Below are 144,179 nucleotides of genomic sequence, written 5' to 3' on the forward strand. Positions count from 1 at the left end.
TTCCGTCTTGTTGTCTTAGCCTCCTTGCCCTTCTTCTCTTTTTTATGATACAAATAGGGACGAGCTCCCTTGGCAGCCACCTTGACCGGATTGGGATCCAGGTCCAGGAGACCGCCGAGGAGCAAGCCGCCTTTCAGGGAAAAAGCCTTTGTCAGAAAAAACCCTGGATAGACAGATCTCAGTCATCTTGTTTCCGTTGGATGCTCTTGGATTAGTACTGAGAAGCAGATAGGTCCTCCTTGAGAACAATGATAAGTGCATAGGCAAAAGTTCATAGGAATCAGCACTGATCAAGAGGAGGAGCCAAATAGTTGGGGATGAAGTACGGAGCTGCTGGATCAAAACCAATACTGTAGAAAATACTGCCACAAGGCGACTTACAAGAAAAAACGTAAGCAAGTAAACAAAAGAGGAGGGCCAGGATAGTGTCATGCACCCCTTTTTCACGAAGCATTGGTATCGATGGAGGCTCGGCCGCCATTGAGTTGTTCCGCCACGTTTGAGCCGTAACGCTAGGCTGCGCGCTAGTCTTCCCAATATAGCCACCGCCAGGGTTATCAGGGCTCCGACTCCGCGGGCAACTCGCGTTGCAACTTTGCTTTACTCTGCTGGTTAATACGCTGTGTTTCTCTCGTGGCTCTGCTGATCCCCACTGTCCTGCCTTGGGCCTCTGCCCGTCCCTCTCATTCCTTCTGTTTCTTCCGTCCTGTTTCTCGCTGCGGACGGCCCTCTTTTTTGCCTGGCTTTCGTCTCTTGTTCTCTCTTGCTCCTCTGGGTCCGTTCTGTTTTCACGGATCCCGGCGCTCTGCCTCCCTCTCCCTCGCCACTTACCTTTGGCTTCTCTCTGGGTTTCCAGACCCCTTATCCACTCTTTTCCTGGTCCGCCTCATACGCAGATATCTTTCGTTCCACGGCGGAGGAAGTCCGTACTAACTCTACCTGGTCCTCCTGGATGCTTGAGGACCAATCTCTTCCTCTGAAAGTCATCAGGGCTCCCTTCTCCGGTATCAAGGAAGTTTGGTTTTTTTTTGCCTACCTGGCTTTTTCCCCTCCGGTTATCGCGGATCCGGGGCCACTGGTTTCCGGAATGTTCCGACAACCATTGTGGTGTTGTTTCGCGGTAGACCATATCTACTAAAAAAGAAATCCTACAGTAAAGAAAGAAAGAAGAAGGTTAAGAAGGTCATTTCTTCAGGTGAAGAGCAGGAGGAGACCGAATTGGAAAGTGACCTAGACATTGCGGATAGACCAGAGATTTGTGACAGATAGGAAGATAAAAGGCTGAATAGTGTTAATTAAGAACAGAAGGCGGAGTCAAGACTCTGGCTATAGTACGAGTAACAAACGGAAACAGGTAAGAAAGATAACTAGCAGAGAAACCTAAGGAACGGATCCCCGGATTAGCACCGAAAAGTCTCACAAAGAAGTTATAAGAATTAAAAGTAGCGCCAAGAAGCTAACGAAACCCAAAGAATGAGTAACAGGCAGAAATCTGAAATAGAACGGAAGAACAAATGCCCTGCAGAGATGCCAGGGATTGTGGACAGAAGCAAAGTAACAAAAGCTGTGACAAAGCAAGAGAAAGATACCTGAAAAGTTACCTTAAACCAGAAGCAGATCCTGAGTGTGACGGAAGACAGAAAAACTGCTGCAGGACGTCAAAAGACGGCTGCGAGGGGAAAAACAGTAAATGAGTCACTGGAAAAACACAGAGACTAGCAGCGTATGGATTCAGAGACGATACAACGCACTGGCTCACAAGAGGAATGGATGCAAATACAGTCCGGTGGCCAACTTGGAAATTGCATAAACCGTCACAGTGGAACATAGGCAACCATGTTAGGTGTATTTCCACTTATTCCGGTACTTCTAAGTCTGATGCATGACAGTATGCCCCCTTCAGTGCCTACTTCCACCCGGTTTCCCCGGATTTAGTCTGTGAAACCTTGGAATTAATATGGGTGCATGTACATGCGATCTGGGTTCCCAAGTCCTCTCTGAACTGGCATAGTTCTTCCAATGAACCAGATATTGCAAGATTCCATGTCTGTAGCGGGAGTCCACCAACCTAGAAACCTCATACTCTTTGGGTTTTGTAGGTGTGAGAGTCTTAATCTTCTTAAGAGCCCTCTTAAAGGGATCCTCCTTGTATGCCTTCAGCAGTGATGTATGAAACACTGGGTGGATTTGTTTTAAACTGACAGATAATTAGAGTTTAAAGGCAACTGGATTGATCTTAGAAAGCACTTGATATGGCCAAATGTAGCAGGGAGAAAACTTGCCAAAGTGCACCCATCGCGGCAAATACTTTGTTGCCAACCACACTCGCATTCCAGACCCCATTGCGGGTTGTCACCTCGTTTGCGATCAGCAACATTTTCTAGAGGATCTTTGGCTATCCTCCAGTGACAGCAAAGCTTCCTTGTGGATCCTGTCTAGGTCTGAAAACAAGCCATCTTACGCTGGTGCCTTTGAAGAAAACAAGCTCATAACAGGAATATGATGGGGATGGTAGCCATATGTACATCTGAAGGGGCTCATGCGAATGGCTGTATGGTACGTATTGTTGTAGGCAAATTCTGCCATTGGAATGTAAATTGCCCAGTCATCTTACTCCTTGTTGCAAAAAGATTGAAGGTACTGTTCTAAACTTGCATTCAGCCTCTCTGTCTGTCCATTTGACTGCTTGTGATAACCTGAAGAGAGTACCCTTTGAATACCCAATCTTTCACACAGAGAGACCCAAAACCTGGACGTGAATTCTGAACCTCTGTCTGAGATCACTGCCTGTGGAATCCCATGCAGTCTTACAATATCTCGAAGAAATATGGCTGCGGTCTCCGAAGCAGTGAGTACACCAGGTAAAACTGAAAAGTGAGCCAACTTAGTGTATGAGTCAATAGTCACCAGTATGGCTGTCTTCCCATGAGAAGGAGGTAAATCTACCACAAAATCCATGGACAGATTCTCCCAGGGTCGAGAGGGTAATTCTGCCTGCTGAAGAAGACCTAAAGGTCTTTGTCGGGACACCTTACAGGAGGCACAGACTGGGCATGAGGCTACTTAGGATACCACATCCTGTCGCACAGTCGCCACAAAAAACTTTGGGGGATTAATTTGTACGTTGCCTTCTGACCCTTGTGTCCTGCCAACGGAGTATCATGACAGGATTGAAGAGCTTCAATTCCTTTGGAGTAGAGTTCCTCAAATCAGCTTCAATAACACAAAGGAGCATATTAACCTCCGCCAGAAACTTGTGTTCAGGAAGGATTCTTTCCATACCTGATATCCCCTGGTCTTCCTTCGGCCAGCCTCTGGACACTGCATCGCCTATACTGTTTTGTGTGCCAGGGATAGGTAATAGTGAAATCAAAGTTGGAGAAATAGTAGGCCCATCATGCGTGTCTGGAGTTACTACACTCCATCTGTTGCAACACCTTAAGATTACGGTGATCAATCCGTATCATAAAGGGATGAGTGGCACCTTGCAATAGATGACGCCATTCCTCACAAGCTATTCGCATAGCCAATAGTTCACGTTGCAGGACAGAGTAGTTCTTTTCACTGGTAGATAAAGTGTGTGAAAAGTATGCAATAGGGTGCTCCTGACCCCTATGATCTTTTTGAATCAAGACAGCACCCAAGGCCCCTCCTGTGCCATCTGTCTCCAACACAAAAGGCTTAGAGTGATCCGGCTGCATATGTACCGGTGCTGTGGTGAATGATTCCTTGAGACTTAGGAATGCCTTGTGAGCGTCCGTTGTCCACTCAAAGGAAACTCCCTTTTTAAGCAAAGAAGTTATGGGTAAGACCTTATCTGAGAAATGTGGAATGAAACGGCAATAGAAATTTGCTAAACCCAAAAAACTTTGCACCTCCTTAACTGAAGACGGCTCAGCCCATCGAGTGATCGCCTTAACCTTGTCTGTGTCCATTTGCACTCCATTGGCAGACAATATGAACCCGAGGTATGGGACTTTGGGCGCCTCAAATATACACTTTTCTGGATTCGCATACAACTTATTTTTCTTCAGTCTGTTAAGTACCTCTATGACATGGAAACGGTGCTCTTCGAGATTGTTGGAAAATATTAGTATATCGTCCAGATATGCCACCACAGAGACATATAACATGTCTGCAAATACCTTATCGATGAACGTCTGGAATACAGCTAGGGTGTTCACCAACCCAAAAGACATAACACAATATTCATACAGTCCCAACGGTGTTCTGAACGCTGTCTTCCATTCATCCCCACTCTTTATTCTCAACAGATGATATGCACCTCTTAAGTCTAATTTCGTGAACACCTGTGAATCACGAAATGCTTCGAGGACATCTCGAATAAGAGGCATTGGGTACCTGTCCCGGATTGTTATACTGTTGAAACCTCGGTAAACAAAACAGGGTCGAAGGGGGCATAGCTTGGCAGCCATGGAGTAGGGCTGCTCTTCTTGTGGGCTCCCGTTCATCCGAACTCGATCCTGAGGCGTATTGCTGCAAAAAACGCAGAAAAACCACACAATTCACCACAACGACGTCGGTAAGTAAGGGGCCTGTATCGCTAGCCCCACGGCGTGAAAATAAGAGCTAAATCCGGAGTTATGGACCAAAGAAGGGACATCCAGGGGCTTAGCAAAATGGCGGATACCCCCAAACAAAGGAACGCACCAGAACACCGGACTGAGCAGGACTGAGGACGGCTGCGAGCTGCTGGCAAAGACTAGCGCTGGGACAGTGCGGCCGCGCACGGCAAAGTGATACATTTGTATCAAGCCCCACACAGAGCACCGCAAGGATACATTGTATCACACGGTGTGCGAGACTCCAGAAGTGCGGAGCATGATTCAGTCAGAGAGGCTGGTCACAGTGCGACAGGGGACGCAGAGCTGGGCAGCCCCAGTGAGCAGCATCGGCACGGTGCACAATAGACAAATAAATGAATGCCTGCTGCCGGCTGATCAGAAACAAAAGACACATTACATGGAGCCCTTCAGATGCTACCGGCAGCTGAGGGCTCCGTGACCCCATGTATAGCTGATTCCAGGGGAACAGGAGCGAAACGCTCGGAGCTGCAGCACATGGCCCCCAACATAACACCCAAGGACTAAACAGACAATCACACGGGGAGTTCAGCCAAGAGACTGGAAAGTGGCAGCAGGAGACTGGAGGAGCCACAACCCCAGGTGAGCACATGGAAGGCAAGAAGGAAGCGGCAGACACCATAACTGTGTCAGCAGGCACAATGTGCACGCAATAAAGGGCAAACTGCTTAGCACAACTGAACACCAGCAGGACACGGGAGGGGCTGGGTGCCTTAGAAAGACAAGACATTGATGTGGGCCAGAACCCGTGCGGTGGTGGCTGTTATCACCGGCAGTGGATAGTAAGCTGCGGCAGTGCCCCCCCCCTCATAGAACCGGAACCTTAGGCGATCCGGGCACCCAGAACAGGGAAGCCCCACCACAGAGGCCAGGCCAAGGAAGCAACATTGGAAGGCCCAATCATGACTTGGGAGGCCTAAACGTAAGCCAGGCGGGGGTGTCGGGTGAACCAGCCGGAGGGACACCAAGCTGAAGGCCACAGATAGCAGTGCCCCGGAGACCCCACGGGGCAGCGGTCCCGGAGCAACTATACCGCCGCCACACACGGAGGGGCCACTGAAAGCGCATGGGTGCGGTACCCGCAAGGCCTGCACCACCACAAGGGTGGCCCAAAGGGACAATGGCGCAGAAAGGGGGCAAGACTAAAGCAAAGCACCCAACGATGGACATCTTTACAAAACCTTTGCAGTCCCCGCCTACACCTCTGCAAGCGAAAACTGGCCCACAAGACACGCCGGTCCCACCACGGGAAGACCAACTGATCCTGCAATCTTCACGGAGATGAAATCCTTGTGGACCACTACGATTGCGGACCTTAAAGCGGCACTGGAATTTAAGATCGATGCTGTCGGCATAGATGTCAACCTCCTGAGACAAGACATGAGGGCACTGGCTGAACGCACAAGCAGCCTTGAACGTGAGGTGAAAAACAACACGGAGGTCAGCACCACCACTGCCAAGGAGGTCCACATACTGATGCAACAGGTGCGCAACCTGGAAAATCGAGCGGAGGAGGCAGAAGGGCAAGCAAGGCGCAACAATATCCGTTTGGTGGGTCTGCCAGAAGGGGAAGGAGGAATAGATCCTACAGAATACGTGGAAAATATGTTGATCCAGGAAATAGGGGCTGGCAAACTCTCACAAGGGTTTGCGATCGAGCGGGCACACAGAGCCCTAGCAAGGAGACCGCCACCCGGAGCTCCGCCACGAGCGATCATCGCGAAAATCTTGAATTACAGGGACAGGGAAAAGATCCTGGAATTCTTTCGGAAAGGCAGAACAATAACCCTAGCTTCGCAACAGTCACAGTTTACCCGGACTACACCATGCTGGTGCAAAGACAATGCTTTGGCTATGTTGCAGTGAAGAGGGGACTAAGGGCGGCAGGATACAAATACATGCTGCTCTACCCAGCGAAGCTAAAGATCCTACACAAGGGCAAGGCACATTTCTTCGAAGACCCAGAGGAAGTAGAGAATTGGCTGAATGCTCAAGGCTGCCCAGATGACGCGGATGGACCAGAACAAGGACAGGATAAGTGATGCAATGCCATATTAAACTTATGTGTCTAAGACAGCAGGGGATCGTAAGGGTGCCACATAGGGCGCACCAATAAGGCATAGCTAGCAACAATGTAATATGTCAAATAAGGACTTGCGTGGACTGGAATATAGAAGCCGGAACTGTTAAACTGAATACGCACACACCATTGCACAACGGGAGAGCCGAGGATAGGGATAGACCTACCCCCAATAGTTAGTATAGATGAATCGCCAGAAGGGCGGTACCACCTGCTGTGCACTGAGTATCGGCTGTAGCCAAGGAAAGTACAAGAGGCGGGTGAGCCTGAGATCCAGGGATGGAGCTGGGTATAAGTTGGGGATTGGGAGGACGGAGAAGGGAGGGAACAGTTGGGGAAACGATGGGCAAGGGGGAGGGGGGAAGTTGGGGAGTTTGGAATGGCACCAGTTGGGGACGGGTAGGGAGGGGAGAGGGAGGGGAGTTGGGGGATTTGCAGTGTTTACAGTGTTTGTAGTTGGGGAACGAGCTTATACACATACAGAGCTTGAAGCAGGAGGAGGGGTGATGGGAGGGATCGGGTAACATAACCAGTCGGGAGGCCTGGAGTGAAACCAGACGGGATAATGGGAGACCTTAGAATCATAACCTGGAATGTCAGAGGACTCAACAGCTATCTAAAGAGGAATAAGGTGCTGATGTACCTAAAATGGCAAAAAGTGGACATAGCCTTATTGCAAGAAACCCATCTCACCAAAGAGAAACAGGAAGTGGTGGGGAAAAAGTGGAGAGGGACTACCGTAGGAGCAACGTACTCAGCGTACACCAGAGGAGTAATCACTTGGGTGGCGCCACACGTGCCCTTCCAGATATTGCAGGCTACGGCGGAGCCAGACGGGAGGATGGTAGTGATTCGGGGGCTGCTAGAGAACAGAGAACTGTGTATCATAAATACATACACCCCTCACCAAGACACAGTGGCCTATTTCAAGACACTATGGGCCTCATTATGAGTTCGAACGGTAGCCATGCCTGCATTACAGGCACGACTACCACCGAACTCGCATCCGTCACCGTCACCCGCGAATAGGCACTTACCGGCCCATTACGAGTTGAATGGGCCGGTAAGTGCCCATTCGCGGGTGGCGGTAATGCCGTGCTCCTCATCCCCATTCTGCCCCATAGGGCATAATGGGGATGGGAAAGGGAGCAAACAACGGGCCATTACGAGATGGCCTGTTGTTTGCTCCCTCTTCCCCTCGTGGGACCTGGTAAGCACGCCTGGTTTTCCCAGGCGTGCTTACCGTGTCCCGCGAGGGGACCTCGTAATGTGGTGGAACGGGTTGAACGGCGCTGTCACCTTTTACGGCGCCGTTTAACCCGTTCCGCCAGGATCGTAATGGGGCCCTATATAGCAAAATCAGCCCTCACATAGGAGGCGCGGTTATATGGGGCAGGGACTTCAATTGTACGCTGAACCCCAAAATGGACAGATCAGACATGAAATTGGATAAGCCCACCCCCCCAGCGAGAATGTTACAAACCCTGTTGAGAGGCTTTAGATTGGAGGACATATGGAGACAGCAACAACCGAATGATAGGCAGTATTCGCACTATGCTGCCCCACAAAACCTGTACACGAGACTGGACTATATGTTCGCCACTCCGGAACATGCGGGGGAAATAGCAGGTACAGAATACAAGGTGAGGATATTATTGGACCACTCCCCCCTGGTCTTGGAGTGGCGACATCAGCCCCCCAGAGCCAGGATCCCAACATGGTGGCTTAGAGCTGAGGCATTGAAGGATACTGCATTCCGAGAGGATTTAAGGAAGGAGATAATTGGATACTTCGAAAATAACACAGGAAGTGTGGAGTCAGAGGGGACCCTATGGGAGGCCTATAAGGTGGTAGTGAGAGGGGCGGCCATATCCAAATCCAGAGGGCTCCAAGGAGGTATAGAGCGAGAGTTACAGGAGACAGAAAAGAAACTAGAAACAATTATGAAAAGGGGGGCACCTCACAGGAAGACGCCTAGCAGGTGAGCCAATTACAACAGGCTTGTGGTGGGCTCTGGGAGAGGCTATGTAACCTGAACTACAAAAAATATATCGAAAGGCAGCATGCAAGGGGGGACAAACCGGGGAGGCTGCTCGCATGGCTATACAAGAACGAGACGCTGAGATCAGCAATTAGGAAGATAACCGGAGAAGCGAGCCAAGTCTGGAACACCCAAGAGGGCGTGAATGAGGGATTCCTCAGATTCTACAAATGCCTCTATGAGGATGTAGGGGAGACTGCAGAGGAGGAGACTCAGGAGACGTTAGAAGACATGGGGTTACCTAAACTGAATGAGGAAGACAGGGAGAACCTGGATGCCCCAATCACAATAGAGGAATTAGAGACAGTGGAAATACATCTGCCCACGAGCAAAGCCCCTGGGACAGACGGGCTCCCCAGGGAATTCTATAAAATGTATAGACAAGAAGTGCTCCCCCTGCTATTGGCAATGCTAAATGAGGCCTTTGAGAAAGGGAGACTGCCGGAATCTCTGAGGGAAGGCGGTAATCATTCCACTTCTCAAACCGGATAAGCCAAGCACAGAATGCGGGTCGTACAGACCCTTATCCATGCTAAACCAGGACAGCAAAATTCTCACATCTGTGCTGGCGAATAGACTGAAGAGCGTAATAAACAAACTAATATACCCCGACCAAACTGGACATGTCCCAGGTAGAAGCATATCCGACAACCACAGAAGGCTCCACCATATTATAGAACAGACAGAGGACGACCCATGGGAAATGGCAATAGTCTCGTTAGATGCAGTAAAGGCATTCAATTCCGTAAGGTGGTCTTGGATGATGGCGGCCTTGAAAGAATAAGGGATGGGACCAGGGTACCGGTGGTGGGTGAAAATGATGTACAGCTCCCCAACAGCCAGAGTCAAAACGGGAGCGATAATTTCAGACAAATGGCAACTTAGCAGAGGCACGAGACAGGGCTGTCCATGGTCCCCAATGCTTTACATCCTTGCACTAGAGCCACCAGCGATCTGTTTGAGGCAGCAATATGGAGAAATATGGGTCTACACCAAGGGGGGACCGCATTTGATATCATTGTATGCGGATGATATGCTGCTATACCTGAGGTACCCAGAGGAAAACCTGCATTACATCTTGGAGGTAATGGAGTGCTACACGACTCTCTCGGGCATAGCAGTGAACCCCAAAAAATCGTGCAGGTTCCCCCTGGTGAGGTATAGAGGAGTCCCACAGGAGAACTTACCTATTTTGCAGATAGCCTGGCAGACCAGAACATTCAGATAACTGGGGATTAATATATACCACACGATCATAGATGAGCATAAACATAACACAGAAAGGGCAGTGGAAGGTATCAAGAATAGCATGGGGTTCTGGGAAAAGCTCCCCCTAGCCATGGTGGGTAGGGCGGCCTTGCTCAAGATGGTGGTCCTGCCTAGGCTACTACATTTCTTCGCCAATATCCCATACATGGCGCCCAAGAGCTTTTTTACTAAACTCCAGAGCTTATGTAGAGGATTCCTGTGGCACAACTCCAGAAACAGAGTAGCCCTATCGAAATTACAGAGTACGTATGACAAGGGGGGCATAAACCTGCCGAACTTTGAGATATACCAACTGGCAGGGCAGCTACAATATTTCGCTAGGTGGCTGTCGGAAGACGAGACAGCACAATCTAGATTGCTGAGGGGTGAATGCGACCCGTATTTCCTAAAAGAAATGATATGGCTACGCAAACCTGAGCTGCATGGGCGATCGAGATTGTTGGAACTGGGCTGGAGGACATGGCACAAGGCGTGCCGAGAGGTGGGAAAACTGACCCCATGCTCCCCACAGGCGCCACTCGTAGCGCTAAGCGGGGGGGATGAGCAACTGAGGAAAGGGATCCGGAAACACTGGGAGCTGGTAGGCCTAGCAACCTTGGGTGATATATGGCAAGAGGGAAGGTCACTGGACTTCCAAATGATAGTGGACGAAACTGGGGTACACACGGGGCAATATGTTACATGTAGTAGAATAATTAAACGAATGAAGGAAACGTGATCCGAAATAGCACTAGAAGAACAACCTGACACCGCCATAGAAACGATGTACGATATCTCGGAGGGAGGGCATGAAATATCCCGGATTTATGAACTGGTGATGTCTAGAGTGGGTAAGAAGTTGCTCCAACTGAGACAGGACGGGGAGGAGGAATCGGGAGAACCTATGCAAGACGGGCAGTGGGAAAGGGCCCAAAGATATCAAAAAAAGGTGTCTAGGAATGCGAGGCTGCAGCAGATCCAGTTATATGTCACCCACAGGGCATACATGACCCCCCAAATGATTGCTAGATTCGTGAGTACAGAAGTACAAAAATGCCCCAAGTGCGGGGAGGTGGATGCCGGGATGAGCCACATGTTCTGGGCGTGCCTGGAGGTGGGAAAATTTTGGGGGGACGTCAGGTTACGACTATCTGAGAAGGGAATCAAGATGGATGTGAAATCCGTATGGGAATGTATGTTGGGGGGATTCACCAGACCACGCAACCTGAAACATGTCTGCAAACTCAAGGACCCGTCCTACATTCTGGCCAAAAGGAGAATAGCCATGGGCTGGAAAGCAGCTCACAGACCCAGATTAGAGGTATGGTGGAACGATCTCCTGAAGTGGGCGGATGCCGAGACAGTAGTATGGTACGAAACAAACAGCAGAGGGGAGGATGATGAAGTGGGACCTCTGATATCATGGAGACAAATGGTAGCCACATTTTCGGGAGCCTCCCAGGCCAATTCCAGTGAACATGACACGTCCGAGGACGGCGTAGTGAAGGAGAAAGGAAATCTGAGTAAATGAAGTGGAAGCTCGAGTTAAAGTGGGGGGAGGGGGAAGACAGAATTAAATAATATACAAATTTATGCTAAGAAGCTTGGAACTGGAAATGTCAGGTGTGATGGTTATGTTTTGTTTGCTGTAAAAATCAATCAAAAAAAATAAATAAAGAAAAGAAAAGAAAATCAATACAGGGGTGAAGTTCATTTGAATTCTTCTTAGAGATGAAAAACAAGGAAGCCCCTCCTGATTATTTAGACTCTCTAATAAGTCAGTTCTTGAGATTACCCTCAAGATAATCTTTCAAAGCTTTCTTCTCAAGTAATAATAACGGATACATCAGTCCGAACGGAAGTGGTGCATCTTCCTTGAGGTCGATGTTGCAATCTTCCGGACGACGAGGTGGGAGGAGTCGATGAACCACGTCTTTCAAAACTTCAGTTAAGGCCTGAAACTGAATTGGTATTGTCGAAATGGATTTACACCGTAGAATCTCTGAGATATTAGCCTGTACCTCTATTTGGAGTACCTTGATACAATGTCTGCTACAAAATTCAGAGTCCAAGTTCAACTTGTTCGATCCCCAATCAATCTGAGGGTTATGTTGTCTCAGCCAAGAGGTTCTGAAAATTATATGGAAATGAGCTGCACGTATGACATCACATGTAAGGGTCTCAATATGGTTACTTATGGAAATCTGGATAGGAAGAGTCTCCCTAGCTATAGGTCTGGAAGACAAAGGGCGACCATCTACCCCTTAGACAGGTACAGCCTTTCTCTTCTCTTGAAGAGGGATGTGGTTTTCTTGAGCCCAGGAAACGTCCATAAAGTTGCCTGCTGTCCCGCAGTCCAACATAGCTAGAACAAGAATGGGAGGTCCGGATTGGACTACCAAAGAGAGCTGAAATACCATCAGACGGTTATCTTCTATTCCTTCCTTTACTGCTTGGGTACAGTTGCAAGGGTTGGTGTTGCTTCACCCGATATCTCCCTTGCATAGATATGGGGTTGAGCGCTTCCCGAACGTCGTGGAGGTACTTCAGCACAATTTCGTAGTAAGTGTTTGGAGGATATGCAGTACATACATGAATTAGAATCTGTCTTCTCTTTCTTTCCTCTGGTGTCAGAGGGCATCTTGCGGCACCAATCTGCATAGGTTCTTCCGTCTGTGCCTTCTCTTTCACCATAGACGGGGGGTTGGACAATGGTAGATAACTACGACATTTCTTCTGCTTGTGACGTCTCTCCTGTAGTCTGAACTCAATCTGAAGTACTAGAGTCACCAATTATTGAAAGGAGTTAGGTCTTGCAACTCGGGCGAGTTCATCTTTGATCTCCTCCTGTAATCCTCTTCGGAAAATGGTTTGTTGAGCTGTGTCTGGCCAGCCGGCTGCGGATGCTAGCCTCTGGAACTGGGCCACATAAGCCTGGACATCCTGGTTCCCCTGCTTAACATCCAATAATGCCTCATACGTAGAATACTGCACTTCTGGGCGCTCAAAACGTGCCTTGAAATTTTGGACAAACTGACCATAATCATTCACTGATGGGTCTTGTTTGGTCACTAAAGGCGTTGCCCAGGCGAGGGCACTTCCAACCATATTGGATATGGCAAATCCGACTCGAGACCTTCCTGTCTCAAAGGCCTTGGGCCTGAAAGAAAAATATACTGCACAAGCGTCCAAGAATTCTTTCAACAATTTAGAATTCCCATCATATTTGCCAGACGGGAGTGCCATTGGTGGCAGGTCACCTCGGCCTTCATCTCTGGCCTCTACTGTCATGATCTCTGCTTCCAAAAGATCAGGACTTGCCCAACTCCCTTGGAAGCAGACCCATAACCCCGGTTCTGAGTGCCAGCCAGTCCCAATTGGGACCTTTTGGGCCCTGTCCTGGCGCCAGTGGCACCAGGCTCATAAAGATGCCCAGTCCCAGCGCTGGAAGCGCCGGGCTCATAATGCTTGGGTGGACTTACCTGCAGCAGACCATGCTGCTTACTTACCTGCCAGTTGAGCCCCTGATCCTCTTCTGTTTGGGACTACTTTTCCTGTTGGGTGGGGCAGGAGCCACTCCCCAGGTTCAGAACACTGGAACTCTTCTGGAAAGCAGGAACTCTTTTCTTACCTAGGCGAGGCTGTGGAAGGAGACACCTAAGCACTACAGGAGGCTATTTAAACCACACCCGATGGATGAATCTTGCTTTGCGTTATTCTGCATTCTCTGCAGCAGAACGCTCATCGTGTCTTCTGCTTCTGATCCTGGGCCTAAGGGAACAAAGGCTTATCATCCTGGAATCCAGTCTTCAGCAGCACCTGTAAAGACAAAGAAAGAACAGGTTAGCACTACGGTCTTCAGTGGCAGCGCATCTCTTACCTGGTCCATCGGCTGTCACCAACGCCTCGCGCTGCATTCCGGCATCTGAAAGACAAAGGCTTACCTACTCTTCGCATGCTCCGGAGGTCTTCGCACTGCATTCCGGCATCTGAAAGACAAAGGCTTACCTACTCTTCGCATGCTCCGGAGGTCTTCGCACTGCATTCCGGCATCTGAAAGACAAAAGCTTACCAGCTCTTCGCACGCTCCGGAGGCCTTCGGCGCTGCATCCCGCATCTGAAAGACAAAAGAAGGTGCGTTTAAAGACATTGGGCAACTTTATTACTCACGTGCCATTACTCCTTCCCACGCCGAATCCAGTGGGTATTCCAGCACCCTTCAGCTTCTCTAAAGCTCCGAACTTGTACCTGCAAGGTAAAAGGGACAGTTAGTGCGCATCGTGAAGCAGGCTACAAGCGCTTACTTACGTGCTTCCAGGCGCTTCTATTCCTCACGCGGGTTCGATCCTCAATTCTCTTCAGCCCGCCATCCGCCATCGCCGGAACCCTGCAAAACAAGAGATATCATTACAAAAGACTTTTAAGTGCCCAGAACTTACCGTTCGTGCAGTTAACGACGGACAGCAGTCCTCTGAGGTCAAGAGGCCTGCACCCTTATCCAGTGAAGAAACTGGTTACGGCACCCTGCCCCGAGGCAGATGGAGAGCTCGGCGTTCACTTACCTAAGGTGAGGGCGTTAACCTTTGGGGTTCTACAGGAGAAGAGAAAGGGAAGAGGAGAGAGGCACCCAATAACCCCAGTTCATTAATCCCATATTTTCTATCTGCAGACATCTTACTCTTCGAGTCAGACATACAGTGCACAGAGGTCCAGCCCAAAGAGCCAACCGTGTGTTACACATCACCTTTGAAGATACGGCATTCACCCAGTCAAGACCGGCGCCTCTGCGGGAATCAGGTGAGCGTTACAGAACGCAAAGCCCACCGCAAAACTCCCACCCAGGCGCTATGGAAACCTCGGATACCGACCAGCTAGCCCAGTTACTTGGGGAACTAAGAGCAGAAGTGCATGCAGCCCGTCAGGAAACGAATGCTCTAAGAAGGGGACCTTAGAACTTGTATAGATTATCGCGCCCTGAACCAGATCACCGTTAAGAATAGATATCCGTTACCTTTGATCCCTGAACTCCTGCACCAAGTCAGAAAAGCATGCATATATACAAAGCTGGATCTTAGAGGAGCCTACCACTTGGTACGAGTAAAAGAGGGCGATGAATGGAAGACGGCCTTCCGCACCAAGTATGGGCTATTTGAATATCATGTCATGCCCTTCGGACTTTGCAATGCCCCGGCCGCCTTTCAATATTTTATGAACGATGTCCTCAGAGAGCTCATAGATGTGTGTGTTGTTGTTTACATTGACGACATCCTCGTTTATTCTTCATCGGAAACTGAACATCGGAAACACGTGAAAATGGTCCTCGAGAGATTGCGTCAACACAAACTTTTCGCTAAGTTGGAAAAATGTGTTTTCAACGTGACTGAAGTTGAATTCTTGGGATTCATATTATCACCTAGCGGAGTGCGTATGGATTCAAAGAAGGTCGATGCAATTCTCAAATAGCCATCGCCATCCTCCGTAAAAGGTGTTCAAAGCATGTTAGGCTTCGCTAACTTTTACCGCAGGTTTATCCCTGAATTCTCTTGAATAGTCCAGCCCATCACCGCCTTGTTAAAGAAAAACAAATGTTTTGAATGGTCTACCGAGGCGGAACAAGCTTTCCAGAATTTGAAGACTAGATTCATCTCTGCACCGATCTTAAAACATCCTCGCCCAGAACTCCCCTACATCGTTGAAACTGATACTTCGAGCCTTGCCATGGGGGCAGTTCTATCACAAAAGGACCCAGTAACCAATCAGTTGCATCCCGCGGCATTTTGGTCCCGCAAATTCTCGCCTCCTGAAATCAATTACACTATTACTGATAAGGAACTTCTAGCTATCAAGTCCGCCTTTAAGGCTTGGCGGCATTATCTTCTGGGGGCCCGACACACCGTTACTGTGATTACAGATCACCGAAACCTGCAATATTTGAAAACTGCAAAAGCTCAATCCTCTAGGCAACTCCGTTGGGCACTATTCTTTGCCGAGTTTGACTTCATAATTACCTATCGACCTGGTACAAAAAACGGTAAAGCTGATGCCCTTTCTCGGATGGGAGTGGAAGAACATTTGATCAATCCTAAACCTGTACCTATCATTCCCGAACAAAGAATTCTGGGTGTAATCGCCACACAATCCATAGAGGAAGTTAAGGATAAAGCCAGGCTACTGGTAACTCCAGCAGACATACAGAATTGGCATCTGCAGGGAAAGGACTTTACGGTGAAGGACAGCCTATTATATTTCCAAGAACGGTTATACATGCCCAGCACAGATTTACAGAAAAAGGTCATCTCTTGTTATCACGATTCTTTAATGGAAGGACATCCCGGTATGGCCAAAACCTCGGAAAAGATCAAGCGCTACTTCTGGTGGCCGTCTTGGAAAAAAGATATCAGAGACTTTATAATGTCCTGTGGAGTATGCGCCCAAAACAAGAGTCAAAAGGAAAAACCAGCCGGCCTCTTACGCCCTATTGACATCCCACCTCGCCCTTGGCATACGCTTTCTATGGACTTCATCACCGATGTACCTCCATGCTCCGGATACAATACGATCCTAGTAATCGTGGACCTATTCTCCAAGATGGCGCATTTCATTCCACTCAAAGGCTTACCAACAGCAGCAACTCTGGCCCGAGAATTTCTCGAAAACATCGTCCGACTGCATGGTTTTCCTTCAGTTCTAATTTCGGATCGAGGGAGTCAATTTATTTCTCATTTTTGGCGAAGTTGCTGTCGGTCGGCTCAAATTGATGTGAGACTTTCGACCAGCCACCACCCTCAAACCGACGGACAAACCGAGAGGACCAATCAAACTCTGGAACAGTATTTGCGCTGCATGCTACAACAAACTGAAAAAACTTGGAAAGATATCCTTTGGATAGCCGAATATGCCTACAATAATTCTGTCCACTCGGGAACTGGGAAGACCCCGTTTTTTCTTTTATACGGTAGTCACCTTCGAACCTCGGAGTTGGATCCACTCCAAGATCTTGGAACACCAGCAGTAGACCACCTGCATTCTACAATCACCCAAGCCTTTAAGGAAGCCGTTTCTCACCTTCAAAGGGCTAAAGAACAATACAAGAAAGTAGCAGACCAACATCGGAAGGAAGCCCCCGAGTGTCAAGTAGGAGATCAAGTAGGAGATCAAGTCTGGTTATCCACCAAATATCTACCTCTAAAAGGACCACGCACATTCAACCCAAGATACCTTGGTCCCTATTCCATCACTACCATAGTAAATCCAGTAGCGGTCAAGTTGGACCCCTCACATGAAGATACATCCGGTCTTCCACGTCTCTCTATTAAAACCCGTGCAACCTCAAACCCGACTAACTAAATCTACAAAACCTATTCTAGTTGACAGAGAACTCGAGTTTGAAGTCAAAAGCATCCTGGATTCCAAGATCTCCAAATCTAAACTATTTTAGATTTGGAGTGAGCGTTGGAGGAATTAGGTGAGCGTTACATCTACCTGTTGCCTTAGGGTCTGATTTTGAGCTTGAAGGGTCTGCATCTCTGCACGTAGACCTTGGATGGAATTACAAAGTTCCTGAAATTGCTGGAAAAGTCAAAACATTGCTGGTTAAGGCATTTCAGTGGGAAGGGCAAAACATTTAATTTTTTCACAGATTAATCTCAAAATGCATTTAAGAATCAGGTTTCAACATGTTGGCATTCAAGTGCTGTTTCACACAGCTGTTTGTGGTGCATGATGTCACAGTCCACAACTCATTGTCCACAGTCCTTTAGACAAGAAAGGCAAAACATATCAACAAGGTCATTACAACCGTCGACTGAATCATTTGAATGTGCAGCATCAAATGTTTGACAATATGCCAAGTCCACACCGTGACAGTTCTGGAAAAGTTATTACTTTGTTGGACACTTCTCGCAGGTTGCAGAACAAATGTCCTCACGCTTCACGCACGTTAGTAGCAATGAGTGCGGTGCAGGACAGGTTCAAAGTTGACATTGCACCTCGCAGTGACCCGCTTTCTCTGAGAATGCGTCTGCTTGACTGATCAGTGTCACCCGGCAATTGCACACGTCTACCCCCCAATCATGGCACGCTACTGTCTTGGTTATTTGCCTAGGCAAAATACAAACAGAAATGTTAAGATTTCATCAAAAGGTACACTATCAGTGTTATCCACATTAGGATGTCATCAAAACTTCAATATCAGCGTTGTCCACCCCTTCCCTTAACACCACCCCCGCCTTCAGAAGTCTCATCACCCTTCTGCATGTTACTGGGGGCTTATTTGCACTCAACCATACAGGGTGTAACTGCCTAGTCACAAACTCATTTGTGCAATGCGATCATAGTTGGTCAATGGTACCTCAGACTGATCTGTGATTTTACAATAGCCATATAATAAGTACCCAGGTCGCACTTCTCAATGGATCAATGCTTTTCTTTGTCACCAAAGAGATCACGAATGCCAGGCTCCAGGTGCCAACTTGCTGCCAGTGTTTCATGATCTTGATTTAGGTTGTCCTGCTAGCATCACTTCATTTTTCAAAGGTAAAGCCTTTCAGTCCAATACCGCCTGCAGTTGCACAAGCAGCTTTGTTTATCTTTTCTCCAGTTCTCCATACAGGCAGTATCTTTAAAGCCTCTGGTTTTCCACTTATTAGTTTCCCAAAGGGTGTCTGCTGATTTCTTGGGCCACCCCTTTGAGAGCGATAGTCTGAGTCAGTTTGTTTAGTTGCTTCAACAAATCATTCATTCTTGCACTAAGCCGTGAGGCTTCTGGATCATGGCTAATGTGCAGTGTTCATGTTATACTAATAAGCCCCGCTCTGCATATTGTCTCTTGCAAACGGCTACCTTTGTCAGTTTTTTGCTACCATCTGGAACGCCATAATGTCTTTGTCAGTTAATCCAGCCCTGGCAATGTAGCTTGCATTTTGCCAGCTGTGTATTTTCACTTGTCAAAGAGCCTAGAGGTTTCTTCTCCAGTGCACAGCGCTTTACTTCAGTTCACATCACATGGAGCACTGGGATGCGGCTTGCACGGCAATGTTTCTTGAAATGGGCAGCTGTCTTTTCTCAGCCCATTTACAAGTGCACAGTTTTCCCAAATGTTGAGATGCGCGATGCGCCCAGCCTACTATCTGCATGCAGCATTTCTTTTTTTCTTCCAGTGTTGATATTGGGCAAATTCCTTACTTCTGATCAGTTCTGTTATTGCATGCCAGTGTCAGAAAGCATGCGTACATCAGCATGTATAAGGTAGATTGCGCTCTTTTTCATCTTCTCACTCACAGCAATTATTGCCTTTAGTTCAGTTTCAGCATTCTGGCTTTGCAGCCCCACCTCTGTCTTTGCTCACACTGACAGTGTCTCTCACAGGGGTTGGAATGCAGGAATGTCATTGTTTATCTTTCCTGTGCACATGGCAGCGCCATACACATGCAGCAAGCTTGTCTCTTTGCTCTTAGGCCTATAACTCTTAAGCTGGGGCGGCTTCAATGGAAGGCACTCGTTTCAGATAGTTCATCCAGATTAACTGTTTTCTGCGCTGCTCCATCAACGCATAAAAAACTCCCATATCTGCCAGCTTCTGTAAACACCATTTTACTGAACAAGAGCGCGGCATTCTGCTTTTCTCATTTCTTCCACTAATAGCCATTCCACGCAGCCAGCCCATGACAGGAATTTTTGTGCAATTCATATCTTCAAGCCACAAGCTCTGCACAGCAAGATCATTGTAGATACAAATTTCCAGTTCAAAAGTATCAGTTTTCATCATGGGGTCCAGTGTGATGTAATTCGGCGAAGCGTCTTTTAGCCTTTTTAAAAACAGGCCACTGATCAATGTCCCATGTAAAATCATGTTTCTTTCTGGTGACTTTGTAGTTTGGCTTCACAAACTCACTCCAATGCACTGTGCGATCTTTAAAAAAAACCCTCAACCCACTGAATCTTTGTGCTGTCTTATCACACACAGATTTTCCATTCTGTTGTACCATTGCCAGAATATAACCACTTATTTCAGTGCATTTAAAACATGTCATGTGTAGTGCAGCTCCCTGTACGTTTTCTGCAAGAACAACACACACTCTGTATTGCTTGTGGGCTGTTAATGTGTCAACAAAATTATCACTATATATCACAATCAACTTGTCCTTGTCTCGTATAACACATATATCTCTTAATAACAACAGTACTTTTGCCATTGCCACCAATCCCATGGCATAGTGTGCGAACAGTCAAAATACTCTAGGGGCAATTTAGGGGCAATTTAGAAAATATAAATTGTCTTTTCCCCCCCAAACCATTGCAAACTGATTCTGCAATTTCAAATCAATACACAAAAATCGAAAATTCAAATGCCATTCACTCACTTTTTTTTTTTTATCAAGTGAGTCTCTCAACCCTTGCAAACATGGCACAGCTAAAATGCAATGCAGGCAATTTTAGTGTGTTCCTTTAAACAGAATGCACCACCAGCACATGGAATTTATAGTTGCCAAAAACAAACCCTTTAGGCTTTCAACACTGATGTTACTCTTTCTCCTAAACACGGCTCATTCCCACGTTATCTTCAGGAATGTGAACACTTCTAAAGCATACATTATAAGAAAGGCGCACCTTCACCTCCTTATATTACAGCCCCCCACTCGCTAGCACACTGGGGCTGAGTCACAATGTTTAAACACTAGTCACAATTTGCCTGTCAAATACTTGCAATTTTTTCTAAAAAATCTTTCCTAATTGAACATAAATCTTGCTTCACCATTCATCGGAGCACTGTGAACATAGCCATTTTCCCGCTTTGCTCACTGCTTTTCAGCTCCCTGGTTTCGTTCCCAAGCAGTAAGTCAGCCACGACTGATTTACTGAAGGGGAAAGATCTCAACCACACATGCTATCGGCCGCGGCAGGCCGACACAAAGGTGCTGACTATTGGCTGTCTCAGAGCTGCAGTGAGACGACCAAGGAAAGGTGACAGCCTGCTCTGCATTCTCTCACACAAACGTCATTTCACAGCAAGGGAAAAGGAAAAAAAAACAGCTTAACACAGTTCAACACTCACTGCTCAATTACTTTCGTTTGCAAGATAACCAAAGCCTGTCTGCATTCAAACAGAATATTTGGAACACTTCATCACAAATAACCCTGCTCCAGCGCCATTATGTATTGCTCTCCTCTGAAAAGTGCACGGAACTACCATAAATCACCAATGCAATTATAGAGCAAATACTTCAACCCAAAAACAGACACAATAATTCACAGCCACGCACACTTTAGAAGATAATCAGCTCTTTACGGCTATTTATTCAAAGATTACAAGTACATAGAAATAACTCATAAAACTAATATGGACATAGATCACAGAAAAAGTAAAGAAGTCAAAGAAAGAATACATCACCGTGAGCGTATTATCATTCTTCATCTCGCCCATTTACGGCTGGAAGACCCCATGGACAGCCAGGACGGGAGTGCCACAGCTCACAAGAAGGCCAGATGGAGCGTCCTTCTCTGGCTGAAGTCTCACCTGACCCCTCACGGTTTCCGCCTACATAGGCACTCTAAAAACAGGAGTTAATTCTCGAACCTTCTGGAATTGCACCTGCACAGTTGAGGGACAGCCGTCGGTTGCCAGCTGGGTCAATCGAGAGCCCCCCCCCCCCCAAGGAATGCAGGGCCTCCCTGCTCTAAAAACATGCTCCACGGAGAACAGTTTCCCAGCAGAAATGGCCTTGACTGCATAACAAGCTTGAAAAAAGTATGTTTGTCTCAGCACTGTGAATCTAACACTTCAGCAAAATGTGTGCAGCCTTTCACTGCCGAGTAAAGTAAATATCCAACATGGCTGCAAGCCCTCCCAGAATGCATTGTGCCTGCGCCATTTTGAACTAAGCATAAATTGAGCAGAACAGCTCCACACTGTCCTTTTGTTCCCCCTTCCATGCACTTCTCCCCCTTCTCCCTCTACCCTGCACTTGCACGTTCTCAATGTCACTGGGCCTAGTAAGATCGTTGTTTTTGTTCTCCCCTGTTCCCTTTCCCTTGCCTTGTCGTGCTCTGAAACACTTGTGTCTGAGCGCGATAGAAATAAAATATCAATCAATCAATGTAGGCCATTTGGGTGGAAGGGTTGGTAGACAGAAGAGAGCGGACCATATCTTGCAGGCCTCAGGCAAGCATATTTTAAGGTCTGCTTGTTTGACACAAAAAACGGTTTGCTTTTTGGTAAAATTCAACTTTTTTTTATGGGGATCCGGTCATTTTATCGAATGCATTTTTTCTAAATGCAATTATCTCGAAAACATTTAGTCAAATTATTTTTTCTCGAATGTATTTTTTTTTATTTAATATTTGTTTTTGGGTTTTGTAAGTAAAAAAAGTGTTACAAAAAAACAAGGGTTTGGGGGACCCCCTATTAAATAAATAAATAAATAAAGAAAGAAACATTCAAAAATATTTTTTCAACAAAATGTTTTTGAAATAATTGCATTAAAAAAATGTCATTCGAAATAATCGCTAGAAACCGTTTTTATGCACGTTTATAAATTCAAATGTCACAAGCCATTGTTTTGGAATTATTTAAAGCTTTAAAATACAAAAGACAAACCCAGATTAAATTTGTTAAATCACACTGATTGGTATGCTGATTCTTATATCGTTCCCTTGATGATGGAGAGAATGAAGCTAGAATCATTCCCATTTTGCATAACACCCTTCTATAATATTTTGTTTAAAAATGGTCATGTTTGGTAATGTGATTTGTGTACTTTCCAGGTCTGTTTTTTTTATAGAATGAGATTGTTTCAGTTCATGGTAAGAACTGGAAAAGAAAAGAAAGTGTTCAAATGCAGAAATTGCAGAGTTGGCACAAATCCAAGTTTCACCCCTTCACCCCTTAACCAATGTGTGATCCTGGGCATCTCCTTTAATCTTGTATTGCCTAACCTCTCAATATTGCAAGTCCCTAAACCCTTCAAAATTGTCAGCCCTTCTGAGTGATTTCCTCCTCATGGTATGATTTTCATAAAGCCTTATTCATGGTTTCAATGTGTTAATAGTGAGCATATTTATAATCGCAGACCACAGGCATTTGTTCCTTTGATATCTAATGGCAACATATTTTTAAAAAACCATATCCCACTTCTAATCTCAGTCTGTCTGGATAAAGACACCTTTCTGGTAGCTTCTAATCTGCCTCCACTATATATGCTATGTTATGTGTAGCATTCTCTTTCCTTCCAATTGGTGGTCTCTATCCATGCATGAGCACTTTTGCATTCTGTGAGGCAGCTAATGTGAGTTTTCTGTCTATTATTGGTTACATGTACCTTTTACATACGGTCCTGCATTAATACTACATCTACCTTCCTGGATGCTATTGATAAAAAGTATCCTGTATGTACTAGAACAGTAACCCCTTTGTAGACTTCTAATGTTGGTCTTCAAATGCTACTTGTTTATCATTCTGATTAGAGCAAGAATGAAGAGGGCAAGGGGACTTAAAGGGAGTAAACGTGCTTATTACGCTGCAAGACAGCATATCAACCTACTGGTTGTGAACGTGGCGGGTGGGAGGTGGGGGCGCGTCCAGTATTCTTGATCCCTTCATTCCTTTGGTTTGGTGGAGGGGGCCCCAAAGATGTCCGTGCCCAGGGCCCCAAAAGTGCTTAAGACGGCCTGGGTCCTCCTTGAGAACAATGATAAGTGCGTAGGCAAAAGTTAATAGAAATCAGCATTGATCAAGAGGAGGAGCCAAGTAGTTGGGGATGAAGTACGGAGCCGCCGAATCAAAACCAATACTGTAGAAAATACTGCCACAAGGCGACTTACAAGAAAAAAGGTAAACAAGTAAACAAAAGAGGAGGGACAGGATAGGAAGATAAAAGGCTGAATAGTGTAAAGTAAGAACAGAAGGAGGAGTCAAGACTCTGGCCAGAGTGCGAGTAACAACCGGAAACAGGTAAGAAAGATAACTAGCAGAGAAACGTAAGGAACGGATCCCCGAATTAGCACCGAAAAGTCTCACAAAGAAGTTATCAAAATTAAAAGTAGCACCAAGAAACTAAGGAAACCCAAAGAATGAGTAACAGACAGAAAGCTGAAATAGAACGGAAGAAGAAATGCCTTGCAGAGATGCCGGGGATTATTAGACAGAAGCAAAGTAACAAAAGCTGTGACAAAGCAAAAGAAAGATACCCGAAAAGTTACCTTAAACCAGAAGCAGATCCCGAGTGTGACAGAAGACAAAAAAGCTACTGCAGAACGTCAAAAGATGCCAAAAGACGGCTGCAAGGGGAAAAACAGTAAGCGAGTCACTGGAAAAAACACAGAGACTAGCTTCGTATGGATTCAGAGATGATACAACGCACCGGCTCACACGAGGAATGGATGTAAATACAGTCTGGTGGCCATCTTGGAAATTGCCTAGACCGTCACAGTGGAACATAGGCAACCATGTTAGGTGTATTTCCACTTATTCCAGTACTTCCAAGTCTGATGCATGACAGTAACCTTATCGTGTGCTGTGGTGGAGAAACTCCTATAAACGCAGCAGTAGAGGGAAACACTAGAAGTAAACCCAGGAAGCACTGACAGGACAAAGGGGTTATGCCTGACGGCACAGTACGCCTAGTGTCCAGGAAGTCCTTGATGGAAACCGACAAAACTAGGACGCTCCTCAAACACCCCCGAAATACGCTGGAAGTCTTTAGTCCGTATGGGGATGATTGCAAGGAGGAATGGCTTGCGGGCTTACTTAGGTATCCAGATGAGGAGCACTGTACTGCTGCGTGAGTTACAGCCAGGATCCGAGGGGAAAAAGCAATCCGTGATACATTACATTGCAGGATATTTATATAGCATACTATAGATCCACAGGCATGAAGGCGCGGACAACAAAAAAAAGGAAAGGTGGGCTCCTAGTGCCACAGAAACAGCAAGAAAAAAATAAATGGAGGAGTGTAGCTAGCACTATAAGCCGAAGAGGAAGGTTTTTAGAGCCCTCTTAAATTTAGCAAGGCAACCAAGGTTGCGCAGATGATCTGGCAGATTATTCCATAAACTTGGCGCCTTAAATGCAAAGGCCCCATTTTCTGCCTTAGAAGTCCTGGTTCTAGGTTGCTCCAGGAGATTTTTTGAGTCTGACCTTAAGGATCTCCTGATTGGTTTGTTGGTGATGTAACACTGAAGATACGGAGGCATCATCAACATTCTGCACTTAAAGGTGATCACCAAAGTTTGATATTTGATTCTGGATTCCACTGGTAACCAGTAAAGGCCTCGCCTGGCCTCTGTTATGTGCTTGCGCCTTTAGAGGCCAACTACCACTCTCACAGCCCAGTTCTGGACCACCTGTAGTCTCTGTATGACCCCTTTACTGGGTCCCAGCAAAAGACTGCAACAATAGTCCAACTTGGCCCCTATTATTGCCCTAGCAATGGTTTGGGCACTTTTTTTGGGAGATAAGAGGCCTCAAGTGTGACAACAGTTTTGCATAGTATACTGCTGAAGATACGACAGAGGACACATGCGCTTTCATGTTAAGCGATTGATCCAGAGTGACACCCAGTATTTTGGTTTTGGGGAGTGGATTAATGATGCCATCCCCTAACTTAAAGGCACTGTAGAAGGGTTTTAAAGCTTTAAGTGCATGTGGGTTCCCTACCATCATTAGTTCGGTTTTACTCCTATTGAGAGCAAGGTAATTATCTAACATCCCTTTTTTCGATTAGGCTGAAACCTCTGTTTACTTCTGACTCATCCTGTCCATGATTGCCTGTCAGTGGATCTATGCATTGGGTGTCATCAGCATAGTTTGAGAAGACAACTCCCTCCTGTTCAAGCATCTAGAAGAAGATAGCCATGAAAAGATTGTAGATGCATGGCAATGTACTGGCCCCCTGTGGAACTCCATAGAGTACCTCAATTGGATCTGCTTCCACCATATCCGAGGACACACTACTCAGACGGTGTTCAAGGAAAGAGGAGATCCAGGACGTTGCTCGCTCCGAAAAGTTGGCTACTTCCTTTAACCTAGTATTTCGTATCGTGTGATCGATTAAATCAAAGGCCGCAGCTTGGTCCAAAGATATGATCAGCGAAAGCTTACTTTTATCCATTTGTGAGAATAGTCTAGATTTAAGCTCTAGGAGCGAGGACTCAGTACGATAGAGTTTCCTGAAGCCCAACTGGTGGGAGTGCAGAATGGTATGCTGATTCAGGTGTTCCAAAAATGTGTTGGTAGGCTACCCTATCCAATATTTTCATGAGGAAAGGGGTGTTTGAGATGGGTCGGAAATTCAGAGGATTATCCCTTGACAGACCTAACTTCTTAATGATAGGGGTAACCATGGTATGTTTCAATTCTTTGGGTACTACACCCTCTGCCAATGAGGCATTAACAAAGGAGCAGACTGCTCCAATGATGGAAGGGGAACAGGTCTTTATTATCCTAGATGCGCATGCATATCCTCTGCAGTGCGATAATTTCATTTGTTCAATGACCTTTTTTAAATCTGGTTCACTTACTGGATGAAAATTTAAAATGGGGGTGTCTGGGCTCCTACTGAAAACCTTGGGATTACCAGAGTCCGAACAAGCCTGGTTCTGTAACTTCTTTCCAAGCATTACCGACCGGATGTTAAGAAGCTTGTTTTGGAGCCTGTCTTGATACGTGACACCAATCCTTGTCATTTAGTTCAGCTAAGCCTGACGGAGCCAGGGTGCTTTCCTGTTCCTTAAGAATTTTAAATAATTCTTTGGTATCGGATTCGGCATGGCTTATACTTGTGTTGTGGTCATTTCATTTTGCCAGAAGAATGGCATGTTTATACTCTGCTACGGAATTCTTGTATTTTTCTAGTGAGTCTGGAGTGGGCTCACGTTTCCATTTCTGAAAAGCCTTTGAGGAGACAGATTTTAGTCTTCTTAGATCTTCAGAGAACCAGCTCTTTTTACTATTAGCATCCATGTGTGACTTTCTTGACTTTAGTGGTGCTAGTTTATCAGATATACTAGTTAAGCTTTTCATGAGTGCTATGGCCATATTTTGCCGATAATCCTTTATCAGAGGAGAAATCAAGAGAGATGCCAATCAGAGGCTCTATGTTGGCTTCAGTTAGTTGCTTTGGGTTGTGGGACAGGCTTCCTAACAATTTACAATTCTTACTCCTTGCGATTGGCACCGTTATGGAGAAATTAACAAAGAAATGGTCAGTCCGAGTTGGCAGCGGAGCGGGGACGTAGAATCCAAGGGAGAGACAAAGCAGTCTGTGTAGAGTTCTGAGTTGGAAACAGAGCGGACACATAGAATCCAAGGGAGTGACAAGGCAGGCCGTATAGAGTTCTGAGTTGGCAACGGAGCGGGCACGTAGAATCCATTGGAGAGACAAGGCAATCCGTATAGAGTTCTGAGTTGGCAATGGGGCGGGCAGCACAGCTCAAAAAGGGGTAAGACTTTAATGCAGGTTATAAACAGGTAAAGCAGAGTTCGTAAATAAACAGCTGGCACACACTCCAAAGTAACACTTAGCAGAAGAGGCGTGGGAGAACGGAATCCAGGAAAACAGGCTAGAGATCAAGAAACCAAGTAAAAAACCAAGTAAACAGCAATAGGTAACCAAAACGCTACACACTTCAGCAAATTCAGAAGCACCGACCAAGCGGCAAGGAGGTGCTTGAAAGACTGTGAAATCACATGCCTTGAAATGTGTGTTTGACGTGGAGATCCACTGGTGTGAACGCCCCAATATCCATGGTAACTGCCACCGCTTACCATAGAACGTGTGATTTCTTGCAACTGTACGTGTCGTGTAATGAGTGCTGTTTCATGGTGAGGAAACCGTGATTTGATTGCGGAGAGACAGCAAGCGTGGCTGTGTGTGTGGTTTTGGGGCACCAGAATCGTTAAACAGAGATGAATGTGATGTGGGACCGGGGATGCCGCCTGGATTCCTTGCTTGATCTCGATTTTCAGGATGTATACAGACCGTGAAAGCAGGGCCTCAGGATCCTTCTGACTTTTTAGGTTTCAGACAGGAGGTGTCAGAAAAGTTACCATAGGGATAACTGGCTTGTGGCAGCCAACTTTTCATAGCAGCGTCGCCTTTTGACCCTTCGATTTTGGCTCGTCTCATCATTGTGAAGCAGAATTCACCAAGCGTTGGATTGTTCACCCAATAATAGGGAACATGAGCTGGGTTTAGACCGTCGTGAGACAGATTTGTTTGACCGTACTGATGATGTGTTGTTGCATTAGTAATCCTGCTCAGTACGAGAGGAACCACAGGTTCAGACAATTGGTGTATGTGCTTGGCTAAGGAGCCAATGGGGCGAAGCTACCATCTGGGATTATGACTGAACGTCTCCAAGTCAGAATCCCCCCTAACCGTAATGGCACCGCAGCGCTGTGGAGCCTCGGTTGGCCTAGGAAAGCCTGCCTCCGGGCCGGTGCATAGAGCCACTCACCTAGGGACTCGAGTGTGAACAGAAGGGGGCCACCTCTTTCGCCCATAGTGCACCACATGTTCATGGGAAACCTGGTGCTAAATCATTCGTAGACAACCTGATTCTTGGTCTGGGTTTCGTAAGTAGCAGAGCAGCTACCTCGCTGCTATCTATTGAAAGGTGCCCTCTGAGTCAAGTTTTTGTCAAAAGGCGCTGCGGTGGTGCCACAAGTGCCTCCATCCTTCCACCCTCGGTGCACATTCATGGGGGTGTGCGGGCTGGGTGGGGGTGCTCTCTTCCCTTCCCGGTCAGCCTGGCAGACCAGATTGGCCCACCCAGCGGCAGGCAGACGGAGTGGCTTGACCCAGCCCTTGGGAGGCATGCAGGGAAGAGGCGTGGCCCCTGGATGGTGACGCCAGGGTGGGGCACGGCCTGATGGCCATCGGGCCATCTGGCTGGGGGCCCGACTTGCCATCTGGTCGAGGGGCTGGGCAGTCAGAGCAGGTTGCCCCAATGGGGCTATCCCAGCTGACTCCTACATTTGTCTCCACTATGTGAGGGCTTAATACGTCTGTGTGGAAGTGACTCCCTGCAGGGCGGCTCTGAGGCACAGGTGGCAGCCCCTGCTCCGCACCTGAACCGATGCAGGGAAGAGAGTCTGGGCCTTGGTTTGCCGGTGGCGGCTTAGTGCACAGAGGCTGTATCTTAAGTCCCAGCGACAATGTTTCAGAGTGCAGAACTTCCAGCGAATGCACAGATGGACGTCGGAAATGGAAATTCAGGCCCCTATTTCCGACTAAAATTTCAGCGGAGCTAAGGCAAGTGCAAGTAACAGAATTGGCACCCTGGGGGGGTCCCTGTATCTCTGCACGGGTAGAGGCTGGTAACGTTTCCCGGCCGGAGTTCCGGGGGAGGGGTGCGGCCATGGCGCCTTCCCTGTCCTCTGGGTAATGTCACCCGTGTGTGACCAAGTCCGAAACGCAATGCTGGTGTCAACAGGTCGCCCCGAGCGTGCCCCTTTCCCCTGTGGGACAAGAACCGCTAAGAGCAGCCGGCCCTGAGTTCCATGGCATTCATTGGGTTAGCCCAGGTCCCTGTGGCAAGTGTCACCCGTGTGTGACCAAGTCCCAAAGCCCAGTGGGGGTCGCGGGGAGCCCCGACAGGGTCCCCGTGCCTCCCTGGGGGGAAAAGTTCCCCCGCTTTGTGGGTAAGCGTCCTGTAAAATTATTTCATAAAGTTGGCCATCCTACTCGCAGAGAGCCATCTGGTCATGCAATGCTTTCCAGTCGGCCCGGACGGGTAGGGCCTTTGGCCCGCACTGGCAAGTGATTGGCAGGTGGCCACAGGCAGGGGGCGACAGGACCCCACCCCATCCGTCCTCTGGTCCGAGCCACCCTGGAGCTCTGGGGGGTGGGCTTTACAGCTTTTCCCTCTGGGCATGGACTGGAACCCTTCTGTCATGATTCCTGTCCCTCATGTCCCCAGCCCTCGAAGATGTCAGGCTGGCCACGATCACCTACATGGCCCTCAAGGGCCTCTCCATCCCTCCAAAGACCCACTTAGAGTCAGACTTGGCGCTTGTGGCACCAGACTCATTCACTCCCATAGGATAACATTGGGGATTGGACTTGTAGTGCATTGATGGGGACAAAATGGATGCCCCCACATATTTTGGTTCCCAGAACTGCATGTGCAGTCTAGTCTTTTGGGTGTGGTTCAGCCCAGAGACACCTGGGATACCCAGAGACTATTTAAGCCACGCCCAGGCTGAGAAACATGCTTTGTGTTTTCTGCACCTGCACCGTGACACTCACCGTGTTCGGATCGGTCTCCAGTAGGCCTTTCTTCTGTGCTCAGCTCCTGCAAGAACAAGAACACTGTTAGGAACAGCCTTACCTTGCGGCGCTTCTGCCCATCATTCATCGCTCCTTCTGTTCTGCAGGCATCTTCGGCGATGTCATTCCCATCCCGGCACGCCGCTTCCTAAGGAAAAGGGAAAAGAACAGAAAAAAAGGCATTAGTAAGCATTCAGCAAATCTTCGCTTATTTTTTAAAGACTGTACGAGCTTCAAACACTTACCTGAATCCCAGCCGCTCTGGGGGAACTCTGTCTCCGGAACTTCTCATCCATCTGCAAGAGGGAAAAGACACTCCAGGTTAGCGTGGAAACATCTAGAGGCGCTGCATACCGTGCTTACTCACTACATATCTTCTTCATAACCGGCATCCACGCTGAAAACGTTGCAGGACCTAAAAGACACAGAAAAAGAACTCAGTTCAATACAAATACGAAAGGGGCACATCGCGCTCTCACTCACCTTCAGCGCTACTCATCTCAGCAGCACGTCGCCATCCCCGGACGCCGGCCATCATCTAAGGAAGGAAGGGAACGAAGTTAGAGAACTGTTCAAAAGACTCATTATTCTTACCTGTTGGACTCTAGGCAGCAACGTGCCCGCATCAATCAACGCGCCCCTGCTCTGAAAGCAGGACGGAGAGCACACTTTCCAAGAAAACAAGGTGAGCTGTGGATCAAAGGGAGGGGTTGGACCCCCGGGAAGAAGGGGTTCAAGCACACAGAGACAATAGGGAGTTAGACTCTGCCAATCCTGTGTTTCAGGCCCAGTCTCCAGTCGAGTAGACTCCAGGGAAGGGTTTGAGGTCGTAAGAGGTCAGAACAGGCTGAGTGATGTCCCCATGGATACCAGGTGAGCGTTACAGAACACAAAGCCTCACATCAAAATCCACCTGGGCGTCATGGAAACTTCCGAAACCGACCAGTTAGCCCACATGTTGGGGCAGCTACGTTCCGAAGTACATGCAGCCAGGCAGGAGACCAACACCCTGAGGAGAGAGCTGATAGTAGCCACAGAACGCACTGATGATTTAAGCCAGCATCTTCTCCAGTCACAAACAGGGCATGCACCATTGCCGGGGACCGTGCCCTCGATGCCAGCACCATCAGCCAATCCTGCTCAGATAACCCTTCCTGGGGCAGTTCCCTTGGCCCCGCCCGAATGATTTACGGGGGATCCCAAGAGGTTTGCAACACTCTTGAACTAGTGCCACCTGCACTTCATTTGTAGACCAGGGGCCTTTCCGAATGACCAATCACAGGTCGCTTTTGTGCTATCCTACCTGAGTGGTAGCGCCACGGACTGCTCTGTACCCATTATGGCCCAAGACGATCCTTTGCTGCATGACTTCAGGGGCTTTCAGCAGGAGATAGAAAAGCGGTTCGCCCGTCGTACTCATGGGCAAGCATTAGACAACGAACTTCTGTCCCTATGTCAAGGGAATCAAGGCCTATTAACATACATAGCCATGTTCAATAGACTCGTAGTTGAAGCAGAATGGCCAGTGGAGAAGAGAACCACGTTATTTCATCAGGGGTTGCGGGGGGAGCTCAAGGATTTTCTCGCACAAGTAGTGAACCCCCCGAAAGACTGCTCAGAATTCATTGACCTTGTTGTTCAACTGGATCATAGGTTGCAGGACAGAAGAGCAGATCGAACCAGACTGGACCCTCGCCCTATGTATGTGCGTTCAAAGGACAATATTGCCCGCACAACAGAAGGTTCTGGAGAACCAATGCAAATCAGGGGGGTCAGATCCCCCTTGACTAAAGCGGAAAGGGATAAAAGGAGACAGCAGTAGTTATGTCTGTACTGTGGAAGGTCAGGTCATTTCCTTAAAGAGTGCCCTGTGAAGCCACCGAGGAGGACGGTAAGGTCCACAGACAAGGAAGATACCATCAAGGAATCGGAAAACTCCCCAGCCCGGCAAGTGTAGGGGTCCACTTGTCGAGCAAAGAAAGTGAACTACAGACCTCCCATTTTGCACTATCTGTGGTCTTGATCAATCACCAACAACCATCTCAGATGCACGCAGTAAGAGCGTACATTGACAGTGGAGCCGTTGGGAATTACATCGACCAGGATCTTGTGACAAAGATGGGGCTTCCGTTACGCCCTAAATCAACCACAGACACTGTTACCACTGTTGACGGCACGGAAATAGCTTCTGGTCCAGTATCCCAATGCACTGAAGTTTAACCTTTCTGTGGCAGGATGGACACCAAGAATCTATTGTTTTCGACCTCATTAAGGCACCACAGTTCTGGTTGATTTTGGGAATGCCATGGTTGGTAGCTCACAATCCTCGAATCGATTGGCAAGCAAAAGAATTGGCCTTTCCCGAGACTTGCCCCACACATGTTATCGCCAAGAGAAACAACCAATAGACACCAGAACCTCCATGCTTGTGACTGTGGCAATCGGCACCCTACCAAGTGAATACCAGAACTTTCAAGATGTCTTTCAGAAAGAACAGGCTAATAACCTGCCACTGCATAGACCATACGATTGCCAAATCGACCTGATACCCAGTGCAGAAATCCCTTGTGGGCGAATTTACGCACTCACGGAACCAGAAAACCAGCACCTGAAGGCCTATCTTGACCAATACCTAGCCAACGGGTTCATCCGACCCTCGAAGTCTCCAGCAGCTATTCCTCTATTCTTCGTAATGAAAAAGGAGGGGGACTTGAGAACGTGCATCGACTATCGTGCACTGAACCAGATTACAGTTAAAAAAAGCTACCCTCTGCCACTGATCCCTGAATTGCTTGATCAAGTCAAAAATGCCCAAATCTACACAATCTACACAAAACTAGACCTGAGGGGGGCATATCACCTTGTTCGCGTAAAACAGGGGGACAAATGGAAAACTGCTTTTCGCACCAAATACGGCTTGCACGAATATCAAGTAATGCCCTTTGGCCTTTGCAACGCGCCTTCAGCATTTCAGTACTTCATGAACGATGTCCTACGGGAATTGATTGATGTCTGTGCTCTAATGTACATCGAGGATATTCTGGTATATTCTGCATCAAAGCAGGACCACGTTAAACATGTCCAATCCGTATTGGAGAAACTCCGTCAACACCAGCTCTACGCCAAGCCCGAAAAGTGCTCATTCCACGTCTCCGAGGTGGAATTACTGGTCTTTATTCTCAGCCCTAATGGAATCCGAATGGATGTACACAAGGTAGATGCTATCCTGAAATGGCCATCCCCAAATTCATTCAAGGGGGTTCAAAGTATGCTGGGTTTTGCAAACTTCTACCGCCGGTTCATCCCAGGATTTTCGCAAATCATGCATCCCATCACATCATTGCTAAGGAAAAGCAACAAAAAATTCCAGTGGACAACAGAAGTCGAGGAAGTTTTCCAGGAACTCAAAGCAAGATTCATATCTGCCCCAATCTTACGCCACCCTCGCCCTGATCTCCCATACCTGGTGGAAACGGATGGCTCAAGCATGGCTATGGGAGCCGTCCTATCACAAAAGGACCCCGAAACAGGCCAGTTACACCCTGTTGCCTTCTGTTAGCGTAAATTCACACCACCTGAACTCAATTACGCTATCACAGACAAAGAACTCCTGGACATTAAGTCAGCCTTGGAAGCATGGCAGCACTACCTCTTGGGCGCCAGACACACAATCACTGTAATAACTGACCACCGGAACCTCCAGTACCTAAAAACGGCAAAGGCCCAATCCTCACGACAACTACATTGGGCTCTTTTTTTGCTGAATATGACTACGTGATTACATTTCGACCAGGGGTGAAAAACGGGAAGACCGATGCCCTTTCCCATATTGGGGTATCAGACCCCTGACCCAATAGCAATCATCCCGAGAGACAAGCTCCTAGGAATCACAGCAACCATAACTCAGAAAGAATTACATGAAGAAATCCAAAACCTGATGTGTCCGGAGCAATTACAAGCGTGGAGTGCACAAGGAGAACATTACATGATAAAAGATCAGTTGCCCTACTTCAGGAATCGTTTATTCTTACCAAACCAAGAACTACGAGAACAAGTCATGTCCGGTTATCATGATTCCTTTATCGAGGGCCACCCTGGAATCGCTAAAACCCTAGCCAAGGTAAAATGAAATTATTGGTGGCCCACGTGGCGTAAAGACATTATCCAATTCATCCTATCTTGTGGAGTGTGTACTCAAAACAAGTCATCCAAGCAGAAACCGGCTGGGATATTACAACCATTGGAAATCCCACCAGCACCCTGGCACACCTTGTCCCTCGATTTTATTACTGACTTACCACCCAGTCAAAGGTTTAACACTATTCTTGTGGTCGTGGACCTATTTTCAAAAATGGCACGTTTAATTCCTCTTAAGGGGCTCCCAAAGGCTTCCACTCTGGCGAAGGTATTTCTTGAAGGCATCGTACGGTTCCATGGGTTTCCTTCAGTTTTGGTCTCAGACGGAGTTACTCAATTTGTATCTAACTTCTGGAGAAAATGCTGCTCCATGGCCCAGATCGACATCCGGCTATCCACCAGTCACCATGCCCAAACGGATCGTCAAACTGAGAGGACAAATCAGACGCTCGAGCAGTATCTGCGTTGCATGTTACACCAAGCTGAAGGAAGCTGGTTCAACCTATTATGGATAGCTGAATATGCTTATAATAATTCCCTACACACCAGCACTGGGAAGACACCCTTTTATACCATGTATGGCAGGCACCCACGTACTTCTGAGTTGGATGTTCCTACAACCCTGGAAATGACAGCAGTCAAAACCTTGCACACAACCATTTCTCAAACCTTTAAAAGGGCAGCTGAACACCTACTTCAAGCTAGGAATCGCCAAAAGAAGTTTGCTGATCAACACCGGCCAAAGGCCCCCAACTACCAAGTGGGAGACAAAGTCTGGCTGGCGTCTAAACACGTGTCCATTAAAGGAACCCTAACTTTCCGTCCAAGATACCTGGGTCCATTCACCATCACCTCTGTGATAAATCATGTGGCGGTCAGACTAGCTTTGCCGTCAAACATGCAGATTCATCCTGTGTTCCACGTGTCTCTCCTTAAACCTGTTCAACCTGGGACCCGGGTAGCAACGCCACCGCAGCCAGTAGTAGTCGCTGGGGAGCCAGAATTCGAAGTCAAGGACATCCTGGATTCAAAGTACGTCAGATCCAAATTATACTACCTAGTGGACTGGAAGGGCTATGGTCCACAAGACAGGACATGGGAGCCTTGTGAGTACATCCATGCACCTCGCTTGCTTAGACGATTTCATCAAAACCATCCAAACAAACCAGGACCAGACAGAAGAGCCACCTTGAGAGGGGCCTTGAGGGGGAGTGCTGTCATGATTCCTGCCCCTCATGTCCCAGCCCTTGAAGATGTCAGGCTGGAGCCAGGCCACGATCACCTACATGGCCCTCAAGGGCCTCTCCATCCCTCCAAAGACCCACCTGAAGTCAGACTTGGCGCTTGTGGCACCAGATTCACTCACTCCCATAGGATAAGATTGGGGATTGGACTTGTAGTGCATTGATGGGGACAAGATGGATGCGAGGTAGCTGCTCTGATACTTACGAAACCCAGACCAAGAATCAGGTTGTCTACGAATGATTTAGCACCAGGTTCCCATGAACATGTGGTACACTATGGGCGAAAGAGGTGGCCTCCTTCCGTTCACACTCAAGTCCCTAGGTGAGTGGCACTATGCACCGGCCCAGAGGCAGGCTTTCCTAGGCCAACCGAGGCTCCACAGCGCTGCAGTGCCATTACGGTTAAGGGGGATTCTGACTTGGAGGCTTGGAGGCGTTCAGTCATAATCCCAGATGGTAGCTTCGCCCCATTGGCTCCTTAGCCAAGCACATACACCAATTGTCTGAACCTGTGGTTCCTCTCGTAGTGAGCAGGATTACTATTGCAACAACACATCATCAGTACGGTAAAACAAATCTGTCTCACGACGGTCTAAACCCAGCTCATGTTCCCTATTATTGGGTGAACAATCCAACGCTTGGTGAATTCTGCTTCACAATGATGGGACGAGCCAACATCGAAGGGTCAAAAGGCGACATTGCTATGAACAGTTGGCTGCCACAAGCCAGTTATCCCTGTGGTAACTTTTCTGACACCTCCTGCCTGAAACCTAAAAAGTTATAAGGATCCTGAGGCCCTGCTTTCACGGTCTGTATACATACTGAAAATCGAGATCAAGCAAGCTTTGTAAGGAATCCAGGCAGCATCCCCGGTCCTACATCACATTCAACTCTGTTTAACGATTCTGGTGCCCCAAAACCACACACACAGCCACGCTTGCTGTCTCTCCACAATCAAATCAGGGTTTTCTCACCATGAAACAGCACTCATTACATGACACGTACAGTTGCAATAAATCACACGTTCTATGGTAAGCAGTGGCAGTTACCATGGAGATTGGGGCGTTCACACCAGTGGATCTCCACGTCAAACTCACAGTTCAAGGCATGTGATTTTACAGTCTTTCAAGCACCTCCTAGCCGCTTGGTCGGTGCTTCTGAATTTGCTGAAGTGTGTAGCGTTTTCAATTCAATTTATTAAATATGTACTCAGCCATCACTGACTTTACATATTGCACAGCAATTCACATACAATTTCATAAATAATTTTGAACAATCACAATCACATATAATCTAAAACTATTTAAACATCACCTTTTTAAATTAAAATACCAGCTGACAGTTCTCTTAAAATGGAAAAAATTAATTCGTAAAATTTCATCATATGATATATAAGGTTAATATCATTACCATCCAGGAGATTCTGCCATATTATCTCAAAATGTTCTATCTTACATGCGTTATCATAGCGCTTCAGATAGGTGATTCTCAACTGGTTCAGACTTTCACAGTCACACATCAGATGTTTAGTTGTTTCTATCTTGTCATTACCACATAGCCGACATAACCTCAGCATTCTTGAAATTCCAAGTCTAGCTCCCAGAACTTCCATTGTATCACCTTTGTTAATTTTAAAGAGTAAATACAGTCTTACTACCATCGGGTGGGGAAACGCTTTTTGATAATTGGGTATTCCTCTATCTATTGACCAATTTTCGAGGAATAGCCCCCCGGTAGCTAGAGATGCAACGTATATATCATATCACGGTCTTTTGCTTGCGTGTATATTGCCATTTTCAGAAGCCTTTTTAGTTTTGCCTGTGGCACATTCATCCAACTTAACATATTCTCTTTAGCCCACTTCAGATATGTCAGCGTTTTGTAGCGTTTTGGTTACGTATTGCTGTTTACTTGGTTTCTTGATCTCTAGCCTGTTTTCCACGCCTAGTCTGCTAAGTGTCACTTTGGAGTGTGCCCCAGCTGTTTATTTAAAAACTCTGCTTTACCTGTTTACAACCTGCATTAAAGTCTTGCCCCTTTTTGAACTGTGCTGCCCGCCCCATTGCCAACTCGGAACTCTATACGGACTGCCTTGTCCCTCCCTTGGATTCTACGTGCCCGCTCCGTTGCCAACTCGGACTGACCATTTCTTTGTTAATTTCTCCATAATGGTGCCAATCGCAAGGAGTAATAATTGTAAATTGTTAGGAAGCCTGTCCCGCAACCCAAAGCAACTAACTGAAGCCAACATAGAGCCTCTGATTGGCATCTCTCTTGATTTCTCCTCTGATAAAGGATTATCGGCACAAAATATGGCCATAGCACCTAGAAAAGCTTAACTAGTATATCTGATAGACTAGCACCACTAAAGTCAAGAAAGTCACAGATGGATGCTAATAGTAAAAAGAGCTGGTTCTCTGAAGGTCTGAGAAGACTAAAATTTGTCTCTGCGTTACACCTTTTGGGGCTCCCCGGACCGCTGCTGGGCTTGGGAATAGATGACCCACATGCCAGGCAGGTGCCTGAGGCCGGGGGCATCACCCCTGGCTGCCCTGGAGCTCTGGCCGGGCCGACTTAGAGCTTTGTCCTCCGCCTTAGTGCTTTTCTCTCTGGGCAGGGACCAAGACCCCGCTGGGGCTCCCCAGGACCACCGCTGGGCTCTGGGACGGACGACCCATGCAGGAGACAGGTGCCCAAGGCTGGACCCCCCCTCCCGGCCACCACAGAGCTCTATAGAGGGGCCCCTTTTTAGTGCTTTACCCTCTGGGGAGGGACAGGGACCCTGTCGGGGCTCCCTGCGACTGCAGCGAGTCTTGGGGATGGTGGGCACACATGGGAGACAGGCTCCCACAGCCCCACAAACAAAGCATTTACCTAACTGAAAGAAGGTGTGACTTCTATCTGTCTAGCACAGGACAGAGTCCTCCAAAACTGGACCGAACAGTAGAATGCGAAACAGTTGGCCACACTATCCGTGAGCCCTGCCATCTGGTAATTGGCCATAGGAATTAATGCAAGGACCAGGTGGCCGGGCTGCTCTGGAAGTCTGGATGGTCGTCAATTAGACATTTTTCTCCAGTTGGGTCTATAAGGAGCCTGGATGCTTTTGCCAACAGGTCCACCTCCCTCACTCTTAGTACACAGATTACAAGAAAGATCAGTCCCCTTCCTCCAGATTACTATAGACCGGGTGTGAGGGACCTGTCGCCGCCCCACTTGGTTCTCGCTGCCCAACCCGGGCTCCAATTCGAAACCACCCCTGGGCTGGCTGGCCGGGGGCTGTTCCCCACTCAATGTCCCTGCAGAGACTGGGCTGCTGGGGCCACTCTTGAAGGACTGTGTCCCCTGATTAGTCCTCTGGTCTCACATGCTGTTAATACTTTCTCACAGGTCATATCCCAGCTTCTGTCAAACACACATTGGTGGTTCCCCTTTTGAAAAAGCCTTCTTTAGATCCTCTTGTCCTGGCAAACTTTTGTTCCATTTTGCTTCTTCAATTCCTTCTGAAGCTTTTTGAAGCTTTAGTCTGCCCTCTCCTGAGTTCCTTTCTTGAGTAATCTTTCTTCTTCCATGCTTCACAATCTGGTTTTCGTCCAGAACGTGGCACAGAGGGGGTGCTGGTCTCCAACATTGACGATGTAGCTCGGCTGCACGACTTGGGCAGCGTCAATGCTTTATTGTTACTTGACTTATCTGCCGCCTTTGACCATGTGGTCTTGCTCATTCAGGCCAGCCTTTCTTGTGCCATTTTTTCCTGGTTTTCTTAATTTCTCTCTGACCTAACAGTCAATTTCCCTCCCCCTCTTCACTCTGTGCCCACTGCCTTGACATGTGGAGTCCCTCAGGGTTCCTCCATCTTCCATGTTTTGTTTAACATGTACATTCAACCTCTTAACAAGCTTATCTGCTCTCACGGCTTCCAATGTTACTCTTAACAGATGACTCAGATTCTGGTCCGTTTAGATCACTCCCTCTTGTCGAGACAGCAACCAGATTTTGGGCCTGCCTCAAAGCTGTGGGTGCATGGGTCTGTAACAGCTGGCTCAAGTTGAATGGGTAAGAAATGGGTGTTGGTGGGCCCTCCTACCTCTACTGCCTTTTGGACCCCTTCTTTTTGGCCATCTTCCTTGGGCCCTTTTCCTTCTCCTGTTCCGCTAGTGAAGGATTTAGTGGTAAAGATATTAGCCTCTCTGTCTGCAGAATCTCAGATAAATGCAGTATGTCAAAGGGGCTATTTTCAACTGAAAACTTGTAGTAAGGTTCTTTGTTTTCTACTTTCTCAGTTACGTGCCCCTGTGATGTCCTCACTTGTTATGTCCTCCATGGACGACTGCAACATCCAATTTCTGGCACAACCAGTCTTCCTCTTATGGGACCTTCAAGTCCTGCAGAACTCTGCAGCCAGTGTAGCCATTTCCACACCTAGTTGTGCTCACATTATTCCAGTTGTGCACCATCTTCATTGGCTACCCATGGCCAAGCTCATTCAGGTCAAGGTCTAATGTCTAGTTCATCATGCCTTTTATGGAACTGGGGCAGAATATCTACAGGCCAAATTCGGTCTGCAGATTCCTGCTCGGACACTCTGCTTGGCGAATGCCTGTCTTGTTTCTGTCCCCTGATTCAAGGCCACTCGTATTAGGGACCGATCCTTTCCGGTCACCGCGGCCCACCTTTGGAATTCTATTCCCCGTGCTTTATGTGCTCTGATACTAAAAACGCATCTTTTCTAGCTCTTTCCATCCTCATTCCGCTAGCTAGCGCTAAGATGCCTTTGGATGTACGCTGCAGTTTACAAGTATTGGTAAGGTAACCTAACACATGAAAGATATCAAATTAAACCTTTTGAGCCTCTGTTCACAGGTTCAGACAGAGGGAATAGGTTGTCAGGAATTGCAGGGTTGAATAGAAGGAAGCAACCAGACTTTGCAAATGCCTTTTACCCATACCTGAGCAAGACCCTTCAGGTTGAGGAGCCTAATGGGGCAATGGGAGGTCCATGACCTTTATAGCTCGGAGGAACAGGCACACCATATAAATTGACTAGCACTCCTAGCAATGTGACATTGAACGCATTCTGCACCATCTGGTAGGTCACCACCACGTGTTGATCTGCACTGACAACATAACTCAGTTTTATGTCAGCATGAGGTCTGCAACTCTCTGCATGTTCGCAGTCAAGTTGTGGGGCAGGTGCCTGCAATGTTTTCCCAATAGCGTCCCATGTGGTGAAAGAGGAGACTGTATGGGCGGGTGTTCTGAGTTGAAAGTCATACGTCCCCCATGAATGGGAACATCATGTGAAAACATTGCAGCCAATCTTCTGAGCTTGGGGTATGCTGATTCGGAAGAAAAAATTGTACTCTGTACAAGGTATAAAATAAGCGGTATCGCATCGCAATTTGCGATACGATTCTGCTGTTTTTCTGTGTATTTACACAATCATGTTGCACTAACTGCAAGATGATTTCCACAGCTACAGCTAAAAAAAAAAAGATTGGCAAATAAAAAAAAAAATGGTGCGTTAAGGCTGCCTCTGTACACAGGCAGAAGCACCCGGGCTGGGCTAAAAACATTGTATCAATGTTATTAGCCCAGCCCGGATGCAGCGTCATTACGTCGTAAAAGGAGGATCTCAGCCCTCCTCACACACTCTGGCTTCCGACGAAGAGGTAAGGTGGAGAGGTTCTAGGGGAGGTTTGGGTGGGGGAGCCGGGCCCTTTTGAGGTAAATCTTTTCGGTGCTGCTAAGCCTTGGTGTAAGTTGCTGACAATAATATTTCTCCCGCCCATTCGGGCAGGAGAAATATAATTCTCAGCCACTTGCTAACAACCAGCACCCGCCGTAATAACACAGCCTGCTGCTCGTAGAAGAGGCCTTCTACGAGCAGCAGGCTGCGCTATTACAGTGGGTGCTGGGTGTTAGCAAGTGACTGAGAATAATATTTCTCCAGCCTGAATGGGTGGGAGAAATATTATTGCTAGCCACTGTTTAACACCCAGCACCCGCTGTAATAACGAAGCGTGCTGCCTACGAGCAGCAGGCTGTGTTATTACAGCGGGTGCTGGGTGTTAGACAGTAGCTGGCAATAATATTTCTCCCTCCCGTTCGGGCGGGCGAAATATTATTCTCAGCCACTCCATACTTGCCAACATTCTGTGACCAATGTAGGAATATCATTTTTGAAGTTTCAAAAATAATAATTCCCATAACAATGACATCACAGGATAATACAAAACATACATTGTTGGCACCAATGAAGCATGCCAAAGTTCATCTCTTTTTATCCGAGCACCATCATGCCAATGCCATACGGCAACGTCATTTCCAAAGTAATGAAATTAATGACACATGGTCATGCCACTTTCAACCGTGGCAAGCTAGGCACAGAAAGCCCAGACTAGAGTAGGTTTTCCTGGATAACAGCATTGCAATGCCAATTTGTACATCATTATGTTTATAAAATGGCAATGGCAGCAACTGCTAGTTGGCCACCAGTTCGGAGTACACAGCAGCTCTCTTCACTGGCTGTACATGCACAGGCACCGAGCATGCACCAGAAGGGGCCACCAAGATGAAGGGGCAAATTAAGCACATGCCTACTAGGCAAGCCAGCAGGGCCTAGTATTCTACACGGGGTGCAACCTCTATAGCAGGGGTCTGCAACCTGGGGCTATCCACATGTTTCAGACTACAACTCCAATGATCACTCAGCATTGATAATGCAAGTTAGGATCGATGGGTGTTGCAGTCCAAAACATCTTGAGAGCCAAAGTTTGCATACCATTGCTCTATAGCTTCCATTTAAGGCCACTGGTCAGACATATCATGTTTTCTCCAGCCCAAGTCTCCTGCTGGCAGAGACTAAGATTTAGTGACACTTGCACAGGCATAGGTGAAGGGCTCGCCAATATTGGAGGACTTGGTGCTGAGAGATGACTTTGCACATTAGTGAGCTTTACATGCTGTGCTGTTGTGAAATGGATAAAGAAGTCGAGAATAAAACAAGAAGTCTGTGACACAAGTGAGCCTTAGTATGTTGGTGTAACCTTTGCCTAATACACAACCCATCAAACATCACACTATGGAAAGATGTTCAAATGTTAAAAATGTATACATCTGAATGGTATCTTAGCACCAAATTCAATGACCTAACTTTACAGAAGGTATAAATTACACAGAACTGGTAGGCGACGTTTGCCACTGCCCTGTAGCAGCAGCCCAGGCAGTTACATATTTATTGCAAGTTGAACGGTGAATGACATGGTGACTGATACCCCCCTTGGTCTGAGATGCAGATGCTGTGTGATGGTGTTACACTCTGCCACTTGACTTCACTGGTGGTTACCTAAGGGCTGTCCCGGCAAGAGTGCAGGAAAGAGTCAAGTAGCTGTCAGGTGAGGTCAGTGGATTGGTCTGAGCCCAATCAAAGTAATCACCTACCAGTCCACTGTACAGACAGACTAATGTGTTGCATGCTTTATCCTGGAGCTTGCCTTAGAGCCACATTAATTACTTGCCACTGTAAAAAGCAGTAGAATCTGTCACTGAAATCTGTAGTCTGGTAGGACTGCTTAAAAAGCAGTAGCCTACTGCCTAAATCTGTAGGGTTGGCAAGTGTGCCACTCTACACCCAGCACCCACAGTAAGCAGCATCAGTCCTGGGTGAAGATGCGTGCTCCCCGGACCTCTCACTGCTGATGGTGGAAACAGTGGGGCAGGGTCGGACTGAGGCATCCAGTTGTCTCGGGCACCAACGAAAAGTGCTCCAAAGTTGCAAACCAATGGGAATTCATTCCTGTGACGCTGTTTGAATAACCCAAGGGGGAAGTTTTTGATCAAATGTGATGTAAATTGTATAAGAATATTCAGCAACACTGGTCAAAACAATTAGTCACATAATTTAGTCCAGTAACTTATCAAACTGGCCCACACTGGCAAAAAAGGTGGCCCACTTTGACCCAAAAAATGGGCCCACACAAGCATTTTGCGTTTTTGGTTAAGCCATGGGCCTTTTGCCCTATGGGCCAGTCCGAGCAGCCTGCAGTGGTGCATGGAGGTTAGCTGCCTAATTGATCACGAGACATGCAGCCAGAGCCAGTAGGAAGCTTTACACTGACCATAACCTTAATGTGAGCAATGCAAAGTGCATATTAAAAGCCCCAGAACAGAAATGGTGACTTTTTTGCTGTGCTTTGCGGACTGGAAACATGGGGGCATTTGCTGGACCCCCTGCCCCCAGAGGCTTGAGGCCTCTTGTTTGTAAAGGCGAAAGGCCCCAACTCTGTCCCCGATTGATGGGCTAGGTGTTAGCAAGTGGCTGCGCTGGCATTTGTTCGGGTGGGAGAAATATAATGTTCACTCCATAGCGGGTGCTGAGGGCCCATGTCGATTCTCGAGGCACCCCCAGAGTGAGTGCGCATTGTTGTGGGTAGGTAATGAGTTGCTTTTTGCTTATCCTGTAGGAATTGGTCTGCAGTGTAGAGGAAGATTAGGCAGAGAGGACCTTCCCACTGTGATTTGATAACAACGGGCATGAGAGGTAAGCAAAGTCTAGCCCAACCTTTTATTCTAAAAATAACAGAAGACCATTTAGCATTAAAGCTGTCAAGAGTCCCACAATGTGTAAGTTAGATACCTTAAACACCATATTTGCACAGAAAGTGAAGTCAAAGCTAGCTAGTTCTTTTTAAAGCGGAGTTCATCCATGAGATCAAACATGGTTTTGCATTCTGAGATGTGTAGTGTTCGGTTTGGGTGGTGCAAGTACTCCAAGGAGGTTGCTTTTGGTGTACTTTGCAAATAAACTAGACCATTGTGGCTCTTGTTTAACCCAAAACAAATGTGTACTAATTAGAGCTTGGAGGTTTGTGCCAGGTAAGTTAAATTGCTGGCAATTCTGGCTTCACTGCTTAACCAAAGCATGTGATCCTGGGCAAATCATTTGACCCACCAAGTGCTGGTAAGAACAGAAATTTGAATTTTCTCCATAGGCAATGTCAGTGGTCTCAGCCCTACAGATAAGGGGTGTATCAGCTCCTTTTACTCCCTTTAAAAAAGGCAAATACACCCAACAAAAATTGTGTGCCCCTGCTTTCACCCACACAGTTCCATGTAGATTATGGTTGGACCAGTAGTACCACAGGAAGAAACTAGGGTTATATATGTAACTTGATATCATAAAATAAGAATTGCACATGCACACACTATTGAGTCTTTAACTGATGTCTTGTTAACAGTATCAAGGACACAGCACTGTGCTACAACACTGACTGCATGACCCAGCCACACATCCTTGAAATGAAAAATGTTTTTAGAGCTTTATTTGTTTGGCCATTCATGCAGTGAACCTTTACATTTTACAGACATTGCACTGATGTTAAACTTCAGAGGTACATAGAAATCATTTATGCATTCTTGCAAATTCTATATCTTGGGGTACAACTAATCCTGGTGACATTAATATCAGTACAAAATTGCTAATCAAATAAGTTCATTTGCTATTCAAATACATTTTAATTAGCAAAATCTGCTAATCAATTTTTGAAAACTAATTTATGCCTTGCTGTATGCATCTTGGAATGAGAGGGGGAGAACTCTCACAGGGATGCCTTTCTCCTTTTTCCACCAGTCCCTCTAGTGCCCTGCACAAATTAAAGCACACAAGCAACTACCATCTAATCCTTATTTCATCAAACTGGCTCAGGAGGTTGTGGTATTCCAACCAGAAAGTGCTGAGTTCGGAAGCCCTGTGGAGCTTACTGCTGAGGTTGGATCTTCTCAAACAGTAAAGTGGGGTTGGGGTTTTGTACCCACGCACACATCTTTCCTTGATGGCCTGGTCCCATAGGACTGTGGTGACCTGGAATGAGCAGTCTGACCAAAAGCAGGCATGGTTTTGGTTATAAACATTATGGATAAAAGTATGCCCCTAACTAGAGGTGGTTGTAACGCTCACCTGATTCCCGTAGAGGCGCCGGTCTTGACTGGGCGTATACCGTATCTTCAAAGGTGATGTGTAACACACGGCTGGCTCTTTGGGCTGGACCTCTGTGCACTGTATGTCTGACTCGAAGGGTAAGATGTCTGCAGATAGAAAATATGGGATTAATGAACTGGGTTATTGAATGTCTCTCTCTTCTTCCCTTTCTCTTCTCCTGTAGAACCCCGAAGGTTAACGCTCTCACCTTAGGTAAGTGAACGCCATGCTCTCCATCTGCCTCGGGGCAGGGTGCTGTAACCAGTTTCTTCACTGGATAAGGGGAGCAGGCCTCTTGACTTCAGAGGACTGCTGTCCGTCGTTTACTGCACGAACGGTAAGTTTTGAGTAATTCTAATGTCTTTAAAGTCTTTAGTAATGATGTCTCTTGTTTTGCAGGGTTCCGGCGATGGTAGATGACGGGCTGAAGTGAGTTGAAGATGGAGCCCGTGTGATGAATAGAAGCGCCTGGAAGCACGTAAGTAAGCGCTTGTTGCCTGCTTCACGATGCGCTCTAACTGTCTTTTTATTTTGCAGGTATAAGTTCGGAGCGGCTGCAGGGTGCCGGAATACCCACTGGGTTAGATGTGGAAAGGAGTAATGGCACGTGAGGATTAAAGTTCCCCAATGTCTTTAAACGCACCTTGTTTTGTCTTTCAGATGCGGGATGCAGCGCCGAAGGCCTCCGGAGCGTGCAAAGAGTTGGTAAGCTTTTGTCTTTCAGATGCCGGAATGCAGTGTGAAGACCTCCGGAGCGCACGAAGAGTAGGTAAGCCTTTGTCCTTCAGATGTCGGAATGCAGCGCGAGGCGTTGGTGACAGCCGATGGACCAGGTAAGTGAAGAGCTGTCACTGAAGACCGTAATGCTAACCTGTTCTTTCTTGTCTTTATAGGTGTTGCTGAAGACTGGATTCAGGATGGTAAGCCTTTTTCCTTAGGCCCAGGATCAGATGCAGAAGACACGATGAGCGTTCTGCTGCAGAGGATGCAGAATAATGCAAAGCAAGATTCATCCATCGGGTGTGGTTTAAATAGCCTCCTGTAGTGCTTAGGTGTCTCCTTCCACAGCCACGCCTAGGTAAGAAAAGAGTTCCTGCTTTCCAGAAGAGTTCCAGTGTTCTGAACCTAGGGAGTGGCTCCTGCCCCACCCAACAGGAAAAGTCGTTCCAAACAGAAGAGGATCAGAGGCTCAACTGGCAGGCAAGTAAACAGCATGGTCTGCTGCAGGTAAGTCCACCCAAGCATTATGAGCCCGGCGCTTCCAGCGCTGGGACTGGGCATATTTATGAGCCTGGTGCCACTGGCGCCAGGATTGGGTCCAAAAGGTCCCAATTGGGACTGGTTGGCACTCGGAACCTGGGTTATGGATCTGCTTCCAAGGGAGTTGGGAAAACCCTGACCTTTTGGAAGCAGAGATCATGACAGTACCCCCCCTCAAGGCCCCTCCCAAACCGGGCTTCTCCGGGGGTTTTGGCTTGTCAGGAAATGTTCGGTGAAATCTTTTGATTAGGCGAGGAGCATGGACATATTCAGCAGGTTCCCAGGATCGCTCTTGGGGGCCATAGCCTTTCCAGTCAATTAGGTAAAATAGTTTAGATTTGGAGATCTTGGAGTGTTTCAAGATCTTGGAGGGGATCCAACTCCGAGGTTCGAGGGTGACTGCCGTACAAAAGAAAAAACGGGGTTTTCCCAGTTCCCGAATGGACAGAGTTATTGTAGGCATATTCGGCTATCCAAAGGATGTCTTTCCAAGTTTTTTCAGTTTGTTGCAGCATGCAGCATAAATACTCTTCCAGAGTTTGATTGGTCCTCTCGGTTTGTCCGTCGGTCTGAGGGTGGTGACTGGTCGATAGTCTCACATCAATTTGAGCCGACCGACAGCAACTTCGCCAAAAATGAGAAATAAATTGACTACCTCGATCCGAAATTAGAACCGAAGGAAAACCGTGCAGTCGGACGATGTTTTCGAGAAATTCTCGGGCCAGAGTTGCTGCTGTTGGCAAGTCTTTGAGCGGAATGAAATGCGCTATCTTGGAGAATAAGTCCACGATTACTAGAATCGTATTGTATCCTGAGCATGGAGGTAGATCGGTGATAAGGTCCATAGAAAGCATATGCCAAGGGCGAGGTGGGATGTCAATAGGGCGTAAGAGGCCTGCTGGTCTTTCCTTTTGACTCTTGTTTTGGGCGCATACTCCACAGGACATTATAAAGTCTCTGATATCTTTTTTCCAAGACGGCCACCAGAAGTAGCGCTTGATCTTTTCTGAGGTCTTGGCTATACCGGGATGTCCTTCCATTAAAGAATCGTGATAGCAAGAGATTACTTTTTTTCTGTAAATCTAAGCTGGGTAGGTATAATCGTTCTTGGAAATACAATAAGTTGTCCTTTACTGCAAAGTCCTTTCCCTGCAGATGCCAATTCTGTATGTCTACTGGAGTTATAAGTTGCCTGGCTTTATCCTTAACTTCCTCTATGGATTGTGTGGCGATTACACCCAGAATTCTTTGTTCGGGAATGATTGGTACAGGTTTAGGGTTGATCAAGTGTTCTTCCACTCCCATCCGAGAAAGGGCATCAGCTTTACCGTTTTTTGTACCAGGTCGATAGGTAATTATGAAGTCAAACTCGGCAAAGAATAATGCCCAACGGAGTTGTCTAGAGGATTGGGCTTTTGCGGTTTTCAAATATTGCAGGTTTCGGTGATCCGTAATCACAGTAACGGTGTGTCGGGCCCCCAGCAGATAATGCCGCCAAGCCTTAAAGGCAGACTTGATAGCCAGAAGTTCCTTGTCAGTAATCGTGTAATTGATTTCAGGAGGCGAGAATTTGCGGGACCAAAATGCCACGGGATGCAACTGATTGGTTAGCGGGTCCTTTTGTGATAGAACTGCCCCCATGGCAAGGCCTGAAGCATCAGTTTCCACGATGTAGGGGAGTTCGGGGCGAGGGTGTTTTAAGATTGGTGCAGAGATAAATTTAGTCTTCAAATCCTGGAAAGCTTGTTCCGCCTCGGTAGACCATTCAAAACGTTTGTTTTTCTTTAACAAGGCAGTGATGGGCTGGACTATTCGGGAGAATTCGGGGATAAACCTGCGGTAAAAGTTAGTGAAGCCTAACATGCTTTGCACACCTTTTACGGAGGATGGTGATGGCCATTTGAGAACTGCATCGACCTTCTTTGAATCCATACGCAATCCGCCAGGTGATAATATGAATCCCAAGAATTCAACTTCAGTCACGTTGAAAACACATTTTTCCAACTTAGCGAAAAGTTTGTGTTGACGCAATCTTTCGAGGACCATTTTCACGTGTTTCCGATGTTCAGATTCCGATGAAGAATAAACGAGGATGTCGTCAATGTAAACAACAACACACACATCTATGAGCTCTCTAAGGACATCGTTCATAAAATATTGAAAGGCGGCCGGGGCATTGCAAAGTCCGAAGGGCATGACCTGATATTCAAATAGCCCATACTTGGTGCGGAAGGCCGTCTTCCATTCATCGCCCTCTTTTACTCGTACCAAGTGGTATGCTCCTCTAAGATCCAGCTTTGTATATATGCATGCTTTTCTGACTTGGTCCAGGAGTTCAGGGATCAAAGGTAACGGATATCTATTCTTAACGGTGATCTGGTTCAGGGAGCGATAATCTATACAAGTTCTAAGGTCTCCTTCCTTTTTTGGAACGAAGAACAAAGCTGAAGAAGCAGGGGACTTGGAAGGACGAATAAACCCATTTGCCAGGTATTGATCCAGGTATTGTCGAAGGTGAAGGTTCTCAGGCTCGGTGAGGGCATAAATTCTACTACAAGGAGGAGTAGATCCAGGTATTAGGTCTATCTGGCAGTCATAAGACCTATGAGGAGGTAGAGAGTTAGCCTGATCCTTCCGGAAAACATCTTGGTATTCTAGGTATTCGGGAGGTAACTGGGGAGTCTCTGAAGAAATTGCTGCCAGTGCAACACCAGGTGGAGGGTGACAAGTAGAGACACATTCTGGAAACTGGACCGTTCTTGCTCGCCAATCGATCAGAGGATTGTGTTTCTCTAACCAAGGTATTCCTAGAATAATCTGAAACTGAGGGGCCTTGATCACATCGAACATGATCTTCTCATGGTGTCCATCTTGACTTACTAGCGTCACTTCTTGAGTGGTATGCGTTACTGGCCCGGAGGCTATCTCCGTACCATCCACCGTAGTAATGACGTCCTTTACAGCCTTGGGACAAAGAGTTAGATTCATCCTCAAAACCATTTCATGATCCACATAATTGCCGATGGCACCGCTGTCGACGTAAGCTTCGATTGCATGTAATCGATCTGGATTATCAGGGCTAATAAGGACCATAGGTATCACGAAATGCGAGGTCATGGAACTGGTTTTCACGCTCGGCAAGAGGACCTCTATTCTTGTCGGGCGAGGTCGTTTCCCTGCTCAGAGTTTGTAACTTTGGTAACTGCAGCTCCTACTGCCTTCTTGGCAGGTTTCACCGGACAGTCTCGAAGAAAGTGCCCTGAGTTTCCGCAATAGAGGCATAATTGCAACTGTTTTCTCCTTTCCCGCTCCTTTTGTGTTAGAGGACCTTTCAGACCCCCTATTTGCATGGGTTCCCCGGAGTCTACTCCTTTGGAAGGAGTTGGTGGTTTGGAAAATACTCGAGCATCAAACTTGGAACGATCGGCCTTCCTGTTCTGCAGTCTGTGATCTATTTGAACGACTAAGTCTATATAGTCCGAACAATCTTGTGGGGGATTCACTACTTGGGCTAACACATCTTTGAGCTCTCCACGTAGACCTCTATGAAACAGCGTAATCCTTTTGTCCTCAGGCCATTGAGTTTCCACTATCAGTCTGTTGAAAGACGCAATATAAGCCAAAAGGTCTTGATTACCTTGTCGCAACGAAAGAAGCTCATTGTCCAAGGCCTGCCCCTGTGAATGTCTTGCGAACAGTTTTTCCATACTGAGCTGAAAAGCTTGAAAATCATGGAGGTCCGGATCATCTTGATTTACTAGAGGGATCGACCAGTCTGCCGCATTGCCACTAAGGTACGAAAGCACGAAAGCTACTTTAGCTTGATCAGTTGGAAAGGCTGCTGGCCGGCATAAGAAATGCAACCGGCACTGATTGATAAATACTGCAAACCTCTTTGGGTCACCAGAAAATCGTTCGGGCAGAGCCAGAGGTACATTCCCAGGTAGGTTGATCTGCACTGGATTCATAGAGGATGTAGAAGGAAGATTTCCCCCAGATGCGGGTAACGGGGTCTGTCCGGCTTGTGACTGTAGCTAGCAATTGTCTAGCGAGATCATCTGTTCGCTCCTTGGAAATAATCAGTTCCCTTCTTAGAGCGTTCGTTTCCTGACGGGCTGCATGCACTTCTGCCCTTAGTTCCCCAAGTAACTGGGCTAGTTGGTCGGTATCCGAGGTTTCCATAGCGCCTGGACGGGAGTTTTGTGGTAGGCTTTGCGTTCTGTAACGCTCACCTGATTCCCGTAGAGGCGCCGGTCTTGACTGGGCGTATACCGTATCTTCAAAGGTGATGTGTAACACACGGCTGGCTCTTTGGGCTGGACCTCTGTGCACTGTATGTCTGACTCGAAGGGTAAGATGTCTGCAGATAGAAAATATGGGATTAATGAACTGGGTTATTGAATGTCTCTCTCTTCTTCCCTTTCTCTTCTCCTGTAGAACCCCGAAGGTTAACGCTCTCACCTTAGGTAAGTGAACGCCGTGCTCTCCATGGTGTCCAGTCATTTGGTCGACTACAAACTGGTCGACTGCAATTTGGTCGACGTCATTTGGTCGAAAACCAAATGGTCGAATTTTTTTTTTTTTATTTATATATGTGTTTTGTGGGTTTTCGTGTTAAAAAAAAAAAAAGAAAGAAAAAAAAGGGGTTTGGGGGGGGACCCCCCCCAAAAAAAAAAAAAAAAAAAAATTCGACCATTTGGTTTTCGACCAAATTGATTCGACCAGTTGTCCAGTCGACCAATTGATTTCGACCAAATGACTGGCAACCCTCTCCATCTGCCTCGGGGCAGGGTGCTGTAACCAGTTTCTTCACTGGATAAGGGAAGCAGGCCTCTTGACTTCAGAGGACTGCTGTTCGTCGTTTACTGCACGAACGGTAAATTTCGAGTAATTCTAATGTCTTTAAAGTCTTTAGTAATGATGTCTCTTGTTTTGCAGGGTTCCGGCGATGGTAGATGACGGGCTGAAGTGAGTTGAAGATGGAGCCCGTGTGATGAATAGAAGCGCCTGGAAGCACGTAAGTAAGCGCTTGTTGCCTGCTTCACGATGCGCTCTAACTGTCTTTTTATTTTGCAGGTATAAGTTCGGAGCGGCTGCAGGGTGCCGGAATACCCACTGGGTTGGATGTGGAAAGGAGTAATGGCACGTGAGGATTAAAGTTCCCCAATGTCTTTAAACGCACCTTGTTTTGTCTTTCAGATGCGGGATGCAGCGCCGAAGGCCTCCGGAGCGTGCAAAGAGTTGGTAAGCTTTTATCTTTCAGATGCCGGAATGCAGTGTGAAGACCTCCGGAGCGCACAAAGAGTAGGTAAGCCTTTGTCCTTCAGATGTCGGAATGCAGCGCGAGGCGTTGGTGACAGCCGATGGACCAGGTAAGTGAAGAGCTGTCACTGAAGACCGTAATGCTAACCTGTTCTTTCTTGTCTTTATAGGTGTTGCTGAAGACTGGATTCAGGATGGTAAGCCTTTTTCCTTAGGCCCAGGATCAGATGCAGAAGACACGATGAGCGTTCTGCTGCAGAGGATGCAGAATAACGCAAAGCAAGATTCATCCATCGGGTGTGGTTTAAATAGCCTCCTGTAGTGCTTAGGTGTCTCCTTCCACAGCCACGCCTAGGTAAGAAAAGAGTTCCTGCTTTCCAGAAGAGTTCCAGTGTTCTGAACCTAGGGAGTGGCTCCTGCCCCACCCAACAGGAAAAGTCGTTCCAAACAGAAGAGGATCAGAGGCTCAACTGGCAGGCAAGTAAACAGCATGGTCTGCTGCAGGTAAGTCCACCCAAGCATTATGAGCCCGGCGCTTCCAGCGCTGGGACTGGGCATATTTATGAGCCTGGTGCCACTGGCGCCAGGACTGGGTCCAAAAGGTCCCAATTGGGACTGGTTGGCACTCGGAACCTGGGTTATGGATCTGCTTCCAATGGAGTTGGGAAAACCCTGACCTTTTGGAAGCAGAGATCATGACAGTGGTTCTCTACCTCAACAAAACTAAAACGTGTGCCTGGAAATCTGTTGTGTCAAAAAGAAAGTATTCCATCCTAGTCCAACTACAAACCAAACAACTAGGCTAACCCAAAGAGTTCGTATCACAACCCAGGACAGTACAAGTCTCATAATGTTCTGTGTTCGCAAAGTTCCATAGAAGGGCTCCCTTCTATCTGTCCAGTTTACGCAGATACCTCTTAAGTATACTTTAGCATTGAATCCTTCATCTACATGTTTAATTCCTTCCAGTTCATAAGTTGTCCCAGCCCCCTCCTGGACTTACCACTGTTCCATTTACCTTCTCTCAGGGAATCCTTCACTGGTTTTGCCAGGGGTTGTGGGTTTGATTGTCTACTTTCTTCTTCCACTCTCCTTCGGCAGGCTAAACTTTGCAGCCTGTCACTCGCTTCCTCTGTACGCTTGACTCTGTGGTGTCTTCACTCTCTTATATTACTCTTCGGCCCGCTTGACTTTGTGGTCCATTATGACTGGTGATCAGGGCTCAAGTTTTTGGACAAACAGTCCACCCATTACAGGTCTCGCAACCACCACTGTTTCTCGTACTTTCTACGTGGCTCTGCCATAGGCTAATTCTAGTGGTCAGGGTGTCGTTCTTGGATAGTATGATCCACTCGCTACAGGTAATGCCACCACCGCACTGACTTTCTACTTCAGGTTTGCTGTCTCTCCACTGATGGATGAGACGCTTCCCTTGAGTCCCTTGGTTCAACTCCAGCACTTCAGAAAGCTGTCTCGCTACAGCCTCAGAGCGTGGGCTTTATGTCAGTGTCCTTGCTTGTTGGACTCTCCTCCAAGAGATAACTCTCTCTTCAGAGGTGGTTTTCCTAGTCCTTCTTTACTGTTTGTCTTAAGTAGCTGGGACAGCTCTAGCGAAACATCAGTCCGATTGAGAGCAGCTAGTTGAATACTTCATGCTTGACTGTAGTGTTCCGGGTTTCTTCTACATCCCAGTCCTTATCACAGGGAGATTACAGTAATACATTGTCTCTGATTTTATCATGTGTGATTAAGGGTGTTATTACCCTTTGGGATTGGAGTTAAAGGCACTGTATCCCAAACTCTCATCCATATCCCCAGGCAGGGAGTTCCTCCCTATGAGGTTCTCCCTCATGTTACCACCTCTAGGGGGACTATTGGTTAGCGGCCTCACCTCCCCAGACTCCAAGAAAGAGTCTTCCCCCGTGGGGAGAAGTGACACCATCTGAAGGATCATTACAGGACCTAGGTTACAGTCACCTGGGACCCTCTCAAAAGAACATGGGGAGCATTATGGCCCCTAGGAATGATTCCACCAGGTCACAGTATGCAAGTAAATGGAGATATTATTATTTTAAAATGTAATATAGGCCGAAGTGCGTCTAGGTGTTGTTGCCAATGGTGTTTAGGGAGTGACAAAAACCCACTGCAGGCAAGACTGAATATCTCCTTCATCGCACAATTAGTGGAAAGTGGGGTGTCTGTGGTCTCTTATATAACCTATTTGGCAGTGATAGGGACATATTAGAACAGCTTACTGCAGATGCTGTCTGTAAATCAAATAATTTGGAGCCATGTTAACGGTCTACAGAGATTACCTACCAAGGAGAATACTGCACAACCAATGGGACCCCAATGTGGTTCTGTCAGCGCTCATGTGAAAACTGTTTGAACCGCCAAGTGAGTTTCAAGCACTCTGTTCAGAACAGCCTTCTATTATCTTCTACAAGGAAAATGTGGTTCTCAGAACGCACCCCAATTTACGACCAAAGGTGGATTTCGCCTAACACATCAATGAAGAAATGGCACTACTAATTTCTGCAAAATCTCACTGTCTGCTGTGCAGCAACAAATCTCAATACATAAAGAACCTCATGGGTATAGACTGACTATTTGACTAAATAAACATTACTAGCTTTATTGAAATCAGCAATGAATGTTGCTAAACAATACATTGATATACTGAGTCATTTTCCTCAATAGGTCAGAAACAGCGTGGAGCATAAATAAGAGAATTGTTTGTGAACAAAAATAAAAGAGTAATGCACATAATATATGTAATAGCAGCACAAAAATTAGCAGGAGCATGTTGATGTAGAAATATGTACCACTCATTTTACCCTGCTCACAATGACTTATTGCAAAACACTAACCGCATACCTAACACAAAGGGCTCATAAAAAAGCAAGAATACATATCAAAACACATAAATGCATGTTAAATACTGTCAAAACTGCCTTGTACCTACAAATCCATTATACACCCATATAAAAGTGGTGCGTGCAAAATGCGTCGAAAAGTCAATGCAGAACCATATTACTTCACCAAGGCAAATTGTAAATATTGGAAATGCCCGACTAAAGTGCAAAGAGTATAACAGATTCAAAAAGTGCCAGGTGCGCTTCAGAAAAGTGTCCAGTGTTTCTGAGTTCCTTCCAACCTAATCACATTTTTTATTTTAGGCAGTGTGAGTTGCTTTTCATGTTATTTTAACTTGCTGTCCTATAAATCCATATTTCGAGTGACATTTTTAACTTGGAATTGTTTTTGGTGAGATCTTTAGTTGTCTATAGGTTACCCATACTTGTTTACACTACAGCACCATTATGCAAAGCAAATCATTTATAGATCGATAATTGTGTCACAAACCTCTGGCACTGTGTATCAGCATGCCCCTGCTGAAGGTGTGGTGCCATGATATCCGTTGATCCCTTACAGGAAATATTGTGACAAAAGATTGTGAACATTTGCAATAATAAAGTTCACTTTTTCCATTATCAAATTCTTGCAGCTTTTCGTGTGCAGTTATGAGAACCATTTTTCACACAAATGTTTCACTATTAGCCTTCTTTTTCTTCCAATCCCGCCAGGTAAAGCAGTTTCACTCCATATGGCTCCACCAATTCAATCTTTGGTTTTAAAAAGCAATTGCCAAATATACTGTGTAATGTATAGTATGTATCCAGTCTACACATGTATATATGTACTATTTGTTGTTTTACGGTGTAAGCACTTGTCATAATAAAAACACTTCCATTACCCAATTGTCTGTTTCTTTAAGGTACTGTTTGTTATTCTTTTTTAAAGTTGTGTAGATTTCTATTAAGAATATTAGTGAACATACCACCAGTTAACAGTATAATTATAGGTTTATGTATTTTGGTCGACCCTCCCCTACCCCCAAACTGGTTGAAATTCCCCCATCCCCCGCCCCTCCTCAATGTCTTAAAAAAATGCTATACCACAAAATGTAGATGGTGGGTTGGGGTCAGGCCAGATCGGATTGTGTAAGGTGCTGGGTGGAGGGTGTGTCGCGGAGAGGGGACCTACCCCAAATTCTGACATTTAAAAAAATTAGGTAAAAAACATTTGGAAAAAATGCAACTAGTTCAGGTTCAATTAGAATACATAAATCCATAATTATGCCAATGGATACGATATCTTACCCTTTGGTCCAATTAAATGATTATGATAAATATGTAAGAACCATGAACTGATAACTTGAGTAATATAATAAATGAAAATAAGGCCTACTTTAATGGAATATAAATGAGTGAAAATATGAAACCGTCAATGAAAAGAATTACATATTCAGTACAACAATTAAGTGAGTGACAGCATAAAAAAAGGAGAGAACTGTGGCCATGTTTCTAGGTGGACACATTGAAACAGAGCTATGAGACCCTGGGGGGCCTGTACCTTCAGAAAGATAATAGCCAGTATATAAGGTATTCCCAAGGCATCGACCCTATACACTTTCTCCTTTGCCAGGTACCAGTCTGTAATTCAAGACCTGGTAGAGTTTTGAAGAATGGAGAACTCTGCATTAGAAGACCAAAAGATCTGTGGGTATTGTCTTTGATCCAACTAAAAGTACATTTGAATACACTGCAGGATGGACTGTGAAAAGGACATACTTGAGCTTGAGGGTATGCAATGAATTTGGCAGATGAGGAGGTTCAAGGTTGGAAGAGTTATTGTGCAGCTACCTGCAGGAGGCACCATGGTGGTATCAGGAAGCTACCATGACAGTGCTGCTTGACTTCAAGTTGGCAGCTGACAATTTATAACTGATACAAACCACTAGATCTGAAGATGATGAGATACTCAGAAGAGCCAATCACTTTGTCACGTACACTCAAGGACTTGGGTACATTTGTTAACACCCTGCCCTTTTCAGTTTCAAAAGGGGCAGGACTATACAGGGAGGCTTGAGTCGAAGGCCTAGTATGGGAGTCTGGAAACAAGTGTTGCAGTAAAGAGCGGAGTAAAAGAGGAAGAAGGGAGTGGAAGGGGCCATTAGGCAACCAGCATACTCACACTGAAACATCTATTTCCCATTAGGCAAGCGAATCCCCAACCTGGAGAGGCAGAAAGGTCCCCTTGTCTAATGGGACCCAGCCTACTCACACTGAAGCATCTATTTCCCATGAGAGAAATGGCCCTCCAACCTAGAGAGGCAGAAAGGTCCCCTCGTCCAATGGGAACCAGCCTACTCACACTGAAGCATCTATTTCCCATTAGAGAAACGGCCCTCCAACCCCAGACCTCAAGCATCTACTTCCCATTAGAGAAACAGCCTGCCAAACTGGATAGGCAGAAAGGTCCCCTGGTCTAATGGGAACCCTATTCACACGGAAGCATCTTCACACTGAATCATCTATTTCGCATTACAGAAACTGCCCTCCAACCTGGGGTGGCAGACTAGCGTTCTCAGTAAGAGTAATCTAAAACCCATTATCATGCAGGACCTGACCACTAGGGGAGCAAAAAGGGCCCTTTCTCTAATTGGAACTCGCCGTCTCAGTGAGAGTAATCTAAAACCCATTATTATGCAGGACTTGGCCACTAGGGCCAAAAAGGGCCAATTCGCTAATGGGAACTATCCTACTCACAATAAAGCAGCTATTTCCCATCTGAGAAATGACCCTAGCAACCAAAGGTCAGTTTCTCAGATGGGAACTGTTGAATATGATCATGCATGCATCCCCATGAGGCAAACATGTATGACGGCCTAGAATCAATGAAACGCAGAGACGTGGAGTCGAGCTGTTGACTCTTTATTAATTAAGCACTACCTGGCGCAGGGGCAGGCGCTCCATCCATATCAACACGTGGGTTGCAACCCACACCATAACAATAGAAAGGGCACGGTTCTCCTTTCCCAAACAAGAAGAGAAGAGTTGGGATGTTCAAGAATACACATAAAGACAATACATATCCCCCTCGCTTGGCAAGAAACGTGGGGTCTTAGTTAATTTCTTCGATCCACTGCAAAGGCTTGCAGACCCCCCTTTGAGAGGGGCTGCATACGCAGGGAGTGTCATTTACGGTGTAGTCACTGGCACTGTCATCAGCGTCCATGTCCTCTTGTATATATTCGAAGTCCAGGTCAGAAGAGTCCTCCTCTCCTGTGGGATCACTACCTTCATGGTGCTCGTCTCCTTCAAGAGTTTAAAAGAATGACGAGTTTCGGGTGACGGTTCCTTTGGGACTGGCTGCGGTTATCATGGACCTGTGTATGTGAGTCACGGTTGTGCGTTCTGGATTGAAGGCTGGAATATCTTTGGCATCTTGAGTTTGTCATACTAGTACCTGATCTCCTACTCAGAAATTGCTGGGTTTTGCTTGTCAGCATATTCCTTCATTTTGGTTTTGCTCTCCTTGTCTTTTGTCCGAGCTGTGTCAGCCTGTGTGGCCGGGGGAGACACATTTGGATTGTGTGGCAGTGTAGCTCTTATCACTTGACCAAACATCAGTGCAGAGGGACACGTTACGGTTGAGCTTTGTGGCGTGTTTCGGTAGTCTCTCAACAGGGTACATATTGCCTGCATAAATGAGCCTTTGGTGATCGAGCACACCTGGAGCGCACGTTTTAGATTGCCCATAAATCTCTCCACTGTTCCATTTGCCTGTGGCCACAGAGGCATGGTTTTGCGGTGTTGGAAACTGAGGTGTTCTGCAAACATGGAAAAGTCATGTCTGCTGAAAGGATGGCCATTGTCAGTTTTTACAATGGGCGGAATGCCGTAATCCACAAAAGTTTTGTCCATTGCCGGTATCACTGCCTGAGCGCTGGTGGAGTGGATTAGTTGAACCTCCGGAAATCTGGACATCTCATCGATGATCACGAGGGCTTGCTTGCCATTGGCTAATGGGCTGAACATGTCGATGGCAACTTCGTCCCATACCTGTAGTGGCATCGATGACATCTTGAGACGCTCAGGGAATGTGCGTGGGGCCACTGCCTTGCACGCAATGCACTTGCCCAGCATTTGTTCCACTCTTTCGTTCATCTGTGTGATGTTTTGTTGAGACAATTCCTAGATGCCCAAAGTGCGCAAGAGCCAGCACTTGCTCCTGCAGGCTTGCCGGGATGACAACTCTGTTCTCTTTTAGCAACAGACCTTCTGGAGACATGGACAACGTGTGACTTATGAGTCTGAATGTGCGGAAATGTTTCTCTTCCTCTGTGGATAGCAGTTGACCGTGTTTGTTTCTGACGTGCCACTGGCTTGACATCAGGCATTTGTGTATTTTCTGGAGCAGGTGGTCATTTTTCAAACCAACTAGTAGCTGCACACTCGCGAAGGACTTGGGGGGGGGTGTTGCTTACCAGATAATTTATGTAGTGGTTGGCTTTGATGGACTGCCTCTCATCCTGAGCTGGAAGTGGATATCTGAATACGACGTCCGCTGGGTTGTTGTCTTTCCCCCGGGCGGTTTATGATATTGAACGAGTATTCTTGCAGCCTGAGGCTCCACTTTGCAATGCGTGGTGGCATCTTGGCCGTTGGTTTACTATAGATGGAGGTGAGAGCTTGATGGTCTGTGATTATGGTAAAGGGGCGTCCATACAGGAACAGATGGTAATGTTCACATGCACACACAACTGCAAGGCTCTCCTTCTCCGGTTGGGAATATGCACATTCTGTTGCCGAGAGACTGCGGCTTGCATAAACTACTATGTGTCTCGGCATGTCAGGCAAGGCTCCTGGTTTTGTCTGAGTTAGGATAGCCCCAGGGCCAACCGGGCTGGCATCAAACATCATTTCTGTGTTGAGGTCCGGGTCGTTGTATGCCATGCAGGAGGCGAAAGCGATGCGTTTCTTGATTTCCTGAAAGGCTTCCTCGCACGCATTTGACCAGGAGAATTCTTGCCCCTTTCCCGTGAGTAGTCGAAGGGGTGTGCTCACCGGTGCAAAGTCCTGAATGTAGCGGGTGCAGGAACTCGTCATTCCCAGGAACTATCTGACTGCAGACACGCAGGTGGGGGTCGGGGCTTCTACTAATACCTCCACTTTCTCTGTGTCAGGTTGCAGACCGTTTCTCGAAAAGATGTGTCCAAAGAACTTTAAAGTTGATTTGCTGAACTCACACTTGTCAGGATTTAGTGTTAAATGCGTGTCCTCAAGTGCTATGCATACTCTTCTTAATGTGTCGTCATGTGCTTCTTGTGTGGTGCCAAATATCAGAATGTCATCCCTATAGCTTAGACATTGAGGGATATGTTTGATGACTGTTAGCGGTCGCCGTGTGACTAATGCCTGTGAGGCCCCCACTCCCTGAACACAAGTACTAAGGCACAGTGTTGGTAGTGCGGGCTCCCCGGTGGCTCTGAGGCCGCCGGGAATGCCCCGTTTATTTATACAGGCACGCGACGGAGTGAGACGTCACTCTGTCGCGTGCGCGCCCTTAAAGGGCCAGCGCCACACTCCTCCTTTTCCATAACAACAAACAACTGAAAAGGAGAACCAAACTATTCAACATCACATCACACAACATCAACATATCCCCGGAAGCACCTTTAATGATACCCACCCTGGGTCCCCAGGTGGCACCATACTGCACAGGCTCCGGGATCTTCACAACAGGACAACCATCACTTAGTCCATGACATAGTCCGTAAGACGGGCAGGTTTCCCCCTGCCTGTCTCTATGGTTGGTGTTCCTTCGCCAGGCATCCGTTGGGTCGGGGACTCCACTCGGACTGAGGGTCCCCCTCCTTCATCTGGCACCTCCCCCAGGTCCACGTCCGCCATAGTCTCAGCCCTTGACTCACCCAGTCTCTTAAAGAAGCTGGCATTCCTGGTGACAGATGCCGTTCCATCGGACGCGGTCACCATTGACCCCTTGACCGCCACTACGTCCAACGCAGCCGGTTCATAGGTGAGGGATAGCTTGCCTTGAGGGTGACGGTTTCTCACCAGAACTTCATCAACCGGAGCAATTCTTGGGGATCTTAAGCCCCTCTGGGCGTTCTCCATCTCTGTCCGTGCCCCTCTCTCCTCTTCCAACCCCTCATCGTTGAGGATGGCAGGTTCACACTCTCCCACCTCTAGTATGACGTCCCTTGGGCACCGCTGGAACAACACCTCCGCTGGCGCCACCCCCATGGATGAATGTGGGGTGGCCCTGTACCCTCGCAGGAACTCATATAGTGCCCTTTGTAGGCACTCGCCTTTTCCTTGTGCGATCCGGAAGACTTTGATCAGCGTGCGCATCATCTGCTCTGCTTCTCTGTTTGCTCGGGGCCACAGCATAGTGACCTTCCTGTGGTGGATGCCATACTCTTTCATAAGGTCAGCAAAACTCTTGCCCTGGAAAGGGGCCCCGTTGTCGGAGCATAGTACCTTGGGTAGTCCATGGGTGGCAAAGATTTTCTCCAACGCTACCACCACTCTTTCTAACGCCACAGACTCCACAGATTCTACATCTGGATATCGGGACCACTCATCGACAACCACCAGGAAGTGGGTGCTCATGGTCGTGGACCCAAATTCTGCGCGGACCACCTCCCACGGTTTTGTTCCTCTGGGCATGGTTTCAATGGTTGGCTCACACTGCGCCTGTGAGGCTGTGTGGCACTACACACAGGAGGCCACAAATTCCTCCACTCTCCTTTCTAGCTCAGGGTGAAGCACCACCTGATGGTACCCGGCCCTGAGGTCCAGTTTGGAGAAGAACCTTGCACCATGCAGCTCAGTTATGATGTCGTCAATTATGGGGGTTAGGTGTCTCTCCCGCTTTATCGCGTTGTTGGGCAGGCGCATGTCAACGCAGATTCTCACAGAGTCAGGCTGTTTGTGTTTCCGGGCAATCACAATCGGGGAGACCCATGGAGCACATTTTACGATGCCTAGAGCCTCTGCCTCAGCACAGCACAGTAAGGTGTTGTTACTCAGTAGTGTGACGTAGAACGTGGCCCGGATTTTAGCTTCGCCATACTTCACATCTGCTAGGAATGCACCGTCCAGGGGAATTGGCTGTTCCTCCCTGAACGTGTCATGACTCCTGCCCTGGCCCTAATAGGCAAGCCATTTGGGCTGCGCCACGAACTTCCATCATGGCCTTAAAGGCCTCACCATCTCACCCAAAACTCTCTTGGAGCCAGTCCTGGCACCTTTGGCGCCAGGCTCATGTATGAAGCAAAAGAACTTGAGAACTGGGCCTGGCAATAGCCTTTGGCACAACATGGATGCCCCCACATAGCTCAGTCCTAGAACTGAGCTATGCGGTCTAGTCTTTTAGGTGTGATCAGACCCAGGGGTACCTGGGATACCTAGTGGCTATATAAGCCACGCCCAGCCTGAGAAACACGCTTCGCGTTACTCTGCACTGGGCAGCATGACGCTCACCACGTTCAGCTCTTCACCAGCATTCCGGAGCCAGTTATCTGCAAGAACAAGAACACTGTTAGTCTACACTTACCTGTGAGTGAATCCTGCTCCTGTCCTCCGCTCCTGGGTCCTGAGAATCTTCCATCTCGGTGACGTTCCCGCAATTTTGAAGAAGCTGCAACCCGGGAAGAAAGGGAACGAAAAAACAGCATTAGTAAGCGTTTATTCTCCAATACTGGAAATAGCCAAAATATTGCATGCTTACCCGGGTTTACATCGCCCTCGGCCCACGTCCACTTCGGGCCATTAGAACAACCTGCAAGAGAGAAGAAACACTGATTAACACACAAAAGATCAAGAAGGCAGCGCAGGCTACGCTTTACTCACCGCGCCCCATCTTCTGAGCAGAAACCCTTCGGGGACATCGCAGCGGCCTGCAAGGAAGAGAGAACAAACAAGTCAGCATAAGAAACGGCACATAGCGCCGCACATCGCGCTTTCTCTCACCATCTTGAGCGCAGCCCCAAGCAGCACGGCACCACTGGAACTCTTCTTGCACCTAAGGAAGAAGGAGAGACATTAATAGGGGAAATTGCAAGTAACGGACAAAACTGCCAAACCAGCAGTCTTACCTGGACAAACAGAAGTTGCAGCAGGTCTGGACTCAGAGGCCCCGCACCAGTGAGGCAACTAGGTGGCGACGTGCCCATCCAACAACGCACCCTTGCCAAGAGAAGCAGGACGGAGAGTGAACCATACAATAAAGCAAGGTGAGGAGAGCACTATGGGGGAAGTTGGGTCCACAAGGGCTACATGCAGGAAGAGACAATAAGATAAACCCAAATTCCTGTGCTTTCAGACCCAGTCCTCCGCCGAACAAGAGTCCAAGGGAAGGGTTTGAGGTCGGAAGTGGTCCAACCAGACTGAGTGGCTTCCCCATGGATATCAGGTGAGTGTTACAGAACGCGAAGCCTCACAAACTATAATCCACCTGGGCGTCATGGAAACGTGAGAAACCGACCAGTTAGCTCAGATGTTGGGGCAGTTACGTGCTGAGGTGCATTCAGCCAGACAGGAGACCAACGCCCTGCGGAGGGAATTGATAGTGGCTAAGGAACGCACTGACAACCTGAGTAGGCAACTTCTCCAGTCACAGGCAGGACAAGCTCCATTGCCTGGAAACGTCTCATCTATGTCAGCGCCATCAACCAATCCGGTACAGATAACCCTTCCAGGAGCAGTTCCTTTAGCCCCACCTGAGCGCTTCACGGGGGACCCCAGGAAGTATGCAACATTTATGAACCAATGCCGCCTCCATTTTCTTTGTAGGCCTGGGGCCTTCCCTAATGACCAGTCATGGGTTGCTTTCATGCTTTCTTATTTGAGTGGCACTGGTCTGTACCTTTTGTTAGTCAGGATGATCCACTGCTACGTGACTTTGGGAGCTTTCAGCAGGAGATGGAAAAACTCTTTGCTCGTCGTACCAATGGACAGGCACTAGACAACAAGCTTTGGTCCCTTCGTCAAGGGAACCGAGACCTATTAACATATATAGCGACCTTCAACAGGCTCGTGGTTGAAGCAGGGTGGCCTGTGGAGAAGAGAACTACGCTATTCCACCAGGGGAGAGCTAAAAGATGTTCTTGCCAAAGTGGTTGATCCACCAAAAGACTATGCAGAGTTTATTAACCTTGTGGTTCGGCTAGATCGCAGGTTGCAAGACCGAAAGGCAGATCAGGGTAGACTGGACACTCGCCCTATGTACGTTCGGTCAAGCGACAATGCCCCACGAGTAATGGACAATACAGTGGAACCAATTAAGCGAGGAGGGGTAAGGCCCCCTTCAACCAAAGCCAAAAGAGACAAGAGAAGGGAGCAGAAGCTATGCCTATACTGCGGAAAATCAGGTCATTTACTCAAAGAGTGTCCAGTGAAACCACCGAGGAGAATCGTTTGGGCCACTGACAAAGAAAATACGAATGAGGAGCTGGAAAACTACCAAGCCCGGCAAATGTATGGGTCCATTTGTCGAGCGAAGAAAGTGAACTACAGACCTCCCTTTTTGCGTTGCCTGTGATCCTAATCAACCACCAGCAACTGTCTAGGATGCATACCGTAGAAGCATACATTGACAGAGGAGCTGTTGGGAATTATATGGACCAGGATCTCGCAGCAAAGATGGGGCTTCCTCTATGCCCTAAGTCGACCACTGAAACAGTCACCACCGTTGATGGTACGGAAATAGCTTCCGGTCAAGTATCTCAATGCACCACAGTCTTAACCCTTCTGTGTCAGGATGGTCACCGGGAATCTATTGCCTTCGACCTCATCAAGGCGCCCCAGTTTCAGTTGATCTTAGGGATGCCGTGGTTGGTAGATCACAATCCACATATAGATTGGCATGCAAGGGAGTTGGTCTTTTCCAAAGGCTGTACTCACACAAGTTACTATAAAGGAAAGAAGTCAACGAATACAAGCCCATCTGTTCATGGAATAGCGACAATAACTCTGGGTGTGACCGGTACCATACCAAGTGAATACCAGGACTTTTGTGGGATGTATCAGCCCACTCATCCAAGCCCTGCAACACCACTGTGCAGTGCTGGCAGCAGAAACATCATAATGGCCACTGGAAAGCATGCTGCTCGCTCAAAATCATCCAAAAATGCGCAGTAAAAATCTGGAAGATAGGCCGCCATCCACTTTTGCCTATCTTAGTGAGCCCAGGACATCACTGGCCAAAACCCACCATTGAGCTACCCACCAAGCGCCCTGAAACCATGTGGAAAAAGCAATGCTGATTTCCAAAAGCAACACAGAGCTGTTTGGGAATTTGTTTCTTGATTGTCAAAATGTGCTAAAATCATGGCTCACAAAAACCACCAAAAAGATCCAACCTTCTTGTTGGGTGTTCCACATTATTCTACTGCAAGAATCCACCTCAAAACAATATCAGCAAGAATCATATGCATAGTAAAATCCCCTTTTAAAGATACTGATGGAGAGACAGCTGTCAAAAATGGGTGCAGTACCGTTACTCGCCTCCGACAGGTGCTGGCGATCTCTAAATTCTGACAGGAGAGCTGTGTTTCAGAAGTTAAATCTGCCAAAGAAGAGAATTCCATCAAAATGCCATATAGAGTGCCACACATTGATTTAATGTGGAAAAAGACTGGATTTAAAGATAGGTTGCTTATTTTAAAGGTATAAATGTATTTTTTGTTACAAAGAACTATGTTGCAATTGACCAGAAGGTAATCTGATTTAGTTAAAACTCCAAAACGGTTGCTTCCCCTGAGAACCCTTCACACCTTGTCTTCCCACCAAAAGGGAGGATGTCGCATAGACATGTTAATCAGATGGGGGAGGAGATTCCTCTGCTGGCAGGAGAAAGAGACAATAGAGTCTTTCAGAATGTTATTTTGGGTGTAACTGTCAACAAACTGCTCTGGCAGGAAGACAGGACATGTGACCTAGACTAAACCCCGGGATTTATTCAACTTGTAGCTACTATGTTTATGCTAGGAACAGGAAAAATTACAGAGATGTGCTCAGATGGAGTGTGTATGCCTGTGTAAAATTTGGTGCAGAGCCAATATTGGGAAACACACAAAAGCGCAAATAAGTGGTCATTTTTTAACTCAAGCTCATAGGAACTTGAGACTTGAACAGAGACATGCCTTAATTAATCTGTGATGTGTATATGTATTATGAACAACTTGTGTATCTGGGAATTATGTTTTTTGGGGAAAATAGATTTTCTATGTAAAAGCAAAGGGGAGGGATTTCAGTTAAGCCATAAAACACAGCATCACTCTGGCACATATGACACACTGCTCCTGTCTCAAATCAGGGGACAAGAAATTCTCTGACCTGTCAGGATCCTTAGAGGGTTGGGCATAGAGAGTCAGCCTCCGCACCCATTTTGGAAACACATAAATAGGGACTGCTGAGATCCAGAAGGACACTTTTTTCCACTCATCATCCGATTTCTTGGCGAAGCGCTCTGCAGGACTCCAGACTCCAGATAGATCCAGATTCCAGGCTCCAGATAGATCCAGACTCCAGAACCCAAACTCTAGAACCTTGAAGCAGAGAGGCCTAACCCACAAGCTGAACCTTTTCAGCAGGCTTCAGAATCTTTTGCAAACCTGATTCCAACCCCTAAACTTCCAGGGGCTCTCACATTCAACGGCCTGGCTGAGCTGTTCTGCTTCTACCTGAGAACCCTGTGCTAGAACCAAGATCCAGACCCAGAGAGAACAGTGCTATAACCCAGAATACGTCAGTTCCAGTTCAAGAGGCCACCCAGACTGCCGTGCAGTGCTGAGAGCAGAACCCAGAGTGCCCGAGACCTGTCCGGTGGCGAGAGAACCCAGCCAAACCCTTGACCAGATCTGTGAGAGGCCCATTCCATTCCATCCCAAAGCCTAGGAGTGAGTATTTAGTCTAGAACTGTACATAGTCATCTCTTAGTTTAAAGTAATTATATTCAATCCATTTCAACCTGTCCAGAACTGTATTATAGAATCTCTTTTGTTTATCCTAAATTCTTCTCTCCTCCACATAATTCTTGATAATTGTAGCAATAATCATCTTTGCGCTGATATTTTCTGAAGAGGGACGGGTGTTTTGACGGACAAAGATCATAGCGGAGGCGTCCTGTTCTGGTGGCTGCCCGCTGATTGTCTTGCTTCTTCATAGCTCCTTAATTTAAGCCTGTCCTTGTTGGTAAATCTTTAAAGCGCAATCTGTCATATGAAATCTTGACTTTATTTCTAAAAAATCAACCTTCACAAAACCCTCCGAAACTTTTGAAATTTAACTGTCATTTTAAAGCTAAGATCCAAAGCTTTCTAACAAACCCAAAACGACATTCCAATTCCTTATAGTTTTTCCGAAATCGTGATTCAGGCATGCAGAAAAGTTGCAGCGAATTGCAATTTGCGCAATTTCATTTTCTGTCAAAATAGCTGTTTCTTGCTTTCCACTGCTCAATTCCGTTTTCAATCTGATAATCACTCATGAATCATTGCTAGTGTTGACCTGTACCGATCCAAAGTAATTCTCACTAGTGCTGAATATCCTTTAGTAAATTAAAATCATTTTAGCATATTTTCCCTTTCATGACAATCACATTCAAAAGTATTTTTGCCTGTTTTAAAATCATTCCCGTGTCTCTCTACGCTTGCTGGGGGAGCTGGAATTGAACTGCATTATTGCGTGTATTCTTGAAACCTGTGTGCCCTCATTTCCATCTCTTCATATTGCATAGTGGGGGGAGTGAGTAGTCACAAGGGAAAAAGGGATCATATTATCTTTTGATTGAAAATCACATCAAGTTTATTTCTGTGTTGCATTCTTTTCTATCATTGCATTTCCTTGAATCATATAAAGTATTCTCTGCGACAGTATCCTTTCTGTTCCTACTCCTAAGTGATTAAAGAGATTGTTGATTTTGTAATATTACCCATTGTTGATTACTGTTCATATTCATAAGTGTGCTATTCAGATATTATTTTGTTCATAAAGGTGTGATATATATATATTGTTTAATTCTTCAAATAAACCTTTTAATTTGCAAAACAAATCTACATATTGTCTATGTGAGGTTGGGGAGATCCAAAGAGAGGGGCGTTATATAAGGGTTCATCATCCAGATTTAAAGAACGTTGACATAAAAATATATAAATAAGGGCTTCCATTGGGCATCCCATTTAAGCATTGACTTGGTTGGAGTGCTGAATTGAAGTCAATTACAAATTGGGGGCTCTTTAGCCGGGACTTTGGATTAGATCTACCACTTGTGCAGCTTAATACAGTGTGCTAACTGACAGGATACATAAATCCTGTTGGGCTACTACGCTGTGTTGCACTGTAAAAGCACCCCTCAAAAGGGAACGCTCTAAGGAAACGGTCTGTTTTGCAAAATAAAATAAAAAACTTCTGTAAGTCAGGAAGGAAATCAATTTCCAGAATGGCATCATTGGTAGATATCAAGATAGCTAGAGAGCACCTTTTCCATAAATTGTTTGTGAGAGGTGAATGGACTGAGCAGGACCAGAATGTGTGGTTGCAGGCAATCACACAACAGGTCACTGCAACTGGGTTAGATATCTGCAATGATCAGGGTCCCTTACACGTGGCCCTGAGTGAACTATATATGTCCCCTAAGGCCAAGGATAAGCACAACAAGATTTTCAGGATAGCGGCATATTTATATTTATATATGGGAGCCATACAGGACAAATGTGCTGAAGGCCAAGATCTGGCAAGCAGGCAACTGATGGCATCAGAGAAGGCCCAATCTGATCTGGACTCTTCTGAGCAGAGGCTGAAGAGGAGCCAGGAGTCAGAAAACGAAAGTAGGCAGTATTTGATTAAACTAAAAGAGGACCTGGGTATCCTGCAACAGGAAATGGCAGACCAGGATACCAGAATTCTGGCCTTGCAGAAGGAGTATCAAGAAGGTTTGGACTCCCTACTGCAGAGCCAGAAAAAGCTGGAGCAACAACTGGGTTTCAATAGGGCATGTGCAGAGCAGGTAGTCACCCAGCAAAGCCACCTAGATAGAGAAAAGGCAGAGAGCAATACATTATTTCTGAAAGACCTGGACACCCAGGCAGAATTTGAGGAAGAGCGCCAGAAAGATGGTGCCCTTCAAAGGCAGAGGGACGACCTGGTGGCACAGAGGCAGGCTCTTGCTCAGGAAAGGGATACCTTAGGCCAGGAAGTCTACCACTTAAAAAAAGAAAATGGAAGAAAATCACCTGGCCCTCCAGGGACTGGGTGACCTACAAAAAGAGCATCAAAACTTGTTGGAGCACACCAGGAGGGTGGAAGATGCTCTGGCAAGAAAGGAGAAGGCCAGTAGGGTTGGGACCCAGGAGGTAACCCTTCTGCAGCAAAGACTGGCCCAGTACTCCAGGACCAACAAGGAAGCACAGAGAGAGAATGCGGCTCTCTGTCAGCACAATGATACGCTCCAGCGACAGGTAGCCATGCAGACTGACCTGATAGAGTCTAGTAAGGCGTTGGTTGAGGAACTGAAAGCACAGGCTCTTGCATGGCAACAGGGAGCAGGGGCTGATAGAGATGAGGTTCGCTGGGAAAGGGAAAAACCTGAGCATAACCTCAGGAGCCCTAGTACCAGAGGCCTTCATCTCTCCCAGTCCCTGGACTCTGCCACCCCCATGTCCCCTGGTGCACATGAGCCCAGGGCCACGGGGATGGCAGATTACTATCCAGTTCGGAGTATGCAACTCATGAACCAGTACCTCCCAGCAATTGATGGGCTGGAATCTGGGTATGGGCACCCAAGTACAGTGCAGTTTAGTGGGGAACCCCAGGAGAGTAGGCCCACTAAGGGCATCCTGAAAACCTCTGTCCAGTTAGGTCAGTGTGGGGGTACCCATCAAATCCTGGGAGCAAGGAGGAATCAGAAGACTCCTCTGAGCGTCCCAGGACACAGGAGACTAGGTCCCCACATTCTGCCAGCCATTCCCAGGCTCACAGAATACGGGAAAACCTGGAAGATAAGACGGGCACCTCTGGGAGCAGTGCCTCTTAGTCAGAGGATGAATGGACCGGGGTTACCCGAACCAAGAAGGCCAATAAGGCAAAAATGGCCTTGCTTAAGGACCCCTTAAAACAGATTAAGTCAATAAGGAGTGTCATCACCGCCTTATCACAAAAATGCCAAGTATTCTGTGTGGGACCACTTAGAGCTCTTTGAGCAAATGATGGAGACTTTCCATTTGAAAAACAACAGTAGCTACATTCGGTACGTAAAATGGACATTCTCCTCCGAATACTCCACTTTCTTTGCCGGGCTGGAGGACCAAAACCATTCAAGATGGTCCACATATAAGGCGGCCATCTTAAAGCACTTTTCTGTTCATAGACATCCCAAAGAGGCTCCCAAAGCAGCCTACAATTTGCAATGTGGGGAGGATCAGGCCCCACAAGAATTTGTGCAGGAGTTGAAGCATGCCTTTGCGCAGACTACCAAAAGGGTGCGCACGGGCAGTAAAGAATTTGTAAATAGGTTTTTCCATGCCTTACCCAAATACATCATGACCCAGCTAGTGAGAGATTTTCAAGAGAAAAGGTCACTAGACTGAGTCATTGAACAGGCCATCCGAATCGATGAGGTGCAGAAGCCCATCAAAAATAAAAATAATGCTCAGAAAAGCCCCAAACCGACCAGCACCCCTGCCGCTGCTAAAGTGTCACAGGTAAAGGTTTCGCCCATTTTAGATTTGGAAATGGGGGGGCCTAAAATCCTGCCTGCACAGAATAATTCCAAGCCCAGAAGGCCCTCGGGCCAGTCACAGACAGGGAGCCAAGGAGGAAGTCCCACAAATGGGGTCCCTCACTCCCCTGACTATGTCAGTCCCCGCTACAAGGGAAACCGACCCATCCTGGGTTATGTGTGGGCTCTTCCAGCCCAAGGGGGCGGTCCAACCTAGCACCTAACCCAGGGAACCTCCCCCCTAACGTCCCCCAGGAGGGCATAAATTCCCCAAATCCTGGGCAGAACTTTTTCCCCAGGTACCCACAGAACTTCCAGCCCCAAAATCATCCATCCTTCTTTCCCCAATTCCCTGAGCCCAGACAGCCTAATCCGGGAGAGGGAAGGCCAAGGGTGGAGGGGTACCCAAATCTTCCCAACCTGGGGTTTTACCAGAGAAGGGATAGCTACCCCTACCGGGATCAGCCCAGGGGAGAAAACAGAACCCCGAATCAGCCTGAGCGGGTTTCACAGTTAGAGCGCCAGGTCCAAAATATGGCACAGGATCTGGGACGCATGCTGAGGGCTCAGGAGAACCCTCAGATGAGCATACCGGCACAGAATGCCCCAAACTGTGGACCTGGTGCTCCAGAACAATGATGGGGACAGTACCCTGATAACTCACTGGTTGGGAAACCCAGGAACTAGAAACAAAATCTCCTACCCCTGAAAGTCCGCCACCTAAGGAGCAGAGGGCGGTAGGAGAAACAAAGGACCCAGACAGACCCATTTTGAGGAGGAGGTACAGATCTTCCAAATTGAAGGAGAGGGATCCTCAAAGGATCCTGGGAAAAGGATCTTCTCCTTCAGAGATGGGGGAACTCCTCCCAAAGAAAAATGGGTCTCAAGGGATTCACATCCAGACTGGGTAGATGTGGGGACTGAGCTAGCGCCACCCATCATCCCATTCCAGAACCAACAACATCAAAATCCCCTGTTTCAAACCCATCCTGGTGACTGCCTCCAAAAAGGAGGGGGGCGGCCCAGAACCGGAACCAGGGGAACCCAAAACCTCTCCTATCTCTAGTTGCCAACTTTTTCTTTCAGATTCCAGAGACTCCCCACAGAATTCTGCCCAAATCTCTTCTCTTTGTATGACCAAAACTAAAAAACTAGCCCACCAGTTGTCCAAAAATGTGAATTATCTGTGTCCCCTTGCAGAGAAGGAGGGAAGATACTATGCCCCAGTACAAATACAGGGGCAGGGTACAATTTTGGCACTGGTGGACACTGGATCCCAAGCTACCCTTCTGTCCAAAAAAGCCTTTGATGAACTAAATTCAGGAAGGGGGGAGAAATACCAAATTTCTCTCACCTCTCTTCCTGGACAGCTTCAGAACTTTGATGGGAAGGAAACTGAGGATCTGGACATTAAAATTGGGCGACACAAGGTGAAACACCCGGTCATAGTAGTGACTCCAGAGGGCACCCCTTGTTTACTAGGGAATGACTACTGAGAAGGTAGTCACCCCTAATAGACTGTGTAAACAAGGTCCTCTGGACCCAGAATAGCCGACCCATAAAATTGAACCATATTAGTTTAAACGGCACATGCCACATGGTTGAACAAAAATCTGACCAAGTAGAATTTCATTTCCAGAACAACCGAATTCCAGACGTGAATGTAATAGCAGTAGGACAACAGTAGGACAACAGACTGGTGATGGGGGTCCTCTCTATTTTTGAAAATCAACCTTCCTTCCAGTTTAAGGTGGTATTCCACACTGGAAGGAAACACTCTGAAATTCTTTACCAATCCGCAATCAGACATTCCCACTCCTATAGTCCAGAAAGATGTGAAATCAGCTCAGAGCCTGGCTGATATTCATCAAATTGGAGAGCAGATGCTCATCCCAATTCAGTTAAATGAAGGGAAGTACTCTGTTCTCGCCTGAGTGTGTGTGAACAACGGTAAGAGCTTCATCAGCGAAGCCATGTTCCGCCAACTCCCAAAAGATCTAGCCATTGTCACATTTAGACTCATAGACAAATGGGAAACGGACTTGAAAGCACCCAATTCCAAACATCTCCTGCCAAGCAGGTGTATGCTCAAAATCTCCATAGGCATAGTCCATAATTGTTGGGTCGTGCGAGACGTCACTGCCGCCTTTTACTTAGGCAGTGATATTCTCATTTGCTTTGCCATTAGTTTGGACTTAATAAACTGTCACAAGTCTCTCACCTTCTCACCTGTTTCTGTTGTGTACTTGCGACCTTCTGGGATTTCTTCTTCTTTACAGTCTGGGATTTGTATAGTCCTGCACGCCGGTCTTCGGCGTTCAGCGTGAGAGTAGCGGTTCAGTTTCCAGGAGTGTTCTACAAGTCCAGGGAAATTCCAGGAGGTTATTAAGGAAGCGCTCGGATGCACGGAAGACCGTGAATCGAGCGCAGAGGTTTTCCAGGAGATTGGGGAGGAAAGGGAACAGGAGGTAATTCAAGGCACTTGGAACAAGGAATCAAGCGAGAGCCCCGATCGAACTCCGGCTAAGCACGTCCGACTACAGGTAGCGGTAGCGTTGAGACGTGCAGAGCCGCAGGGGCGTGTCTCTTTTGTAGGATGAGCAGCGTGGAATGCATAGACTGATCCGGTGTATTCTGTTCTAGGCGGCCATGTTGGAAGGATAACTGCATGCAAACCCCTGCGAATCTCGGACCAGGAGGTCCAGAAAGGACGTAGACGACGGTTCATGACAGTATGCCTCCTCTGGAAACCAGCTCCTCCGGGTTTGCCCGGATGGATCAGATGAAATCGTCGAACAAATCTGGGAGCATCCATGTTTGACACGGGTTCCCAGGTACGCTCACTGGAGCGGTACCCTTTCCACTCAACCAGATATTGTAGTTGACCCTGTCGATATCTTGAGTCGCAAATCCTGGAAACCTTGTATTCCAGTTGATCATTTACAATAACAGGGGCAGATCTAGGAGCTGTTCGGGATGACTGAATGTATGGTTTTAACAGAGAAGTGGGAAAGACCGGATGGATTCTTTTCCAAGATTCAGGTAACCGAAGTCGAAAGGCCACTGGGTTGATGATTTCTTGTATGGAAAAGGGACCGTAGTATATGGGAGCCAGTTTATTGGGGCGCAGGTAACGAGGAAGGTAGTTTGGATAAGGGCGTAAAATGAGCCATATGAGTAAACAAATCAATACTGACCATGATTGTTGTGTAGCCTCTAGAGGGTGGTAATTCCACGATAAAATCAGTGGCGATGACTTCCCAGGGTCTTGTTGGTATTGCTGGTTGGAGTAGGAGTCCGGCTGGCTTCTTATTATCGTGTTTGTTCTGATTGCAAACTGCGCATGTTTGGACATGGATTCTAATATCATCCTTCATCTTGGGCCACCAAAACTGTCTTTTTTACTAGATGAAGAGTGTTGGTTATCCCACGATGTCCCGAATGTAAGGTATCATGACATAGACTTGTGATCCTTTGTCTCAGTCCAGGAGTGGGAATGACTAAGCGATTATCTTTGAATAGATACCCGTCCTTAGCTGTGAGATTCCATCTGTTATTTCTCTTGTGCTCCTTCCAGAGGTCCGAAAGTCGAGTTTGGCCTTGGATATTCTCCAGGAGGGTGAGTGCTTGGGCAACAAAGATCGTGTGAGGAAACATCTTTGGAAAGGTCCGATCCTCAGAATTTTCATAGTCAGGACGTCTGGAAAGGGCATCAGCAATTATGTTTTGTGATCCAGGGACATGATGGATGTTGAACTGGTACTGGGCAAAGAAGAAGGCCCAACTGGCCTGATGACTGTTCCTACACTCCAAAGATTGTAGAACTTGAAGATTTCGATGGTCCGTATGGACCTGGACTGGATGCCTAGCTCCCAGGAGTAGATGTTGCCATTCTGTGAAGGCTTGGCGGATGGCTAACAGTTCCTTTTCCAAGACGGAATAATGAGTCTCACTGGGCGTTAGGGTTCGTGAAAGGTAAGCAATGGGGTGCTCCAAATTGTCCTCAAATTCCTGTTTTAGTACTGCTCCTATGGCGTAATTGGATGCATCCGTCTCCACTAGGAATGGCCTGTTAATATCGGGTTGAGCCAGGATGGGGGCTTGAGTAAACTCTGTCTTTAATCGTTGGAATGCCTTGTCTTGATCTGTAGACCAGAGATAAGGAGCATCTTTCTTCAAGAGAGCAATGATCGGTTGAACAATTTCAGAGAAGGAGGGTATGAACTTTCGAAAAAAATTGGCAAGTCCCAGGAAAGATTGAATCTGTTTTACGGATGTGGGAGCCAGCCAAGATAGTCTGACTTTTACCTTTGAAGGATCCATTCCAATTCCTTCTGAACTAAGGACAAATCCAAGGTAATGAACAGAAGTGAGGTGAAACAGGCATTGCTCGGGTTTAGCTAGGAGTTTGTGTTCACGTAATCGTTGTAAGACTGCTTTAACATGCTCTTCATGTCTTAGAAGGTTCTTGGAGTAGATCAAGATGTCATCCAGGCAGACGATAACCGAAGAGGAACAGCATGTCCGAGAACACCCTATCCATGAAACGTTGAAAAACTGCTGGGGCATTAGCAAGTCCAAAGGGCATGACCAGATATTCAAAATGGCTGAAGGGAGTTCTAAAGGCTGTTTTTCATTTGTCACCTTCCTTTATACGAATGAGATGGTAAGCACCCCTTAGGTCTAATTTTGTGAAGATTACTGCACCTCTGACTGCTTCCAGAATATCCGAGATGAGGGGTAGAGGATAACGGTCCTTGAGAGTGCACTGATTTAGACCACGGTAGTCCAGATATGGTCTGAGTTCTTTGGTATCTTTCTTTGGAACGAAGAACAATGAAGCACCTGCTGGAGATTTGGACGGGCATATGGTGCCATTTTCCAAGTTAGTATCCAGGTATTCTCGGAGAGCCTTCTTTTCAGGTTCAGATAATATAAACATTCTGCCGAAAGGAATCACAGCTGTGGGTTCGGTGTCGAGGGCACAATCCTCTGGCCTGTGTGGAGGGAGAGCTTGGACTATCGCGGTCGAAAAAACATCAGAAAAGGCTTGTAGGCCCTGGGGGTTAGAAACGGTGACTGGACTTTCTTGGTTCTCTTGCAAGTCTCTAGAAGGCTTTGGTACGGTATCCAGGGATAGGCAGTGAGCCATACAAAATTCAGATCCAAGAAACAGTGAGCCGGCTGCCCAGTTGATGTAAGGATTGTGCCTCTGCAGCTAGGGCATCCCAAGAACCATCGGATAATGGGCTGATTTAATGAGGTCAAATTTGATTCTCTCTTGATGGTGATTAATAGAAAGTAGAATCTCTTTAGTCTGAAGGGTAATGGGTCCTGAGGAAAGAGGCCTTCCATCAATTGCCTCTACTGGTTGCATTGTAACTCGGCTTTCATGTGGAATGTTATGAGCAGTGACCCAATCTTGATCTAGAAATACGCCCATACCTCCGCAGTCAACTAATGCCAGGATGGGGTAGGATTCTGTTTTGGAAGGCGATAGTAGGGTCTGCTGAACCACAAGGTTTTTTTGTCCAGGAGAGTTCAAGGATGGAATTGATGTGGAGAAAACATCTCTCTCCCGACACTGTGCTCCATCTAGGATTGGAAGCTGGCGTTTCCAGAACGCCGTGGAGGAGCAATGGGACATTCTCTCACAAGATGTTTATCGGAGGCGCAATACATACATAGACCAGTATGGATTTGTCGCATCCTTTCCTGAGGGTTAATGGGTCCACAAAAGGCTCCTAGTTGCATAGGTTATGGATCCGGAGTAGAAGGAACAGTTGACTCTGCTCTAGGGGCATGTTCTGTGATGATCTTTTGGAGACTTGTCTTAGACTTCTTCTTCTCTGCTCTTCTTTCTTGGATTCGGAAATCTATCTGTAAGGATAGATCCATAAGAGCCTGGAAGGAGCTTGGGCAGGCCACCCTAGCAAGCTCATCATTTATTTCTTCGTTCAGCCCCCTTCGGAAGAATATAAAACTAGCTTCTGGAGACCAGTCTGCTTCTTTCACAAGTTGTTTGAAACAAGTAACATAGGTGAGCATATCCTGGGACCCTTGTTGAAACTCGAGTAGTCTCTCTTGAGCACTATACACCTGCTCTGGGCGGTCAAACATTTCCTTAAGGGCTCTCACAAAGCCATCATAGTGATCCAGGAGAGCGTCGCTTGTATTGACTAGGGGGGGTTGCCCAAGTCAATGCATTTCCAGTGAGGTGTGAAATCATAAAACCCACCTTTGCTCTAGGAGTGGAGAAATAGTAGGGCTTGAACGTGAAATAAACTAAACACGAATCAAGGAAGGCGCGGAGAGTCTTGGAAGAACCGTCATACTTGTCCACTATTCCACCCAATATTACATTTTCTTTTGTTGCGGAATCACGTGATAGAACTAGCTGCTTTAATGCTGTGTTCTCTGCCTTGAGGTTCTGTACCTCCGTTGTTAATTCCTGCATGCCTCGCATGAGGTCTTGAACGGCGGCTTCCATCTCTGAATCTGTATCGTTTTTAAGGCGTCTCAATCTATCACAAGTCTCTCCCCTTCCCACCTGTTTCTGTTGTGTACTTGCAACCTTCTGGGATTTCTTCTTCTTTACGCTCCTGGTCTTCGGCGTCCAGCGTTAGAGTAGCATTTCAGTTTCCAGGAGTGTTCTACAAGTCCAGGGAAATTCCAGGAAGTCATTAAGGAAGCGCTTGGAGGCCCGGAAGACCGTGAATCGAGCGCAGAGGTTTTCCAGGAGATTGGGGAGGAAAGGGAACAGGAGGGAATTCAAGGGACTGGGAACAAGGAATCAAGCGAGAGCCCCGATCGAACTCCGGCTAAGCACGTCCGACTACAGGTAGCGGTAGCGTTGAGCCACGCAGAGCCGCAGGGGCGTGTCTCTTTTGTAGGATGAGCACCGTGGAACGCATAGACTGATCCGGTGTATTCTGTTCCGGGCGGCCATGTTGGAAGGATAACTGCATGCAAACCCCTGTGAGTCAGGGACCAGGAGGTCCAGAAAGGACGTAGATGACGGTTCATGACATAAACTTCAAAGCTTGGTCCTGATTAGCGGATAATCCCATGGGCTTTGATGATCCAGAGAAAGCATTTAGGTCAGCTCAATTGCTACCTTATGCAGTTGAAATTCAGACTGGAGAGGAAGTCACCATCCCATAAAGGACCCGACAATTCTCCCTGGAAGCGAAAGTTAAAAGAGGACAGAAATTGAAAAACCCTGATGCTTATATTCATATCAATGCTTCTCTCCAACAGCAAGGGTTGGGGTTAAAGCCAACACCATTAGTCAATATAGAACATGACACCATTCCAATAGTGGTGGATAACAGCGACTTAAAGAGTATCACTCTAGCCGCAGGCACCATTATTGTAATAGCGGTTGATGACCAACATTTTTCCATTGATCTAGGTAATGAACTGTTAGGACCAATCCCCAAGGACTGTTTTGACAGTGACAGTGATGACAACACAACACCAGACAGGATCTTTACCTGGCATGGGGGAACTTTCTGGTGTACACTTCCTGCCCTTATGATAAGGAAGATGTGACTCGTGACTTCAGAAGGCATGAGGTGATTTTCCAGGTCCATGAGTGCTGCCTTTCCCACCTGAAGCCACCAGTCCAAATCAGCACTTTGACCAGGGACTTCTCCACCCAACAGCTGGAGGAGGCCGCTGAGATAGCGAAACCAGAAGTCTTTCCAGGCTTCAGGCAGATGGTTGAAGAGAGAGTCAAACTAGCGGATGCCTGTGAGACTCTGGAGCAGAAGCAAAAGTTGAAACAAGTTTTCTTGGATTTTCAAGATCTCTTTGCGGTGGATTCATATGACTGTGGTCGCACCGACATCCACACAACAACAATTCCCACGGACCCTGGTATGACTCCAGTGTTTGTGAAGCAATATTGCTTGCCTCTCGCATCAATGGAGTCCCTTACTGAAATCATTAAGAACCTTGAGTCCAATGGGATAATCCGTCCAGTCCACAGCACCTTCAATAATCCGTTGCTGGGGATATTGAAGCCAAACGGCCAGTGGAGTCTCTGCACCGACCTTAGGGAGCTCAACAAACGGGTCCTTACTTCCCGATGGCCTCTTCCCTACATTGACCCAGGGCTGGCCCAGATCCAGGGGTCACAAGTATTCACGGCAATAGACCTGACCAATGGATACTGGACTGTACCTGTCAGTAGGGAGGACCAATACAAGCTGGCTTTTACCTTTGGTGGCCAGCAGTACACATGGACCCGGACCCCCTTCGGATACCTCAACTCCGGCAATGAGTTCAACATTTTTCTACATAAGGACATGCCAGACCTGGGTGAGAGGGGTAACCTGGCTTATGTTGATGATGTCCTCATCAAAAGCTCAACTGTGGAGGAACACATAGCGGAGATCCGTTATGTTCTGACACAGTTGAGGGCCGCCGGAGCAAAACTTTCCTTTCAGAAAGCACAGTGGTGTAGAACCTGTGTTAATTTCTTGGGGCATGAGACTACTCCTCAGGGTCTCTGTCCCCAGGAAAAGAAAGTGGAAGCACTCCAGAAACTGAAGGACCCCACAACTCTGCGGGAACTAAGGAGCCTCCTCGGACTGACTAATTACAGCAGAAAGTTCATTGAGGGCTACGCAGAGATCACCCGACCCCTGATTCATCTTTTGAAGGGGGCGTCAAGTGGGAATGGGGTCCAGAACAATCTGAGGCAGTAAGACAACTCAAAAGAAGCCTCTCACAAGCGCCCTCCCTAGCTTACCCTGTCAGAAACAAGTTTCTTCTTGGAGACAGGGTTCTCTAATACATGCTTGACTGCAGTATTATACCAAAAGCATGACAAGGTCAATAAAGTAATCTCCTATGTGAGTAAAACTTTATCCTCTGTGGAGGAAAACTTCAACGTTTGTGAGAAGGCACTCCAGGCAACGTTGTGGGCATTGAAGAATTACCACCCGTTTATCCAGGGGGAACACATCATAGTGGAGACTCCACACCAGCCTCTGCAATATCTCCAAAGTGACAGAATCCGGGCCGGAAATGTGAGTAATTCCCAAATTACTTCCTGGATTCTGTCAATGCAAGGCTTTCCTGTGGAGGTCAGATATGGCCAAAACAAGAAGAGTCCCCTCGTGCAAGGTCTGGCTGACTTGTATGATTGTGCCAGAGAAAACTGTCTCAAGGACGAAAGTCTAAAAATCAAGGACAACATGGAGGCATACCTCAATTCCCCACACAAAGTCTTTGAAGATAACAAGTGTGAGGGAATGCCCACTGTCTATGTGGATGGATGCTCTTACCATGTTGAGAACAACGGGGAAAAAGAACTTGTGGCTGGCGTAGGGAATGCATGGGTGAATGAGATCACAGAACCCTCCGCTGGGTACAAGGTTGGTCCCTGAAGTAGTCAAGTGGCAGAGTTGATGGCTGTGCATCAAGCCATCCTCACTGCTGTCCAACATCAACTCCATAAACTGGTCATAATCACAGATTCGGATTATGTACGGAACGGGTTCGTGGAGCACATGGTTAATTGGAAAACCAGAGGCATGTTATGTGCTAACAACAAACCCTTGAAACATGGGAAGTTAATCTAAAATATTGATGATCTGGTCACCTCGAATGGGATGCCCATCTACTGGAAAAAGATCAAGGGTCATTCCAAAGTAGAGGGACCAGACAAAACTGGAAATTACTTAGCTGATCAGCTTGCCAAAACAAGGGCCATCCAAGGGGATCTAATAGAGATCGAGTCCCTGTTGGGGGAAATCCAGGTCACTGCTATCACTAGGTCCCAGACAAATGCTCACAATGATCTTTCAACTACACGATGGAGTAAGGAGACCCCAGATGCTGATTTGATTATGGCTCAGAAGGGGATCCAATAATTGGTAAGTTTTAACAACACATTAAAGCCCCTGAGAACTTTCCCTTGACGGACACCGATTACATTGGGAAAGAGGACCTCAGAGTGTTGATGAAATGTCCAAAAATGTTCCGAATATAAGACGGTTTGTTGGTGAGGAAATCCCTAGCTGGCCATGATCAGTTGGTGGTTCCTACCTCATTCCAAAGCCTGATGTTAAGTCACGCCCATGATGCAGCCACAGCCAGTCATAGGGGGTTTCATACAACGCTTGAAATCTTAAGGGAGGTTGCATACTGGACACACATGGGGCAGGACCTCGACCAATACTTGAAGGGGTGTCAGGACTGGCGAGGAGAACTGATCGATCCACCCCTGATGGAGGAAAAGACGATGAACTGTGCCATTTGTGGAATCTGGAGAGATGAGGCTGACATCCCAGTCTTGCAAAGTTCCATTGATGAAAGATCAACGGCCATCGCAAGAGGGGGCTTGTGGGATGTATCAACCACTCATCCAAGCCCTGCAACATCACTGTGCAGTGCTGGCAGCAGAAACATCAGAATGACCACTGGAAAGCATGCTGCTCGCTCAAAATCATCCAAAAATGCGCAGTAAAAATCTAAAAGATAGGCCGCCAACCACTTTTGCCTATCTTAGTGAGCCCAGGAGATCACTGGCCAAAACCCACCACTGAGCTACCCACCAAGCAGCCTGAAACCACTTGCGAAAAACAATGCTGATTGCCAAAAGCAACACAGAGCTGTTTGGGAATTTGTTTCTTGATTGTCAAAATGTGCTAAAATCATGGCTCACAAAAACCACCAAAAAGATCCAACCTTCTTGTTGGGTGTTCCACATTACTCTACTGCAAGAATCCACCTCAATACAATATCAGCAAGAATCATATAGTATCAGAGTAAAATCCCCTTTTAAAGATACTGATGGAGAGACAGCTGTCAAAAATGGGTGCAGTACCGTTACTCGCCTCCGACAGGTGCTGGCGATCTCTGAATTCTGACAGGGGAGCTGTGTTTCAGAAGTTAAATCTGACAAAGAAGAGAATTCCATCAAAATGCCATATGGAGTTCCACACATTGATTTAATGTGGAAAAAGACTGGATTTGAAGATATGTTGTTTATTTTAAAGGTATAAATGTATTTTTTGTTACAATGAACTATGTTGCAATTGACCAGAAGGTAATCTGATTTAGTTAAAACTCCAAAAGGCTTGCTTCCCCTGAGAACCCTTCACAACTTGTCTTCCCACCAAAAGGGTGGATGTCGCATGGACATGTTAATCAGATGGGGGAGGAGATTCCTCTGCTGGCAGGAGAAAGAGACAATAGAGTCTTTCAGCTGAATAGAGAATGCTAATTTGGGTGTAACTGTCAACAAACTGCTCTGGCAGGAAGACAGGACATGTGGCCTCTGAATCAGCCAGGACCCTGGAGGCGGAGACAAACCATTGTGTGAATTGAATTGAAAGCAAATGTATGTTTTATAAAAAGGCTTATAACAAATTGTACCAAGCTGACAAAAATATGAAACTTTGGGATTGTTGAAATGAAAAATTCACTCACAATTTAAGACTAAGCTGAAATCTGTGCGATGTTCAAAGACTAAACCCTGAGATTTATTCAACTTGTAGCTACTATGTTTATGCTAGGAACAGGAAAAATTACAGGGATGTGCTCAGATGGAGTGTGTATGCCTGTGCAAAATTTGGTGCAGAGCCAATATTGGGAAACCCACCAAAAGCCGAATAAGTGGTCATTTCTGAACCCAAACTCCTAGGTACATGGGACTTTAAAAGAAGCATGCCTTAATTAATCTGTGATGTGTATATATATTATGAACAACTTGTGTATCTGGGGAATATGTTTTTTGGGAAAACACATAAATAGGGCTGCTGAGACCCAGAAGGACATTTGTTTCCACTCATCATCTGATTTTTTGGCGAAGAGCTCTGAAGGACTCCAGACTCCAGATAGATCCAGCCTCCACACTCCAGATAGATCCAGACTCCAGAACCCAAACTCTATAACCTTGAAGCAGAGAGGCCTAACCCACAAGTTGGACCTTTTCAGCAGGCTTCAGAATCTTTTGAAAACCTGATTCCAACCCCTAAACTTCCAGGGGGCCTCACATTCAACGGCCTGGCTGAGCTGTTCTGCTTCTAGCTAAGAACCCTGTGCTAGAACCAAGATCCAGACCCAGAGAGAGCAGTGCTATAACCCAGAATCCATCAGATCCAGTTCAAGAGGCCACCCAGACCGCCATGCAGTGCTGAGAGCAGAACCCAGAGTGCCTGAGAACTGTCCGGTGGTGAGAGAACCCAGCCAAACCCTTGACCAGATCTGTGAGGGGCCCATTCCATTCCATCCCAAAACCTAGGAGTGAGTATTTAGTCTAGAACTGTACATAGTCATCTCTTCGTTTAAAGTAATCATATTCAATCCATTTCAACCTGTCCAGAACTGCATTATAGAATCTCTTTTGTCTATCCTAAATTCTTCTCTCCTCCACATAATTCTTGAAAATTATAGCAATAATCATTTTTGCGCTAATATTTCCTGAAGAGGGAAGGGTGTTTTGATGGACAGAGATCAGAGCGGAGGCGCCCTGTTCTGGCGGCTGCCCATTGAGTGTCTTGCTTCTTCATAGCTCCTTAGTTTAAGCCTGTCCTTGTTGGTAAATCTTTAAACTGCGATCTGTCATATTTGAAATCTTGACTTTATTTCTAAAAAATCCACCTTCCCAAAAACCTCTGTAACTTTTGAAATTTGCCATGAATTGCAATTTGGCTCAATTTCATTTTCTGTCAAAATAGCTGTTTCTTGCTTTCCACTGCTGAATTCCGTTTTCAATCTGATAATCACTCATGAATCATTGCTAGTGTTGACCTGTACCAATCCAAAGTAATTCTCACTAATGCTGAATATCCTTTAGTGAATTAAAACCATTTTAGCATATTTTCCCTTTCTTGACAATCACATTCAAAAGTATTTTTGCCTGTTTTAAAATCATTCCTGTGTCTCTCTAAGCTTGCTGGGGGAACTGGAATTGAACTGCATTATTGAGTGTATTCTTGAAACCCGTGTGCCCTCATTTCCATCTCTTCATATTGCATAGTGGGGGGAGTGAGTAGTCATAAGGGAAAAAGTGATCATATTATCTTTTGATTGAAATCACATCAAGTTTATTTCTGTGTTGCGGGGGGCGTGGCTTGGACAGCCATGGAATAGGCAGTGAGCTCCGTGATCCGGCATCCTGACCCGTTCAACAAACGCATGTTATTTTACTTGATTCGGGCAGCAAAACACACTTAAGCATGTGGGAAGGTGCCTGGAAGAGCGTGAGTGTGTAAGCGGCTCACAGGAGACTGGAGAACAGACAGACAGATACACTGGAGAGCGGCCATGGATGAAAACACCAAAATGGCGGCGACCCCAGTGAACAAAGGGATTTAGCAGGACGCAGCAGCGTACTGAAACTGCTGGCTCCCTGATACAGTTACTGTATCGGGCGGCGGCCACAGATCAAAGAAAAGACATTTTCTGCCGTGCCCGGCTGCTGACAGCGTGCCTCCTCACGGACAGCGCTGCATCAGAGGGGCTTACCGGGTGCGTGTGCCCGATCCTGTGATCCAGAATAAAAGGGCAGCGCCCGCTGTGTGCAGGGCCAGAGGAAGACAACAGCGACTGTCTCAGCACGGTAATGGGATGCCGCTGCATTAAGAACCCCTGAAGTGGCCACTACGTGCGGAGTGCACCGGAGCGTGGTCCTTGACAGATCACGCTCCGAAGTGAAACAAAGCATTTTATACATACGCACAGGGTCAGAGCATAGTGCTGTGTGCTGTGCAGGGAGCTGGTAGGCCCTCTGCCACGTTACATTTGGGCACCACGACCCAAGGAGGTCCTGCACTGGGAAAGTAACACAACATATCTCCATACGAGGGATCCTGCTGGCTGCTAGGGATTGGAGGCAATCTGGAATGTGGAGCGACGCTGTACCTCCTGATGAGGAAAATTGAGAGCAATGTGTATATACTGGTGGCTGAGACATGTGAGTGTGTGACACACTATTACCAGGACATACCCCAATCTGGCAACACCTACATGTGACTTGGCAGGCCAATGAAAGGAGGTGAGAAGCAATGTTGTGTTCTGTGTGGGGCCTCGGAACACGCTGATGGCGCATGGATAATTGTGCGCAGTAGGAGTACATGGGAGAAGACAGTCCATTTGAATACATTTCCGCGCTCCACAACACAACGCAACCCACCGTAACTAGCGCCCTTGCGTCCAGAAGACCTGAGCACGACACAACGGCATTGCAGTGTGGGAACCAGATACGAAAGGGAATCGCGAGATGTCTGTGAAAGGACTGAGAGCCAAATCCAAACAATCCACAATGGAGGTCTTTGCGAAAACGCAGCGGACCCCTATGACAGCAGCGCAAAGCACGGGCGAGATAACTGTCAGGTTCTAGCGGCCATAACGGATTTGAGCACCAAATGGGGCACAGCAATGGCGGACTTACAGGCGGCCCTGGAGAACAAAATTGACGCAGTGGGAATCGAAGTTACCCTGCTGCATCAAGATGCCCGAGCGTTGGCGGAGAGAACAAGTGGCCTGGAAAGCGCAGTGAAAGTTAACACGGAGGTCAGCACGAGCAATGCAAAGGAGGTCCACATGCTAAAACAGCAGGTCGGCAACCTTGAAAATCGAGTGGAGGAAGCGGAGGGAAGAGCGAGGAGGGGCAACATACGAGTGTTCGGCCTGTCCGAGGGGGAGGAAGGCCAGGACCCCACAGACTATGTGGAGAACATGATCCTCCAGGAAATAGGAGCAGATAAACTCTCACAGGGGCTTACTGTTAAGCATGCACATCGGGCCTTGATGAGGAAACCACGATCTGGAGCGCCGCCGAGGCCAATAATCGCAAGGATCCTGAATTACAAAGACAGGGAGAGGATCCTAGAGTATTTTCGTAAGGGCGGGACAATTGAGAGAGCATCCACCAATATCACGGCGTACCCGGATTACACGATGCTGGTGCAGAGGCAAAGGTATAGTTACGTAGCCATCAAGAGGAGGCTGCATGCAGCAGGCATCAAATATATGCTTCTGTACCCGGCAAAGCTAAAGGTGCTGCACAAGAGCAAGGCGCTTTTTTTCGACACTCCGGAGGAGGCGGCGTCGTGGCTGGACCGGCAGGGCTGCCCGGAACAGGAGGCTGACCGAGATTGTCTCGAGCGTGACAAGTGAGGAGTCGGTGTCACGGACATTAAGGGGAAAAGTGGGAAGGTGAGAACATGGGAGATTTGAGTGTTATTTGTGTAGCCTTTGGACCTTGTGCTCTGGCTGGACTTGAATATAGAGAATCAACTGCATGCTGGAGCTGAATAGCATTAACATCATGCATGATAGTATGGGTAATAGGAGCAATGGGATGGAAGCAACCTACCCCAGATAATTGGTAGTTAAGTAGCCATTAGGGCGAATTTACCCTGCTGAGCCCTGAGTATAGACTTGCTAGGCAGGGCTAGATGTGGGGGTGCCTGAGTTCCAGGGATGGAGCTGGGCAATGGTTGGAGAGGGTGTTGTTGGGTGTGGGTGGGGAGGTGGGTGAGGGGAGGAGGGGAAGTTTCTGGTGTGCATAGTTTTGGGGAGTTTTAGTTTGTGTACGAGCCTACATGGAAATGTCAAACAAATCAATGGCATCGGGTAATCTCAGAATTGTGACCTGGAATGTGCGGGGCTTTAATAGCTATCTAAAACATAATAAGGTAATGATGTACCTAAAGAGGATGCTGATTGACATAGCTCTGCTACAGGAAACCCACCTCACCAAGGAGAAGTTGGAGGTGATCAGGAGAAAATGGAGGGGTAATGTCATAGGGGTCACATAATCGGCATATGCAAGAGGGGTGATTACATGGGTGGCACCGCATGTGCCATTTCAGCTGCTTAGTTCGACAATAGACCCAGAAGGCAGAATGGTGGTAGTGGCTGGACTCCTGGAGAACAGAGAAGTGAATATTGTAAATTTGTATGCCCCTAACCATGATACAGCGGCATATATTAGGTCTCTATATAGTAAAATTAGCCCCCTGGTGGGTGGCGCGATTATGTGGGGAGGGGACTTCAATTGCACTCTGAACCCCAGGATAGACAGGTCAGATGACAAATCAGAAAAGCCGGCGCCAGCAGCTAAAGCGCTGAGGACACTGTTGATGGACCTCGACCTAGAGGATGTGTGGAGAAGGCTACACCCAATGGACAGGCAATACTCGCATTATGCAGCGCCACATGACCTGCATACAAGGCTGGATTATGTGTTTGCGTCGGCCGAGATAGTGGGAGAAATGGTGGGGGCGGAATACAAGGCCCGGGTACTTTCCGACCATTCGCCTTTGGTCATAGAGTCATAGAGTGGAGACATCAACCCCCCAGAGCGCGGATCCCGACGTGGAGGCTCAGAACTGAGTCTCTACAGGATGCGGGTTTTCGAGAGGATTTGAGGGAGGCCATTGAGGAATACTTTGAAATTAACACGGGCAGTGTACGCTCTGTGGGAACAGTATGGGAGGCATTTAAGGTGGTGGTGCGGGGAGTAGCTATATCTAAATCCAAAGGGCTCCAAGGGGGTATTGAACGGGAACTGCAAGAGACAGAAAGAGAGCTTGATACAAAGTGAGGGTACCACCCGTGCGAACAGCGTTAAAATAAAGGACTTACAGTTAGCTTGTAGTGAACTCTGGGACAGAATATGCAAACTAAACTATAAGAAATACACAGAGAGGCTACATGCAGGGGGGATAAGCTGGGTAGATTATTGGCTTGGTTATACAAAAATGAGACACCCCGCTCGGTGATCAGAGAGGTCAGGGACGCGGAAGGTCAAATCCATAATACCCAGGAGAGGGTAAATGAGGAGTTCCTCAAGTATTACAGACGATTATACGAGGAAACAGGAGAGGATATGAGTCAAGAAATATGGATACGATAGAGGATATAGGGCTGCCCACCTTAGATGATCTAGAACGCGCAGACCTAGACGCCCCCATCACCTCGGACGAATTGGAGGCGGTCATCCAACACCTGCCTACATGTAAAGCGCCCGGGTCGGATGGGTTACCCAGCGAGTTTTATAAAACATATAAGCAGGAGCTATTCCAGCCGCTGCTGGCCATGTTTAATGAAGCCTATGAGCAGGGGGAACTGCTGACGTCCCTCCGCGAGGCGGTGATTATCCCGCTCCTGAAACCAGGCAAGCCGGATGCGGAATGCGGATCCTATAGGCCCTTGTCTATGCTCAATCAGGATAGCAAGATACTCACGGCAGTGCTGGCCAATAGGCTAAAGAGGGTAATTGGCAAGTTGATACACCCAGATCAAACGGGTTATGTCCCCAGTAGAAATATCACAGACAACCACAGAGGCTACACCATATCATTGATCAAACCGATGGAGACTCGGGCGAGCTGGCTATCGTGTCTCTGGACGCGTTTAAAGCTTTTGATTCAGTGCGGTGGCCGTGGTTGAAAGCGACCCTGAAAGGATATGGTATGGGACCAGGATATATTAGATGGGTCTAGATGTTATATAGCACCCTGATGGCGAGAGTTAAAACCGGAAACACAATTTCAGATAAATAGCAACTCAGCAGGGGGACCAGACAGGGATGCCCCTGGTCACCCATGTTATACATCCAGGCATTAGAGCCGCTGGCGATATGCCTACAGCAACAATACGGGGAGGTGGGGATCCGCACGACAGGGGGCACACAACTGATATCACTGTATGCAGATGATGTGCTCCTCTACTTGCGCTATCGAGAGGAGAACCTGCAATATGTGTTGGAGGTGATGGATTGTTACGCCACCCTCTCGGGCATATCGCTGAAACCCGGGAAGTCTAGTTTGTTCCCCTTGGGAAGGTACAAGAGTACCCCACTGGAGAGGCTGCCCATCTTGCAGATACCCTGGCAGACCGTGACATTCAGGTATCTGGGCGGAATCGTTTACCACAAGATAGAGACAGAGCACAAACATAATACAGAGAAAGCGATGGAGGGAGTTAAGAATAGCATGGTGTTCTGGTCTAGATTACCCCTAGCCATGATTGGGAGAGCAGCTCTGCTCAAAATGGTGGTTTTGCCCAGACTCTTGCCCTTTTTTGTAAATGTCCCGTACTTGATCCCCAGATGCTTTTTTGTGAAACTTCATGGCATGTGCAGGGGCTTCATATGGGGCAACTCCAGGAATAGGATGGCCCTGTGGAAACTACAGAACACATGTGATAAGGGGGGCATAAGCCTACCGAATTTCAAGCTGTATTACCTGGAGGGACAGTTGTTGTATGTGGCTAGTTGGTTGTCTGCAGAGGACTCGGCAGAAGCTAGGCTCCTGCAGGGTATCATGATGCCTGCCTCCAAGGAGCCAAACCAGGCCCGGCACCCTCAGAGACAGACACCATGCATTCAAGGGAAGTCCCAGCAGCCCCAGATGGGGGCCCTTTGGACTCAGTCCTGGCGCCGTTGGCGTCAGGCTCATAGGGGACATCAGTCCTGGCGCCATCGGCGCCAGGCTCATACAGAAGTAGGTTGGGAGTAGTGCTTGGTGTAAACTTACCTGTGCAGACTATGCTGCAACTTCCAAGACTAGAAGGAACTATTTTTCTAGGGACTACTTGATCTCTAGGGTGTGACCGGTGGAGGAATACATATTTCTGGGGGAAGAATACATACCTGGAACTACTTGAAAGGCTATTTAAGCCACACCCAAGCAGCAGACCACGCTTCGCGTTGTTCTGCACTTAGCAGCTGGACGCTCACCGTGCCTGCTCCTGCCTTGGTCCTCCATCACGCCTGCCAGCATCCTTGAAACACCTAAAGAAGAAAAGGGAAGAGAACAGGTGAAAACAAGAACCTTACCTGATACATCTGCACTCCGGTTTCTGCACGCCGACGATCCTGCAAAGAAGGCAAACATTTTAAACGCGCATCGCATCGCGCGCAGCACGCTGCATTTCACTCACCTGCACGTGGCGTTTTCGAGTCATGCGACGTCCATCCGGAGCTTCCACCGCCATCCAGCACCTATTGGAAGGAAGGAGAAAGAGAGGTGAGAAGGGAAACACGAATCTAAGTAGAACTTACCTGTGGTTCAATTCCCTCTCCGCCTTCGGGTTTGTGCCATACCTTCGGCATCTCAGCACCCCGGCCCCTAAGGGGAAAAGAAACAGACATTGTATTAGTGAGAGCATGTGAGAACATTAGCAATACGCTCACTCAAGGCTTACCCATTTGCAAGAGAGACACAGCAGCTCTTTTCGGGTCGGCGCCTTACCTCCGGCATTGCCGTACCCCGGCCCCTATGGGGAAAAAGACATTGGACATTAAAGGAGATACTTAAAACTGCAAAGGAATCTCTCATCGGAATTCTTACCAGAATTTGGCTTCATCCAAATCGCCTGCAGCCCGGAATCTTCTCCAGCACCTGCGAAAGAAAAGAACAGATGAGTGAATATAAACCCAAACTTGCCATAAACATTTGCGGTACGACGGGAATGGACAACCTAGTTTAAACTCATCAATCCAGTGAAGTAACTGGAATCCCAACGCGCCCCTGCATCAGAAGCAGGATGGAGAGCTTGTCATTTTGGTCCCTAAGGTGAGTCTTCGCAGGGAATCCCAAAAGGGTTTCACGGAGGGAGAGAAGGGAAGTGGGAGGTCGGAACATCACCCGCAGACTATTAACCCTTCCTTTTCACACACAGTGGGATATTCCTCCGAGCCAGAAAAGCCAGGTTGGGGAATCCAGTCCAGTCCATCTTCCGGGTCTTACGCATCTCTGCAGAAGAGGTCACAGCAGTCCCAGCCACGCCTGCGCCTCCGTGGGAGCCAGGTGAGCGTTACACAGGGTGATTCAGCCCTATATTTCCTTAGAGAGATGGTGTGGCTGCATAAAACTAAAATAGCGAGGATGGGGAGACTATTGAAGCTGGGCTGGGAAGTCTGGCGCAGGACATGGAGAACGGTGGGTGACCCAGATCCGCTTTCTCAGCAGGTCCCGCTGGCGGTGCTATGCGGGGACAACTCCCAATTGTTTGAAGCGGTCCGCAGATACTGGGAACCAGTGGGCTTGGCCACCCTCAGAGACATATGGCAGGAAGGGGAGGCATTGGGATTCCAGAGGCTGCAGGAGGAGACAGGGGTGCATAGAGGCCAATTCATTACCTATACCAGGCTCATGAAACGGGTGAGAGAGAGGTGGCCTGAGACTGTGCTAGTGGAAGAACCTGATGCCGCCCTAGAAATGATGTATGATGTCTCAGAGGGTGGGCATGAAATATCTAGGATATATGAGCTCCTGAGGGCGAAGGTGGGGAAGGAGCTGCTCCAATTGAGGCATGACTGGGAGGAGGAGGTTGGGGAACCCATGACGGAGGGACAGTGGGATAGAGCCCAAAGGTACCATAGAAAAGTGTCCCGGAATGCGAGACTCCAGCATATTCAGTTGTATGTCACTCACAGAGCTTATCTGACCCCCAGTAGAATAGCTAGGTTTGGAGGTGCGCTATATAAAAATGCCCCAGGTGCGGGGAGGAGGCGGCAGGGCTACTGCACATGTTCTGGGCTTGCCCTGAGGTGCACAGATTCTGGGAAGAAATAAAGACGAAAATGGCTGGTGGGGGAGTGGTACTGGACGTAGGGTCTGCTTGGGCTTGCATGCTTGGGAACTTTCCCAGGCCACGTCATTCAAAGCATATCAGTAAGATGAAGGCTGTGGCCTATATTTTGGCTAAATGCAGAATTGCAATGTGTTGGAAAGCGGCCCATAGGCCCAGAGTGGAGATATGGTGGGCGGACCTCTTGAGATGGGCAGAAGCAGAAACTGCGGTATGGTTTGAAGCTGCCACCAGTGGGGGAGAGGAGGAAGTGGGCCTCCTGATAGCCTGGAGGCAACTGCTGACCTCAATGGCAAACCCCCACCAGGTCAATCATGAAACAGAAGACTCAGATGAGTCAACAAACACAGAGATTCCTGAAAATGCTCATGTAGATGATGCGGTTGAGACGGCTCGAGTTTGTGGGGCGGGAGGGGTGAGGACGGAAAACGACACTGTATAATGTGATGTTTTGATATTATGAATGTCTTAAAAAGTTGCCATGTTTGGTGTGTTTGTTTTAAAAATAATAAAAATTGTTTAAAAAATATATATATATATATAAAGTTTATTTCTGTTTTGCATTCTTTTCTATCATTGCATTTCCTTGAATCATATAAAGTATTCTCTGCGACAGTATCCTTCCTATTCCTACTCCTAAGTGATTAAAGAGATTGTTGATTTTGTAATATTACCCATTGTTGACTACCGTTCATATTCATAAGTGTGCTATTCAGATATCATTTTGTTCATAAAAGTGTGATATATATTGTTTAATTCTTCAACTAAACCTTTTAATTTGCAAAATAAACCTACTTCTTGGCTCAGTGAGGTCGGGGAGATCCAAAGAGAGGGGTGTTATATAAGGGTTCATCATCCAGATTTAAAGAACTTTGACATAAAAATATATAAATAAGGGCTTCCATGGGGCATCCCATACTAAGCATTGACTTGGTTGGAGTGCTAAATTGAAGTCACTTACACTTTCAAGACGTGTTTCAGAAGGAACAAGCTAACACCTTGCCACTGCACAGGCCATATGATTGCCAGATCGACCTGGTACCTGGCGCAGAAATCCCTTGTGGTCGAATCTATGCACTTACTGAACCTGAGAACCAACAAGTCCTATTTAGATCAATACCTGGCTAATGGTTTCATCCGCCCTTCGAAGTCACCAGCAGCCTCTCCTCTATTCTTCGTGCCGAAGAAAGAAGGAGATTTGAGGACTTGCATCGACTACCGCGCATTGAACCAAATCACCATTAAAAATCGCTACCCCCTGCCGCTTATTCCGGAACTGTTAGATCAAGTCAAAGACGCCCAAATCTACACTAAATTGGACCTTACAGGAGCATACCAACTTGTTCGAGTGAAAAAGGGGGACGAATGGAAGACAGCTTTTCGTACCAAATATGGTCTTTAGGAATACCAGGTAATGCCATTTGGACTTTGCAACGCTCCCGCTGCATTTCAATATTTCATGAACAATGTCATAAGAGAACTAATTGATGTCTGTGCCCTAGTCTATATTGACGATATTCTCGTATACTCGGCTTCAAAACAGACCACGTCCAGCATGTCCGTTCCGTGCTTACGAAACTCTACCAACATCACTTCTATGCCAAACTTGAGAAATGCTCATTTCACGTCACTGAGAAAGAGTTCCTCAGCTTCGTCCTCACCCCAAAGGGAATCCGAATGGATGTGCACAAGGTCGATGCCATTCTAAATTGGCCATTACCAAGTTTGTTCAAAGGAATCCAGAGCATGTTGGGTTTTGCAAATTTCTACCGCCGATTTATCCCGGGATTTTCTCAAATAGTGATCCGATCACATCACTATTAAGGAAAAGCAACAAAAAATTCCAATGGACGGAAGAAGCAGAAAAGGCCTTCCAAGAAATGAAGGTGAGGTTCATTTCCGCACCGATCCTACGACATCCTCGCCCAGACCTTCCATATGTGGTGGAAACAGACGCCTCAAGCATGGCAATGGGTGCTGTCCTCTCGCAAAGGGACCCAAAAACCGGTCAGCTGCATCCCGTAGCCTTCTGGTCGTGTAAATTCTCACCACCTGAAGTCAATTACGCTATCACGGATAAGGAGCTCCTAGCCATCAAATCAGCCTTTAAGGCCTGGCGACACTATCTCCTAGGTGCCAGGCATACCATCACCGTGATAACTGACCATCGCAACCTACGATATCTTAAAACAGCAAAGGCTCAATCCTCACGACAGCTCCGCTGGGCCCTTTTCTTCGCGGAGTATGATTACGTAATCACGTTTTGGCCCGGGGTTAAAAACGGAAAAGCCGATGCCCTTTCCCATATGGGTATTGATGAACAGGTGTACACAACCCCCGATCCAGTGGCCATCTTTCCAAGCGACAAGCTCCTGGGCATTACAACAACAATGACTCAGAATGAACTACAACAAGAGATCCGACATCTGATGAGTCCCGAGCTGTCACAAGAATGGAATACACAGGGAGAACACTATGCAATCAAGGACCAGCTTCCGTATTTCAGGAACTGGTTATTCTTGCCCTAAACAGAACTACAGGAACAGGTCATCTCAGGGTATCATGACTCTTTGATTGAGGGTCACCCTGGAATAGCTAAGAATCTAGCCAAGGTAAAACTAAGCTACTGGTGGCCCACGTGGCATAAGGACGTCATTCAATTCATCCTCTCCTGAGGCGTATGTGCGCAATATAAGTAATCAAAACAAAAACCAGCTGGGTTCCTTAGGCCCTTGGAAATTCCACCGGTGCCCTGGCATACATTGTCCCTTGACTTTATCACCAATCTACCGCCCAGTCAAGGATATAGCACCATTCTAGTGGTCGTAGACTTATTTTCAAAAATGGCACACTTCCTGCCGTTTAAAGGTCTCCCAAATGCATCTAGCCTGGCAAAGGTATTCCTCGAACATATCGTATGACTTCATGGGTTCCCTTTGACCGAGGTACCCAATTTGAATCCAACTTTTGGAGGAAATGCTGTACCATGGCTCAAATCAATATCCGACTATCCACTAGCCACCACCCCCGAACGGATGGCCAAACAGAAAGGACGAACCAAACACTCGAACAGTACCTATGCTGTATGCTATATCAAGTGGAAGGAAGTTGGAAAGACTTGCTGTGGATAGCTGAATATGCCTATAATAACTCCTTGCACAGCATTACAGGACAGACTCCTTTTTCATCATATACGGCAGACATCCACGCACCTCTGAAATGGACGTTCCCACTACTCTGGAAATGCCAGCCATTAAGACTTTGCAGACCATCATTTCCCAGACCTTCACAAAGGCAGTTGAACATTTACGCCAGGCTAAAGATCGCCAAAAGAAATACAATACCAGCGTCATGAAAGGGCTCCCAACTACCAGTTGGAGATGAAGTCTGGTTCGCTTCAAAGCATGTGCCCATAAAAGGAACCCGGACATTCCGCCCACGATATTTAGGTCCGTTCACCATCAAATCCATTATAAATCCAAAAGCAGTTAAACTGGCCTTACCTTCCAACATGCACATTCACCCAGTGTTCCATGTGTCTCTTTTGAAACCTGTCCAACCTGGAACTCGAGTTACAATACCACCCAAACCAATCATGGTCAATGGAGAACCGGAATTTGAGGTCAAGAACATCCTTGACTCAAAGTATGTCAGATCTAAACTATATTATCTAGTGGACTGGAAGGCGTATGGTCAGCAGGACAGAACATGGGAACCTTGCAAATATATCCATGCACCACGTTTGATACAGCGTTTCCATCATGACCATCCCACCAAGCCAGGACCAGACGGAAGAACTACTCTGAGAGGGGCCTTGGGGGGAGTGCTGTCATGGCCCCTGCCCCTGGCCCTAATAGGCAAGCCATTTGGGCTGTGCCACGAACTTCCATCATGGCCTTAAAGGCCTCACCATCTCGCCCAAGACTCTCTTGGAGCCAGTCCTGGCACCTATGGCGCCGGGCTCATGTATGAAGCAAAAGAACTTGAGAACTGGGCCTGGCAATAGCCTTTGGCACAACATGGATGCCCCCGCATAGCCCAGTCCTAGAACCGAGCTATGCGGTCTAATCTTTTAGGTGTGGTCAGACCCAGGGGTACCTGGGATACCTGGGGGCTATATAAGCCACGCCCAGCCTGAGAAACACGTATCGCGTTACTCTGCACTGGGCAGCGTGACGCTCACCACGTTCAGCCCTTCACCAGCATTCCGGAGCCGGTTACCTGCAAGAACAAGAACACTGTTAGTCTACACTTACCTGTGAGTGAATCCTGCTCCTGTCCTTCCCTCCTGGGTCCTGAGAATCTTCTATCTCGCGATGTTCCCGCGATCTTGAAGAAGCCGCAACCCGGGAAGAAAGGGAATGAAAAAACAGCATTAGTAAGAGTTTATTCTCCAATACTGGAAATAGCCAAAATATTGCACGCTTACCTGGGTTTACATCGCCCTCGGCCCACGTCCACTTCAGGCTATTAGAACGACCTGCAAGAGAGAAGAAACTCTGATTAGCACACAAAAGATCAAGAAGGTGACGCAGGCTATGCTTTACTCACCGCGCTCCATCTTCTGAGCAGCATCCTTTCGGGGACATCGCAGCGGGTTGCAAGGAAGAGAGAACAAACAGGTCAGCATAAGAAACGGCACATAGCGCCGCGCATCGCGCTTTCTCTCACCATCTTGTGCGCAGCCCCAAGCAGCACGGCACCACTGGAACTCTTCTTGCACCTAAGGATGAAGGAGTGACATTAATAGGGGAAATTGCAAGTAAAGGACAAAACTGCCAAACCAGCAGTCTGACCTGGACAAACTGAAGTCGCAGCAGGTCTGGACTCAGAGGGCCTGCACCAGTGAGGCAACTAGGTGGTGACGTGCCCATCAAACAACGCACCCCTGCCAAGAGAAGCAGGACGGAGAGCGCACCATACAATAAAGCAAGGTGAGGAGAGCACTAAGGGAAAGTTGGGTCCACAAGGGAGGTGGGCTCCAGGCAGGAAGAGACAATAAGATAAACCCAAATTCCTGTGTTTTCAGACCTGGTCCTCGGCCGAACAAGAGTCCAAGGGAGAGGGTTTGAGGTCAGAAGTGGTCCAACCAGACTGAGTGGCGTCCCCATGGATATTAGGTGAGCGTTACAGAACATGAAGATGCGCGCCTTCGGTTTGGACAGGCCAGGCGGGGATTGCATGGTGTCATAATGTTCCCTGGCCACTTCGTTGACAGATGCGCCAGTATCCACAAGCATCGGTACGGAGTCCCCATTCACCATGACATTACACCTGGGCTGTCGCTTGGAGTTGGACCGCAGGACACCCACAAGGACACGAAGAAAACACTTTCTTCTTCGTCTTCTTCTTCCTCACCTTCCGGACCATTTCCATCATCCCCTTGGTCCACCTGAGCCACATTTGAAGAACGCTATTGGCGGAAGAAACCTGCCCGGATCGGCCCTCTGGGAACGATTATCAGTGTTACGACCTTGCACATGCGGGCATAGTGATCAGCCCCTCCACAGCGGCCACACGTTTTACGCATAGCCGGGCACTCTGCAGGATGTGGGAGATCATATCCACACTTCAGACATGAATTGACTACTGACTGCCCTCTTATCCCTTGGTTGCCTGCTGGACGTCGAAACCCTCGGCCTCTGCCAATTGCACAGATGTCCTCCCCCTTGCTGGGGCGCACACCTGCCTCTATTCTTGTCGTCCGCAACTCAGAGATGTCATGGCACCTCCCTAGCTCCAGAATGCGAGGAAGGGTGATGCCCAGCTCCCTCAGGATCTGGCGGCGCAGCTTTCCAGACACGCACCCAGGGATGAGCTGGTTCCTTATGATATGATAGTTTATTTATATAGCGCCTATACACAATGTGTTTCAAAGAACTTCAAGGCAAGGGAGGGAACAAGGAAAAATACAATGACATTCTTACAGGCCATGAACAGTAAGAATGTGAAATTAACTATCGTACTCGGCCTGACGACATTTCAGATAGTGCAAGATAAGGAAGGGAGGGGGAGAGTGGGAAGGAAATGGAAACAGACAGGCGACTACCATACTAGGCCTGACGACATTTCTGGTAGAGCCGGAGGAAAACAAAAGGTGAGGGAGAGGGGTGCAGAAAGGGAGGGGAGGAACAAAAGAAGCGACTATCGTACTAGGCCTGACAATGTTTCAGATAGTGCTGGAGGGGGGGGGGGAAGTAAGGGGATGGAGGAGCGACAGACGAGGTTGCTATCATACTAGGTCCATGGACAATTCTGATAGAGGACGTGCGTAGAAGAAAGTAAGGGGAGGAGGGGAGGAGATAGGAAAAGGGAGAGGGGTGGGTAGGAGAGAACAGAGTAAGCAGTCAAAAAGAGTGGAGAAGCAAGAGGGGAGAGCAAATACAATTGCAGAAGTCAGTAGTAGCACAAAATGTTGCAAGCCAGGATACAAGATGAATATGGGAACAGCATGATTCAGGGTCACCATGAGTGCAAAGATGCAAAGGAAGTCCAGCATGAGAGTTGAGAAAGGGTGACGCACTGTGAATCAATGAAATCCATAAAAGTAAAATCCAGCATTAGCCACAAGACGGTGATGGTGAAACCAGAATGTATCAGGACAGACTCCTGTGTGCAGGAAGGGGTTGGGGGGCACATCGCCTCCCATAAAATATGTCCAGTGTCTCATCGTCCTTTTGGCGGGCCGCGCCCATGAGGAATCGTTCATAATCGGCATTTGCCATGGGTAGAAAATTATTGTAGAGAGCGTCCTTGGCTGCCGCATATGAACCATTTGTAGAGAGCGTCCTTGGCTGCCGCATATGAACCATTTGCTGGTTGGAAGGACAGGAACACCTCATGTACTGCAGGGCCAGCACAGTACAAAAGGGTGGCCACCTTACTGTCATCACTCGTCTCCATGATGGCCCTAAAGTACATTTCTAACCTGCCCATCCACATTTTCCACCTTGGCCCCTACTTGATGGTGCGCCCGAGATATCAAACTCAGGCATTGGCTGCAGGGCGCCAGGTGGTTTGAGCAGTGGTCTTGGTGGTAGTATTGGCGGTGGCTGTTGGCCAACTACTGGAGCAGCTTGTCCAGCGTTCATGATGGCGAGCGCACAGGCACCCCTGACGAAATGAAAATGAACAGGCACCAGATGTGGCCAGTAGTTTTCAGTGCCAGGCTTCCCCACAGTCACAATGTCCCTCAGTATGTCAGGGCTGATGCCAGGCAGTATAGAGGTCCCAAAAATTGAGCAGGGTGGGCCCAGGATATGCACACAAACATCGGCCTTCCTTGGCTCCACTCCCAATACTCGGTGAAAAACAGTGAAAATGCGAAAAATTCACTTGCAAAAACACAATCTGTGCATCCTGTGACTATCCGCCATAGGAATATCCAAAAATTATGCGTGGATAGATCACTATCGCTTCAAAGCCGCGACCTCCCAGGGCCTTTTGTCAAAGATGGCCGCCGACCATGTGGATTAGTCCCGATCATACTCTCACTACTGAAAGTCACCACCTTTCCAGGGTGCTATCCCAGCTTGTCGCCACTGTTAGCAATCGCTGTGTGACCAACGGCCCTTTGAGCTCCCACTCCCCGAACACAAGTACTCAGACACAGTGTTGGTACTGCGGGCTCCCCGGTGGCTCTGAGGCTGCCAGGAATGCCTCGTTTATTTATACAGGCACGTGACAGAGTGAGACGTCACTCCGTCGCGTGTGCACCCTTAAAGGGCCAGCCCACAATGACCTGATGAATTTCGTTTTGAAATATCTCAGTGCTCCTCCCCCAAAACACGTGGGTTGCAACCCACACCATAACAATAGAAAGGAGAAGGCTTTCCCAAACAAGAACAGTATAGATGGGACGTTCAAGAATACACATAAAGACATTACAAGAACTAGTATCAACCGGAAGCTTACAGTACACGTGTGTCTGTTGCGTGCCCGCTCCAATGCCGTTATCTGCCCCGCTCATATTCATGACTCCGGACGAGGGACATTGCATTATGGTGTTACTATCTGGCCTAAAAGGGACATTTAATGAGGTGGAAATGCATCTTTCAATGTTTATGAACTAGCAGGTGCAACAGCGCTGAGATGTATGTTTTAGAATTCAAATATATTTTCCTGCCAAAAAATACCCTTATTGGGAATAGGGATTGCTAGTGTTCGCAGTAGAAGCAGTATTTTCGAACTAAAGTTGGGCTTGAAAATCTAAAAACTAATTCCAGAATTTTCTGCGGGAATCAATCTCCCCCTCTTTTATCATGCTTACGACAAGATATCACCCCAACTTTTTAATTTCTCTGCTTTCTGGTACCTCCTTTGCCCTTAAAACACACCGTAGTTCCTCCCCTCCTGTGCTGCCCCTCCCCATTTGAGGGGGTAGTTCAGTTCCTGTCCTGCTGACAGTGGAAAGGAAGTGGGCGGGCGGTGGAGAAGAGCTCCGCGGCTTCCGGGGGTTTGCCCTGGGTTGTCCCGTGCCTGCACACGGGGATATCGGCTCTGCCTGCCTGGACCTCGCGCTCTGTGCTTGGGACATGCGGGGGCTCTACGGCCTGCGTGCGATGGTGCAGCGGCCTCTGCTGCTGCCCTGCAGCCCCGGCCCAGTGATGCTCTTCCTGTTTTGCTACGTCTGTGTTGTCTCGGGCAGCATCACCACAGCCTCGCCGCCCATACAACAACGTAAGGAATGGGGGCGGGCAGGGCACCGGGTGATCCTGGCCAGTGTCGGTGTAGCTGGAATGTAGGGTTAATGGCAAGGGGGGAATGGCACAACATTGGCACCACTACACCTTTCGGGCGCACACTTAGAATACCATTGTTCTGATGGATCTTACTTCCTGGGTCTGCAAATAACAATCTCCGTGTATATATGGAGCAGCAATAGACGAATGAGGATAAACACAACTGGGCTGTTAAAGGGGACCCTCGGCCCAACCCCGACTTCTCCGGAAAAACATGTGTGGATGTGTGTGTCAGCCTTGGGTACGTGACGAGGGTTCTAGGTCTGGAATTAAAGAATCGGCTACATTTGTAGGCGGTCTTCTCTGTTGTATACTCTTTGCTTAAAGGAGCTGTTGTTGCATACTCTTTGCTTAAAGGAGCTGTTGTTGCCATGGGTCATTTATGTGCAATGGCCGGTGTCCCCTGGAATTCATAATAGTCTAAACCTTTGAGTGCAGTGACTTTTTAACTTCACCGAAATGGGGGAAAAATAAGGAGACTACTGCATATACCCGCGCTATTCTCTCCACATCATTTCGAGTAGCCCATAAGGTGTAACTTACATTAGTCTGTCACAGCCGCAGCGACTGAACTTTATTGTGGTATACACGTAGGGTCTTAAACGACCGACTGCGTCACTAAATAAGTACTCGAACTGTGTGGGAAGCTAATTGGCATAACAGCCCAGTTGCAATAAAACGCCATATTATGATTACCCTATGTCATTATTTGTGATCACAATATGAAATGCAAGATACTGCATTGTTCCAATATTTGTATAGAACTGTATGGCAAAAAGGATGTCGGTGTGATTAATGAGCTTCATTTGGAATGTTGTGCGTCTAAAACTGGAACGGACGCAACTTCCTTCACTGATTTTGCATAATTTGCCTAACACAATGCTTCCAAGATGTTTGCTCCGCACTAACAACCCAAATCCTGGAAGACCAACAGAAATACTTTGGCCAAAGGATAGTAAAAGCAGACTGAATCACGCAAAACATTGCCCCAAATACGACGTTGATTGTATTCTTATTTTGTTGCTATAAGGTAACAATCATATTGGTTACTGTATGCTCAACACGATTGTCCTTATTCCATAACCTCACGTCTCCTTTACCATACTTGCTCTCCCCATCATGTAACATGTCTTTAGTGAACCTCTTGTTAAAGTCCACAGGTTATACAAATTGATCTTAGGTTATCCTGGTTGCCTCTGACATATTGGGAATGAGTCTTAGTTAGACTGTGATCCAGCTGCACATAACTAGGAAAGCACTGAAACATATCTGTCAATGAAGGGACACTTTTTTATTTCTTCCCAGGACAAAAGAATCACCTATGTTAGCATTTCAGTGGATGACCCTTTTCCACCTATTTAATATTAGTAGCGGTAAACCATTACTTAACAGCCAAAACCTTGGCGACACAAGTTGCTGGACAGCAGGGTCCCTTTCTAGTTTACAAGTAACCATATTCCAAAATGTATTCCCTTCGGGCCAAAACCATAGCATGTGTCACAGATTTCCCAGTTGACGCCAGCCTTTCCAGCATTCTAGAGCATCTCGCAGACCTGTAGGCCAAATTGCCTGCGATAAAATGTCCTATGCAATATCTGGTAATTTACCATTTTTTTTTTTTCATACACATTGAAGTATCTGGAATATGCTTCTGGTATGTTAGCATATCCCCATCTGTGATGCTTTGCTAAGGCAGTGGAAAGGATTTTATTATGTTTAGCATTAACGGGAGGGGGGGGTCACCAATGTTAAGCCTTACTATAGAATGGTTTAGGGATTGTCTGTGGCTGCAAATGTCTCCAAAGTAATTTACTAATAACATTTCCAATGTCGAATGCAATCGGAGAATCTGTGGAGGTCCAGGTGTGGCATTGGTAATTGTTTCTAAAAAGAATGTCTGCTGATCTGACAACCCCTCTTCACAAAGCTCCTTGCCGAGAGCATAGTGCATCCTTGTGCCTTTTGCTGCACCAGTCTCCTGACATCTGTCACTTTTGTTCTTCAGTGGGGCACAGCAGGTTCAAAGGTCACATGTGAATCCCTGATAACTGCTTTGACCCAAGTCACTGCAGGGAGAGGTAGAATTTTAACATTTGCACCTCTGATCTAAAATATTATAGTCTGCCTTAATCAGTCCAGTGTCACGTTAAGCTAATCTTGAAATATAATCCTTGCCCTGTTGTGATGTGACTGATGAAATGGTGACTGATGAAAGCACTATCATGCCAGTGTCAACAATGTGAGCTCAGGCCTAGCTATGTCCGGGGAATGTGGGTTTATTGTTAGCCTGGCTGTCTCCACTCAACCCAATGAGACCATGGCCAGGATGCAGCCTAATGATTGCCAAGGAAGCAGGGTAACTCCTCCAGGCAGGCCCAGGACCTCTTAATAGCAGATCTCCTGTGAGTCATTGCTATACAGGAACACAGGCCTAATAAAGTCAGCCTCGCATCAGGGTGCTGCCAGAAGGCCATTTGAAGTTGGCAGGAATGGGGAAATGGGCGGTGTTGGAGCAGCCAAAGAGAGACTGTAGGCCTGAGAAAGGCAACCCCCCCCCCCCAATCTTGATTTTTCTGACGGAGACTTCTTCCGTCAAGTTGCCTCCATTTCCTGCAGGGCAGGATCCTCTGCGTATGGTGTCAGAAGGCAAGGGGCCCTTGTTAAATCAACAGGGATTGAACTCCTTGTAGTAGGCCTGCTTTGAACCAAGCCCCCATGAGGGTTTGCTTTTTTAAAGAAAGCTGTCTCCACGCCTTCCTTGATTCATCTTCTTACACTAGGAAGATGGATACACATTGGGTCCTCTTTCAGGACTGCAGTCCATTGCCGGGTCCTCTGCTACAGAAGGGCAAGCATTCAAGGCAGAGAAAGCTCCGCTTCCTTACCATTTCCAAGGCACTATACTATTGCTTTTTGTGTTGTTACTTTGATCATCTCAGACCCTCCTGAGAGTATAGCCTGCCCTCGGCTCATGTTACCACAAAAGATGAAGCAGGTATACCTGTCAAGCTGTTTTTGTTGTATAGGATTTATGATATTCAAAAAGATGTATTTAAACAGGTGTCTACACCACAAGACAGGACAAGAGAATCAAATATATATAAAAAAAATCACATTAAAAGGTATTTTTATTATTTAAATCTGTAGAGTGAAACACTCCTAAAATGATCAAATTGCATAAAATTCAGAACACGATGTATATAACATACACTTTACAAGACACAAGGAAAACAAATTCTAAAGTGCAATTGGTATATTTTTCTCAAACCCAACTTGTGCAAGTTTCTGTCCTTAAAACACAGACAAATGTAGGACATTCATCAGGGGTAAAACTGCTTGTGTATTTAGTGATAAAATCATCACTTTCTTTCTGTCAGTTCCTCAACAATGATGAATCCTACGGGTTAAAGACACACTGTTACTGATATATTTTTAAAGTTTTGTCATTAGACTTTAAAAAGAGCAACCCCGATCCACCTGTAGGGCTTAGTATGTTAAAGTCTTGCATACCTTCTAGAGTGTGGTAAATGTATCCAGTCTATATAAACCAAACTAATTGGTGATGGGGGGCGATTTCCTTTCAAATGGGGAAGATCACTTGAAACCTCCTCTTCCTCTGTGAAACAAAAACGCACACACCCCAACATATACATGTTATGTCCGTGGGGTTCCTATAGTAAGGAAGATGACACAAAAAATGAGAATTTCTTTTGCTACAATTATTTTACTGCATGATGTGTCTCTAGGTTACCAGTCAATTGGTCGAAAACATTTGGTCGACAGGACAACTGGTCGACCCCAAACCCCCCCTTTTTTTTTTTTTTTTTTTTTTTTTTTTCCCCACACGAAAACCCACAAAACACATATATTAAAAAAAAAAAAAAAAAAAAATTCGACCATTTGGCATTCGACCAAATTGCAGTCGACCAGTTTGCTGTCGACCAATTGACTGGACACCGTGTCTCTAATCATACATGATAGTATAAACAATGCTTGTATGCACCGCCACTGCATGTTGTTTGACAGCGTGGACGGTCTGAATGGCGTCTAAGGCTGTCGCGGGAATGCTCGGATGTCTCGAGCGCTCTGTTGTAGGAAAATTCAAAGAAAGGGAATATTTAAGAGAAAGAGGCAATGAACCACAATGGGTGGTCAGACCTCAAGGCTAATTAAAGTCTAATAACTGTTAGCAACTTACTTGGGTCTCGTAAGCACTGCAGAGTATCAGGATCCGTGTGAAGATACGAAGTATCGGGTCACGTGATCCAGCTGAAATAGCTGACGTGATGACGTCATTGTGTAGTCAAGTGGCGCCTCGTGGTATCTAGGAAGCCACAATATGGGTATTTGTGGCGGCCATGTTGGAGCGGCACACTTCATACTATGGGGATCTGCTTACAAAAAAGGACTGAGCAAATACAGCGTATTAATTAGGCAGTCTCAGATGCTGTAGTGAACTATTCGTGACACCATGGTATTCAATCTCACACAGAGAGTTGAATTGCTCTTAGTTAAGATTAGAGATGGTGGAATGTGCAGCCACATATCTAGGCTACCACAGGAGAGGCATGGTGGTGTGCACGACTATTCCAGACATCAACTAATCGAGCAGTTATGTGGATATGAGTCCTGGTACCTAACATAGTGTGTCCTGCTCATTTATGCACAAATAGATTCCACTCAATATATAGGTTTAATCCACATTTCACAGAGTCCAATTTGTGGATCCATTTTTGTTCAAGTTTACGTAATTTCAGATCTCTGTCCCCTCCCCGAGGGTGCGGATCAACAGTCCATGATATATCATTATATAAGTGTTTCATTTTCTGGTAATGTGCGACCAGTGGTTTATCCTTGGTACCGTTTTTTTTTTTTTTTTTAATACAGGAGCGGTGTTCTCCTATACGGGTAGTAAAGCCCACACGGGCAGTTTATACAATAGATAGCCCACTTGGTAGCGCAGTTTGTAAATGATCTGAATTTCCACACTACAGTTTTTAGGTCAATGTATTTTTGATTTTTAGTAAAATTGCACATCAGATATGTACCACACTTGTAGTGACCTACAACGGGAGGTAAGTGCCAGAGTGTGGATTGTTTGGGCAAATCAGCAGACTGTCTAGGATATGTATGTACCAGTTTGTCTCCTAAGTTTTGGAGCCGTTTGAAAGCAAAACGGGGAGGCAAGATGGACGCCACAAATACCCAGATCGTGACTTCCTAGATACCACGAGACGCCACTTGACTACGCAATGACGTCATCACTGTTTATAGTATCAGGTATGATTAGAGACACATCATGCAGTAAAATAATTGTAGCACAAATGTGAATTCTCCTTTTTTGTGTCATCTTCCTTACTATAGGAACCCCAGGGACATAACATGTATATGTTGGGGTGACTCATCCAGACGAGGGCAATACATGTATTGATGACATCTATCGTCCTAATCCTTCAGGATCTGTTGGAAATTATTTAACAAGGTTGCAGACTGATAGGCTCAAAATCCAGTAGATATTTATGCCTGTTCTTGTTCTTTATTCTTCCCTCCCTTTACAATTGCTAATACGGTTTTTACTCAAAGAATTAATAAAATGCTGATTTAACTCGAGCATAGATAAACAAATAAACAAAGCAATCTGCTTCTATGGATATAACAAATATATCAGATGGATGATTAATTAAAATCCGAAAAGTAACAAAGTGGTATATACATTATTAGACAATGATATATGGGTGATGCACATCAAAAAATGATATTAAAGTTTGGAAATATCAGGAAAATTGAGGGTATGCTTTTGGTGAAAGAAATCTACTAGCTGGGTAATAATAGTTGTATATTGTGTGTTTTTTGTAGATATATGGTCAAAAACAAAACAACATCTTTTCTGAAAACAAGACATCCATCTTCTGGTGTTCTACTTGTGTCCTGACGAAAGTCTTAGTTGGACTACCAACTGTCCGGTTACATCAGTTCACACCCTTTTCATCGCAGAGAGTTTAGACATCTAAGGCTGGAAACAGAGTTACCTCTGTCGGCACATTTCCTAAGGGGTCCTCCTTGACAAATCAACTATAATATATATATGTTTGGAAGTCACCTTGTTGTACTAACACAACCTCAAGTTAATGATGAGCTTAATTCTGTTTTGACATATGCAAATTGATATTGTACTCTTGAAAATTGTGTTCCATGTATTGTTGTTTTATGTTGTCTCATATGTGAAAATATATATCTTTTTTTTTTAAAACCAAGAATGGACTATTACATGTCCTTCTTTTTATAATGTACCAGAAAATAAACTTGATATATTTTGTTTTTGTAAAACCAGCCTTGTTCATATCTTGTGATATGTTTCACACAAGATTCTGACCTATAGCTACCTCACACCATCCTTAATCTCCATCTATAGGTAGCTTGTCTTGGGAACCTTCTATTGTTGATGTATTGGCAAGGGCATCTAATTACATGTATTACATTTTCTGTATTGCAGTAAGTATGTTCTGTGATGTTCCACTCTCTTTCTAGACCTAGATCCACTGGTCTTCCTACTCTGACTGCACATGATATAATTACCACATGGATGGTGTCCGGACACTGGCATTAAGGAACTTTTTTTGTTGTTATATAGGCATAAAGAATGGAGATGGAAAACATTCTGTATTAAAACCTGGGAACCACCTTAACCACTAAAAGGCAGACCCTATATGAAATCTATTCTATTGTTAAAAGACAACTTTATGTTGGTATATGCATGAAAAGGTCCAATAATCACAGTAAAGAAAATAATGTGGCGATGTTCTTCTTCCCAACATGTGAGGTTTGATCAGCTAGGCACATATGCATATAACATAAATATATAAAAACACACTACCACCACTCTAGATATCGAGTCCATTTTGGTGAAAAACTACATGTCCCATAGGCATGAATTTTTGCATGGGACGCGCCTAACAACGTGTACGACCTTGCACTATGACGCAGTGATGTCATTACGTTACGCGATGACGTCATCGTGTTGCATGATGATGTTATCACGCAACACGCGCATACTAATAGCGGCCATCTTCATTTTGTCAATGGCATGCCAAAAAACAACACGGGAATCGGGAAGGAGATTTTTTGAAATTTAGGATGAGTTTTGTGTCCTTTGGCTATTCAACTTGTGGATTTCCCTAATAGTTAAATACTAGAGATGGGAATTTTCTTTCCTTTTTGTAAACGAGGCTGCTTTATTTATTGTGGTCTACATTCTACCATAGTAGTACAATTAAATATAAAAGTGCTTATAGCATTTGACAACAGCAAGCACCTTTATACTTTGAGATAATACTTCATGTCCTCAGTTCTGACAGAGGCATTGATAGTTTTTTTTTTTTTTTTTTTTTTTTTTTTTAAATCTTTTTGTGTAGAATCAATCGTACCACTAGCCGTGGTGGTACACGCTCCTCCAACAGCAATAGAATTTACCTGCAACACTCGTAGGTAAGATTACTCACCACTTAGATATTTATACACTGGTTAGTCCCTCTCCTTAGATTTTATACTTGGATAGTCTCTGTGTGTGTTTTTGTTTCACAGAGGAAGAGGAGGTTTCGAGTAATCTTCCCCATTTGAAAGGAAATCGCTCCCTCCTCCCCCCATCACCAATTTGTTTGGTGTATATAGACTGGATACATTTACCACACTCTAGAAGGTATGTAAGACTTTTATTTATTAATTTCATTGGTTTAAATTCAAACCTTTAAAATATTACGAAAACAATCTCAAATCAGATCCATCAACTTAAATACAAAACCCCAAACACCACCTCCCTCCCATTGTCGTCCTACTCCAGTCTAGTCAGCTAGTGTGACTCCACATGGCTTTGTTTGGGGTTGATCAGTCTGATGCTGAACATCCATATTTAGCCTCTCCTCTATTGCCGCCAAAAAGGATGCTAATAGCAAGATTAGTTTCATGTCAGTACCATTCCACATTCTCATCCACCATTCTTCTGCGCACACAAGTTGATGTTCGTCATTCCAATGACCCAGGTGAATTGATCGAACATCTTTTAGACCTGGAGAGAACAACACCAAATGTTTGAGTGATTCCACTTAATTCTCACAGAACCGACAGACAGGATTCACTCCTGCATTGCCGGCCCAATGACTGTATCGCTCTTTGGTTTTGAAAGCGTTTAAGAGAAACAGCAGAAAAAGTTTGCAGGCTTTTGGACTCGGAAATAAGTGCAGATATCTTTGTAGCACATTGTATCCTCTTGATTCTGCAGGTGAGTTTTCCATTGCACTAGCAACAAGACGCTCGCTACACGTGGCTTCCCAGTCAGCCCGCCAGATTGTCTATGTAAGACTTTAACATACTAAGCCCCCCAAGTGCATCGGGGTTGCTCTTGTTTAATGACAAAACTTTAAAAATACATCAGTAACAGTGTGTCTTTAACCCGTAGGCAGTGCTCCAGAAAAGATTTTGAGGTGGGAGTATTTTACTCCCTGTCTTTAAATTTTGAGAGTAAATGTGATTTTAAGAGAGTAAAAATGACTTTTCACCTTTGCAAGAGAGTAAAATGTATGTGACATCCAGCGACGCATGCACAAACTGTATGGAAATCCTTACCGCATTGTGACAGAATACACCTTTTATCATTTCTCTAAGGTCTGGCCATTTGATCTCTAATGTATATATTTAAATGTTGAAATCGCAAAAACCTAGCCGGCTTCGGAGAAATACATTCTGTTTCAGAGGTGGCTTGCAATTACATCCATGTAGATAAAAATCAAAAGAAGTCTTCTGGTTTCTGTCAAGTAACCTGACATTTGCACTGCCCTCTGTTCTAAACCTGTGTGTAAATGTACGCAGGAAAATAATAAAGCTGTCGTATTTGCAAGATTTTCATGCGTAAAAAGGCCTAGTACGCACCTTATCTGGAGGCCTGCCCGTAGGATTCATCATTGTTGAGGAACTGACAGAAAGAAAGTGATAGGAAAGAAGAATTATCACTATAAATACACAAGCAGTTTTACCCCTGATGAATGTCCTACATTTGTCTGTGTTTTAAGGACAGAAACATGTACAAGTTGGGTTTGAGAAAAAAATACCAATTGCACTTTAGAATTTGAAAAACTACTCCAGTGTGAAATTTCTGAGGGAGAAACGTTGCATCACTACAACAATTAACCCACAGTATGTGTTTTCCTTGTGTCTTGTAAAGTGTATGTTTTACATGTTATATACATCGTGTTTTGAATTTTATGTAATTTGATCATTTTAGGAGAGTTTCACTCTACAGATTTAAATAATAAAAATACCTTTTACGTGATTTTTTTTTTTATGTATATTTGGTTCTTCTTGTCCTGTCTTGTGGTGTAGACACCTGTTTAAATACATCTTCTTCTTTTTGAATATCATAGATCTTATCCATGTGGTAAGGTGTGTGTGATCCCCTAAGCATGGCATATGCCGTTTGAGAATAGACCGTTTGAGAATAGAGCTGTTTTTGTTGTACATTTTTGATTGTGATCACTCGTTTAGTGCTAGTGTGGGGCTGAGTAGGCGGTGTAGCCTCTACTTATTTCTGTACTCCTGTAGAGCAGTGGTCCTTTCTTCACACCATATTGGGTAATATGTAGCTTTACAAAGCCTTGTAAATGGCATGCATACCTGATCAGCTACCACGTTGGTAATCGTTTTTGCCATACATTTTGCCTGCATATAAAATGTGGATCCCAAGACCCCCATATATAGAAGTAAGACTAACTATTGCAAAGGAGGTCAAGGAGAGCCAATGACTGCTTCTTTCTGTTTTTTTTTTCCAGCATATGATTGTATAGCCAGTGGTTACATGTTGACAGACACTGGTCGATTTTTCACTCATGGCACAAAAATGTGCTCACTTATGTTGTATGAATACACTGCCCCCTTCTCTGACATTCCATGCTGGTTCATCCTCTACTGTATCCTCAGCCGTTCTGTAGCATTTTGCTCTCACCAGTTGAGGTACCCTGTGGTATGCAAACTAGTTTGGTAGCGAGAAACCCTCCCTTGGTCGGTCTGCTTGCCTCACAACCTTTTTGGGCTCATTCTGGCATGCCTGTTTCTATACAAGCATGCTCAATAGCTGATCTAACATTCGAAAAACTTTGGCAGGATCATCTCAGAAATCTAGACAATCCTTGTCATTTTTCGCGTGTTATCCTTCCTGTGGTTGTTAGGGAGAATTCTCTCTTTAGGCTGAATTTCCTAACCTAGTGAGTCCCCCCAGCAGCTTTGCTGGATTTCTGGAGTTTTCTCCTGCCAAGAGTGAGACTCTTTTTCTCCCGCTCTTCGACATGATTTATGGTGTTCCTTTCACTGTTAATGTGTTTTATGGGCTATGGGGTCCTTTACTCCATAGGGTCTCATGTGTTTTTACTATGTGTTACACAGCACCCTGCGTGCAGTAACACAGGGGTGTCAGTGAGACCCCACCATAGAGCCCATACCCTGGGACTGACTACTGTCTCCCAGGGCATGTAAAGTCACCATTGGCTTTACTAGTCCCAAATTATGAACAGAAACCAGTACAAACCATCATATTGTGGACGTACTGGTCGGGGCAATTCGATGGCCCTGGGGTCTGTTAGTCGAAGGGGGCACGTCTCCGTCCCCCCTGATCGAGTTTTGGCTGGTGGCAGTGGATACTACTTTTTATATACGACCGCAAATATTTCCCTGTTCGAGGCTACCAACTTTAATTATTTAATTCTCATAGCCTCGAACATACCGCCGGTTTATTTAATTAATATTAATTCGCCGGTTGGTATTTTTTGCCAGGACTCGATTCTAAAATGGCGTTTGTGTTCTCTTCTGTGACTCCAACCCAAGTCGAGGCCTTTGTTCCACTTTTTGGCGGGCTTCTCCACAGAAGCCTCCAAAAGTGGTGCCACTCTGTCTGGGTACCACAGGGGGTGTGGGAGGGGGTCTAGGCACCCTGGACTGAGTTACCTTGGTAACCCAAGTCGCACTCTTGTGTGATTGGCCCACCACTTAGCATGTTTGACAGCTAGGCTGAGTGAATGGGGGTATGCTGCATAAAAGCAGGGCTTTGGGGACTGGAACTTCAGAAGTTGCCACAGGACCTGAAAATCCGAGGAGGGCGAAGCTGAGCCGACCTACCACGACGACACCACCGGTGGAGCCCTGCGGAACCGACTCACCACTTCCCGACGACGGAGAAGATCTCCCGTCTGGAGAGGCTTCTTCCCCTGACTGGTGGGCACAACCAGTTTACCTTCTTTTCTTCGCACCCCAGAACGGTTTGTGGTCGAACTGCCCGTGCCAAGCACCCCGGCGGCCGGATAGCCACTCACCACTGAACCGCGAATCAACAGACCGCTCCTTGTACCTGAGAAAATCTGCGGCTGGTTTCTTCCTTGGTAGTGCAACGGACTCCTGTCTTCCTCCCCGACGAGATCCTCTCTTCCCCCGGATGAAGCACCGACTTGCATCCGCTGCCAGGAACAACTGCCCCCGCTGGAGTGTTCTCACCACTTTAAGGTACCATGTCCGCCAGGCCTCCCTTTCTAAAGATTGCTACAAGGTAATAATAACCCCTTAACCTTCTGGACTGGGCTGGCCGCCTTGACCCTCTAACTGGTCCCTTTCTCTGGTCCAACTCCTTTTTGAACCGTTACAAGACTTTTGTGCACTACAACCGTGTGACCTTGGACACATTTCGTTTGATCCTCTTAAAGTGGATCCGGCCTATTGAACTCTTAACGTCACGGTTTTACTTTGCCTTCCTCTCTTGTTATGTTCTTGTAAAAGTGTTGGGATCTGTTTCAATTTATTCTCTGCTTTTCTCTCCCTTTTTAAAACGAATTATTAGAGTGCCATCTACGTTAAGCGCTCACCGCTGTCTGAAAATAAGTGGGGCTTTACTTAATACTTGTCTAATATTCTTTTAATGGAGTTTATATCTTTTAGTGACCGTGTTTTTGAATTGCTTACTATTAGTGCCTGTCTGTTTTTCTAGATGTGGTTTTATATCTCTTTTACACCAAGCCCTGGTCAGTGTTTACTTGTTCTCTTGACCTATTGTGAATACTCTGTATACTGCCTAACTCTTCTTGAGGGAAGTCTGACTGCTCAGCCACAGCTACAAGTGAATCTGTGTGGTACAGACTGCTACCAAGTGGGTTTACTGCCAAACACCTGTAGTCTTAAATATTTTGAAGTGGTCCCAGAGGGAACTGCACAGGTTTCTGCCTAACAGTGGTTGATTATAATGTTGGGACTTTTAAACTAATTTTAGCATCCATAGGCAGGAAATTCTGGTATATAGATCAAACAAAATGTGTGTTTGAGTGTGTGTATATATATTTTATGGTGTCGAATCTAGAAAGAGCCAGCAACACTGGGGGACCAATGTGACCATAGTTGAAAGATGATATTATTTCAAAAGTGTGCATCTAGCCTTCTATTGTCCCACACATTGTCAGCACAGATAGAAACTTTGTTTTCAAGACCACCCAATGGGATACCTTTCACATCCCCATGTTTTCATATCATAGAAACTAGTGGTTCTGTAGAGGGGGCATATAGCGGGGGCAACAGGGGACACCTATGCCAGTTTCTACGTTATTTCAGCGACAAATCATTTGCTTTGTTTGTGGTAGTTATTTCATGGCATTTTATTGATATTTAAGGGAGACCCACAATACTCCCTATCCCTCAACATATGTCTACCCTTTTTACCGCTGCAGTAATTGACCACTCAGTATTTTTTGTCTATGAAACAACAGTATACACCTCTGCTCAGTGCCAAGGCCAATCAGGAACTCGGCAGAACAACTCCATTTGTGGAAACTCTGGCCCTAGGAGAGGCAAACAAACTTCAAGGGGGCACATATTACAAACTTGTCTAGAACCTGAAAAAGGTAATCCCATTGAACTTTGTTAAAATACTTTTTCTCCGGGGAGCGAAATCACCACTTGGTCTTTGAATTTGTACTATCCTTCTCAGTCTAGGAACATTGTCTACTGAATGCATCCCTTTTATAATAACTTGGCTGGTCTTGATGGACCAGTGGGAAGGAGGTGTTTGAGCCTTGATGCCCAGCATTTTGCTAAAATGTGTCTGTTTGATCGAGAAATTGGTTGAGGCAAACCACATTATCTATGCTTTATTAAATATATATATTTTTGTTCTGTGGTTGGAACAGAAGAATCATGGTGTTTTTCATGGAACTGAGGAGTTTTTATTGCATCATAATGTTTGAGAACAGTAATGGGGATTTTGAGAACCCATCAGGACCAACTAATTTCCCTTTATGTAACAATCAAATGGTTAACACTGTTTCCTCTTAGAAGGGCATTTAATGGGGCTGGATCAGCCTCTGTGATCATTGATGATTCAGTGTCTAGAAAAGCCAATCTTCCCCTCTCCGGGTTTTTCAGGGAGTCCAAAATAGAAGACTATGTATAAGGAGGTAAATTGGGAGTTCATTTCCTCATAATGTACCAGTTCTCCTGTGTCATTGTTAACAGATTATAGTTGTATAGGGTTCTTGTCTTTTTTGTGTGTGCTTTCAGGCCATTGTATGATTTGGATGGTCACATTCAATTAATGATCTCTTCTCAGTGGTAACATATATTTCACATATTTGCCCTTACCTTTTGTCTACCTTTGCTCAACTCGCCCCATAATTTAGGTGAGTTGGTCTTCTTTTTATTTTGCCACTAATGCTTTTATGTTTTTCTTTCTCCTTGAGCTGTTTTAGAGTCCCGTGGCAACAAACATTGGCCTCTCTAGTACGCCTTCCTGATTTCCCAACACATGTTCATTGATCCCTTGGGGGAGCTGTTCATTTCCCAAAATTGTGCTAGTCTCAGATATCTCCCTGGCCCCCCTTTAGTTGTGTTTGTTTATTTTTTCCCCCTTTTTAAAGAATGTTGCCTTAAGTAGAAAACGTCTGTTTGGCAACATAACCATGTAGATAGTGATAATTTATTGTACTTAAGCTAGCATCGTTCACTTGAGCATACCAGAAATATTAATTCACCATAGCTGGAAAATACTTTCTTAAACTGATCCACCCAAATACAGAAATTGACATTATGCTGGTATTGGGTATACTGTTTGAATAGTGGATAATGACATTTAGGCATAGAAGCCAGGTGACCTATACATTATGAAATGGTGATCGAGGTCTCAAGTATACTGGGATGATCCCTTCCACCAAGCCATGGCAAATCTTACGAAGAGACAACAGAAGGTAAAGGCTGGTCAGTTTACCACAATTCTTAAAGGGGGCCCCAACATACCCCAAGATGCCAACCAATGGTGACTGTTGTATCCCCACCCCATGCATAGTGCCAGAATCTGCAAACGCATCATTCCAGAATGGCATAACCTATCTGCATGACCATGCTAAATGCAAAAGGTCGGTGGCTGGGTGATTGCATCTCTGGCACTTGTTGGATACAATCGTAAAGATTCTAGGAAGGGAAACTGGTGTGCTTTGAAGGCATTTAAAATGTATTGGTTTGTGTATAGTTAAATGAAAGATCTTTCACTTGTGTACAAATCTAAAGCTGTCCTTTCTCCAGGCCAATTTAACATGCTCTGAAATACTGGTAACCTTCTTAAGAATATTTTTTATTAAGGCACTGAAGAGGTCTACCACTGCCTTACATGCTAATACATAGTTCTAGCAAACTGAATGGTCTGGGCTTGAGCGGGAAAACGTGATCAAAGCTTGTTTAGCATGTGTCGAAGTCAGAAATCTATAAAACGATGTCTTAACTGGGAAGAACCATCTCTGGTTTTGAATTCCTAAAAGGTTAGAAAAATGTCCATCAATTAAGAGCTGCCCGATCCCTACCAGTGAGTAGATTAAGGCCTTTTCGTGGGCTATTGGTAAACTGGGAGCTCTTACGACTGAGCATATAATTCTGTTGTGCAACACGGCCCGGCGAGGACCGACCCAAACCTTCCCTCTGAGACGCACTGCATGTAATTCGATGCAAGGAGTAGAGTAATTACCAAGTAGGACAGGCTGTATGTGATGTACTGCTAATGCGAACGTGTGACCTATCAGAAGATTGATCATGCCAGTATAACGCATCTGCAACTTGTGCAAGCCAGTAATATATCTCAAAGTCCGGGACCACCAATGAACCTTGCAGTAAGGAGCATAGTTTGATTAAAAGTATACGTAAAGAAAACGTTGAGGTTACATCCTACCCATCTGAGATGGTGATCATTTCAACCATCATTTTACCTGCGAGCATGGTTAATCAAGAATCGTGTAATCGGCAGGGGATCATTCACGCTGCAATGTATTAGCCAGATGTAGTGACCTGTCATATCTTTATATAAGCTTTTAAAGGCCTCCCAGAGGACTTTCCTAGATCAGACTGAGGAAGAATGAATTTTTGAAGTAGGATTGTATTTCCACCTCTAAGGCGAGTTGGGATGCTGCATGCCAAGAGCTGTCCCCCATAAACCTCCAACCACCGGATGGACAGTATGTAGAAATCGCTATGAACTTTTGGGTGCCGTCACCGCACCCTACTCCCAGTACAGACACTGGGCACTCCCCACCCTACTCCCACCACTATTCCAGTGCTGCCACCCATCCTGCTCGCACCACAGTCCCATAACATAAACCTACACACATCCATACACATTTAAATAAAAAATAAATCGCCATAAACGTACCTTCTGCAGGGGCCTGGCCATGGTTGCTAAAATGTCCCGCTCCGGGTTGCTCTGCCCGTATGTGCGGGTAGGTGCAGGAGCACTCCCTTGCATATACATACATACATACATACATACATGCAGTGCCCCAGCCAGCATTTCCAATGATCTATGCAAAGCTGGCGAAGCAAAACACCCCCAACGTTGCATGGCTCAGTGATCATGTGCGGCTGGGGAAATGCACTGTCAAAGGCAAACAGTGTTTACCTTTGACAGTTCAGCCAGCCCAGGAGCACTCCCTCAGCTGGAAAAAGGAAAAAAAAACAGCTGAGGGAGTGCTCAGTGTTTCACTGGGCTGGCTCCTCGCCTCCTCCATTATGGGTGAGGTGGCCAGTGGGTGGACGCCCCCTCACCCATTATGGATGAGTCGGCATGCTTGGACTGGCCTATAGGGCGATGACTGTACCAAAAAATGCAAAATGCTAGTGTAAGCCAATCAAAATGGGCCACTTTTTTGGCCAACGTGGGCCAGTTTGAGGATGTGCTTCACTATGCAGCTAGTAGTTTTGACCACTGTTGTTGAATAAATAGTCTTTAAATATCACAATTTGTTTACATTTGAATAAAAAAACAACCCCTTGGGTACTATTCAGTCTGTTACTAAAGGACTGAATATCCATTTGCAACTGCTGGCCATGTTTTCATTGGTGCCTAAGACCGTTCTATGGTCCAGTCTGAACATGTGAGCTGCCCCCTCCCATTTCCTCCAATCTAAAAAAAAAAAAACCAAAAAAAAAAAAAAAAATATATATATATATATATATATATATATATATATATATTTTTTTTACATTTCATGCTGGGCTCTGGCACCCCCCCCCCCCCCCCCCCAGGAGGCGGCTGCGCCCCACAGTTTGAAGACCTCTGTAGTAGGGGGGTAATTATAAGAAAGTGTTTGGGGTAGGATTACACAGCTTTTACCCAATGGGTCGCATTGTTGGCACTTAGAAAATCTATTCTGGTGAAGGAGTCGCATCTAGTTGAATAGAGGGTACGTTTGTGCTCTAATGGATGGAGATTATTCCAAACAAAAACGAAGCTCACGCATATCCATAAATTGAAGTACTACTCTAGCCGATTGTGATCGCTATGGTCGAACTGGTTAATCTGACCAAGACTTTAAGTAAAATCCAATTTCAGTCCACACCCCAGACGATTGGACGACCAGAGAATAGGTTTTCAACCTCGGTGCCTACAATTCTGGATCATTGAAAATATGGGCTATAAGGATTGACCAGAAGAACGTAGACTTTCTGGACGCTGTTGTAAGTCGGACATGGGAGACGGACAAAAGTTGATGTTTGAAACGGGATTCCTTTATTAAAAAGGAATGCATTCTTTAAGCCCTACTTCTAAGATTGGTTCTCTAATCTAAAACATATTAAACTGGCCATCCTACAAAGAAACTGTCCTCAATCCAAACCTACACTATCCTAACGTCCTATTCATACATGCAGGCATACCTATATTTAAACCACATTTCTTGGCGGTCCGTGGCATAGCCTTTTATTTTATTTTTTTATTTTTCAAACATCTTTTATTTAACATGTTGTGAGCCCCTTTTTTATTATTTTTTTTTTGTAATTTTTAAAAAAAATAATACTACGGAATAATAGCCTTTTATAATACTATGGAAGCTGTTGGTGGAACTACGTTTGTAAGTGTTGCCTCTTCAGGTTCTAATGACGGCAGTGGATCCATCACTCCCACCCCTTCTCGTGCTATCACAAATTTCGAAATTCATAGTGTCCTAGCCCTTATCCATGGCATTCAAGATTCGTACTGGAAAGGAAAAAAGCATCCACAATATGATCGGCTGAATTATTATTCATAGAACTATTCTGATTACTTGCTCTATAAAAGCAATCTGAGGCTCTGGAAAACTGACCAGAGAACAGGCTGATTCTACCATCCCCACCTAGTTTCTTGGACCGTACTGAGCCTGTAAACGCAGGGGAAGATTCCCTAACGTAAGACCCAAATGTCCTATGGAGCACCACCTTTTCTTTAATATCCATCGGGGGTGAGTCAGCTGGCCTCAAACCTAATGACAACAAAAATGTTTTTGCTAGTTCATGAGAGATGACCAGTGCCAATATTGAAACCTCCGACATCAATTCCACGTTTGGACAAATCTATATACGAGCATGAGACCAGGTGCACATACATTTACGATCTTTCCAGCCTCCACGGTATGTCCAGACGTTGCTACCTGCTCCAACGAACCCATCTGTGCCATCTTATCGACACAGAATCCATCATAACGCTTGGTCTATACATTTGTTTTACCTTAATGAGTCCATGAGTAATTAACTGTTGTGAGGCGCACAGAGATTTAGTGAGTTTCTTATTAAAGCCAAACCGTACTTGAGCGCCACAGCAGTCTTGGCTCAACTGCACTTGCGCTGCACTTTGCGTCCTATGTAAGGTTGCTGAAGTAACAGACCGCCGCAAAGGTGGCACGTCTTTTGCTATACCAATTTATTATTGCGCACAGAAAAGGGGGAAAACAAAGCTAATCCTTCTTGCTAAGAGCCCTACCTCACATGATAAAACCAAGGGAATGTCAGAATGTCCAGCAAATCATAAAAGTCCACCATTGTCAATCCCAGTTCTGTCCCTCACACTTGCATTCAACTAAGGGTATTTTCTGTATGAGGTCCAGAAGGATACAGTCTTCCTTCTGGATAGATGGTTTTTCCAGTTTGTGGTAAGTTTGCCAGGAAAAAGGGCTTCTTTCCCTGGCTTTCTTTCAGTGTTCACAGCTACCTGAGGGGATGACTCTCCCCTTGGTTTCTTCTTCCTTCTGTACACCAATAGCAGAGGGAATAACTTCCTCTCCCCGGTTTATTCTTCTCTTCAGGAACTCCTCTGAATAGGAGGTATTTGAGCTTCTCTTGCTTCTTCACTTACTATTTTGATTTGATTACCTGGGTCGCTTCACTACCAGGTATTGCAATAATGAACTATTATTTCTGTGCTTGCTCCACCTGGTAGACTGTCCTGCCAGGTACTGTGACTATGATGAGGACACTCAATGCATCGGCAGTATAACATAGTTCTTGCCCCGGGGTTCCCAGACCCTGTATGTGGAGCTTTTCTGTGTTTGCCAACTTTTGTCAAACTGGCTTGGGTGCCCTTTGGCTCCCCAGCCACAGCGTACCCATTTTCTTCTTCTTTTTCTATTCCTTTTCCTTTTCTGGTCTGTGGCAGTGTCGGAACTCCTAGGGCACCGGCTGCCGTGTGGTTTCTCTGGCGTTCTCGCTTGCCTTCTGCCTGCGGCAGCTGTGCAGGGGCGCAGCGTCTCTCCGGGTGGTTTAACTGTTGCTTTCCACGCTCCTCTGCCTCCTGATTCGCCAGGAGTTTCTGTTTTGCTCTTTCCTTGTCCATTCGACACTGCACTGACTCTGAATTATTTCCCTTCTCACAAGGTCCCAGTCCATTCTGCTTCTCCAGCTTACTTGAACTTCGGGGTTCCTCCTGGGAGGGTCAATCCTTTCCTTTTAAAGCACATATTGTAATGAATTGTCCACATTGACTAGACTGCTTGTGTTGGTTCTGTGGAGTGTTCCTCATCACTCCGCATCTTCCTCATTGCAGTACCCATTGTTATTATTCACTGAGGTACTGATGTTCTTCGTCTCAGTTGTCCTAGATGATTCACATGGGTACTCCTTACTCTTCCTCGTCCCAGTATTTGTTAAGGCGGTGGAAGCTTTCTGTGTGCTTCCTATTGCTTTCTTCCCATCATGTTGACGGCGTGTTCTCTCTTCTAGGCCTGGCCTTCGAGGAAGAGACAGCCCCCCCCCCCCCACCCCCTACCCAAACCCCCGTAGGCGTCTGTGCAAGTCAGTGTTTCTCACTCTCCGGCTGGTTGTCACCCCCTGGGTTTGAGTACAGGGACCTTTATGTTCCTGCCTGCTACACTAGTGTTAATCAATTGGTTCCGCTCTTGCTCAAAGTGTGGCAACAAGTATAAGTCAGAAACCAAGCCAGCCACTTTTAAAGGGCCCTGTACATTACTGTCCTGTTATAGCCCCGCTATAACCAACGCATACTTGTGACTCTGAAGTGAAGGGAGGTGGAATAATCCCCTTTCTTGGGGATTCCTTGTTCCCTAAATGTGGGGGGGGGGGTTGAGGGGGGGGCAAGTCCTTCTTGTCTTGTTCCCTACGGATCGTATTGTATAGCAGTCTCCCCTCCCGAGACCCATAGGGGGCGGCTCACCTTTGGGTAGAAGGATCAAATTCCCTGGATTTGTCGCAATCCGATTTACTCTCCAGGAGTAAATGACACTCAGAAAATGATGAATACGAGTGGCTACCCCATGATTGTCCTGACCGTTAAGGGGTTCCGTATATATGCACTCCTCAAAAAGTGGTGGCAATTTCTCAAACCTTCTGGCTAAGCACTTGCGCATTGATGAGCAGCCGTTGGTTGCCAGCTGGGTCAACCGACAGTAACCTCAAGGAGCAAAGTGCTTCCCTCTTCTAAAAACAAGCCCCACGGAAAACAGTCCCGTAACTCATAACAAGCCATAACAAAGCTAGCTTTCCCAGCAGAAATGTCCTTGAATGCATACCAGGTTTGGAAAGCATGTTTTCTTCAGCATCGTGAATCTAGCTCTCAGCAAAATGAGTACAGCTTTTCACTGCGGCATGAAGTAAATATCCATCATGGCTCTGAGTGCTCTCAGAATACACTGCGCACCAGTGCCATGTTTTAGCTCAAGTATAACACCCCCCTCCCACCTCCCCCTCAATCGCACTCCTGCATTTATTTCCTGTGCGATGCTGCCTTCAGTACTCCATACCTCTGCGCAAACGGCTCTGGCTTTGGAATCCCTCAACCTCCCAGGCCCACTACTTCATCAACTGCGCTCACCCATTCCATTCATGCATGAACTCACTGCGTCCACTAGAAAGCCATTGCCTGCAACCGCGCATACTAATTCCTTTCTCTATACGCTGGTTGCTGCTATTACCCCCCCCCATCATTTGTTAGTACCTTGCAGAGCCTCTGCAAGGTACTATCGGCTTTCAACCACCTGGTGCTTTATCATGCATAGTGGGCTCTAACGCCACACTACTACTAATTCACCCTCAGCTACCCACCACAAGCCCTGTATTGTTTGGGAGTGACAAACGCGCTTGTCTGCACGAACCCCACTTCCTAAAAGCAAACTGTACTCTCACACTATAACAACCTGTGCCAACACTAGCTCAACAAAACACAAACACTCCATGTGTCACATCAACCGTGAGCCACTACCACTGAGCCTAGCAACACTCCTAACGCAACTTCCCTGGCTCCTTACCTCAGGGCTATACTCAAGAATACTTCCGCCTTGAAGCATGATGCGAATGTCCCAGCCAACAATCGACCCCCCCCCCCCCCCCCCCCCTCTGCTCCTGGTACACCCCTTGCGGTCACTCTGCTAACTCCACACCCACCCATGCACTTCCTACAGGCAGTCACTTGTGCAGTGCCACCCTAGCTCTCAGCCCGACCACCATCTCCTCCCACAACCCTGTGAAACCACAACTCCAGTCATATCTAAGAAGCCTACATCCTGTACGACATCCTTACTTGGCATGTCAGACACCGCCTACAGTGCCCTTTTGGATGATGATGCATCGAAATTTCACTGCCCCATCACTTGACTAAACGTTTATGCCTAGCACCTCAGAGCTAAAAGGAGCCTTAGTAAATGTGAGATTTATCTCTGATCACGCCTTGAAAATCACAGATCTCATAACAACTAATGACTTGTATATACTAACAATATCAGAATCTTAGCTTGATGCTGCCTCTGGCCCATCCCTCTACCTAGATATCCCCCCCCCCCCCCGAACTACACAATCTATCATAAAGACATAGAAGGTGCAAGGGATTCTTTCATCTTTGAAGAAATTAGCAACGCCTTCCCCACAGGTGAACTGCTAATCACCAAGCACAATACCTCACACACTTCGATGGTAACCATGCACCTGGCTTTCTGCGCCCCTAGCCCAATCCTCTCATTTGAAGAGGATATTCACCTCCAATGTTTCAGACTCTTAAGCCAACCTCCAAAACCCTTCTCCTGGGAGTCTTCTAACTTGGATTTAATGACCAAGACCACCAAAATGCACTCTCATTAGCCAACTCCCTCATGGAGCTGGGCTTCACACAACCATTACCAACCCTACACATTGCAAAGGGCGAGTCCTCGACTGGCTGGCAGATATGAACTGCAACATTACTGTCGCTGCCAATCAACCCTACCTCTGGACAGACCATCATATTATCTCTTCAACATTACCCACTCACAGCACCCTACCTGCATGGCCCATCCCCTTACCCCTCCACAGCCACTCGAAGCTCCAGAAATATCACCAAAGCACACATCTTTCCACTGCTACATGAGCCAACGTATGCTCCCAACTCGGCCTTAGACCCTGACACCCTGTTTGACCACTACAACTCCATCCTGACTATGGCCATTAATACTGTTGCGCCGCTCACCTTAAGGAAAGCCAAAGCCACGGCTACACATCAACTCGTGGTTCTCACCAGAACTCAAAATCCTCCTCCACAAATGGCATGCAGAAACTAAGTGGAAATACAACTCTGCTGAGCAGAATAGAGCCCACTACCTACAGTCCGCCAGTTCCTATTAAAAGGCTATCCTCCTAGAAAAAAGAAACCCTTACAACAAAAGCAAAATCTAGCTCTAGGGAGCTCTTAGTCATCCTGTGAGAATCTCCTCAATTTCCCCCCCTCCTACTAACTGCGTACAGGACAATGCCTGGTGTGCCAATATACAAAAGACTGTATTTTCACAAAATTACCACCTTACAGCAAGAAATAGATGGCAAAAATCACTCCATGGGGATTGTGGCCCTGGCAGATTTCCCCACCTGACTCAATGCCCCATTGTTCCATTTGAAACCATGACTGAATCGGAGATCACCAATATCATCGGTGGCCTTAAACCCTCTTGCTCTCAAGGAGAGATCTGCCCGGCAACAGTTATAAAAGACTGCGCAGAAAACCTTGCCATCCTCATCAACTCTTCTGCTCCGTTCCCCCTAGCCTCAAGGACGCCCGGGACCCCCACCAAACAATGCTAGACCTTAATATCCCTTCTAATTACCACTGTCCCCTTCCTCCTGAAATTCTTGGACTGTACGGCTTACCTGCAGATCTAGAGCTTCCTTGAGACCCACAATTCGTTGTGCCTACACCAATCAGACTTCTGTCCTGGCCATGGTACAGAAACTGCCCTCTTGGCCCATAAGGATCAACTGGACGAAAATAAAGATGCTGGCAAATCAGCCCTTCTATTGCTAGACCTGTCAGCAGCCTTTGGCTTGGTTGATCGTCAAATTCTGTGCCGACAACTGGCTTCAGCTGCACACTTCTCGTCTGAGGCCATCACCTGGATCGCCTCCTTCCTGTCTGAAAGAAGTATGAGTTTTCTCATCAAATGCCGATGCCCCACCAGCCCCAGTCACATGTAGCGTTCGACAAGGTATCTCCAACACTTTACAATATATCCACTGTGCCGCTATTTTCCTTGTTGGATGATGAATCTAGTACACAAACTACACAGATGATATGCAGGCCCGGTTCTTTCGTTCCAGTGGTCGACTCTGCTTTACAGTCCAGACACTCGCCTTTTAAACAGTTGTCTCCCTTTCGTTCCAGCCTAGCTGTCACTCACCCAGCAGGGTGGCTGTCCTTGATGGACAGCCAGCCAATCAAGCCAGAGTGCATTTGGGTCTCCTAGTAGACTAAGCACATGGAGTTTCGGGCACCTCCCTCACTTCCTGCCTACCCCAGACACAGACGGTCTTCAGTCCTGAAGCCCGCCAAAGGCACACAAACAAAGGGACCAAAGCTGGTTTGGCGCGCAGAGACAAACAGTAGAAGGAGCTTTCCAAAATGAAACAGCGAAAAAAGAAGACCGGGACCTGTTTAAACTAAGGGGCTTAAGGCGCCATCTTGAAAAACATGACTCCCGTGATTTTTAGCTACCGGTGTTCGCGGTCGGGGAAAATCATGGTAGCATTGTAAAACCACTGCCACCAGCCTTTTCAATAAGAAGGGTAGCATTTGACTGCTACATAAGTATTTAGACACAGGATACTATGTAACCCCTCCAGCACTCTCATTGTAAGATGGTGTGTGCTGGGTCTATGAATTTGGAAAGATTAGCAAAGTCAATTTCACTTTACATTCTCTGGGAAACGGTATTTTATCCCAGAGAAGGGATTTAAACCTTTGGGAAGTCTAAAAGACATCCCTGTGTCGCTGCACTGAGGGTGCTGTGTGACACAAATAAAAAAAGATGATGCCTATGGAGTTATCTAAAACTCCTTAGTTAAAATTACAAAGTCCCAAAGGTCAGCAAAAGAGCTGGGGGTCTCATAGATAGACGGGGAATTAGCACATTTATGAGAATTCTTCTTAACACCCACTGTCTAGATGTGTCAGTGTTTGGGTGTATAAGAAATGTGCATTGGGTAAACATAAGGTAAGGTGTATTGGAATTATGGATCCTATTATATTGGGATATATGACAGCCTGCCTGAAATCCATTGTGTTAATGTGCATGGAATCTATCATTTTTGTTTTTTAAATGTATATCATGAAAGTGCGGCGACTGTTTCACACTTAATAAAGTATTTGCAAATGGCTGTCACGTGATGAGAAAGGAGTTACTCCGAGTCCCTTCTCTATTTATTTCCATGACGGGAATCGGATGGGGCTGTTGGACAGCAAAGGTGGTGTGAGCATCATCAGTACTGGCGGTTTGGGGGGGGAAGAGTGGTAATGGCGGGCTGGTGCAACAGGAGGGAGGAAGACGAGCCAGCGAGGTTTAGATTGGAGCGGTTGTGGGGGTGGATTGAGTAGTGTGGTGATTCCCAGGATGTTGTCAATGCTTCCGTAGGGGAAGCCCCTTCTCATGAGGCCCGGGAAGCGAGACCGCTACCCGATTGGGGTGGATCTCATGGGAAGGGAAGCACCCTATGGGACCAGTGACAACTATTGTGGGAGAATGCGGTATCGGCCTACACCCCCCCCCCTCTCTCTCTCTCTCTCCAGCTCTACCCCCCCCCCATCCCATATACTTCTTTAGAATGCAAGAAGTAGAAGGGGCTGAGACGAGGAAGAATGGAGAGATCCAAGCCAAGAAACTGTGACGACGAAGAGGTGCAGATCCAGAGGGATCAACGGAGGAACTTGCATGAATGGTCTAGTTTCCAACATAAAAACTGACAACAGATTGGCTGCTGAAATTAGATCCTCCCGGGAGGAACCCACCGCGGAGACCAAAGGGGTAGATCGGAACGCCGTAAAGCCTGGGGACACGCAAAGAGACAGAGAACTGAGAGGCAGCGCAGCGCAGCACTGCAGGACCACGCGGTCTGGCCGAGATGCACACGCTGAATAGGGTCAGAAGCCGTGGAGCCCTGCAGCACACCAGAAAGAACCCCAGAGCGCTGGCGAGCCAGAGATTGACACTGCTAAACCCGTGAGTGACGAGTGCTGCTGTCAAGACCCTATCGGTATTTAGACGGCTGAACCTAAGGTTGGGCGTGTGAGGAATTGGACCATCCACAAGTTGGGTGTGCGCTCACCTGGGCTTTTTTGAAATTTTAAATGAAACTGTATGATGGTAAATCTCCGGAAAATGTGTGGGGCTAATCCACACACATTTTCCTATGCTCACTGTACGACATACACATAGACCTCTGTACTCTGGGTGGACACAGCCTACAGGCGCAATCACCCCTGTCATATTTAGATGGGATATGACAGACCGGATTACACCATGTCATCTACGAAGGGGGTGGGCCCAACCTTTCCACCTGTCATGGCCAGCCTAATTAAGTAACAAAGGCTCCATGGGTCCTCTTTCTTTCTCTTTCTCTCTCTCTTTCTTTCGCTTTCTTTCTCTCTCACTCTCTTTCTCTCTTTCTCTCGCTGGTGGCTGCTTCACATACTAATCGGAGTTTAATTCAAAATGGCCCACATGGGTCCTGGCTGCAGAGGAGTCCGGAAACCTCCCCTGCCTTCAGTATTGATTGACAGGGAACTGTTATGTCTGGGACTGCCTGTGAATGGTAGCCATCCCCGCAGTGAGACCCATTCAGAAGATAAGAGTATGTGGATTGACAAAGGCAGAAAGTCTGGTCTCCCCACAGCTTCAGGGGAAACCTGCTGCTTTAATCAGGAACAACTGAGAGCTCCATTGACCCGAAAGAGCTTTTGATCCACTACAGACAGAAAAATGGGTGGGATTTACTATTACATGTTTTCACCACTTTACCTTTTTTGTTGCAAAGCACTCAGGTTATGACCTTGTGCATACAGGAGCTTGTTGGTGGGAACCCAGGATTGGTTCATTAAGGTAGGCTTAGCCTACACCAATCCCGGTGGTCTATTTGGCTTTAAAAGAGGGTAGGGCCTCTTTTGGGCAGATCATCTGAAGTCTTCACCAGAAGTAGAAAGAAGAACTCGGCTTTGGACCCTGGCTGAAGGTAGTGTGCATCAGCTACCAGTGAGGGAAGGCCAGGACCTCCAAAAGGGAAGGCCAATCCCTCCCCTAAACATCTCCCAGGGAACAAGAGATCACAACTCAAGAGGACTCTACAGCAGCTCCAGAACCGGTACCCAGCCAGCACACAGCGTTCCCTGCTAGGCTCTGCAGCAAGCTTCCTAGTTGGGAAGGATCAGAGAGTCTCTGTACCAAACAATGGACAAAGCAGCAGCCTGCAACACTCTCCTTAGCTTTAGGCCGTCCGCCTTAAAGGATGACGCAAGCCCAGTGAAGAAGCTGGGAGGCGTGCATCGACGAGCCTCTACCAATGTCTGTTTTAAAGGAAACCTTTGATTCAGTCGAGCCCCTTGAGCTGCAACAGACTGCACTGCTAACTGTTGTTAAACCGCAGTCGCAAACGTCCGAGACACCTCGACCAGTGCTTCAGAACCGCCAATCCGCACTGAGACGACGATACCTGACCCCGAGCCGCTGTGTAGGCCAGCCTGCAGCTGTCCGTCCAGCCTTGCTCGCCTGATACCTGCAGCTGTCTTCATCTTGAACTCTGGCATAGAATCAGCCAACCTCTGAAACTGACTCAACCTTGTTGAGCACCAAGAACACCTCCAAGCACCAGGTACACTGTGGTTCTGTACCCCTGGTCCTTTTCCGAAGTCCCCTAGTGACATTTTATGACCCATTGCTCCCTTTGTGTTAAAAACCAAGTATCATTGAATTATTACCATTTAATTCCTATACCGACTACCATCCTGTCTGTTTCCAGAGTGCATCCCTTTTTCCTTCTTTGAAACTGTCTGCCCTCTACATTCCTTTATAGGGTGGGCTGTATTTTGTAGTGTGCTAGAACTGTCTGTTGTGATAATAATAAAGTTAGATATTTTTATACAACCTTGACTGGACAGTCCCATCATTGAGTAATAATTGTATTTTATCTTTGTTGGAACTAACCAACGATCCAAGACCTTGCAGCGATAGGCCTGTGCCGTTCTGTCCATGTTACCCAATTTGGACAAGGTTTATAATTTGCTTGTGTTTCCAATCTGTTCAGATCCCTTCTGGTGTATTAGAGGTGTGGGGCTGATGGTTTAGAAACCGATATACATCCCTGGCCACAGGTGCTCCGGAAGTTGATTTATCACGGGGGTCCACAAAGGTTACAAGGAACCCTGAAGACAACTGTGCCTGGAGAGTGGGGGAAAGAGGATAACTCTTACGACGCATTGACAAAAATATTACACTATAAGAAGAATAGGGTCTGGGGCCCTTACAGGAGACTGACCTATCAGTTTTCAAGGCTACCTAATCTTCTTTGTGACTGAACTTGGATAGAAGGTGACCCAGGGCGGTCACTCGTCAGACGAGGGTCTGAAGTAAACTGTGAGAGCAGTACTTGGCAGGAGAGTAAACCAAGTCAACGTATGAGAAGAGCCTGTGAAAGTAAAGTATATGAACACAGAACCTGGCAGGCAAGTAAACCAAGTCTGTGTTAGAGACTAATTACCTGGTAGAGGAGCACCAGGTCTGCCAACCAGGGTTCGAGACCCACCCCAGTTTGGAAAAGCATCTAAACCACTCTTCTTCATTGCCTGGTAGAGAAGAGAATTGGGTCTGCCAACCAGGATCAGGGATCCATTACAGTTTAGAGGAGCATCCAAACCACTCTTCTTCGTCGCAGCATGTGTTTGCAAAAGGAACTGGGTGGATCACCCAGGCTCTGGACCCCCATAGACCGAAGAGATGCCAGAGAAAGGCTGGTCGGGGAAGGGAGATGTTCTCCCAACAGTGTAAACTAAACTTTGAGGACTTTTAAACCAAGAAATGTCTGTTTTCCAGGGAAAGGAGGCCATTCCTCTGGATCAGGAAGATATCCTTTCAATTTAGTTTAGCATAAAGCGTGAGGGACAGAAATAGGATTCTGACATAGAACTGTGGACCTCTTGCTTTTGATGTCATGACTGTGTTAGTATTTTGGTTGAGGCAGGGAAACCCCTCTTAGAGTGAGGGCAAGATGGGGTTTTCTTTTCGTTTTCTTTATCAATCACAATTGCCCTCCGTATCAATTTTACTTCTGCACCCTTACATTAGTTAAAAAAAAACAAAAATGGCGGTGTCAAGTGGAATGTGGGCGGGATGTCCCAAGGCCCGCCTTCTGATGCCACTGATTGGTTGGGATGTTTTCTGATGTCGAAACCAGGGTTTTAATTAATTTAGGGTAGTTACCTCTCAGTGGGTCCCCTTCTTATTTTCTTCCTGCTAGACTTTAGGCAAGAACTAAAACTCACATTAGCTACATCTAAATCAAGTTGTGAAGACCCCCTTTTCCTTTTTCCCTGTGCAGTGAACTGTATTGTGAACCTGACAGTGTGTGGTGTTTACATGTTAAATGCTGGAATCCCATTGCTTCACAGCTTGGTAGTAACTCACAAGGAGGAGATTCATAGTCTCAACACTGGTTGGTCATCGGTCAAAAAGTGAGTAGGAGTATTCCCCACGCCCAATAAAATCTGAAATGGACCAGAACCATGCCATTTTATCCATTATCCAGGTGCGCTACCAAACGCGAGAGATGATGACCCCCCCCCCCCGTAATAGAGCAGAAACAGACTGATACTGCTGTATCAACGAATAATTCTGTTCCATTTCACAACTCCATGTTAAATTCCGCAGCCATGTGTGAACTCTAGGGGACAAAGTATTAGACCATTGCATTAAAATACACTGTTTGGCCATGATCATACACATACATGTTTACGATTGTTTTTGGGAAGCCCGCTCATCCTGCTAAAAAGACAACACATAGGATCCCCAACTACCCCCACTGTCGGTATCTGAGACACAATGCTATACCAAAACTGGGCAATCGAGGAGCACAACCAGATAATAAGCCCCCTTCACCTGACATTTCAGCCACCTTCCACTGGCCATCAAACTTTACTTGCCGGGCTGGGGTCATGTATGCCTGGTAATTGAACACTACTTTTTTGTGTATACTGGCACATCAAGGCCCACAGGTGGTCATCCAGTTGGGGTCCGAGATCTGGTTTCCATTCTTAATCTACTAGACGACTGTTAAGGAAGAGTGGACTCCTGAACAATCCTCCTAGTACCAGCGGATTTCACAATGTGGGAGTTTTGGTGGGTTCCTGTGGAAACTGGTGTCCATTCCTTAAAAGCTGTATGCATTCTAAAATTCTGGAACGCCAATCAAAAATCGTACCCCACTTCATTGAGGTACTAATGCTTAGAAACAGTAGTTACCATCCAGGTACATATCAAACATGTACTTTATCCCCAATTGGGACCACAAGCCCGCATTGATTCAACAACTGATGGATCGAAAATCTCTTCCCTTAATGTCCAACTCTGGCATATACAGAAACTGCACACAAAGCCACTGTCATTTCCAGACTTGCCCTTATCAGTTCGAATTGGTGAAACCAAGGCAGCCTGCAGCAAATTGGGATCGACAGTCATCCTTTCAATTCAGACATGGAGGAACTGTGGTGCCCCTGGTATCCATACGATGTAAACTGTGCATGCACAGCCTAAAAATAAAGTTCCATGTCGGAGGCACAGATCCCACCTTGAGCATAAGATCAGGCCGTTGTTTCCCACTCAATCCTGGATTTCTGTTGCCCTTTGAGACCCACCAGACGTGAAAACAGTTGTCTAAAGAAATTGGCCCTCAAACAAAGTATAATATTCTGGATAAAATAAAGTTCGGGAGGGGGGTGCCCTCAACCATATTGGCCTTGGCTATCTGGCCATACATGGAGCTGGTGATCGCTATTTTCCTTAGCAAAAGTGTTATATGCACAATTGTCCTTTAACAGGGATGTATGATTCCTACTAATAGTGATACCCAAGTATTTCACTGATGTCTGTTCCCACATATACAAACCGAGATCCTGCAGTTTGGGGGTCACAGTGGTTCAAGGGAAAAGAATCGATTTGGACCAATTCATCTGTAGTACTGAGAAGCGGCCAATCGTTTCTATATCCTGCGTAAGGAGTAGGAGATTTCAGTCTTGCAGTCCTTAATATACAGTATGATGTCAGCATAGAGACAACTCCCTCACACCCCCCCAACGCCAGCCCTCGCAGCCGTAACACCAGCCCTCGCTCCTGATGCAGAAAAGCAGTTGTGTGGTCAATGGTCGTGTAGCGATAGCGAACAGTAAGGGTGTCAGCGGACACCCATGTTGCACCCATAGACCCAATTGGAAAGAAGATCTGCTCAATATCCCCGTCTTGGAACTCGACCCAGAGTATAAAAGCTTCATGCACTACAAAAAATAAACTGAGATCCCCACCCTTTCCAGTGTAGCGAAGAGATACTCCCATGAGAGCGAATCCAATGCCTTTTCGGCGTCTAATAGATCACCCTCCACGTGGACGCTCTGGTCAATTTGGGCCATTGTAGCGAAGAGCCGTAGAGCTCCCAGGCAGGAACCCTGACTGATCCAGATGGATTATAGTGGAGAATTGAGATCAAATAAGCAAGGATCGTGAAAAATGTATTATGGGTCAAAATGTATGCGCGAAATGGGGCTATAACGAGGCGCAATCTGTCCGGTCTTTGCCAGGCCTTAAAATGAATGTAATGACCACTTCCCTCATCGCAGGGGGAGGCAACCTGATTGCAACCACTCCTATAATAATTACACTAGGGCCCAATTCCTTTAAAAAAAAAAAAAAAACTGCCCTCCACCCATCTGAACCTGGGTCTTTATTGGAGGGGACAGCTATTATCGCTTTCATTATGCCACTGGATGTGATCGGGGCATTGAGAGGATCCACTGCCTCTTTCCTCAACCTACTGTGAGGAATCGAGGGAATTCGTCCCTCTTCTCCCCAAAGTGGGAGCCCCCAACCCCCAGCCCTGTGAGGCTAGGGAGGTGGGCATGCTCTGCAACACCCTGCCTAGCGGTGGAGGCAAGTGGGAACTCGCTGGAAGAGATTATCCCCCCCTTGGGGGACAAGGACTTAATTCCTGTGAGGAACACCCCCTAAAGCTGTGCACACTGTGGCCTACATGGGATGCTCTAAAATACCATAGCCTTTTATACCACAAGCTTGGGACAAAGAAAAACCTAATGGATGTTATCACCCAGAAGGAGAACCTGTCCCTTTTTGTATTCGGCCCACAGAGGGGGTGAGGGAGAGATTGAGGGACACGCAAGGGACAGTCCCGTGCTAGATAACACCTGGTGGAGAAGATGTGAGCCATGGAGCCTGCAACAGGGAGTTGCCAGAATTACAGCAAATCCCCACTGTGAGAAGTCCAACGTGCAGGAACTCTGAGGGTGGTGGGGTGACCGCGAAGGATATGTGGTGGGCAACTTGTCGAAGGAACTAGCACTGATACCACCACAAGCACAAAGCAACAAGGTGTCTGTCGCTCGGCAGAATATACGGGATGCTGCGAGAAGAGAACACCCAAGGAAGGGAACGCTGGCAAAAGCAAGCCAACGGCAATACAGAGTAAGAGGGAAGCTCCCTGAGAAACCAGAATCCCAAAGATGTTCTTCAGTCGGAGGTAAATTGGGGGGACCAGAATAACGGAAGGCCCAGAGGGAATCGTTATACCGTGCACGAGCAACGCACAAGGAAAAGTTGAACGTGAAACTGATTAACTTAAAGTTGTGGTATAAGAGTATTGAAAATCATGAACATGAAAGAAAAGAACTGTGCATAACAATATCCTGGGGAAAAGGGGAAGGTACCCGGTATTTTATACAAGAGAATGACAAAAGAGAGAATATTATGAGCCAGAGGTCAGAGGAACTGTCCCGGTGAACATTATACAAAATAAAATAGACCAGAACAAGGTGAACCATAATTGTCCAGGAGAGAAGTCCTACCAGGGAAATACTATTTTTCAGGAATACTTTGAATCTAGTAACCAGGAATCCAGAACCTATACATCCTCAACTAGGGCTATATACAAGGAGGCTAGAGAAGCTAATGGCTCATTTGAAGAGAAACTGAGGCTGAGGCAAGAAATAACAAGAGACTATTTGAAGATGATACATTAATAAGGAATCCTAAGACTGGTACCCGAGGAGAAGGGAGCCATTCTCCTGCCCTAAGGTAGTTATCAAGTGATAAGGTCAGTTAGGTTAGTTTGGACCGCAGATTCACGAATGACTTATGAGCACCTTAGTTAGAAACATAGGTAGGTGCCAACCATAGTGATGGGGAAAGTTAGGCCTTACAATTTTCCTTTAATAAAACCACGTGAAACATGTCCTCAAAGTGTCTGCGTTTTTCTGATTTGCCACACTACGCAATGGCATACCACTCTGATAAGAGCTCAGGTATGCGTCAGATTCGGCCTCCATACCCACATTTTTCATGGAACGCCACAACCTAGCTGACTATGGCATCCGGTTCCAATACCATCTCTCATCTGCATTAATAACATTCGGAATGTTGGCAGAATTGTTTCACACCGCAATAATTGGGCAAGGAGGCGCCCCAGCCCACCATCCTCACCATATCTATGAGTCCGGATCAATGTCACCTACTATTCATCCTTCACCGCAAATCTTGAACTCCCATAAACTACTGGTAAGAGTCTGCTTGCACTATTATCTAATCACACTGCCAGCGCCCAGATCCGGTTCCTAAAACACTGAGCACCACAATGTCACACACTAATGGCGTAACTACGGGTGCCCACATGCATGAATCCTGAGTACCTGCTGCATCCCTAATATGCATTGTAGTAGTTCCATTATAGCATGTGGTCTGTTGCATTAGCCTGCCTTGCACGTTATGTACTTGTAAGATTATGCTGCCTGCTTATTCTGCCTTATAACCGCCACTTAAACATGCTAAATACGCTGGTCCTTTTGCGCCGTTAGCTGCATTGTCTGAACATCGTACCATGTATAATCTGACTTGCCTTGTACCTTTACTCTGCATAATGTATTGCACCTCCACCTTGCATTAATAGATCTGTGCATTGGCACGACCGCATCTTACGAAACTATCGTAGTAACTGTCCTAGCATCACTGTCTACTATTCCAATATTCTATGTTGGCGCACCAACGCTACTATTGCGTGCACCCAGGCAATTGTGCCTATGCCTCTGAAATGTCTTCCACCTACTATGCAGCATAGTATGTGCATGAATAGTACTAGCAAACGTGTTACTCCCTTAGACTTAGAAATACTGCCATGCCTAGCTCATCTTGCCCAGAACTAGCCACCTCCCATTACATCTGGATTTAGCTATGCTGCTGCACTTCTTTGTAGCTTATCTCCTCCTTGCACTGTGGGCCTTGGCTACACCCTTGACTCGCACCCTCTATTCACTGCCTTACAGCACACCAGAGACTCGCGCCTATTATCCCACGACCATGTCTCCGGCATTGAACCTGGTTACCAAACCACTGGCTCACCTCACCACTACACCCATCTTACCTTCTACACCTACACACTGCTTCACCCAATATTCTAACCTTCCTCACATCACTAATCCATACCTCAACTCTCCCGCCCTATGGCTTCAGCTCTTTGCAACTAAACCTACACCCAATCAACCCTGCCCGCTACATCTAAGAAACCTCAGACTAAGAACTAGATTCCTCCACATACCCAAATTCCATCATACCACCCACCAGCTAACAAACACCATCCAAACTCAGACGGCCCAGGCACAGCCAGACAACCTCAAGACACCGCCTAAAAACGAGGTGAAGGGCGCTCTCATCAATGCTAGATCCCTCCCGGCCCAAGCCCTTGACATCGCAGATTTCATTACCACACACAACCTTGATTTTATTGCCATCACGGAAATGTGGCTTCACGCAGCCTCAGGTCCTCTACTGGCAATAGCCATCCCTAATGGATGTTCCATTATCAGAAGTGACCGCAACTCCTACCTCCAAAGGAGGCGGTGTCGCATTTATCCACAAAGATGACATCAATATGAGATTGATTTCCCAATACACAATTCAGTTCTGCGGAGTCCCTCTCAGTCAAACTCTAATAACGCAGCTACCTTGCACCTCATCTACAGGCCCCCGGGCCCACTTGCCACATTTTCTAATGGCATCACGACCATCCTGGCAGACAACACCAAACCTAACTCTCGTTCTACTTTTTGGTGACCTCAATGTCGGCCTATTAGATCCCAATGACTCCCATGCCGGAGACATTGCTAGCAATATTTCAAACCTAGGATTCTCATCTCATTCTCAAACCTCCCCATTCCAAAGGGAGGGCACTCGATTGGATCGCTGACTTAAATTGCAACACGCATATCGCCTCCAACGACCCCTGTGCTTGGTCAGACCAACACATAATCATCTTTAACTTACCATCCAACGAACCACGTACCAAACCTAATATTGCGCCTTGCATCCCTACAAGAAACAAAAAGGACATTACCAAGGACAATCTCATCCTGCCAATACTTAATAATCGTGCCTTCTCGCATGATGATCCAACGGTCTTGGTGGACTCCTTCAACCACACCTTCCTTCAACCAAACCTTGCTCAAAGCTATCAACACCAAACCTAAACAGCTTGCCCATCTTAATTCCTGGTTTACTCCACATCTTGGAACACTACGCAAAGAAAAACGGAATGCGGAAGCACTCTGGAAAAGCCATCCTTGCAAGGTTAATAAAGACAACCTCATCATACCAACACTTTAGTACAAGGAAGCTAACTGTAAATATTGTTGCACATCATATTGTATACTATGTTTAATGCTACTGTATATATTGCGCTCACCTTACACTGTTATTTTACTATTTTGTATTTCCTGTACATTGTGTCTTTGTTTATCTGAACTGTTAACTATTACTGTGATTTACTTACTATGCCAAGATATGCGACCGGATGCCCTTGGGCCTGGTGCGATATATAAATAAAATACAAATATAAATAATGTGAACATAAATTGTATCTCCTTATCCTCCTCTGAACAGTACTGCTCAAGTTTAGACTTGATGGATGCCAACAACCCTACATAATTTGATTGGCCCAAGTCAAGCTCAAGGTTTCTAAACTGTGCCTCCAAATCCGACCGGCTTGTACGGATAGCCTGCAGTACCCCATTTTCGATCCCAATACAACATCCACAGAGATGAACCTTAAGTTTCCCAGATGGTCATCATCAAAAGGACCAACCTTTATTTTTTTTTTTAAAAAGGTAGAAATAACCCTGGAAACATCACTGTTAAATGCGACATCCAGAAGCCCCCGTGACTTAAACCACTAGGGTGGTTGCCCCACTATCCAGGCTGAATTTCCACAGTACAGGTGAATGATCCGAGAAGGTTCTGGGGAGTAAAGTGTGCACTCTCGTTCTATGAAGGAACCCAGACCCCATCAAAATGTAGTCTATACTAGAGTGCATGTCATGGACACTGGAATAGTAGAAGTACAATACTCCCCATCAGTCAGGTGTACAGACCTCCACAGGTCCAGGGGTCCCAGGTCCTCCATCCCCCTGCACATTTCTCATGTAGATTGTCCGAGCCCTGGGCACGCTACCTGACCTATCCAAAACCATGTTGAGATGGCATTGAAGTGACCTACCCACACACTCTGAGTATGCAATTGGGCATTTCCCCAGCAGATTCTAATGAACGTTGGGTCATCAATTTTCGGGGCATAGACGTTAAAATTAATGTGGGTGCAGGCTACAATGCCGGTAAATTGTAATTGGTTATTTATAATGCGTTTCTAAGCGCGTACACAGGGCATTGTACCGCGTGCATAGTCTTGCTGCCAAGGTGAGCGCATTGCCCCTGAGCTATCCTCCTGAGTCAAGAACATTATCAACCTGCCAGTTCCTGTTCATACTGAAGTACCTCAAACTTGCACATTAGACTAAACGCGGTGTAAAATCTAGGGTTTTATGTCATATTTTTGCTTTTTGCAGGTCGCCTAACAAAGACTTTGTTTTTCCAGACGATTCGAGGCAGCACGCAAAAAGCGAAAATATCACATAGCTTTGCTCCCCACCATGTTGGGTGAGATCTGCTCAAAATCGGGGGTTTCACCCCCAAACCTCCCTTCCTCAGACCCTGCCGCCTCCCTCCCGACCCAAGAATTCCCCTCACCCAAAACACACAAACCCGCAACACACACACATCCATTTGCACACAAACACTTATCGATTCTCCCAGACGGTGCTTCTGGATCCTGGCGTTCATGTCAGCCCCTGCACGCAATTGTGCCAAATCTAGAAGGTCCCCGGGCTTGGCAGAGATTGATTTGCTATCCCATGCAAATGCATTTTCTGTAGAGGGATCATATTCGCCCCATGTCTCTCACAATGGGTCAGTATCCTCTGAGTTTTCATGAGGTTAAGACCACGTAGATTCCAGCTCCAAAACGTACAGTCACCTAGAGACTGAGTTTTAGAGCCTGTCGGAGAGTGCTGAACCATCAAGACTGCCGTCCATACCTACATGCCACTTCCCGGGGTACACAATCCCGACAGACCTGATGTGTGATGTGAACCAATTTTTGATTTTTAACTTTAACCCAGTACCAAAGTATGACTCCCCCTCCCCCCTACCCCCCCACCCCCCTCACACTGCCAAACCCCAACCTGTAGTGAGCAAATCCACCCAAAAAAATGTGACAAACCCAAATTGGGCAATCGACTGGGGGCATCACAGAGTTGCAGAACACACTGGCCCACCCCGAGAGGAGGATAGCAGGTACAGTAAGCATCACTTATTTAGCAACTATGGGCTAAAGTTTTGCATTTATTATTATTCTGGTATTTATTGAGCGCCGACCTAGCTTCAAGGAGGGGGGCAGCTCCCTCTAGCACCCAAACCTCATCAACACGAAAGCTCACCAGAGAAAAGTGAAATGCAGAAAGAGAGTGCCAAACTGCCAGCATCACTTCCTTAGGCGCAGACCCATATGAAACCACCACATAGGCCTCCCATGAGGAGACTATCACAAACAATCTCTGGCAAAGCCAAGTGAGGCAAAGCATGCCCTCGTCAGTCCCCAGGAAGGAAGTCCAGGAAAGAATGGGCTTTGGCAGGATCACTGAAGAAATGAGTCTTGGTGCCTTGAACAACCCGGAGTTTAGACTGGTGCAGCATTGCATATTTGAAACCTCGTTCATGTAACTCGAACTTTACTGCTGCAAAGGAGAGGTGAGTTTTCTGAACGGAGGACATGAAGTCCTGGTAGAAGGAGATTCTGGCATTCTGATAGCATAGGTCACTCAGTTCTTAAGCTGTCTGAAGGACAATGTCCTGGACTCTAGGGCCTCAATCTCTGGACAAGGATTCTACCCTGGTTTAGGAGTCGGACCGACCAGACAGTGTGCTCTTTCCACCAGGAACTGAACAGAGCGGGGTGTTGGTCCGAGAGCACCTTTCTAATGAATTCTTCCAAAAACAATTCCATATTTTGATCGATGGAACGGAATCCAGAATGCCAATGATCCAAACATTGTTCCTCCTGGCTCTAGCTCCCAGGCCCTCATTTCTGGCGCATACCCCTTTGATTGTTGCATTTCCCGAGTAACCTCGGGGCTGGTGTCCTTCAGGACTCCAACCCTGTGTTCCACCTCAGATCTCTGGCTGCTCTTTTTTTGTTGTCGCATCCTGTCAACCTTGAACACCAAATTGTCCAATTTACCATTAACTGACTGGAACCCTGTCATCTTTGCAGCAATAATCAACAATTTAGAAAGACCCCCAGAATGGTCTCTCCCCATGGCTGAGGTCTGTTTGCTTCTATCCGAGTCTCCCCTGCCAGTGGCCTCCTGGGGGGAGGGGGGGATTGAATACTCTGCCTGGTGGCTGCGTGATGATCACTGTTTGGGAAAGGCAACTTTGCCCTTTGCCATGTGAAGAAGCTATATAACAGAGAGCCCACAGTAGTCCAAGCTGAAAACGCTACTTCCCACACCCTGCAGGTTCTCTGCACGGGGTAAAAAGAACAGTCCGGCCGATTTAGCACAAACTGTGACAATTAAACTGGCACCACGCAGCCACCAGCACAGTCTAGGCAGAAAGTGTTACTCCCCACACTTGGCAAGGACCAAGCTAGCGGCTAGCAGCGGCCCAGAGACGACCTCCAGCGAAGTATTAAGCACAGAACAGCACTCCCCATACCCTAAAGGGTCTCCGCATAGGGAAAAATCGGGCTGGGCAGTACAGAATCACTGAAGCAGCACATAGGCCAGTCTAGTGGAGAGCCTCGCAATATCCCTCCTATCCGACACCCTCACCTCCTGACGCCCACCCCCCCCCCACCCTCCGTGGCTCACCTAACTGGGCCCTCCATCACGGCCAAGCAGCCCCGGGCCCACAGCAAATTAAAGGAAACCCTTCACGAGATACTGCAGCCACAGTGGGCGCTCGCACGCCCCAGGAGAGTGTACACACGCCGAGGACTTCACCCTCCCCTCACACACGGTTCTTGTTGCCTCCAGCAGGGGGGTGGTCCAACCTAAGACACTGCGAGCTGCACACAGGGTGGCAGATTCTCGAACGTCGGCAAGCTGCAATGCAGGATGAAATGGGAAATGCAGGAAGCGCCCTTTCAAGGCCTGCCACACACAGAACCTGGAATTTCTGCCTTCAGCAGGTTCCTCCCAAAGGTTAGCACGAGTGATTTCTCTGTCTACCTTACCTGCTCTGGGACTGAGCAGTGTTGTGGTGGCTGAGATGAAGGTGTCTTCTACAACCAGTCCAACTGTGATGCATTTTTTTTAAATAATATAATCAACTATATATGTGGTGTGTGTGTGCGCTTATAACGTGTGAGTAAAGGGCCTATAACGAGCCATTTTCTTTTTCTATAACTATTGGTCTAAGTGTGATTTCTTGCCTATCTGAGTTCAATAACTTGTTTTGTTAGGGTCTAGCGGGACGTACGTCTGAGGTTACTCCACGTGGCCAAGCAAAACACAGCGAGAATGGGGCGCACAAAGCGGAAAAATCCAACCCAGTTTGTCTCCCACACGCTCATTCACAGCACCCCTTATCACTGCACCTGCACAAATCTGACTTCCTTCTTGGCGTGTCCTTGATTCAACAATATGCCAGCTATCCTCCATAATGAGCTCATATGCTCCCAAATATACCTATTGCAGAACCCATGTCTGCTAACTGAGCTCACAGAAACGTAGACTTCCATTGCTGTTTTGGAAGTGAATGTCCAAAATGGCTGCACACCGACGTCATGGTTTTTTTTAACTCATTTCGCACATGCATTTCAGTAACAAAGTTCCACTTCAGTTCCCTTTGTTCCAACTTGATAGCACAAGTTAAAAAATTGTCTTCGACCAACAGTTAATGAGTTTTCAACAAATTACTTGCGACAAAGATCTTAAAGCTTATTTTCATCAATATACAATAGTTTCTTAGTTCAGTGGTTTCAGCAAAAATGTCTCAGGATATTTCTGCATCAGTTCACAATATCACTTGATTGGCAATAAACAACTTCTGAAGCAGTTCATACAACACTTGCTTCAGCAATAATAATTTAAGATGATTCTGCATATATCCACAATACTTTAGTGGTTCTTCAACTTCTAAAAGATATACCACACCACATTACTTCAAATTGCTTCCACCTTGTCCACTAACTGCCAGGCCTACTATGACACAGCTCTCTGTTCTTGTGTACTCTTGCTAGCACAGATCAAAATACTGCAATGTTCTCTGAATTGGTATACACTGCCCTGCCAGAATAAACTAATTGTAATTACTTTGGTGGTAAAGGTTAAGTTTAAACAGGTTAGCAATGTCTTCTGCTCAACATCAAGTACAGTAAAATCTTAAAGGGGAAAAAAGAACCACACTAGTGCTGTGTAGTACACCTGTGTTCGCCACACTCTGCAGTTTATGCTTCTCTCCCTCTGAATGCCTTCTCTCAGAAGGGCCGCCGGCCCGCCACTCTTGTTTCTCCCCTTTAGCATCGACCAACTGCTGATAAGAATTCTGATTCTATGTCAAGACAGGAGGCTCCCATTATGCTTCTCTTTCTTTATTAAACAAGTAAAGAAAGCTCAGAGTGCGATATAGTTAATATGCATAAAGAAAAGGTGCACCAAATATAACAAATGTAGAACAACATAGTAAATACATCATAATAAGTCCATAAGTCTCTGAGGAAAATTATTTCCCAGACTTCCCTTGAGTTCATCTAGAGGCCACCAACATGTGACCTTAGTCCTCCAATAGGTATCTGTAGCCCTTCATAAACCGTCCTGAACATTATGTAACTTCCTCTTCCTTTGCTGCTCACAGCAAGACATAAGTACATTCATGTTTGTTCCGAATGCCGGAATCCTTCTCCTGCAGTGCTCATGATTATTTAAATTGTGAATTTCCATAACAAAAAAAAGAGGATATATTTTAATTCAGCTGACCACTTCTCTAAGGACTGGGATCCCTTACAGCTGAACTATCCTCACACTGAGCTAGAGAGGTGTCCAGAAGAAAAAAGAAAGTGAGTAAAAGTGCTTAAATATTTTTCTTTGTGAAAGATAGTGAGCTAAAGACTCTGGGTAAGTCTCTCGTAACCAGGACTCTGGGTAAGTCTCTCGTAACCAGGACTAATGTCTGGCAGAGGGACTCCCAGGACCCCCCTTGTTAATTTGTAAATTTATCATGGCAGCGCAGTACTCTCCTCAGTCAGGCTTGGTCTGAAGTTGAGGAAGATACCTGCTACATTGAAGAGGTGGCAAAGGCAAATAGCCTGCAAAAAGTGCTGGGATCTTAAATTGAGACCAGCATTAAGAAAGCAGTGACTGACATGATCCTACCTATTCAACACTGCTTGGAGCACCTCCAAGAAACCTTTCCTCCTGGGAGGAAAAAGACCCAAAAGAGGAAGCACCTTACTGAAGGGGATGTATACCGGCTCGCAAGAGCAGAAGCTCTCCGACCCCCACCCTCCCCCCTCCACCCCCTCCGAGCCAGCCTGAAGCTGCCACTGCTGCCGTATCGGACGCCTTCTCCAGGCTAAAGAAAGCCTTTATGAATAGGAAGGTATCCCCTTCCCAGGATGGATCCTTTAACCCCAATGAGGATAACCAGGGTAATAGACCCTCAAGCCCAGAGGGAGATATACAGGGTACAGAAGACTATCAAAGCAGAGGCGTATACGACGCAGATTACTCCCACACCTCCTCTGAGGAGGACTTTCAAATGAGGGTTCGAAGCCCTCAAGTTCGTGGATTGTGGCAGACCCCATCCTCAAGAAGACCACCAGGAATACATCTCCTTCAAAGGGGATGTTCACGCCGGAGGATCTAATACATCCCAGATCCACTGACTGGGAACCATCTTCCAGAACAGCTAATTACATTTACTCCAGACTACTCGAACACCTATATAAGGAGGTCGGAGCCTGAATGCTCCTGCCCAGGCATTGCAGACAAAGTAGCTCTAACACCTGAGCTAGACTGTAAAATGATTACTTTTTTGGGCAAAAATGTGAAGGACTCTAGGAAAGGCATAGACCGTGCTTGGAAGTTCTGTCAGGACAAGGTCCTGGAAGTTACGGGTCCACTAGCCAAGATCTTGGACCTAGCGGAAGCAGCCATTGACTCATCTGACCCGGTGATTCTCTCAGGCAGGGTTCAACGGGCCATTTGCCTACTAGGAAATGCTAGTTGTGCCATATCAACCGAGCGTCGTAAAGGCATTCTATTTAAGAATGACGCCAAGCTGAGCGAATTAGCGGACGCAGACACAGCTGCTACTGCTCAAGGCCTGCTTTTTGGGGACCCTTCCATGAAGGAACTGTCTAAATTCGTCGGTACCTTCACCGAATTAGACAAAGCCCAGGCCTCCATAAAGCGTTTTCACTTCCAAGGTTTTCTCCAGTGCCGGACGAGGTAGAGGTAGCTCCTCCGGCCGTTATTTCTTCGATAATAAGACCTCAGCACTTCAGGGACCAGCATAACACCTGGCAAGAGTGCACTGACACTTTGTTCCCTTCAAGAGGACGTGCCTGGAGACGAGCGGCTAGACATCCAGTCCAACAATCCTCAGGTCAGTGTACTTATAACGGCACCTGCGCCACAGACACCTGTAGGAGGGAGGTTAGCTATGTTTGCAAGAGCTTGGGATACCTTATCGAGAGATGCGTGGGTCAGGGACACAGCTCGCAAGCTGCGCCTAGAGTTTTTCGCCCAGCCCATTCAAGGCTGTCACCCTACCCCTCTTATGATGTCCCAAACAGACCAAATAGCGTTAGACAACGAAATACACAGCCTGCATCAGAAACAAGCAATTCACCCCAGGTCAAGTCAAGAAGGCTTCTTCAGCCCCATTTTTCTGGTGCGCAGAAAGAAAAAGGTGCGCCCAGTGATAAACTTGAGAGCTCAACAAATTCATCATTTACCGCCATTTCAAGATGGAAGGTGTACACATGCTCAGGGATGTTCTGAGACATAACGATTGGCTCATGCGCCTAGACCTGAAGGATGCTTACCTTGCAGTGCCCATTCATCCGACGCACATAGTTTATCTAAGATTCTCATGGAGAAATCGAAACTAGGAGTTCACAAGTCTACCTTTCGGGCTCTCCTCGGCACCTTGGGCACTTACCAAACTTCTACGGCCAGTAGTGGCTCATCTAAGAGAACAGGGTGTCCGACTCATAATTTATTTAGACGTCATCTTTATGGCTCAATCACAAGAGCTAGTTCAGAGACAGACCAGACTAGCCATAGATTTACTACACCGCCTCAGCTTTCTCATAAACTGGGAAGAGTCAATTCTTCATCCATCCAGAAACCTGGAATTTCTGGGGTTCGTGGTGGATATTCAGAATTCTCAACTTCGCCTTCCAACAGCCAAGATTCACTCCACCAAACGGGAGATACGCAGACTTATACAGAGGAGCCTTTTCTCACTGCGGGAGCCAGCAAGAGTAATAGGTTTGCTATCCTCCTCCATCCAAGCAATATTTCCCGGCCCCCTTCACTGCAGGGAATTGCAAAGATTGGAAGGTCAACACTTGAGACACAGCCTTTCTTACTCTCAACGCCTGACACTGTCACCTCAAGCGAGAACGGAGCTCAACTGGTGGCTCACTCACATGGCAGAGCGATCTTCGGATCCAGCCCAGATATCATCATTGAATCAGATGCCAGTCGCTCTGGTTGGGGAGTGACATGCGGCTCTGTCACCACGGGAGGAACTTGGTCTCCTCAGGAATTGGATCTACATATCAACTGCCTGGAGCTCCTCGCCGGCTCCTTCGCGGTGCGCTCTTTTGCCAGAGACAGAGCGAGTTGTATCTTGATGAAAATGGACAACGTTTCAGCAGTAAGGTACATCAGTCATCTTAGTGGCACCAAATCCAGGTCTCTAGCCGAATTAACCAAGGACAGTTGCGACGTAATGGACACGGGGACTCCATTATGCCTTTCCTCCATTCACCATGATGGCGAGGACCCTGGCGAAGGTCCGTCGGGAGCATTCAGATCTGGTCCTCATAGCGCTGGTCTGGACCTCTCACACCTGGTATCCAGTTCTTCTGGAACTTTCCTCGCAGTCACTGTTCCTAGCGGCCTGGAGGATTTCAGGTCCAGATGGAGAGTCCCCGGCATGTCACGCATGGCGTCAGTCTCATTGTAGAAAGCTGGGCTCCTGCTACCCTTAACCGGTATTCCAACTCTTGGAGCACCTGGTGCAGAAGGAAAGATTACATCCAGCTTCAGCACCTGTAGAGGAGATACTGAGTTTCCTAGCTTCCTTAGTTGAAAGAGGTCTCGCCTACAAAACAGTGAACGCCTATCGTTCAGCCATTTCTCCCGGACATGATCTCGTCCAGGGGGTCCCAGCAGGAGAACACCACCTGGTTTGCAGATTACTCAAGGGTGTCAGGCTCACAGTCCCA

This window comes from Ambystoma mexicanum, chromosome 2q (assembly GCF_040938575.1).
Source record: "Ambystoma mexicanum isolate Mex_15411 chromosome 2q, UKY_AmexF1_1, whole genome shotgun sequence".
NCBI classification, from domain to species: domain Eukaryota; kingdom Metazoa; phylum Chordata; class Amphibia; order Caudata; family Ambystomatidae; genus Ambystoma; species Ambystoma mexicanum.